Below are 144,179 nucleotides of genomic sequence, written 5' to 3' on the forward strand. Positions count from 1 at the left end.
GAATAATTTTAATGATTATGTATTTCGTGTTTTTTTTTTATCTAGTACTATGTTTTTTTAATTTTGTGTTGTCTTTTATTTTTAAGTAATGTAATTTGTGTGTTATTAATAAAATGTGTTTTTTTTATAATATTTGAATGGTGTTTTGTTAATTAAATAAATGATAAAAGAATTGATGATGTGACGAAAAAGTCCTGAAGAAACTTGTCTTATAGACAGGGAGAGTCTTAGAGGAGTGCTGATGGGAGTGCTGCTGACGTGGCAGCCAGGACTCCCAAAGACTCTAGTCCTTATAAGTAGAGGTCTTATCAAAGAACCAAAATCGACAGTTTTACAATGGGATTATGGCATACGAATGTAACCACTTATGACAAAATGGTTATGTAATGTAGTAACCTACTCAGGTGGCTATGTAATATATGCACCTATGTTTTTTTGGCTATACAATGTAAGGACCTTTTTATTTGGGTCAATCAATGTAAGGACCTATGTATTTTTTTTGTTATACTATATAAGGTCCGTACATATTTTACGTAGTATAGCCCAAAAAACATAGATGCATGCATTACATAGTCACCCGAATAGATCACTACATTACATAACTATTTTGTCAGGTTACATTCGTAATTTCGTATGTCATTATCCCTTTTACAATTCCATCAACCCATGTTAACTGATGTTTAAAATTTTTTTGGTAAAACACACGATATAGAGAGATATGGAAGACTAAATAGTCATTGCTTTTCTTCATCCTTTGTTTCTCTCTCTAGACTTTCATCGTCGGCGTCAAACCACCCACCCAACCCAAACCAACCCATTCATCATTTTCATCTTCACAAAATCATACCATTTCCATCATCATATCCCATTTTATATATATCTAATCTATACATATACATACGTGTATATATACTCATCATCATCATCTCAATCTCCATCCCCAATTGTAAATTTAATCACAACCCTAATTCTATTCACAATCTGTAAGTCTTTTTGCTTCTTCTTTAACTGTGTTACTTTACTTTTATGTTTATCGATGACTGTTGATATGTGTATGTGGCTTGATTGTGAAAAAGTTTGGATCTTTTTGATGGGTTTTAGCTAAAGATTACATTTTTCCGGGTTTTCATTTCGGGTTCGTTTTGTTAGCTGGTTTAATTGATCGTGTTCTTAAGGTTACTAAGTAATTTTGTTGGGTTTTCTTGATATGACCTGATTAGAAGATTTTATTTATGTAATTGAGTATATATATATATATTGGTGTTTATATTTTCTGTCAACAACAGCAACAAGGATTCACAATCCTGCCGGGGGGTATTTGCGGTATAGACTTTATCCATGGGTAGAGTCGTAGAGAGGCTGCGTCGTTGTTAAGAAATTTTGTGTTTTATTAAATGTTTGTGTGTGTGTGCTAAATATATGTTATGCATGTCAAGTATTAAAAGAATAGCTTAGCTAGTAGCTAATTAAATCTATTAATAAAAGTGCATTTGTGGAGTTATTTTAAGTAATCTAGTTTTTTTTACATAAACTTAACTTATTTGGATATGCACCATCTTTTATAAAATGTAAAGTATATATTGATCAGAGGGTGTCAGGGAGTGCTTATAGCTAGTTGTGTTTTTTGTATGCCAAAGAGCAGGTTGGAGTGCTTGACTATTAGGTGCGTTTTAATTTATTTTAGTGGAACAACACAGTAATTTATAAGTTAGGTAGGTGCTGCCGATTTTGAATGCATGTTTTAAGCGATAAGTACTTACATATCTTACCAAACATCCTCTTAAGATTGAGAAAAAATGTATAGAAATGTACAATAGTTATCACTTCAGTGACGTGAGAAAATATGTGAATACCAAAGCATCAAGAAAAACAGTAGCATATGTTTGAGAGCACCGCTTTGGTGACGTGAGAATTTATGTAGATACAAAGAAACAAGTAACTAGTAGCGTGGATACCAAAGCAACAAGGAAAACAGTAGCATACGGTTGAGACTTGAGAGCACCGCTTCAGTGATGTAAGAAATTATGTGGATATCAAAGCAACAAGGAACATAGTAGCATATGGTTGAATGCACCGTTTTAGTGACTCATTGATGCGAGAAAATATATAATTTGGGGATTTGGTTTTGATTTGTTTAATTGATTGTGTTGTTAAGGAAGTTAACTAGTTTTTGCGTTTCTTTATTGATATTGTCTGATTAGAAGATTTGCTGTAATTGAAATTTTATTTATTTATTGATGTTTATATATTTTTTAATGTGTGTGTGTGTCTATACAAATACACATATACAATTATGTTATATAAGCTTATAAACCACCATCGAGGTTGCCTAATGGTTAGGCGTCTTGTTTTCTTAGAAGAAGTCTTAAGTTTGAAACCTTCCTAGGTAAACATCTTGGGGGTGACCAAGTAATTGTCAATGGGGATACCCCAGCTAGGACACGTACATCTGAGTCTAATAGACTCGCCATCTATGGGTCCCAAGAACAGGAAAACCTCCCTTGTTTACCAGATTTATGTAAGCATAGATTATAAAAAAAAATAGCTCAGCTAGTATCCACTCTAATTTTAAAGAATGTGTATTTGTGGAGTTGTATTGTATAGTTTAGATTTAGATTTTGGATATAAAGTTCAATTTATTTGGATATGGACCATCTCTTATGAAATGAAGCTTATGTATATAAGTGGGCGTTTGGGACCGATTATAGTTTGTATTTTATTTTATTTTTATGCCAAAGAGCAGTCTGGAGAGTTTGCTATTAGGTCATTTTAGCTTATTTGAAGGGAGAAATGCATTAATTTATAAATCAGGTAAGGGATGCTGATTTTAAATATAGGCTTTAAAGTCTTAAGCGCTTTAAAAGTATGCCATATAAGATTTGGTTTTATGTAGGAATTTACAGTTATCACCGCTTCAGTGACGTGAGTAAATATGTTGATACAAAAGCTACAAGAGACCTAGTAGCATACGGTTGAGATCACCGCTTGAGTTACGTGAGACAAAATAGTATCCTTCTATTTTTGTTATACACCCGATAGAATTTATAGAAACAGAGATAAGAAACTGCTTTTAATAGCATGTGTGTGTATATATATATATTTTTTGAACGGCAGGATCGATAGCATATATTAATTATTTAAAAAGTTGGAGCTTCGGTTGTTAGCTGTGTAGCTAGTAACTTTCAGATTTAAATGGATGTTCATGATTTGTATAGCTTCAAAAAATGCAAAGGAGAATTAATTTTGTCAAAAATAGTGTTTTAATTAGCTACCTAACTTGAGAAGTATGTCTTTATGTGACGTGGGACAAAATTGGAAAATATTTTTAATACACTTCTTAGTTCTTACGGTGAACAAAGATATGCATTGCATATATGTCTGTCATGACCTGTTGTTTAAGAATTACAAATAATACATGAAATATAAATAGCACGCATTAAATATAGGCATCTACTTTTACAAATGAGAAAAATCATAGGTTTGGCATTCTAGTTGCTTGAAAAACGCATAATGAACTAATGTTTATTGATAATTTACGAAGTTTGAATTTCTCCTTGCTTGAGAAGTAAAGAATTCATTGGAGGGTATTGTTAAATTGTTCAAAATGATTACTGAATTTTTCTTATGTGGTTAATAATGTGTTCTTTAAATACAATCACCTCTTGTCACGACTGAGTGAACCCGAATGCCGAAGTTTTTTCGAAAGGCAATTTGCAAAGACGACGTGTGAAATCACGGTAATCAATGCTGTTTTTATATAATAAAAAATCTGCAGTCATCTTTTTGATCACCAAATTAAAACAAGAAACGCAACTCCTTTGACAATCAATATGTTTTTCCATCTTTTTTGTTTTACACTATGCTACGTGTATAGATGTGTTTGCTCCATTTAATTGTAAGAATACTGACTCGAATTTATTAGAGCTGTTCAAAGTCTTCTTTAGGCTGTACTTAGACTTCTTAGGTCCTGCAAGACACGGATTGTTATTTTGGATTCTATGATTCTCTGCGTTTTAAGAAGCTATCTCCCATTAGTGTAGATAGAAGATGCATCTGTGTTTTATTTGTTGGTTTGTGAATTTACACTTGATGATGATCTTTCACTGAGAAGTAAAATTCCCGTTTGTTAATAAAATAAATTGATGGGTTGTATTAGTATTTTTTGTATATGTCATATAAGCTTTTATGGAAGAAAAATGCTAAAACCCATTTGTTTACTTGATACTAAGACTGGTTTCTGTTGTGATTCGGTGTAGGGTTTTGGTCAGAAGGTCTAAGTTTGAGTGTTAACGAATGCTGAAAGTGTAAGGAGGGTTTGGTAAAATGTTGGAGGCACCGAAGTTTACAGGCATGATGGGCCTAAACAATGGCCATGATAATTTTGTTGACCTGTCACAAGGGTTTTATCATAAGCTCGGTGAGGGTTCAAACATGTCAATCGACAGTTTCAACAGCTTACAGATGAGCAACGGTGGAGGTTCGGTTGCAATGTCTCTAGATAACAGTAGTGTCGGGTCCAACGAATCTCACACTCGTATATTAAATCACCAAGGTCTCAAACGTAACAAGAATTATACTGATGCTCAGAGTGTTAATAGAGGACGTGTGTCTCAGGGTTTAAGTGACGATGCCTTGGCCCGAGCCCTACTGGATCCTCGTTTTCCCACCGAGGGGCTTGAGAATTTCGATGAATGGACAATTGATTTAAGGAAACTCAGCATGGGACCCGCTTTTGCACAAGGTGCTTTTGGGAAGCTGTATAAAGGTACTTACAATGGTGAGGATGTTGCTATCAAGCTTCTTGAAAAACCTGAAAATGACTTAGATCGGGCTCAGCTTATGGAGCAACAGTTCCAGCAGGAAGTAATGATGCTTGCAAGATTAAAGCACCCGAACATAGTAAGGTTTATTGGTGGGTGCCGGAAACCAATGGTGTGGTGTATTGTAACAGAATATGCGAAGGGTGGCTCAGTTAGGCAGTTTTTGACTAAGAGACAGAACCGATCGGTACCTTTGAAGTTAGCGGTGAAGCAGGCTTTGGATGTTGCTAGGGGAATGGAATATGTACATGCACTTGGATTGATTCATAGAGATTTAAAATCGGACAATCTTCTAATTTCAGCTGATAAGTCAATCAAGATTGCTGACTTTGGAGTTGCTCGAATTGAGGTGCAGACCGAAGGAATGACACCAGAAACCGGAACTTACCGCTGGATGGCTCCGTAAGTGCATATAATTTTTCTAATGTCAATTGTCCTTAATCAAATTCAATGTCTTTCGATGTGTGAAATGTTTTGAAGATTGGTAGGGTAGTCATGCTTGTAAGCTGTTCTATGTTGCATATATCACTAACTTCTTCTCACTATATGGCTAGCATTCAATGTAGAGGTGGCTTAAGGGAGATGACTGGCAGGATGGGATGGGATGGGTTGTGCCTATTCAAAACTCCTTTGACCAGTTTCATCCTTTATAGGAAGTTTTTGTATTTATAATATCTAAAGGGGGCAACCAGTTAGATTTGGAATATGTTTTGATACACATACGCGCACATATTATATATATAAATATATGCATACCAGAGGTGGCATAATGAGCAAGGCACTGGCGGTTGGGTAACAGGTCAGTAGTCTCAGAACAGGTAGTATGTCATGGACTCATGGCCGTTGGATTGGGTTATCTGAAGTGTTTAAGTTTTTATTAATAATTAATGTGTTAATTGTTGAATATAGTTACAAAGATTAATTTGTGTCAGTGATGATCTCTGTGTCATTTGTTAGCTTCAATTGCTCTCGTTTTTGAACTGTTATTCACCTGTTAAAGATTTCTCAAAATTGTCACATCTAGTACATGCACATATATACGTTTTTGTATATCATTTGTACACACTTGTGATCACACCCCTTTTGCTCTTATTATTGCAGGGAAATGATCCAGCATAGGCCTTACACACAGAAAGTAGACGTGTACAGCTTCGGTATAGTGCTCTGGGAGCTCATCACTGGAATGCTTCCATTCCAAAACATGACAGCTGTGCAGGCGGCGTTTGCTGTTGTTAATAAAGGAGTCCGCCCGACCATCCCACAAGACTGCCTTCCAGTACTTGGTGAAATCATGGTTCGCTGCTGGGACGGAAATTCAGATGTGAGACCACCATTTACCGAAGTTGTGAGAATGTTGGAACATGCGGAGAACGAGATTATGACCACAGTCCGGAAGGCTCGGTTCAGATGCTGCATAAGTCAACCCATGACTACTGATTGATGATGTGTGAAGGATGAATATAAGAAAAAGAAAAAGGTAAAGAAAATCGACAGGTGAAAAAAGGAGGTGATTTGATGTCACCTAAATGTGTATCTATTATCAGGGTAAAATTTCTTTCTTTCAGATAGGGTGAACAAAGGAAGAAAATTATAATATGAACTACTTGTTTTATGGCTTTTTATTTTTGTTCTTTTGCTTTTTGCTTTTATCTTATGTTGTTGAATATTTATGGATTGTGTTGCTGAATTAGTAGTAATGGAGAAGATTTGTGTTGTATTTATCCACATATATATAAGATATGATCATAATTGCTATGATATGATGTTTCTTCCAAGTATTTAGATACTAGTTAAATATCTAACATGTTTACATAATCTCAAATCGGCCAGTAACTGAATGATTTAGTAGAGACATTGTGAAAGTGATGAAGAATGATGGTTGTTCACGATTCAAGTTATATTGGTATAAGTCACGTTTTAGCTAATCTGGCCGTTTTGGAATTAATTGTGATCATTTTGCTCTTGTATAGTAGCAGTAACATTGCCGCCTGCACTGGAAGTGATCAAAGTATCAAGATTACTTTATTCTAATATATGTTTGACTCCTAACATACTTGCTCTCAGTTGAATAGTTTATGTATTATATGGAGATCGGATAACACAGATACAAGAACACATTATCTTTTTCTACCCTTTTGTAGAAAGCAACACTTTTTCCAGCCCAAAAAGTGCAACATCACACATTTTGTATACCACCACCAATTGTTACATTTTGCCAATGTATACAGAAGCTTTGATATTTAATGCAATATCTATAGTATCTACTGTAATTACTTTGCCAACATTTAAACAGGGGAAATAGGTACCCCTTTTCTGACTTTCCAGGCAACACTAGGCTAAAAAACCAATGGAATTTTGAAGTAAGTTTTTACCTAATGCTATATTGATTAACCACCCATTGGAGACCTCCATACCGCCTACCAAACTACCCTGCTTAGAGTAATGTTGCCGGGCTCGTCATCAATAGCATAGTTGTTAAGACTCTTGCCAATCACTAGTCAACTTGTATGAGTCTAGTCGCATAAAAAAAGTGGCGACTTTTAGTTGCTCCGGAATCTTACCCTGACTTGCGAGTTGGGTGAGTCACAACTACCATGGGTATTTCTCAAACCATTCACCATTGAGATGTGGCTTTTCGAGTTCGTTCTTTTTTGTTGGATCCGTCGTTTGGGTATCGAGCATCAGTTCAATCATGAATGTCATGGATTTGCAAGTCACTTTTTCCCTCTTAAGGTCAATCACTGGTTCAAAAAGTAGGTGCCAGATGCACGAGTCAAGCATGTTGGATGACCTTGTTGAAGCGATAAATTTTAGGTTAAGCAAGGGTCACATGGACCTAAAATAAGTTTTTAACAATGAACTTATTTCGATGCAAAAACTGTAAATTTGTGAAGTTTGACTTCAAAAGTTAGACCACATTGTATGCAGGAATGTAGTTTGACTTCTGAGGTCAAAATTGCTGTGTTTCAAATGTAAATTTTAATCAGGATTTTCTGATTTTACTCGCTTTGTAGTTTGTTTTTTAAAATATATTCCAAACTTCAAATTTAAACATAACTGTTTAAACATATTAACATAATAATTCAAACTTGAAAATTAAACGTTAGATTAGTTGATAGATTCACGCTTCATCATCATTTTGTCCGTATCAAGGTAACCTATCAACAGCCATCCTCCAACTCAACATTTCAAACACGTCAAGTTTCTGCTTCCTGTGACGCTTAGGCACAGTCGCGCATCTTTTCATCAGCAATGCCTATCATAACAAACACAATAATGGGATCAGGAATTTATAACTGTTTTAATATAGTTGACTTACAAACAAAACAATAACTTTTCATTTGATTTTAGTCTTGCTTTCTTAAGCGTATCTTCAGCATGCAGATGTACTGTTTAGGTCCAGCCAAATGATTATAGTTGATGCTCTAACAAGAACATCATAGTTGATGCTCTAAAAAGAATATCATTGATGCAGCCGTGCCTAAATGAACATGTCATTGATTTGTAATCCCAAACAGCTTTTGGCTGGGATCACACGTACGTAGGACAAACATAATTTTTTATACTAAATCACAATGACATTGTTATCTTATTTTGCTATACATTTGTTGATTTTGCTAAGTTATAAACATGACTTCCGGTAAAACAAAAAAGATATGTAATTGTTACCAGGAGCTGTGACCACGGTTCCACTTGATTCACCAGCTGGTTCATAATGGTCAAGCTTGAGCACAGATATTCCCTCCCGCACTTCATCTGCAATACCTAATTAGTAACTCATTGAACTATTGGAATTTTAAACCGAAAAAAATGGAATGATACCTAAAATTATCTGTTTAATTGGTAAATTTACTTTGGGTTTAAAATTAGAAATGATAGTCACAAATTCAAATCGCATGCGTTCTCAGCTCACTGAATCATTCCCATCTGTAGGGACCACGGAACATAACTACGGTTTCTTTTTTTTTCCCATGCACACACAACCATCCAATTAGAATCGCCCTAGTAGTTTTTGATTTATTACTGATGAATCATATTTTTTTAGATATTTTTTTATAAAATAAAACTACAATACAAACCAAACAATAAGCAGCAATATCTTACATTCATTCCCATTCTCATTCCACAGCATAATCAAACCTATACCTATAGTGATTCCCGCTAACAAACCAAACACGCCATGACTTCTTCAGAAACAATTTTTCAAAACTTGTGTTTACAAAGTAACTCGAGAGACTAAATGTTAATTGACATTTATAAAACTAACCGTCCAATGAAAATGTCCCACGACTAGTCACAATATAAGAGTGGACTGAATTGTTACCAGAAGCTGCAGCGGCAGTTACATTTGACTCGCCCGGATCCTCGCGGTAGCGCTTCATCATACGTGCAGTGAACTCTTCATCTACAAGACCTGTTAAAACAACCAAAGCAGTTATACCATAAAGAGCCAAATGTAATTTTTTAACTTATTTGCGATTTGGTTCGGGGAATCCTTTGCTTGTTTAGTTGGCAGATTTATGTTTTGAAGACTTTGAATGTAAACTCAAGCAAATGACTTGATTAATTAACCTTTTTATCATAAAGATAACTCTTGAATCATCAGTCAAACAATTAAACAAAGTATTTGTAATTAACACAGTAATACAGCACTTGTGTAAACAATTAAACAAAGTATCGACATATCTTAAAACCCACAAAGTATGAGTGAAAGAAACAAACAGCCCAAAAGTGTAACTGTTGCTAGAACAAGAAGCAGCACTCACGGGTTTTACAGTTCAAGATCTTGGGGGCTGGCATAGGTGGGTCCTGATTAAACAGCCTTTTATATTCCTCGGCTTGAGCTTTGGTAGCTAAAAGTTAAGCATAAGACAAGTTAGTTATTCAGCCTACTAATTATTTCATTACTGAAATTAATGAGAGTGGTTCAAATTGAACAACTATTATGTATAAAACTACAAGAGCACTTACCACAAGTTGCTTCATATAGGTCTGTTAAAAAAAAGGGACTGCAGCCCGAGGGGACAGTGCCGAATCTTTCCACAATAGCTCTGTGATCTAAAGCAGCAGAATAATAATAAAAGTTAACAGTAATCGTAATAAGCCAAAGATCAGTGCGTAAATATATATATCGAGCAAATTAAGCAATCATTCTTTTCATGGCTAGCTTGTTGTATACAGAAAGAAGCCGGTGTTGGGGTAAAGTAATGGCGTGTAGAGTTAACTATCATATCATTTCAGTTAATAAAACTGAGCAAATAAGAACAGAAACTGAAAGACGATGAGGGTCATAGATTATATATAACAAATTAGTGTTTACCTTTGGCTTTGATGCCCTAGGTCCTCTGTTACGAACACTGGTAGTACCATGTGATTCACCAAGCATACTAATCCCATCCCTATGTTTCCCGCCTTTATCTGGAAAAAAACGATTCAGACGACTAGCTTCCCCCCTTGGAAAACGGAACTACTATTATACCCACGGAAAGGTCCACTTTGTGGGTAGCCGTTTTGTGGAGGAACCAGGTACTGACCCATACCCATATGCTGTTTGCTGCTGTGGAATCTGGAAATCAAGAACACGTTAAAGGTAATATCAGCAAAAAAACAGAAAACTAGATATCTCATACCCGTATATTATCACATATACAAGGTGGCTTATGTTTCATCTCAGATATATTGGAAATCGCCTAAAGTTATTTTAGGCATAATTAAAGATATATGTTACTATCTCTAATGATACTTTTATAATGAGGTTCATACAGCATGAAGAGGTTAAAAAAAAAATTAAACCAAAGTGAAGAACCTTATGATGCTTATCTGGCTTGAAAAGATTCAAAATCTTGAACCTTTTTATACAATTAAGCACAACTTAATTCTTTTTTTTCAACTACAACCAAAATTTTCAGATACTTAACGTGAAATTGATTTACAAAGATTTAAAATGTTTAACCATAGTAAAGATTAGCTTACGTAAATTGTTGATGTGACAACTGACAACATTATGAACCTTTTACAGGTTAAACCAGATAATGTTTTTTTTGTGATCATAACTAATGGGTAATAAGTGTTTGCAACCTGACCCGGTATTCAACCCCTGCCCTCTGGAATGGAGTACTGAAAAAAAGAAAGCATATTTAGCTCAAAAAATGGGACTTGATGTGGTGAAAACAGCTGGCCATCAATCATTATTGGAGGTAAAGGACTAGCAACCGGAGAATACTGGCCATATGCCACCTGGGTGTCGAACCCATACGCAGGGTGAAATAATAGCGATGCATTATAATTCTACATTGCCTACATCAGATCAAAAAACGTGTTATTTTGATGGTTAGTAAATGAGAGAATGTTGATTCCTAGAAAATAAATAATGTATAGTATATACACTAACATAATGGTATCCAGTCTCACCGGAGGCACAATTTGCAAGTTAATGGCATGGACATAGTTTGAATAATCACCCCAGAAAACAGAGCCATCATCATAACCTGATGTTGAAACACACAAAATCACAGTAGATCATGAAATATCCCTATAATTCAAAGCAACTAGGAAATTGGGAAAGAAACATGGGCATTTAATATTAATATGAGCAAATAGCTAAGCACATGAAACAAAAATAATCTTAACCAATAGCATCAGTTATCGTCTACTCATCACATGATGCTGGTAGGGGTGCCAAATGGGTGGGTTGCTGGTAATGGGTCAAAATGGGTACTTTTTGGGCTATGTCAGATAGGTAAGATTGACCCCAAACATTCTTTATCCAATAACTTGTCTAAAATATGATATACTACGATTTAACAAACTCGATAGTATATTTTGTCACAGGCAACCTATCAACAGCCATCCTCCAACTCTCAGAAAACGGCGACCTGCAAGGAATTCACTTGATGCACTTCTCAAACTGCCAAAGTCCAAGAGAACAGGCTCACGCACACACAGAAACTTGTGGGGTCTAATAATGAAAGGTTGCTGACACAAAGGCCAACAATTGGCAGAATAGGTAAGTTCCAGTCAGGAACTGAAGTTGATGAACCGTTAACAAAGCATATTAAAGGTATCAGATTCAGCCCATCTATGGGTCAATTTACGTTTAATTTAAACTTAAGCAGTCAAATAGAAGTAAAAAAGAGGAACAGCGAAGTAACTTGTAACAATAATAAGGTAATGTTATCCTATATGCGAAACCTAGCACAGAAAGTTTGTTCACAGGAAGATTAACATCCCAAACATATAAATAAACAAACACTAAGTACATTTATTCATTTGTAGATAAATAAAAACTAACCGACAACACCAAATGTTCACAAACAAACTAGCGTGATGGAGGCTATAAATACTAGCTAGACGACATTCTTTTCCAAAGGCCAATGGGCAGCACGCATGAGGATGGTGACCGCTTGATTATGAGAAGCATTTTTGCAGCGTATCTTGTATATCTTTTCGACATCCTCAGGAGTCTTGCGATTAAATATTATGTCAAACACTTCTTCAAACAACAGGTTAAAGAGGCTATCGATCTTCAAGTTGCCAGCAGCCAGCCGAGCAATCAACTTATCAACAGCATATATATGATTATATAATACTAATTTATTGTCGATTGATACATACACGACGACCTTAATTAAAAAAACAATGCGAATGTAGTAATTTATTCATTCAATCATTCAATAATAATAATAATACTCGTAATAAAGAATGAAAAAAAAAATAAGAAGAAAGGTAGGTAGGTACATGAATAAGATCAAGAAAAAGATCGTCATCATGATGGTTATCCTTGATGCGTTGGAGAAAATCGGAATCGAATTCCTTGCGCTTGCTTCGGAGGAGGTTTTGGTCATGGGCATAAACGGTCCTGATCTCCCCGCGTTTCTTGCAGAATCGAAGAGCCATTTTAAGGATGCTGGTTTTACTGATATTCAACGTATGCTTTTCGAAATATGTACTCCCGTAAAATGTACGGAGCATATCAGACTCCTTCAAACATTTCTTATCGATCTTGAACCATTGCCCGTTCTGCTTGATACGCCACTTCTTCTTCATCTTCTTCTCCTCCTTCTTATCTGTTTGCTCCGCCGGTGCAAAGTCTACTCCTGACATTCTCGTCGGTTGTTCCAAGAAACTGATTCCCTTGATTTTATAAAAATTATCACAGTCTTAGATTTTTAAAAATAATTACACAATAATTACATTTAAAATTAGTAAATTACCGTCAAAAAAAAATAATTATAAAAATATACAAAATTTGTTATTAATAAATTAATTTATATCTTAAATCCTTATTTTAATAATTGACATTTTAAACTCATCTTTTTAAATATTACATTATATTTTTACATCAACCATCACCACTTAACGGAGTCACCACCATCAACACCAACACAACTATATTGTTGTCCCTGCCACCACCACTACATTGCGCAGGTACCATGCTTGTAAATTCATAATAGGAATAGATCAATTTAACATTGTAGGTGCCATATTGTCTCTTACTCTGTTGTTTTCAATATTTATGTGTGTTATGAACATATGATATTTATGTGTCTCTTACTCTCATTGATTTTTTATGTTTAGCCTTTAATCAATTAATTAACACTCTAAACTTTTATTTTAATAATTAACACTTTAAGCTCTTATCTTCTAAAAATTTTCACTATCATAATTACATCAACCTACACCACTTGACACCGCCACCGCCACCAATAATAGCATCACCGACATCACTAGACCGCCTTCCCCATCACCGTCGCCGCATTGCGCGATTATCATGCTCGTACTCCTTTATAGAAATTATCACACCCCCCATTTTTAGAAATAGTTACAAAATAGTTACATGCGAAATTACTAAATTACCCTTAATAAACACCAACTATGGAAAGAGTTTGTATAAAATACCAAAGATGTCCTTAATGAATTAATTTACACTCTAAACCTATATTTTAATAAATAACACTTTAAGCTTTTATATTTTAAAAATTTTCCACTATCATTATTACATCAATCTACACCACTTGACACCGTCACCACCACCAATAGTACCATCACCGACACCACTAAAGCGCATTCCCCACCACCGTCGCCGCATTGCGCGGGTACCATGCTCGTTTAATATAGCAAGAATCGTCCTTGTGGTTTTTAAGATTAGTCCTTTTAACAATTAACATAAGAGTTCTCTTGTTATCGCTAGACTTATGTCCACGCATTATGACAACGACGGTGGGGGTAGTGATGGCAAAGGTGGTGGTGGTGACGTTGGTGGGGACGACAGAGAGGACGTTGATTGGAGCGACGATGGTGGTGAATGTAAAAATAATTGATGTTATATGTGGTATTGTAGTTATTTTGAGTGTTGTGAAATTTATAGTGTAAATTATTTTATTAAGGTATTATAGGTATATTAGATAGAAAAATGTAAATTAGTGAATAGGTGTTTCCTTTTGACTGCATTCTTAATTATTAAATTTTATTTTTTTTTAAAAAAAAGAAAGGAAAAGATAAAGAATTTTACCTTTTTGCATTTTTGAGTTTTTCTCTCAAAAGAAAATAAAGTGTAGGAAAGGAAAAGCTAGGGGCGCGTTTAGTTCGAGAAAATGTTTTCAAGTTTTCCATTTTTAGTTTTTTATAAAATGAAAAGGTTTTTCATTTCTAAAAAACCCTTGAAAATTTTGAAAACGCGTTCAAAATAAAAGATGGAGTTTTCATTTTTCCATTTTAGAAAACTATAAAACATGTTCAAATTCACTTGTTTTCTAATTTTAGGTTTGGAAAATAGAAAAATGAAAACAAAAACTGAAAAAAACAGTTTTCTAATTTTAGTGCAAAAGTTGGAAAGGGGAATTTTCATTTTCTAGGAAAACTTTTCTAAAAACTTACAATTTGAACGCGTTTTCTGTTTTCCATGTTTTCTTGGAAAATGAAAATGGAAAACAAGGGAGTTTTCTTGAACTAAACGCACCATAGGATTTTATCATCCAAAAACTTTATGGCCATTTTTGGCCTGATTTGGATGGCAAGAGTTCTACGATTGTCTCCTCAACCAACATCTCACGCACACAATCACACTTTTCTCCATAATATGCTCTCCTTACTCTCTACTCCTTCTTCAATATTAATCATCAGGTATTAGGTATTAATTACCTTATCTTAATCTTGTTTCTATACATAATACAAACTATTTGTGGTAATAGGTTTGTTGATATATGATGAGCTAACTGTGAAATGGGTCTGAAACTGTTGTCGTTGCCGTCGGCAGCAGTGATGGTGGTGGGTTTGTGAAAATGGACATAAATTGAAAGGGGTTTTGTGGATACTAGTTATTAGACAAGTTACAGATACTTTTGTTATTGATTTATATTAGAGGGTATTAGAGTGTATTTATATAATCTATTTATATGGTGTAATCTCTCATTCACAAACGTAATATACAACACAATCTTTTCATTGTTTATCTTGGTATTAAAGCCAAAGGTTTACAAACCCTAATTTTTTTTTTTAACTTGATAATCCGGTTCGTTACCGTCAGGTTGTAGGTGCTCTTCAATATCTCACTTTAACTCGGCCTGACATTGTCTTTGCCGTGAACAAAGTTTGTCAGTATATGCATTCCCCGACAGAAAACCAATGGTCTGCTGTTAAGCGCATTCTTCGATATTTACAGGGCACTTTGAATCATGGTCTTCTCATCAAACGATCATCTGGCTCTACTTTGCATGCTTATGCTGATGCACATTATCGGTCCTTTACAGCATATTCGGATGCCGACTGGGCTGGCTGCCCCGATGATCGGCGATCCACGGGGGGATATGCTATTTATCTTGGTTCTAATCTTGTATCCTGGTCGGCTCGAAAACAGAGGACTGTCTCTCGATCATCAACTGAATCTGAATATAAAGCGTTGGCTGACACGGTTGCTGAACTTACCTGGCTTGATTCTCTTATGTGTGAACTTCGAGTGTCTGTGCAATCTGCTCCTGTCTTATGGTGCGATAATTTGGGAGCTACATACCTATCTGCAAATCCTATTTTTCATGCCCGTACAAAACATGTTGAAGTTGATTTTCACTTTGTACGAGAGAAGGTTGCTCAAGGTCGACTTTCTGTTCGGTTCATCTTTACACATTACCAGATTGCAGATATCTTTACAAAGCCATTGCCAACAGACAGATTTGTAGCTCTACGGGACAAACTACAGCTTGTTTCCCACGCTTAGCTTGAGGAGAGATATTAGACAAGTTACAGATACTTTTGTTATTGATTTATATTGGAGGATATTAAAGTGTATTTATATAATCTATTTATATGGTGTAATCTCTCATTCACAAACGTAATATACAATACAATCTTTTCATTGTTTATCTCTAGTGATTGTGTGTGTATAGATATATTGCTTCGTGAGCACTGTTATATATATATATACTTTTCTTATTTCGATAACCATTTTTTTTGTAAGAATTATGAGAACTCTCAAATTATGTATTAGATCACATATTCTTTTTGTTCATTCACATGTGAAATGATATAAAAAAATATGTTGTAGGATAAATTTTTTTAAAAACCTTCAAACTAGCCTTTTATGAACTTGTGAATGAATATGTATACGTTTTCATTCACATGTTAACAAATGGGTATATATAAGGTTTTGAAAAACATCTTCTTCTGCAACATATATTTTTATAACGTTTCACATGTGAACGAAAAACACATGTTATCTAATACATAATTTAAGAGTTCTCAAGATTCTTATAAAAAAGTAGGTTCTCAAATTAAGAGTCATATATATATATATATATATATAGGGGACCCTTATTTTGAGAACCCATTTTTTTTTAAGAACCGTGAGAACTCCTAAAATTCATATTGGATCACATGTTTTTTTTGTTCATTCACATGTGAAAGGTTAAAAAAATATATGTTGTAGAAGAAATTTTTTTTCAAAACCTTATATATAGTTGTTTGTCACTTGTGAACAAAAAACGTGAACAAATTCATTAACATGTTAATAAAAGGCTATTTTGAAGGTTTCACAAAAAGTTTTTTTTACAAAATAGATTTTTATATCATTTCACATGTGAATGAACAAAAATAACATGTGAACAATTATAAAATTTAAGAGTTTTCATGATTCTTAAAAAAAATGGTTCTCAAAATAAGGAATATATATATATATATATATATTATGATCAAGTGTGGACAAGGTGAAAGGGTGGTTCATCGACGGCAGGTGGTGGAAGGGGTGTTGGATGTGGCGTATTTATCTTAGCTATTTTTTTCTCTTAGTTTCCTTTCAACTCGATAATGCCTTTGTTTAAGTAATTTTCTATCATTTCCTCACCTATCCAATTTCCCCCTATTTTTTTTAAAAACAATTTCGAGAATTGATGAACGAGAAGAGTGTTAAATTTGTGAAAGTAATTCAGGTATTTTAAAATTTCAATTGAATAAGGAGGGGATTCATCGTTTAGCTATTTTTTGGGTTATGTTTGGAGGTTGAAGAATGGGGGTGAAAAAGACCGAAATACCCTGCATGTGGGAGGCATGTGAGGGTGTTAGCGGAGGATAGATGACGGCGAACTCGTCAAAGGACGAACTGTGAACTAGACGACTTTTTTTCTTCTGTACAAGAACGAACGAAGGTGCATATAGGTTTTTTTTACAAAAATTAACGGTGGACATCAACTTTCATTGTTATCACGATTATGATCATGAATTATTTGTTAATAATAATCCCAATTTAGTTTTTTTAATAGATTCTTGGTTTAGTTATTTTTTTTTGTTGTAATAACAACATTAAATTTATTTGATTGTAGCAGAAATGGAAGAAATGCCGATACCAGATGTAATAGCGGATGAATGTAGGTGCATAACGACAATCTTTTATTTTCTCTCATTTTTGGTTTATGAATTTTGATATATTTTACATAATAATAATCTAGGGTGTGGTGAGGTCAATACATCGGTGGAAGAAAAGGAGAAGTTTGAGTTATTAAAAGCGTCACCTGCTAAAGCTAAAACTTTCTCCCCTGAACATCAGTCAGTAACATTCTTTTTAATTTTTATAAAATTAGTTTATTCTTATTTGTTCATTATCGTTATTATATTAATTAAATAATCTTGCCGCTTAATTGTTTGTTTGTAGACGATATTGGCTATTTGGACAGCTTGTTTTCAAAAGGAAGTCAGTATTATTCTTTCCGTCTTTCTTTCCTTTGGCATTTTTAATTGTTTTTACTTCAAATCAATAATCTCTCTCATTAATTATTATTGTTGTAGTTATCTCCTGTTTGATGAAAAAGACGATGAAGTGATAGAAGAAGAAGAAGAACCAGATTCAGAATTATCAGAAGAATCTGACTCAGAAGAATCAGAGTCAGAAGAATCCGAGTCAGAAGAATGAGTCAGACGAACCAAATAAAAAAGAATCAAAAGTAATTTTTGTCTAGATCTATATTTTACTTTTTTTGAGGTTTAACGAGTTAATTAGTTAATATATTAACGTATTGATATTGCAGAGGAACGATAACAGGGGATACGGACCAAACAGAAGTTTGATGATGGTGGCATATATATAAATAAATCTTTTGAATTGATCATCATGATGATTAAGCTCTATAGATGATATGTCTTTCTTTTTCTTATGTTATCTAGTAGTATTTGATGAATGTTTAATATAAAATGGTTTGGTGCTATATCACTCGTATTATTAATAGATATATGCCCTTTTACTTATATCACTCGTATTATTATGTTATCACTCGTGTAATCTTAATTAATATATGTCGTACAGTTTCTCATCATCGCAGAGGCGTCTCTTAAGGAAAAAAAAGGTTACATCTGGTCAACTGTGGCTACAAGACTGTTTCTAGACGGACCAAATGCTACAGAGGAAGAATACAGTTTGGGGCCCATTAATTGGTTCAACAGAATCAACTTCATCTGAGTAAGTTTGAACTTCCTTCGTGTATGCATACTAAATGCCTCAGCACATATATTTCTTTCTCTCAAGGTCATTGTTTTTTTCATTTCTTTCGTCACTTTTGAGAAATTTAAATTTTTTTCCGTATCGTGTTGTAAACATTCTATACGAACCTCACTACAGTCATGGTATTCCACTAATAACATGGTTTGCACAAGTCCAAATCTATATAATATGAATCAATTACTTGAAAGACTATGGGTTTCAACATCTATTGAAGACTATGGGTCGGTTCGAGCGCGAATAAACCTCGCTTGAAAGACTATGGGTTTCAACATCTATTGAAGAAAGTCAAGTTCGTGACTCTCTACTCACTCTTGCTTTATTTATCTCCGAATCAGTTCGGTTCTTGTGGATGAAAGCAGAATATCGGCTTGAATTTTGTGTTAAGGAGATTGATAACGAATGGCGGTTTAAACAATGGATGTCTGAAATGGTACACGATTGGAAATATCTATCCAAGTTGGCGAGGCGGTATGAGATTACGGAGGGCACTCTCATTGATCCAGCCAATCTCCCACTCACACCCACTCAGGATGATTGGGCATTAAGGGTAAAGTATGGAATGGAATTGTTTAGAATGCCAGAGTATCAACATCGTGCAGCTGCGGTTTGCGTAAGGAAATTGATTCAGAAACAATCGAAAAAGAACCAAGCTGTAAAAGGAGAAACAAGCATCAAAAGGAAATACAAGCATCGAAAGTAGAAACAAGCAGCAACAGGATGATGAGATGATACCTTTGTATCTAGTTACTTAGTCAGTTAGTACGTTTTTGAAGTTCAGTTGGTTCTGTAGTATCGTATGTTAAAACTTTGACAATTGGATTTGAAATGTAATCTTCTTTAGATTCAATTGATTCTCAGTCGGCTAGTGTTAAATCAATTTTGATGCAGTTGCAGTGGCATTAACTGATTCATTGATAATCGTATTTGAAAGCAATTAGCATGAAGGTGATCATATAAAATCTGTTTCGGAGAGTCTGACTGCTCTAACCTGGATTGCTTATGTGGGCAAAGATTTGGGTAAGAAGTATTCTTCATGCTTTTATTTTGACAAGATGTTGCTAGTTCTTGCACAGGGTTACGATGTTTCTTATTTTGAGTTCTTTATATATATATTTTGTTTTGATAGATCTTGCTATTCTAAATTTGAATTGAACAATAGGATATGATAGCTGTAGTACCAAAACATGTGTTAGAGTTTAAACTGGAACACTTTTTGTCCAAAACGTTTCGAGTGCTCTTTTAATTATTAGCATATGATCACAAAAGTTATATGATGAGGATAATAATCGAGATTTTGGTTGAAAGAGTTAGAAGTGTTTTATGCGTTGAAAATATACTGTGGTCTGTGGAGTGTTTTCGACCCATTTACCTTTTAGCTATTTTCTTGTTTGAGTTGTTAATCCCCAGTAAGGTATAACATAACCTGATATTGACCCCTTTCATAGGTAAATGGTCAAATCAGTCACTTCAATTGCATTGCTTAAAAACTGAACAAAGGTTCTATAGTCTGCCTCCTCTTGAAGTAGATAAATTTGTCATGCATATATTTTTTGCAATTTATGCTTAGATATTGTACTTCTTTTGTCATTTGATTATTAGTGTTCCGTGGCAAGTAGATATTAATAGATGATAAGCAATATAAGAAAACATGTCCTATAGCTACTAAGTTTACACCATGTTATCATATGTCACAGACTCACAGATTCAACATACTTATGAGGAACCCTTCATTCATCTATAATATTGGTTTTGTTTATGATAACTAGGATTTAGCTAGCAATGTGGCATTTTAAGTTAGTAATGAGGGGCAAATCTGGTATGGTGCAAACCATGCGTGTGTCACGTGTCATTGAAATGTGACGCTGCCTTAGATGCTAGGTTATACATTACAGATCGACATATGATTCTTTCCAGAAATGCTTCATTTTGATTTCTTGTTCTTTTTTATCTAACTATTGACCCCTGGGCAGATGTGGTAATTCTAACTCATATACTTATGGATTGGTTGAATAGGGTTATTTTGATATTTAAACCAGTTAGATCAAGTAGCTAGCTCAGGTAGAAATGTGTATAGTTGACCAAATGTTCAAATGGGGTGAAAGTTGCCTTTTAAGTGTATACAATTGTCAAAACAATGTTTCTGAAAAACAAAGTATTATGACTTGAACAAATATGGTTTTTGTAATCATACTTTATGCAGTATATATATTATAATCATAATTAGACAATAAGTGGACAAAATTATGTTCGGGTCAACCAACCTGTCCCTTCCTAAAATAGAAGTTCAGTTGGTTCTGTAGTATCGTTTTGGATTGTTTAAAATATTTTTTGAACAATGTTAAAACTTTGACAATTGGATTTGAAATGTAATCTTCTTTAGTTTCAATTGATTCTCAGTCGGCTAGTGTTAAATCAATTTTGATGCAGTTGCAGTGGCATTAACTGATCCATTGATAATCGTATTTGAAAGCAATTAGCATGAAGGTGATCATATAAAATCTGTTTCGGAGAGTCTGACTGCTCTAACCTGGATTGCTTATGTGGGCAAAGATTTAGGTAAGAAGTATTCTTCATGCTTTATATTGACAAGATGTTGCTAGTTCTTGCACAGGATTATGATGTTTCTTAGTTTGAGTTCATGTTGCTAGTTCTTGCACAGGGTTACGATGTTTCTTATTTTGAGTTCATGTTGCTTGTTCTTGCACAGGGTTATGCTGTTTTTTAATTTTGAGTTCTTTATATATATATATGTTCGGGTCAACCAACCTGTCCCTTCCTAAAAGTGATCCATTTTGACCAATTACCCAACCCGCTCATTTTGCCATCTCTAACTCTAGGTAGTTTGCAGAGATGCATTGAGTTGTGAAATGTGAAGCACTAACTTGTGAATAGGAGATTAGATCTTTAATACGCTCCTATAGATATGATTTTGAAATATAGTTGGACAACTTGTTATGCGATAATGATGTGATACGGCTATTAGTGATCAAATATAGGCCACAATCCTGAGAGGCTTAGTCTATTAACAGGAAGGATTGGGTACAACAGTTCAGTAATGTAAGTAAGTGTAGATTCCTGTATGGCTTTATATCTTGTTAAATTAACGTCCATTACGGGGAGGAATGATTCATCCACTCTGCTTATTTTAACCAAGTGATAAGATTAGTGTACCTTTGTATTTAAATAATGCACGGATAATGTGTCATGGTAGGTCACCTGGGTAATAATAGAGGATGTATGAGTATATGATACATGTTTAACAATGAATATTGTTATCTTATCATCGTCAAAAATGACTCTTCTTTCTTTTCCCAGTACCGGCTCTCCTACTTACCTCTCAGAAAAACTTTGAATGCAAATCGTGATTAGTAAGCTCTCCCAGGTGTTGGAGGCTACGCTTATCAATATTCGATTGAGTTACCTTGCTTAGTATATACTTATGTACGTACTATCAGATGAAAACTACTATCTAATTCATGCTAAATTTTGGATTGAATGATATCTACTGCTTCATCTTCTTTTTTTCTTTTCCTAATAATGAGCTTTTGAAATGGTCGAGGTAAAAGGTTTCTACTATCTAGCATGATGGGAAGGTTCAGTGTTTTATAGAAGCTTCCATATTTGATGCAATAATCTTTTGCTACTTTCTTTTGAATTCGATATAGATGTTTGATCGTCAACTGATTTCTTTTTCCGTATATGGTTCCATAGCTGCATATTTTATTTGTTATCTACCTCATCACCCAACAGTTCCATTATCATCTAGGTACCATGGTATTCTAATTGGGATTGTTACTGTTATGTGGAACCCTTAGTTTCTTGCCAGCGAACTATGATGGTATATCCTATGCAATTTTGGTTCGTCGTTCTATCATAAATAAAAATAGCATGAGCCGTACCTGCAGCATTTTATCTATTTTATTTAAAAGATTGTTATTGTAATCGTTGACCACTGCTGGAAAGTAAGCGTTTGTGCAATTCTTCTGCTTGGACTTGGTTTGGCTTTAGAAGCCAGTGCTTCTAGTAACCACTTGTCTGACAGGGCGCCCATTAGAGACTAGAGAGATGCAATTAACCTGAATTGACCCATTTTTAGTAAATGGGTCGAATACACCACCTTTACTTCATTGCCTAAAAGCTGACCATGCTTATTTCTCTTTTGCAGCATAACAAGGCTCTAGAGTCCGCATCCTCTTTATTTATAGGTAAATATGTCATTTGTGCATGTGTTATGCTTAGAATTTGTATTTATATTGTCATTTGATTCTGTGCATGCGTTGACAAGTAGATGTTCATATTGCTACAATGATCACAGTATCACACCACTTTATTATGTGTCACAGATTCACCATATTTATTGGGGAACCCTCCATTCGCATATCATTCTGGTTCTTGTTTTGTTTATGATCAGAATAAAGTTGGTAATTGATTGTGTATTATTAATCAGGGTACAATATGTAGATAATACAGTTACATTATACAAGTAGTCCTCAACTCCTCATATTATTACAATACATAAAATATGTGTCTAATTGTCTAATAGTTAAAATCTAGTGAGGTGAATGCGTGTATGATTGAACTGTGAAAAAACTAAAGATGCTATCTGACATTTTTAAAAAAATATTAGATAAAACGTTGGAGCATATGAAATGAACTACCCTCGGGTGTCACCCCTAACCAGTACTCTACAAATTTTGATTTTTGTGACAATTTTATAACTTGAAATATATGCCGACTACAGTGAAGAGTTGTCACTCATGTTCTATGTCACTGCTATCATGGTATTGGCTTCTTTTGTGTATGAGCCATGTCTACTAGGTCAGATGATCAGAATGTGTTAAGGATCGGTATAGATTATGTCAGAGGAAGCAGCATTTCTTTTTTCTTGTTCTTTTCTAATCAAATTGTTGACTGTAGCAGATATGTCAATTTTGACTTGTTCTGTTTTACCAAATTGTTGACCCTCGACAGATGTGGCCATCACACATCTTGACTATCCAATATTCTTCATCGAATAATATTCAGAAACAACAAACCCACTATTGTTGTGTCCTCAAGAGTCACATTTGGTGAACAAAACTGAAGTTTGTGGTCCATATAGAAAAGAACATTTTACATAATCAGGACAAATAAGTAAAGATAAACACAGCAAAGAGAACCTAAAGAATAGTAGAAAGAGATGAAATCGCAAAAAGAGATTATCTTGCTACTCATATGGACATTGTACTTGATACTTTTATGGACATTGTCTTCACTAAAAGACTTTATTGCAAAGAACTTTGCATTGTCATATACTCATATGTTGTATCAAAATCAGCTCGATTGTAAAGCTCAGTATCGACCCTTGAAGCAGGCTCACTTCTACCATCTCCGTCAACACTATTAGTGTTGAGCTTTGGCTTTGATGCCCTAGGTCCTCTGTTACGATCACTGGTAGTACCATGTGATTCACCAAGCATACTAATCCCATCCCTATGTCCCGCCCTTATCTGGAAAAAAACGATCCAGACAACTAGCTTCCCCTTGGAAAATGGAACTACTATTATACCCACGGAAAGGTCTACTCTGTGGGTAGTGTCTTGTGGAGGAACCAGATACTGACCCATACCCATATGCTGTTTGCTGCTGTGGAATCTGGAAATCAAGAACACAGTAAAGGTAATACCGCCCGTTCTGCTTCTTCTTCTTCTCCTCCTTTTTATTTGTTTGCTCCGTCGGTGCAGAGTCTACTTTTGACATTATCGGTCGATTGTTCGAAAACTGATTCCCTTGATTTAATTCGATTGATTTGGGGAACAAAACCATAATTAAGATATATTCTTTATTAATCTAGAGTTAATTGCAAGAATAGTTTTTAAGATTAACCTTTTTAGAAATTAACATAAAAATTCTCTTGTGGCTTTTTTTTCATCTTTTTTCATTTTTCCATGTGACATGGTTGCCAAAATTATTATCGGACATCAGGCGACCTGTAGTGCTTTTCCAGAAGAAATTGTGAAAATGATAATGAGGTATACACGTCCACTGCACTCAGTAGTCCGCGTAGACATTATTATGACATTTTATAACTTGAATTATATGCCGACTCTAGCTAGGGAAGAGTTGTCACTCGTGTTCTATGTCACATGGTATTGGCTTCTTCTATGTATGAGCCATGTCTACTAGCTCAGATTATCAGAATGTGTTAAGGATCCGTATTCGATTATGTCGGAGGAAACAGCATCTCTTTTTTCTTGTTCTTTTCTAATCAAATTGTTGACTGTTCTTTTTTCTTCATCGAATAAGAGCATGGGTGTAAGGATGAGGTTTGTGTATGAATAGATTTGGTTTAGTTTAGGTTTAGAAGAAACAAAGTACGGAAAAATGTCACAATAATTTCAAGATCATTAGAAATAAAAACCAAAGGGAGAAATACGTATGTGTAGAAACTTGTGTCAAAGACTTCCACAACGATTTCTTACCTCCAAACCAAACGCAGTCGGCCTACTATTATTAAAGTTTAAACTTTTAAAATTTCGAGAAACAAATAATGTATAAAAACACGATAAATGTAATCTACACAATTTTTTTTTTTGTCTAAATCTCAATGATTTTTAAGAGGATTTATCATTTTCCATTTCAAAAATCAAGTGGTCACCTACAAACATAGTCGACAATCTATGTTCAGAAATAACAAACCCATTACCTACTATTGCTGTGTCCTCTCGAGTCACATTTGGTGAACAAAACTGAAGTTTGTGGTCCATATAGAAAGGAACATTTTACATAATCAGGACAAATAAGTAAAGATAAAGAAAATGATTGATATTCCACTAATTCTCTTTCCAAATGTCATCATCATACTATTAGGCATATCTTTAGACATACCAATTAGGTTGATTTATCATTATCGGAAAGATAAACACAGCAAAGAGAACCTAAAGAAGAGTAAAAATAGACAAAGCAAAAAGAGATGAAATCGCAAAAAGAGATTGTCTTGCTACTTTGATAGCATATTTTCATTCATTCTTTTAATTAAGAATTGTACACTTCGTTTTGGGGAGCAACTCAATAACCATCTTGAAATAAACCAAAAAAAGAAAAAGAAAACTATGAACGCATCTTCAGACATAGCCTCAACTCCACCTGTCACCACCACCTCCCTTTTAGAAACGAGAAGGTGTGAGTAACCAGAAGGTTGCCTAAAGTCAAACAGTCAACTCCCATACTACAGCCTCCCTGAAATGCTGAAAATTATCATATTACTAAAAACAAGTGCTTTTTGCAATCTGACTGTCAGCAAACCACCTCATGATTTGATGTCGGTTGCCACCCCCATACGCCAAAAGATTACATGTGACTTCAACGCAACAATATCCAGGAGTTAATAATGTCTATGCAAACAATATCCGAGATCACAGATTCACCTATGCACCCAACTGTTACCAAATCTTTACTGTACTTTTTTTTCTTCCACATGGAGGGACTCTGCAACTTTATCTGCAAGTTGACTTATTGAAATATCATTCACAGCAATGGGATCAGTTTTTGTAAAATCCTTCTCCTTTGATCTCTTTTCCTGCAAATCCTTCTCTCGCTCATCATAGTAACTAAAGTCATCTATGATTGATGTATCTGCGTCATGATCTTTAAATATTTTCAACATTGCAATACCGACATCTAGTTTCACCTACACAAGAAAGAGTGGAAGTGTAGAACTGATCAGAGACCAAAGCCAGCCCACAATTCATATCATAACAAAAGATAACATCACAATGACAGGTTCTAGTTAAAAAGGGTATTTTTTGCACCAATCAGGTCGGGTTGACTCACCAAACACATTTTTGTCTATTTTTCGCGTAACTGTGAAATACAAAAGGGCTAGTTTAAATACAAAATACCATTTGTCACGTAATAGCTAGATATCTGATATAGAAGGTTTAATGCATTAAACATAACTTCACACACTTTCAACCCGTTCAAGTCATTCCCACCTAAGTTTTAATATGACTAATGCAAATATATAACACAACCCAACTTAAACCATGTAAACTGGCCGAAATTAGGATGTAAGGAATCCGCTTTTAGACATAATAATTACCTCTTGGGAATCTCTGCTATGAGTGACAGGCTTGTTGTCATTATTTTCAAGAAGAATGTGTCGAAATCGACTGTTAGGGACATCCTTAATAATGTGCCACTTAACTTTAAACTGGCCACTCCACCTATCCTGCTGCCAATATTCTGCATCATTCACAAAATCTACAGGCCCAACCATTTCAGCCACTCCACAGAACTGGCCACTGGCATTCACCTGTAAAGTAATCACAATAAACTCAATATGTAATGCATTTACACCCAAAAGACCACCAACATATACCAACATTTAGAAAACGTTCATGATTTGTGAGTATGTGCAAGCACAGACATATCACCACTGAAATTCAGTATGATAGATTCGGAGATTCCTTGATCAACCCTGTACACAACATGATAATGTGTAGGGTAAAAGGCTTTGACGCCCCGTTGATATTCCATGCCATATGTTTCACACGTATAAAATAAAAGAAACCATATTCTAAGTGTGAGGCTTTTGAAAACGTACAGAAAAGAAGAGGAAGATTGGACAAGTGGTGCCAGCTTCTTTTGCTTCTTGATAAGCAGCATCCAGTTTTCTGTTTCCCAGTGGGGTACTGGCCCAAACACCGTACTTGATACTTTTATGGACATTGTCTTCACTAAAAGACTTTATTACAAAGAACTTTGCATTGTCATATGTTGTAACAAAATCAGGTCGATTGTAAAGCTCAATATCAACCCTTGAAGCAGGCTCACTTTTACCATCTCCATCAACACTATTAGTGTTTACCTTTGGCTTTGATGCCCTAGGTCCTCTGTTACGATCACTGGTAGTACCATGTGATTCACCAAGCATACTAATCCCATCCCTATGTCTCCCGCCTTTATCTGGAAAAAAACGATTCAGACGACTAGCTTCCCCTTGGAAAACGGAACTACTATTATACCCACGGAAAGGTCCACTTTGTGGGTAGCGTCTTGTGGAGGAACCAGATACTGACCCATAACCATATGCTGTTTGCTGCTGCGGAATCTGGAAATCAAGAACACAGTAAATGTAAAATCAGCAAGAAAACAGAAAACTAGATATCTCATACCCGTATATTATCACAATTAAATACAACTTATGTGGCTTGAAAAGGTTCAAAATCTTGAACCTTTTTACAATTAAATACAACTTAAGCTTTTTTTCCAACTACAACCAAAAATTTAAGATATTTAATGCGAAATTGATTCACCAAGATTTGAAATGTTTAACCATAGTAAAGATTAGCTTATTAAAAGATTTCTGACGTAAATTGTTGATGTGACAACCAACAACATTATGAACCTTTTACAGGTTAGATAACCTGATAATGTTGTTTTTGTGATCATAGCTAATGGGTAACAAGTGTTTGCAACCTGACCCGGTATTCAACCCCTACCCTCTGGAATGGAGTACTGAAAAAAATCAAAAATGAAAGCATATTTAGCTCAAAAGAGGACAAACCTGACCAAAAATGTGCTCATATGACCCAAGAATGCCTACTGGTGCTGGGTACAAGGATCCTGATGTGAGTGAAGATGCATAGCTACTTGTATCTGATGACATTGTTCGATTTGGTACTGATTCTCCTGAGCCAATATCCCCAGGATACTTATAATATCCTAAATTATTATTTCCAGATGGGTTGGCTCCACCAACAGAGCCATACTGCAGATAATAACCTGATCCAGGCCCCCAAAACATATTGTCAGCAAGAGCCTCTTGCCCACTGTTTGCAGGTGTTGAAAGATCGGTTGGAAGAGCAGAAGTAACATGAGGAGAAACAGGTTGCGAGTAGAAATTTGGAGACATTGGGACTTGATGTGGTGAAAACAGCTGGCCATCAATCATTATTGGAGATAAAGGACTAGCAACCGGAGAATACTGGCCATATGCCACCTGGGTGTCGAACCCATACGCAGGATGAAATAATAGCGATGCATTATCATTGTACATTGCCTACATCAGATAAAAAGACATGTTACTTTGATGGTTAGTAAAAATGAGAGAATGTTGATTCCTAGAAAATATATAATGTAGAGTATATACACTAACAAAATAGTATCCAGTCTCACCGGAGGCACAATTTGCAAGTTATTGGCATGGACATAGTTTGAATAATCTCCCCAGTTAACAGAGCCATCATCATAACCTGATGCTGAAACACACAAAATCACAGTAGATCATGAAATATCCCTATAATTCAAAGCAACTAGGAAATTGGGAAAGAAACATAGGCATTTAATATTAATATGAGCAAACAGCTAAGCACATGAAACAAAAATAATCTTAATCAATAGCATCAATTATCGTCTACTCATCGTATGATGCTGGTAGGGGTGACCAAAAGGGTAGGTTGCTGGTAATGGGTCAAAATGGGTACTTTGTTGGTTATGTCAAATAGGTAAGATTGACCCGAAACATTCTTTATCCAATAACTTGTTTAAAATATGATATACTACGATGCAACAAACCCGATAATTATCTAATAAGATGCTTTGGCAGGTTTTGGGTAAGTGGAAAAGCCCAGCCAGGCCATCATTTTAGTGACCTTAATGCACACGACACATCGATCCAAATTCCAAAAGAATCACCACCCTAAACCCTTGAAGGATTCTGGATTACTATGTTATGATCCCACATCGGCCAAGTAAAAGATTGGTTAGTAATTAATAAGAATACGCTTTTGGGACTTCGGAGTGATATCTACACTTACTTTATGGCTTGATATGAACCTATTATGGGATGGGTTCATATCATATTTGGCTGGCCAGGTGGCCCCATAAGTTGCAGATTACAGACTTCAAACTTAGGAATCTCCTCTGGAGACTCCCAAGACCTTGCTGACAGGGCATCCCCTGTGGTATTTAATTCAATTCCCTTCAGGAGATTTTTGACCCATTAAACCTGTTTGTTTAGCTATTCTTTGTTTTGCCTGATTGTTTATTGAAGGTAAAACATAACATGAATCAAAATCACTTCCTCAAGATAACAGATAGCCACAAATGAAATCACAGTAAGACCAGACTCTTATGCATGGCCTTTGTAACATTAATAAAAGCCAGATGTTACTAAAAAAGAAGCTAACCTCCATAGAAGTAGGTCTGCTCTGGAGGAGTATAAAAACTCGATGGATTTACAGATGTCTGAGCTCCACTAGCATTCATGGACCCCACAATAGCTGCATCCGGAGAAGGATTCGGAGAAACAATCCTTTCATGTTTGGGAGAAAGTGGCTGATAATACAAATAAAACAATAAATGTAGGCTATTTGTAACAATCGAATGGGAATTAATAACTAAATTGAGCAACCAACAAGTACCTTATCCATGAAGTTATCCGACCCAATCCCGTCACCTGCTGAAATTGTCATAATTGTCGAGTTACTAAGTTAGTGATACCAGAGATTAAGAAAAGCACACAACTAGTCTATTTAAGAGTTAAGATCAAAATACATTTCACAACCGCCAACATGTCATCATGCTGGCATGGTGCAGAGAACCAATCAATATAGTAAAAACTGATGATATTACTCATCATGGCTCTCTCTTTCACTCACTCACTGCTGGATTGTGGACGTTTGAGAAGGATTCATAGAAACAATCCTTTCATGTTTCCGTCATATCATTGTTTTCAGTCAACCTAATTTGTTTTCCATGAGACGTAAACAACAGCATTCCTATAAACGTCAATAACCAAAGACGTAACAAAGAAATTCATGGTCATAGGCCTCACGTACTCTTATAGGGTGTTCAGAATTCCATATTCTTTGCTTATGGCTTAAAAGCTATGTTCGAAATAATCAGAAATCACCGAGCTTAAAGCTAAGAGTATTTTTCCTTTAAAATTAACTAAAAGGCACTTAAAACGCAAAAACTTCAAGCTGCATTTTGGCTTACAAAAACACAATAAACTATACACACTCCTAAACACCCTCTACACTTAATCTGATTTGTTATACTTATCATACCAAACAATAACTCATAACCAACACGTATCCTACAAATTTGGATGCAGAGACAACCCAAGACAGTATTCTACAAAGTATCAACTACCAATGATATATCAGCACTTACATGGCCACATGCATCACAAACTGATACATTTCGTTTATCTTACTAGCATATCTTCACATTGAAGAAATCACTACTTCTTCAAAGTCAACATCTATCAAAAAACAAGATCCAAAACCAAAACAAAGATATCTACTGATCCAATACCATCTCTACTGATCCAAATTTCAACAACATTAAACATTACCAAAAAAGCCCTAATTCAATAAACACAAACCCTAATTCCCAAAATGTATAACTTAAAAAACTAATAAAAACCAAAAAAAATTACATACACAATTAAAAAATACAAGATCCCATCAAGCCCATATCAAAAAAACAATCAAAATTGCAATAAATCAAAAAAGTTTCAATCTTTTGAACAATAATCAATAAAAAAAAACAAGATTTTACATAATCATCTTTAACAAAATTCAAAAATAATAAATAAAAATATATTAAGTGTTAAATAGATACATACCAGGATGTAAAGGCAAAGATGAAATTGAAGCAGGAGAGACTCGATCTTTTCCTTGTTGACCTTTTTCTTCCATTATTTTTATTTTATTATTTATTTAAAACGCATAAAATCAAATTAAAATAAATCTTTATCAATTAATAATCATAGAAAGAAACAAAAGATTGAAATAAAAAAAGAATTCGAATTCGAATTCTTCATGTATTAATAACAATAATGATACTATAATAATATCAAAAAACAATCAGCAGAGAAAGAAGAATTGATTTATTCATTATTATTGAGAATAAAAAAAAAAATGTATATGGAAAGGGTTTTAGGTCATTTATTTTTAATATTTATATTTATTTATTTATATAGATACAGATTTGTACATGTACACGTAGTTGTGCGTGTGTCTAATGAAACTTCTCCTTCTTTTCCCATTTTTGGCTTTTCCTTTTACCTACTTTATTTTTTCAATGAACATATGAGGGTTTTTAGGAAAATAAAAATGTGCTTAGAATTTTGGATTTTTAGGAAAATAAAAGTGAAAATTTCACATATTAATTTTTTTAATATTTCGATAAATGATTTAAACCTATATTTTTATGTATTAAAATTAACATATTGAGGGTTTTATTTAAATTGAGTGTGTAAAAACTCATACTCGTTTCTTTTTTTTTAAAATTACATTTTTGAAAAGTTTGGTTTTAGAAATAATCAAAATGTCATATGTATTTAAGATGGAGCGAGATGTTTTGGTTTTTCTTTTCAAAAAAATATGTAAATAATTCAAATAGTTTTTTTAGAACGACATTAGTGTCATTCAATAATTCAAAGATAAAACAATGTATTATTTTAATTGGATTTACACTACCGCAAAATAACTCTTCCAGGAAGAATCTCACATACATGTCAACCACAAGGTTCAAGATTTTTAATCCGTAAATAAAACTTCAAATACATCCGACTATTAAACTGTTTTCATTTGAACTTTTAACAAAGCTAGAATATGATTTTGAGAAACTACAAATAACATTAGTTTTATCACTTTATGCACAATTATGAAAAGGGCCATACTTACTGACAGATTTGAATGAAAAAAGATAACGTACATATTGACATATTGTAGTTTAGAAAATGAAAGACCGTCAAGTTAATACATGTTCACCTTGACTTAAAAAAAAGTATTTAGGCCTTTAGGGTCAAATATATACCTCATTTGCAAACTTTTAACTTTATCAACAAATATCCTCACAAAATAAAGTATGATATATCCTTTTTGGCCTAACAACCCTTTTAGTTTCTTTTTAAATTTTAACATATGTGATGCATTTATTTATTTATTTTTCATCTTTTCAGCCATTGATGTTTATACATATGTATAGTTAGTAGGATTATTATGAGTTTAAATTAGTATCATCTATCTTTTTAAACTTTTTTTGTTTTATATCTTCTTTTCCTAGCCCAAACACACAAGTCATCCCTTTATGCTCAGTAAATTCATTAGCCATGACAGGAATTTTTTAAGGTTGCGTTTATGGGTAATGAAGTCAAATAAATTCATTAGTCATGAGTCATAACAGACAATTTATTTAGGTTGTGTTTATGGGTAGTGAAGTCAAATAACAAAATTTTGATGTTTACCACCTAACTGACAAATTGCTAAAAAAAATTTCTTTGTTATACTGAACAACAGCTAACTAAAACATACCACGTACTTATTTGATCTATATTTAATTAGTTCTAGTTATTTGTTTATGTATGTCTAATTGTTGGATGTAATTGAAAAATGGAACGCTAGCTTTAGCAAATCTTCACCCTTAAACTATCCATGGATCGCGTTATTTGGTTTGTCTTAATTGGATTTGAGCGATAAGTATAGCCCACGGATTGGGAGGAAAGAAGTTGGGCTAAGCTATGGGCTGGGCTACTTGTTGGGATACATAGTTTTGCACTTTTGCTAGAATGTGCTAAAAAAACATGTTACAACGTCAGTACGTCACAAAACATCGAAACAAAATCAAGTCCAATTAGTAACGTATAACTCTAATTACTTACTCTAATAAAAAAATAGATTGTGAATAGTGTTTTTTATCTTTTTGTGCCAACAAACATTGCATAGCTTATATATTTAATGATCAGATAAATAAAAAAAAGTTGAAGATAGATGGAGTGGTAAAACAGTCATTTTTACATAGGTCAATGGGTCAAATCTTTGCATCATCTTTTCCAATTTTTTTTCTTCTTACTTTCTTAAATTACATAAAGCCCCCTGATTTTTTGGAAAATGTTACCAGCAGTCCTTTTTACTTTTTTTTTCTTTTTAAACCCTTAAAGTTTATATCTCATGAAATAACATTATTTTGTAACTTTTTGTAATTTTTGTACCATAAGTTTTATACTTTATAAAAATGACATATGAGTTGTAAGTTATGTTATCTTTCACATTTATTTTATATATTTAGTCTTTTCTTTAACTTTTGTTTAATTTTTTGCTTTTTTGGCTTGTATTTTATTTTTTTTATATACTTTGTAACATTATAATTTTTGTAACATTATGTTTATAACAAATATTTAGTTATTTTTTTTTAAGTTTTGTTTTACATATATGTTTTCCAATTTTCTTTTCGCTGTAATTTCTTTATTCTTTTTTGACTCTTGAGGTTTTTTTTAAAGTTATCTTCCAAATGAATAGTATTTGATATGTGACAACTTTATTTTTTTACCAATTGTTTTTATATTGAATTAAATGAATACCATATGTTCGTTTGAAATAGTTTGTGGTTCTATTTTTTATCCATACACATAAACGCGCTATCAAAAGCCGATGTTGCCTAGCGGGCAGCTCGGGCTTCCTAGTTATTAATAAAGTCCCTTCCACGTAACAATAATTCAACTATTCTGGCTAATAATCGTATGTTAACTGTAAACTACTAACTACTAACTCGTTGTTAGAAAAATAAATAAAATCGTACTAATGTTGCGTGTTGACTATTGAAAGATACTCTCTTCGTCCCACCAAATGTGTCATATTTTAAATTTTCAAAGTCTTTATTTATAAACTTTGACCTTATATATTTTGATTTGTGTTATATAATATTCGATAAAAATTATACCAATAAAACATACATTTAAAAGTCTATCAATTCATATAATTTTCATCAAATATTATAAAATACAAATCAAAATATTTAAGGTCAAAGTATATATAGGAAGACTTTGCAAATTCAAAAGAGAACACATTTAGTGGGACGGAGAAAATAGTATTATTATGTATCAAGTCATCAACGTATAGGACATGTATATTCGCGGTTTTTAAAATAAAAGAATACATTATTTTTTGTAAAAGGGAAATACAGAAATACATTATTTCAAATAGACTCTCTTCATGTTATTTCATATCAAAAGCACAAATATGTGTTCCAACCGGCCATCTTCAAGCTTTACGTGGATAAAGACGAATTGGAAGACCCTTGGCTGGGCTAGGCATCGGGTTGACGACAATTTGCTCATCGGGGATAATTTTCTCCCATTTAAACTTTGTCACGAGATGATGCATAAAAATGAGAGTTTCTAATCGAGCATACTCTTTTCCAGGACACATTCTTGGTCCTCCCCCAAATGGCACAAACGTATATGGTGCTGGTCCGCTGCCTTCAAATCTTGACGGGTCAAATTTTTGAGGTTCTGGAAAGAACTCCGGATTCTTATGAGTTGAGTTTGCACTCCAATATAACTATAGAAAACAAAAAGGAAAGTTGATTAGCTAGCAGCCATATACACAAATGCAAACTAACCCATAAAACCATACACATATATGGACTGATTTTATACAAATTTTGGTTATTTTTTGTTGTTTTTGATCAAGGATATACACAAAAGTTAATTACCTTCCAGCCCTTGGGGATCGAATAGCCGTTGTACATGAAATCAGTGATGGCTTCTCTAAAGGCGCCTTGGAGAGGCGGGGCTAATCTAAGAACTTCACACGCAACGTTCCATGAGTACTTCATCTTTGATAAATCCTCCCAGTTCAGAAGCTCTCCAGGGGCTTTAGATTTCACAATTTCCATTTGTTCTGCATAATGTACATGTTTATCAATAATAAAAATTGATATTGATGTAGCCAACCTTATATATATGTTTGATTTTATTAATTTAATCTACTGAAGTCTTCTATACCTTTGTAGACTCCGTCGTAGATATCAGGTAACTCAGCAAGATACTTAACGATAAAAGCACAAGCTGAACTTGCAGTGTCATGACCACCGATCAGCAACCCTAGTATCTTATCAGCAACATCATATTCTGCCATGAACTTGCCTTCTTCATCGCTAAAAAGAAGCATATGTGACAATATGTCTTGGGTTGGTGTTGCGTTCCCTTCAGCCAAATCAATTTTCCTTTGCTTCACAATGGCTAAGAGTTCTTTTCGTATAAAGTTTGCAGCGTTAATACCTTTCCGGAATGGTGTCCCAGGAAGATCAATGGGGATTGCAAGAAGGCCCGAAGCAATGCTTTCAAATGGGACTGATAAGTATTTGACTCGATCAGGGTCATCAATACTAATAAAGATCTTGCAAGCAAGCCAGAAAGTGAAGTTCTTAGTCAGTTCGTAAGTCACAATTTGTTCTTTCCCTTCCCATCCTCTGGCAAAGTGTTGTTGTGTCACGACGTCCATAATTGGAACATAACGGTGCAAGGCTTCGGGCTTGAAGAAGTTTGGAAGCATTTTTCTCATCTTAATGGCTTCTATCTTGGAAGTTTTGTCAGATGAAGGAAAGATTTTATCAACTGATGCAGGCCACCATCCTTGTACAAGTTTGTTCTCATTTGAAAACAAGAACTTGTTACCTTGGGCACCACAGAACACTGCAGCATCTTCTAGCATGAGAGATGTTCTAAACACAACAGGCGAAAACTTAGACATGCGATCAAATATGAACTTTTCTGGATGACCTTTCCATCCGGTGGCAAGAAACTCAAAACTTTCACCGATTATGGGCCATCCTGTTCCACCAGGTGGAAGTACTTTTCCTTCTTGGGTTGGTTTGGACTTGAAAAAGAAAAAATGAATAGAGACAGAAACAACAATAACAAAAAGAGATAAGAGAGATGCATAAAAGATATCCATTTTGAGAGTTTGTTTTGCCAAGTTCTTTACACTTTCTTGGTGTGTGTTTTAAAATGAAAACTAAAGACTGGTATATAAAGAGTGTATGTGAAAGTGACAATTAAGGTGAACAGACCATAAGGTTATAAAAGATGCTTGGTTTGAAACCTACATGGGAGATGGATGTCAAAATGGTGAATCTTTAGATGTTGACTTGAAGTTTGATGCATTAATTACAATACAATATTACATAGCATGGCTTGAAGCATTAGTCCTTTTTAGAAGATCCTTGATTTGTTTTATTTTAGTTCTGTTGACTACTAAAAAAGAGTCAAAGTATCCCAATTCTTGTCATTGTCTTCGTCTATAGACTCTCCTGAAATTCGTTTTTAGTTTTCAATCAGATTTTGTCCGAGTCATTTGATTAACTAGGTGCCTGTTTTTTAAAGGCAAACAAGAGTTATATTACAAAACAACCAGTAAGATAGGCGCTAGTAAAGTAATTATACGAGCAAAGAAATGAGGAGCATGGGTTTCCAATCCATAGGAACATAGAAGCTTGATATCACCTATGAGACTATGAGAGTGTTGGTGCGGACAACTTTAAAGTAGTGCCATGTCCCGTATCTATGTAAAAGAAGATCCACAAGAATTATTAAACTTACCAAAACAAACGTATATTTCATTTCTAAGCAGAAAGAATGTGTGTTGTAAACTGACATTCTCCATAAACGAAAACTATTGCAATCATATGGTCTTATGTATAGCTGCATGGATAATTATGATCATGCTTGTATCAAATGACTAAAATTACAATGTGCATTACAAAAGTTACATGTTTAACTGATTAACCAACTACTGAGAATAGTTTGCATGGTACATAAAGAACGAAACTAAGCTGCAGATTCCAGATCACAAAGATATCAAAGCTCAAATGTTGTATGATACTCGGTCAAGCACAACAAACAGCGTAATATATTAAGATCACATACAAATCTGGATTGGTTTACACAACAGCCATGGACATTATCTGACGAGCAAGACCTGGATCTTGTTGCAGAAGCTCCCGCAAGTTAGTCTCCACCTCTGCCAATTGTTTCTCAAGGTACTCCTTTGAAGTCTGCCAACATTTCAATGTAGCTTACGTGAAAAATTTAACAAGGGAAATACCGGACTAGATCATTATCAGTTATAGTGTGATAGCAAGATGGGAAGTCACACGGATCATGTAGCGGGTTCAAGTTAAAAACGGTTGCTTTTTAGTACTTGACCCACAACCATTTGTCAAAGTTTTTTTCACATCTTTATAAATAACTAAAGTGCACAATTATGATTACAAAACATTATTATTACAATACTAATGTAAAACTTTTATTTTAACTATTCAAGCTGTATGCCTGTATGCCCTAAGGCTAAAATAGACTTTGGCCAGCCGCCAGCTTCCACTTTGATTTCTTTAATAATGATCACTCCTTTATTCAATTCAAACCAGTTAAATAAATCAAGTAATAGGTCCAAATTGCCACCCATGGTTGATACTGGAATCAGGATGCCCATATAGTTCTCTTTGTCTACTTTCGACATTCACTGATACCAGTTAGTCAGTAACCGCACTTTTCTTCGCTCACAAAAGGACGCTGTGGGGAACTCAAGTTTTCATACACTTTTCAAATGAAATTTTGAAGCACAATGGATGGATTAGGTCTAGATTTCAAGATGCAGGAAAAAAGAACTATATGGACAACTCAGTGAAACCTTTTACACATAACAAACAAGCTTGAGAAACCTTGTGGACCACAATCAATCATAAATCCCACCAATGTTATGCGCTGATTACTTTATGACTAAATGAGCAAGATAGGTACATTTTCCACTTAATATATTTGAGATCAGCTAACATCATTGATGCTAGGCACTGAATAATTTAGCCATGAGTTGTTAATTGGGGGTTAGTGAACATTATTCTTATCTAGACAAAATAGGGATGTATTGTCAAGAGCCAATGACCAGTTGACCACTCAAAATTTGAGATGGGTTTCTAGGCTCCCTTGTGGTGTTGTGACTAAAGATCTCATCAAAAGAGGACTATACAAGATTAAGAAGTTTGGAAATCACTTTTCGTATTCCTTAAGAGATAATCACAAGGAGTCAAAGAGATAGACTATTTTCGGTCCTATTTCTAAGGCGGTAAAGAATCACCTTGTTGCTATGTCTATGCATGTATAAAGGTCTCGGCTTTCAGAGTTTCAGTCAATAACAGGAAACAAAAAAGTGGGTCAATACTATGCAGTAAAAGAAATATAAAAGAAAACCAAACCTGCAAGGAGGAGATTGCAGTTTCACTATCCTTGAGCTTCTTTTCTTGTTCATCCATTAGAAATGATTTTGGCTCTAAGACAAACCTGGTCATCATATACAATAATACATAAATAACAAACGCTTGGAAGATACTAATCGAGTCATCAAAAAAATTTTCACTTTTTCTTCAAAATTTGAGATTGAAAACATCTTTTACCACCTCAGTCCAAGTTACAAAGAGAGCTACTAATAACATGTTTTATAAATGGTTTCTTTGTAACTCATAAATTAAGATTCTTTGATGTAATAGTCATTTGTTATCATAGTAGGTAATCAATTAGAGGTAATTAAGAGCTTAAGCAACAAAAAACCGAAATAAAAAATTAAAATGATAATAGGCACTTCGGAATCATTAATATGTTCCTCAATGTAGAACAGTATTGCAATAGGTGTGCAAGGGTTATCGGGTACTCACGTTCTTCCTGCAACACGTAACAGAATAACGAATCAATAAAAAACAGAAAGTCTGGGAATGTTAGCAATTTAGATGCATTATGTTCAATGAGCGCATTATTGAGTGAGTCGAGTGACATGACCTCTAACACAAGTATTATAATTCTGACTTGGAAATAAATTACATGAAATCACGACAACTAAGTTCGGAGTCGGTAATTCGGCCGTACCTATAGATTTGTATGTGTTTGTGTCATCAGACAGCTGTCTCAATTCCTCCAAGGTTAAATAAGCTCGTTTTTTTTCGCTTTCCTTGTTTCGCAGCTGGTTTTGAACCTAAAACCGCAGAATAAATATAGAAGAAACTCTTCAGGTATTTTCAAATGAACTAAATGGTAAACATCATGCAGAAATCAAACACACAATTTTTACAACTAGTTAATAAAAAAATATAGGCTTAATGGTTAGCGAAATGAGCTAAGTTTAATAAATAATTAGAAGCAAAATAATAAAAACCTGTTTCAATTTAGCAGTAGTTTCAATCATGCGACCTTGAATATCAACAAACGCCTGTTACATATAAACACAAAATCAGTGTCAACAATGTATACATACGTATTTATATGTAATTCAAGTTTTAATAAATCAGAAAGGAAAATAATTACGGTTTTATTTGCTTCATCTGCCATTCTCGTTAAGAAAGTAGTGCTGTATATGATGAACCCTAATAATACTTTTTTATTTTATTTTTTCCTTTTGATTTCGGTGAATTTGATCGATTATGGAGGAGAAGTTTACAAAAGGCCTTCGTAGTTTACACTAACTTACAAAATAAACCCACTACTTAACCCCGTATATCATACTGGTAACACGCTTCCGGCATATGTGCCAATTAAACTCTCACCAAAACAGGTCCCTCCATAATGTATAAGATTGATAGCGGTCCGAAACGAGGATCGAACCGGGGTGCGCTAATTGGAAGCCACTTCAACCACGGACTTGTAAGCATATCGAAATCGAGTCAACTGATATGTAATTCCAAGCTTATTGTATTAAAAGAGTACGCTCGAGCCAAGTGGATATACTTCCGAGCCTTAAGCCTCACTTTGATTAACTGTTTGATGCTTTTGAGCTTGGTTTTATTCATATGTTACTAGTATTTTGAAAAGAATAGTAATAGTTTAAATTAATAGTCATGATGATATTTTGGATATGGTTATTAGTGTAAGTAAGCACATACAAATAGCATGAGATCATAATGCTTTCAAGTTGTAAGAGTCAAGCCTTTTTATAAGAAAAATTATTTAGGGTGATTCATATTGTCCAAATTTAAGTAGATTTTAAAGACCTATCAAAAATGAATTGAATAAGACCATCATCCATCCTCCAATACCTCAATCAACTTATGAACCTCTCGAACTACCCGTTGACAAGTTAGCATTACCATAAAATCCACCAGCCTTGCTTTCAAGCCTATAAAACAAACTTGTTTTGCTCTCATTACACTACCTTTCTACCAGAAAGATTCAAACTTATTTCATCCAAAGCCTTTGATTTTCATTGATCGACAAATCATCCTATTCTAACATTTATGCCACTCAAGTTTGTTTTATCTAACTCACTCACAAGCCACCCTGCAAATCAAGATACAAAAATGTAAGCATTCAGGTAAGGCCTGGATGTAAGCCATCCTACAACTATTAACTGATCGACATGTTACCAAGTTTCACACGTTTAATTACTTAATTTAATAGTGGAGTAGTTTTATTTTATGTCTTGTATTAGCGGAGTAGTGGTAAATGGTAACTTTCCTATTTAGTTAAGTGGAGGTTGGGGGTGTGGGGGGGGGGGGGGGGAACGTGGGGGAAAGTGAGAGACAAGGGGTGACGAGGGCAAGGACAGTGGTGTTGGGAAAAAGTTAAAATTATTTGAGGTTTTTTAAATTTAGAAATTAAAAAATAAAAATAATAAAAAAGTGTTTTCTAAATTCTCATAAAAAATGGAAAATAGTGTTTTTTTTCTTGTAACCATTTTTGGAAAGTTATGAATTAAGCGTATTTTTTTGTTTTTCATGTTTTCTTAGAAAACAAAATTGAAATACAAATGATGTTTTCCACAATTAAATGGATGTAGTAGATTTGATTCTAACATGCGAAATGAATCAAAATATGTTAAGAAAATATCAAAAATTGAAATAACTAAGACTTAGAAAGGAAATAAAACAAAGGGTTGCAAAGAAAAGAACATATAAAATAGCTTTAAAGTTAGCCTTGACTCCTAACCACAATCATAACTTAATTTTGTCAAACATAACTAGCTAAATAAAACATTAGTGTAAATAGCTCCAAATGAATCTTAATAGTTTTTTTTCTTTTTTTCTTATTTTGGACAAACAACACTTTGTTTGAAATATGAGTAAATTGTTTTATATTGCTAGTAGATTAAAATATAACAAAGACCAAAAAGCGCAATCAGCATGTTCCCATTGGTCCTAGTAAACAATGTATTTCTAAAACTATATTTTAATATCAAAATTTGTAAAGAAAAACAAGTATCAAAAGTTTTATATAGTCTAGTAACAAACTAACAAATATGCGATTTAATATGCGTGGTGTTAACCACTGGCTTAAACCTTAGTGGGCAGGAGTATTTACACTTCCCACTATGTGGGCCCCTATGGGTTTTTTCCCAAGGTTGTGTGTTCAAGCCTCGGCTAACACAATCCTTGGGTTTCCCATCTATGAATTTTTCACAAGGAGAGGGGTTGAGAGACTGCAACGTATGCTCAGCATCTCGTGAGGTCCAACGGTTGTTGGTTAAAATTGCCTCCAACCACGTCTGAGTCAAAATACACCTTTCAAAAAAATAAATAAATATGTGTTGTGTTGATATTTATCTCTAAGAAAACGTTATTAGTTAAATAAATAACTCTGGCTTGCCGTTTTTATACAAAATAAAATATATATGGTAAAAAAATCCTACTTGGCTGCTATATCTTAAATTCTTAACTGGTGTAACGCAAAATGTATATACGGTGTGATACGTATCGATAGATGTTTGTATGGATAACCGGTATAATTCAGTCCAAAAAGAAAATAGACGTACACAAATCACGTACCACATGAACCGAGTTTATAATTTTTGGACTGAATTTTTGGACTGAACGTGTCAAAAATTTTGATGATATTTTTCTCTCTTATGCTTTCCCAAATGACACGTTCTTGAAATTCTATAAAGAGATAGGAAACGCCGTCCAAACCCAATGCCGATAGTTTTGGCATATACATTTATTCGTGCACATCTTTTTTTTTTTTCCTTTTTCTCTCAACACTAAAACCCCTCAATTTATAAAAGGAAATTTATCCCACGACTACAAATCTTTCATTTTCTTCACATTAAATAAGTTCCTATTACTAGTATATTATTCTTTAGAGAAAGAAAAAACGATTTTTATCTCAGTTTCACTAATAAAATCAATAAATTAAATACTGAGTGTGACCCAGATCGGTTAACTGTAATCCATCACTTGCCCATTTTATCATTTACAAAACCCAGATTAAAAAACTGTAGATTTGTGTAAAATACTTGATAAAAATGTGTTCTTGAAATTCTTGATATTTTAAAAATGAAGTAAATAAATAAGACAATATTGTTATAAATAACTACTGGTGTATATTAATCTGGGTTTTTGTTTATAGATTTATTATTTATTGATTGATTAATGGGGACTTGTTTTAGTTCTGAGTACGATGAACAACAATCTTTTCAGACAAAGCCAGGTACTTTAATTATAGTTTATACATTTGTTAGATTTAATGATTAATTTTTGTGAAGTATTGCTATTCTGAATGAATTAAAAAGTGACTTTTATTGATATTTCTGTGTTTGCAAATGTTGCCATAGCGATTTTGTAATCCAAATTTTACAAAGGTTTTACCTTTTCTAAAGCGAAGTGTTGGTTTTTTTGTTACAGGTTAACATAGTTAAAAAAAAAAAGTAGTTTGTGCTGTTTATATACATTGGTTGTAATATTAGGAATGCATGAATATGTCTTATTATGCTGATACTTAAGGATGGTTTGTTGGTGAAATGATGGAACTTAGTTTCATCATGATGTTTGCAATTATAGGCGATATTATGAGTAACGTATTGGTTAGGTTTTTTGGAATTGTGTTTTTTAAAGTAAATTTTGTCTTTGCAAGACAACGTTTGTAAAAAGCATGTTGCTTTTTCAAAATTGTGTCTCTCTAGGAAAATGTAGATAGTCACTTATATCTAGTTATCTACGATAAGAAGATATTTTAATTCAATCGCAATTAGCATTTGGTTTATTTAATGACATACCTTGTATGTGAAAATAAATAAGAAAAAGAGAATCACCATCTCATCTATTGATTGAAAAGTGAAATGTTCAGGTGAAAACCAACGATCTCCAAATAAAGATGCATTGAAGATTCCACCAAAGCAGGGTGTTTTAGATTCACCTAGTATAAAAAGTCCTAGTAGTATAGTGGTAATCACGAAAGATGTTAAAGATCTTAGACAGAATCCTCAATATACCAATCTTGATGTTTTTACATATGATGAGATGCGAATGGCAACCAAATTATTTAGGCCAGACCAAGTTTTAGGTGAGGGTGGATTTGGAGTTGTTTATAAAGGGCTTATTGATGAAACTGTGAGAGCCGGATATGCTAAAACTCAAGTTGCAGTAAAAGAGCTCGATCCAGAAGGAATCCAAGGTGACAGGGAATGGCTGGTATATATCCTTTCAGCCGTGTTTATTTGCTTGTTCTTACATGTTTGGGCCCTGTCAGATATTGTATGTATCATATAGCATGAATGAAGTTGTTAGTTAGGGCTCCAGGTTTATTGGTATATATAAACGTGATTATCTCTCAATGCAAACACACAGGAAATTCATAGTTACTACACAGCCCCTCTATAGCACTCTTGTTGTAGGTTTTACCATGTTAAATTTCTGATGGTGGATTTAGGATCTTCTATCGGGTCATGATGTATCATGACAAGTATGTTTCAATGGATACACTATCATAACAAATATTCCTCAGGGCCGTATTACAATAATACTTTTATAATATATTGTACACTTGATAACACTGCAAAGACTTTTTTTAGTCAGGGCATATGCATGTAGGTATTCCCCTCTTTCTATGCTATCTTGTATGCCCTTATCTGGCAATAGCTTAGAGTAAGTGTAATGTATGTATGTATTAAAGGGGGCACATATACATAAAAATGGGTCAATTTTGTTTTATCATTTATTTCCAATAGGTCAAGTTTAGAGGTTTTAAAACTAGTTTAAGTAGAAAAAAGTGACCTAGACAAAACCTTCCAAATTGTTCTATATTTCAAAACCACAGTTTTTATAATCTTATATATAGATAGATTAACTAACAGAAGGATGGACAAAATGTGTTTCGGAGTCAGCCCAAACGGACCCAGCTCGTTTGGACCAGTACAATAACAAATTAACAATGCATTTGACCGGAGCCCTTATTGAGCCGTTAGCCAACCTACCCAATTCGGCGCCATCAGTATGTATGTATAGTTGTCTATGTGCGTTCCTACATATGACACAAATTACCATCATGTGCCAATCGTTGATGGTATTATCACCATAATGTCATATTATATGCTTGTCAGTAGTGAAAGTTCCATATGGATTGTACAATGTCTTGTAGTATGGCTTCACCGTTGTGGTCAAGAATATACGTTGCTTTAACCAACCTTGTAAGCAGTGTTAATATACACATAGAGAAGGGAACAACTTAATTATCTGAAACATTTTTTAATCTAATTTTCAGGCGGAAGTCAATTATTTAGGACAACTGCAGCACCCGAATCTTGTGAAGCTTATTGGATACTGCTGTGAGGAAGATCACCGGCTTTTGGTGTATGAGTTAATGGCATCTGGGAGCTTGGAGAAACACCTGTTTCGCAGTGAGTAGCTAAACTATAATAAAGCTTTCAAATATGTAAGGACAACAGGAATAAACATTTTTTTTATCCATCTTTTAACCTTTTGTTTTTCTGAACAACTAATGTGTTAATTATGTTACCAACCAGATATGATTACGATCTTAATCTGAATTTTGGAATAAAAGCATTTTAGGTGGCTGTAAGCAATTTAGAATTTGGGCCACTTTCAACCAGTTTGACTCATTTGACCCACATGTTCCCCTGTTAGCTAAAATAGTATGTCCGACCCTTTTGAGATAGATCACATCTCAAATGACTCGTTTATAAGTTAATGGATCACGATTGCCACATCCAGTATCTGGCTACCCTTAAATTATGTGTTCAAGATTTGAGGAAAATTTAATAATATCCTTATCATGCTATCCCTATTATTTGTAAAAGGAGTATGTGCTACATTGACTTGGTCAAGAAGAATGAAAATTGCCTTGGATGCTGCAAAAGGGCTTGCTTTTCTCCATGACGCTGAAAGACCTATTATCTACCGGGATTTCAAAACATCAAATATCTTGTTGGATGCGGTTAGTCATGTTTATTTTTATAACTCCAAAGATTATTGTTTCTGTCTTTAGTTAAAAATTAATAGAAGAATCATTTTCAAATATGAAAATAAATTTACAGGACTTCAATGCCAAGCTGTCTGATTTTGGTCTTGCAAAGGATGGGCCTATGGGAGATCAAACTCATGTATCAACCCGAGTTATGGGTACATACGGTTATGCAGCTCCTGAGTATGTCATGACTGGTGAGTCTGGTTTTAGTGTACTCTATATATAGGTATGCATATTTATAAAAGAGGTGGCAATTTTGATCCATTTACTTGTAAAGGTGTTCATTGGATTTTTGTTTTGTCAACTTTTGGGTTTCTTCCTCATAACAGCATGAGTTGCATGGTTGAGTATATGTATAGTTTTTTAATCATTTGACATTAAGTAGTAACTAGTTTAAAATTTCTGATGTAGGGCATTTGACAGCTAGAAGTGATATATATGGGTTCGGGGTGGTGCTTCTTGAGATGTTGATTGGGCGAAGAGCCATGGATAAGAGCCGGCCTAGCCGTGAGCACAACTTGGTTGAGTGGGCTAGACCGCTTCTGGTTCACAAAAAAAATCTTGCGAGAATACTAGACCCTAGGATGGAAGGTCAGTATTCATCAAAAACTGCCATTAAAGTGGCTAATCTGGCTTACCAATGTCTAAGTCAAAATCCCAAAGGTAGGCCTGTTATGACCCAGGTTGTTGAGACACTTGAATCGATTCAGACTCGTGAGCTTGGTGAAGAAGAGGCACTTTTTCAAAGTGGGTATGGGAGCGTGACATTGTTTGAGGCTCCGGATCTTAAAAAGAACGAGAACCAAGTGAAAGATAATGGCAAGATTGAGGCTACAGAGGAGACTAAGATGTAGTCTCTAGGCGTGTACCACGGATCAAATACGTTACGATTGAAAATTTGTTGGGCAAGATCCAAGAGATGGCGTTTTTTGGGTTATCTGGAAATGACTTTATTTTCGGGATCTTGTTTTATTAGCAAAAATGTAATATTAATAGACTTTAACTGTTAATTATTCTTGCATCTGATATCAGTATTGTGTTATTGTTCCTGATATGATCTTTACTGATGTCATGATTGTTTCTTGGTTACAGAATTACGGCCTTGAGTGAAACTACATTCTCCCAAAAATAAAGCTCTTATTAGAATATACTTGCAAATTGTGATGTTTACAATTGCATAGAAAATGAGAAAATAAATGGCCAACACGAACAATGCCTGAACATCCAACTATATACGGATGGAAAATGATAAATCCTCCTAAAGCTTTAAAAAGGCGACATGTATTATCTATTAATTTTATTTTTTAATCTTGTCATTTTTCCACATGTCATCATCCAATAGTTATGAGAACTTTTAGGCTATTTACATGTCATCTATTAATTTTATTTCCTAATTTTGCCATTTTTCTATATGTCATCATCCAATAGTTATGAGAACTTTTAGGCTTTTTTGTTAGAAGGATTAATCATTTCGCTGCATGCAGATAGATGCAAATTATGTTCACATAAGTCCTTGAAACTGCAAGCGACTATACAGATAGCTACAAAAGATTATTTGGGAAAGATGCCCCATGCATCCAGGTTTGTTTTATTCTGTTAATGTCGATGACCATTGTAAAAATACAAACAATCTATTACTTTATACAACTTCATATCATATTAAATCTTCACAATTCATATAGTTTTACAAGTTATGTTATATTTTAACTACTCTAAGTGCTCATCATTCTTTTTACTTGTATATCATTTTATGGTGGGATGTATGGGTACGTTAATTGATTAGTACATGTAGTTAATTACCTAATTTCAGAACCCCAATTCAAATATAACTAGTAAAACACCCGTGCGTTGCCGCGGATGCAACTCATGTTTTTTGACTCGACTCGAAAACTTGATTTTTTAACTTGTGACTTAAATCGTAGTTTGAATCATGAAACTCAGAATGTTTATGTATATTATCATATAGTATATAAAAATATATGTGGGTAACGTAAAGTATAATAAGTAAATATAACAAAACTTTATTCAAAAAGTAAAAGGACGACAACTTCAGTAAATTTATGCGATAAAAAGTAAAGAAATTGAAAGTTTCAATAAAACAAACCTTTGCTGCGAAAGTAAAAGAATTAAAGTTATGTGACAAAAAAGTAAAAAGGTTAAAACTTGTGTGGGAGAAATGAAAGAGGTAAAATGTTACTAGTTGACAAAAGCTAAAAGGACAAAGTTCTGTGGTGAAAAGTAAAATAATGAAACTTTCGTGGCAAAAGTTAAAAAAATAAAAAATAAATAAAAGAAAACTTTCGTGTGAAAGTAAAAAAAACGAAAGTTATGTGGAAAAAGGTACAAGGGCGAAAACTTAAAAAGTAAAAGAAACACATAATATATATTTTTATGTCTGTTAAAGAAATGGAACTGATTTGCAACAGATTTTGTAACTGTCGTCACACATTAAGGTAGCATCTAACGATAATTACAGAAAAGGACTTGATTTGTATCCGTTATTTAAATTTCCGCTCAAACAGAACTTAACATCCATTAGCACTCGTTAGATTTTTTGTGATATATTTTAACGATAAGGACGATTGTTGATCAAGTATTTAACCGACGGATAATAAAAAAAAACTAAAAGCAATTATGGGCCCACCAAAAGTAATAAAAAAAGATTGAGAAAAAAGAAAACCTAAAAAAGCATGTGGGTCCCACAGGAAATAATAAAAAAAAAAAAAGTTTGAGAGTGGGCACAAACAATTGCGCAGGATTTAATTGTATATATAGGAATTTAACTAGATTTTAGACGCGTGTCTAACATTAGACACGGGGTTTACGATATAATCAATATTAGATCGTTATACATTTAGTTCATAATAGCTTATAACTTTGAGATATAAGGTTCTAAGTGTTATACTTTGTAAATTGTAGTACAATAATCACAGTTAAAATGTAAATATACTTGTAATCCTGTACTTAACATTCAAGTATATGTATTTGATCATGATGCAGGGCATAACATGAATAGGTCTATTTTCAATCACCTATCCTATGATAATTAGATAACAATTAAGATTGTTTTTATATTTTTTAATAACAATTAGAACTCTTGATTTGAGTGACAATTATAACTTTAAAAACTAAATATATAAATATTGTCGTTCTAAAAAAAAATATATCATGTTGATGATTAAAAATCAATATATATAAAAAAACTTCTCAAGTTGATGGTTAAAAATATATACAAGTTGAATTTTTAGGGTTCAAAAGTATAAATTATTGATTGAAAACAAAAAAATATAAATTAGTGAGACTTTTTTTCTACAAATTAATTTAAATATTAATATAATAATATATTTGGATAATGATTATTAGGATTTTTAATTTATAATTAATCTAAATGATGACATAAGCGAGAGTCAATTTGATAAAATTAAATAATTTGATTGGTTAATAAGTCATTAATTCAACTGTCTTATAGTATATATTATTATTATTATTATTATTATTAAGATTAAGATACCTTAAATATATCTTCACATTATATGTAAATAAATAGTAGTACTTAAAAATGGCTTTGTGTTGCATAAAGTAATATAGATTTATTGGAACTGAAGTGTTGCCATGTTTAAATCAGGTGGCCAGTGGCCTAAAAAATCAAATTCAAATTTTCTACATCCTACTTGTTTTAACAGTCCTGTTTCAAAACAAGACCTTAAAATCCAAGTAAATTGGAGTTGGGTCCTTTAAATTAGATGAATTCTTGTCAACATATGGTCGTAAACACAGGTGACAGGTCTAGCCTGTTATACAAAGAGAACTAGTGTTCTGCAAATAAAATAAACTTCTCTGCTACACTTTTGAAAAAAACACCATATGTCATGTTGCAGATTTGCCTTAAAGTTGTAATCAACCTACTAATAAAAGAACTCAAACTTTAACTTCAAAAGACAATCAACTGTTCTGTAATCAACACCATATGTCATGTTGCAGGACTTCAGGAGCATTTTCCTGCATAAGAAATATCTTCAATTCATTAATATCATAGTGCCTGAGTGGACATATGATATACAAGAGATGTCTAGCTATTTTAATCAAAGGAAATAACATATCAGCTGGCCCAAGTAACTATATGGCTTCGATACAGATTTCCACATACATATTTATATGTATCTGAATAAATATTGGATGCATACATAAATTCACTATTTGGTGCAGCAGTATATAAACGGGTATATAATCCCATAATAAATGACTAAAAAAATCCTATAATGATGAACAAAAAAGGGGAATACATGGCCAAACTCATCATCATCGATTCTTTGCAAGAATGACAGATGCAACAAAGTACTTTAGATTTTAAATTGATCACAAAGAAATGGGTACAAGTTTTATAGACACCTCAAAAAGGTTTTTCAAGAAATGAAGGGGAAGTAAGTTATAGTGAAGTTTGATCAGATGTTACACAACACACAAACAAGTTACCTCAATTGGACACGGAAACTTGTTTCAGTCATTTGATTCTTCTTCATCGAAGTAAATACTACTTTTTGGCATAGAATGCATGTGTTCACACAAAAGCTACAATGAGAAAGTCGAGCCTTTTGGCTCTGATGTACGCACTACGCAGTCTAACTGGTATTTATGTGGCCATTTCCTAGAGTTTTTTCACGGGTCATTCTAAGATGTTTACCCAGTACGGTTTGGACCTGCGTCTCTTATGAGACCTTCAGGATCCCTTACAAGAGGCTCGACTTCGAATCTTGTAGGTTGCATGTGTTTGCACAACATAACTAAAAAGCATAAGCTTGCATACCCCAAACTTGATGTAGTCTTGATACCAACTGCGTGATAGATCTCCTTTCTGTGGCATTTGGGAACTCCATGTTTACAACTTCTTGAATCGCCCCCAGGAATTGCCTCCTGGCTTTTGCAGTGAGTACAAGATGTTTAGGTCCATGGCCACTAGTTAAGTCCACCGCCTGGACAACATAAAAAGATATAAGACATTACTATTTTGGATTGTCACATTAAATAGCAACATTTCCTCTATAGGAAAAAAGAAGTTGAGCTGAACTAACCTTTCAGCTCATTCATCAATGACAACTTTTATTAGAATTAATGCCACAAAAGTATCCCCCCCAAACCCACAAAAACAAAACAAAAAACTTCTCTTCAAACACATAATATTAGAGGTGGAAGTGTGATAAGGGTTAGTGTTTAACCCTGAGGTTCAATTAGGTTAAACCAAAAAAAGACAAACGTGTCAAAAAGATTGCTCAAGGAGTCAAGGGAAATAGGACCACATTTATTAACCTGTTTGAAAATATTTGCCATTTTGACAAGAATCTGTTTTGATCTGTTACCCAACTCTTTGCTATCTTCACATAACATCAATATAAACACATGCATGACACTAAAAAAAGGTTATAGATTGTTTTGGACGAGACCAACTTACCTGCTGCAACCAAGGGATTATAGAACCCATGAACTGTTGTTCAGACAAGAAAGAAGCCAAAGTGCTAAGAATATCATTTGCAGTTCTATTTGACAAACTTTCCAAAACCGGCCCCGTTTTATCAAGAAGGTCAACCAGAACATCTTCGTCACCAGAATTCAAAGCTTCAACATATGCAGAGTCAAGGTCTCCTTGTGATAAGTAGCCTTTTATAAGTTTGAAGAAGCTATGCTCAGCTTCTAAACTATTATGCCTGAGATTAGCAAAAGAAGTTGGACCAAATCCACCACCACCATTTCTGTTCAGACCCCTATGGTTTCCCACCCCGGTGCTACCCTTCTGTGTGCCCTTTCCTGCAGGGTGTCTACTTGACTTCCCCATAGGATCCATCCAAGATTCTACACCACCAGTACCGCCACCAGTTTTGCTCCTAGTAAATGTGGAGTCTTCCCAAGAATCAGATTTTCTCACTGGCTGCAACGGAGATTGTCTACCACGTGTATCCACTGACGATCTTGGAGTGCAAGTTGAGAGTCTAGGAGAAAGAGTAGTGGAATTCTTTTTTAGAAATCTGGAAGTTGGTTCAGAATGTCTTCCTCCATGATTAATGTTTTCTGCCATTTGATCCACTACATCTTCTAAAGTTGAGACCTTTTGTTGTATCATGGACAAGCTATCCATTGTCTTTGTAGCGAACACCTGATAAAAATGTTCAGCAGTTCAGAACTCATATGCTTGCAAGAATAAAATATGATTAAATTCCTCAACTTATTATAAAAAAAAATGCGAAGATTGATAACCGGTAACACATGTTATATAATGGCATTACTTGCTAAGTCAAAAGACGAGCTATCAAATTGTGCAGATCAGGCACGTTTGGTAAAAGGCCATAACGAGTGCCAACAAAAACAGGTAACCCTTTCTGGCATATCTAGGGTCAGGTTGAACAGCCAACTGTTGGTTTAATTATAAGTGGAGCATCAAAATTTGATGACAATTACTTCACAATAATCCAACTTTCCAAATAAAGTTAGGGGGTTGGCATTAAAAATATAATTTGGGCAGCTTTCCACCCGTTTCCTCTTAAGATACTTATCTATAAAATATACCAGTTAAAGCCATAAATAACTTAAATCGACCCAGTCTATGTATATGGGTCGAAATTGCCACATCTACTTACAAGGTCAGGTTTATGTTCTTTTAACTTCACAAGAGATTCTAACCTATTTATGTGCATGAGGATGAGAGTTGAGTAAAAAAAAAAGTATTTAAATGCACGGGACCTTCTAAATCACTTTTTAAAGAAGTTTAGCTTATAATTGTAATAAAGTTCCATAATCACTTTACAAAATATTTTGAAAAGGTATATAAAGTGTTTGTGTCAAGATCCAACCAAAATTATACCAAAAGTTACCCGTTTGGCCCAAACCAGTTTCCACCGTTAGCCGAACCTATCAACTTGGCCATTATGTTACCCCTAAAAAGCATAGGGCATAGGGCATCTACCTGCAATAGATCTAAGAGATTTGACTGTTTGATTTCTATTTCTAAAAGCTTTTCTTGAATGCAAGCCATATCTTTTCCTGTTTGCTTACAACAGCTATGCTGCTCATGCATAACTTGACAGCTTGATTCTGTGACAGTTGACTCCAGGCTTCTACGATCCTGATCCTTTGCAAAGTACCTCTGTTCTTCGGTACTCATTTCTTCTTCCACCTGGAACTGATTGACTACCTTTGGTTTTGCCATTTCACCCTTCACATGAGAGCCCCCGGTCATCGCGACCATATTAATATTGGATGCGGAAGAGCACTCCTGTTTGTCATCCAATGGCACAAATTCATACCCGATATCTTGAGTCGATGTGATATCAGATCTAGTTCGTTCAAATGTTTTTGTGACACAACTTCCCTCAGATTCTTCATCATGAGTGTATGCTAAAGAGAGATTACACTTTTTTGGGACACTGACTTCTACGTGCCAATCATTTGCTTTAGAATGCTGAGGACTTTCCACATAACTATGACCAGTTTTTCTAACTGACAGAGGAACCCTTTTTCTAATTGATGTAGATTCAGAATTACTAGGAATGTCATTGTAGTCACCTGAAAGTTTAACAAATGATACAACAAAAGAACTTACAATAGGTTTCGAGATGCTAAAAATAAGACATATGTATAATAAGTTGCATACCGTTTGTATTGTGTAAAAGAACATGACCATAACAGTTCAAACTCTCTCCATCTCAATAACAATTGCAATCTTTGACTTGGCACATACTTACATGAAACATTAACTAATAGCATGCAGAGGTACCAATGCATTAATGATACAAGTTTAAGTGATCGCCGGAAACACTTTGTGTTCAATTTTCAGAAAAGGAAAAAAAATTGATTGGCTGTTAATTACAAAAGGATCATTACTTTAGTACTTTAATAGATAATAATATATCTTTGAATAAAACTATTTAATAGGTGTTTGCATTAGAAATAGGCATGTTCCTGTTTAAGTTAGATTTACTGAGTTAACTTGTTAGAGATAAGGAAAAGTGGAAAACCAAAATCACCCATTTAGTAATTAGTAGAAGACTAGAAATTGCCCCCTCTACTTGAGACATATGTTGATGATTAGGGCTGCAAACTCCACATTATGTTATAAGCATATAATTAGGGCACAAATTACTACTATACCTTTAATAGAAGATCCAGCTTCTGATAGTTCAGATGCATCAGTTCCTAGAAGACTTTTCCAGAGCTGTAGGGCCTGAAGTACTGTGTCCCTAACAGGTTTTACCTATAAAAAACATAAAAGCATTGGATCCGACATACATTATGTATCCAATATTATATACTATTTGCAGAATAACACTGACCTTATCAAATCGACATATTTCAAGTGAACGAATGCAAGATGATTTAAGAGAAGCAGAATATGAGCCATTGCTGGAAGCAATTTCCGCCAAAGCTTCAGAAGCAGCTTTCCGAGTTCTCCAATCACTATTCTTAAGAGCTTCTTGAATACTAGCCATTGCTGCTGTTAACATACTTTGTGTTGAAGCCCCCCCAGCCTGAAAGTTTAATAGGCACCAGAAATATAAAAAGCTTCCTTTATTACTAAAGGTAAATATAGAAAGAAGTAAATTAGGATAATCTTGTGAATGTGTGCCATGCAAATCGCAAGAATCATTGCTAAGATAAAATCTTCTATCTATGACATATATGTGTCTAAAGAATTGGTAAAGTAGTCTCAGATTTACAGGAGTGTACGGATGGGTATCTTGTGAGTGATTCGAGTTTCAAATTATTCAAATCAGATAACCAGCTGTAATAAACAGGTCATAGAAAAAATTGATTTGGATCTAGCTTTTGCTGTTTGAAGTTATTAGTTTATTACAATCTGATAAGGCTGTTACAGAGTTTGAAAATTTCAGATTATTTAAGAAATGGAGACATAACTATAACCAAATCAACGCTCTTGTGAGAAAAAGGAGATACACCTTGATAAACAGAAACTAAAAGTCTCGAATAAGGTTATCAAATGAGTGATTGAAATACTATACTTTACCCTGATAAATAGTTTTGTAGGAGGCTAGGAGCTAGTGTGAAACTATAATCTATTAATCTGAAGTTCTGAACATCAAAACTACTTATTGCGACTACAAGTAGAAATAATCCAATAATCAGTTTCAAAATGCAACCCCCAAAATATGTGAACACTGAACAGCGAACACATCTTTCTTAGAAACCAACAATTACAATGTAATTTAAAGTAATAAAAGTGCAAAACTTACCTGGATGATACTTCTATTTAACTCAATCATGGCTGGCTTTGCCATAAAGTGTGGATTCTTCAGCATCTTTGTAGTCCTTGTCAACATGCGTTGCAGAATAGGCAATGGAGGGTCATTTGTATTATCAATTACCCGAGATAGACACAATGCTGAGCCAAACTGCACATGTTTATTTTGTTCGCCTAATGCTTCAAAAAGAGGTCTCACTAATACTACAAAACCTCCCTCGTTTTCATTGTCAGTAGTGGTAAACTTGGAAGCCAGAATACCCATAGTTTCGATACACGCATTTCTTACAACAGAATCTGGATCCTTGAGTCGTTTAACTATACTAGCAACCATTTTGCCTAAATGGGGTGCAATGAGATCATAGTGGAAAGTTGTGATCATACCCATTAACTTAATACATTCCTTACGAACGGCGATCTTTTGCTCAGAATCAGTATCTAAAATGCAAGACAGAAATGGTGCAATCCCATCTGGAGTTAAACTCTCTATTATTCTCCCTAGCTCCTCAACCCCAATCTCATAGGTATCCCTATCAGAAATCTTATTTAATGCGAGAATAACTCGCTGTTTTAGCTCAAAAACCACATGTTGACTGTTTGTCCTAGCAGACATTCCTTTAGATTTCAAAGGAGCGTGCATCTTCATCTTATGCTTCCTTCAAATATTCCAAATATATATAGACCTAGGTGTTACTAGATTCCATCAACAAAAACAAAGCAAAGTAACAAACCCTTCAACATGTTTCATCATGTCGACAACATCAACTATAAATCAAGCTGCAACAACATGAAGTAAATCATTACACAATGTTGAACTACTCATAATGCCAAATTACCGAATAATATCACAAAGCATCCACTTAGAAAACGGTTTTAGAAACTATCTATCACAACCATATTCATTGTGTGGTATGAGGGTATCTCCCCACAAAAATAGAAATAGAAGACAAGTGTTTGCCTATGAGCTGCATCTGCCTTATTCTATCCAAAATATACACTTATATCCAACCCAAGTGAGTATTGTTTATTTTGAACACAGATTTTAAACCATAAGCACTTAAAGATATGCATTCTCAAACACCCTAACAACTCATAAATAATGCTCGATAAGAACTTGATATTTTTTTTATAAGTATTCATATTAGGGGGAAGTATATTTCACATCGGCCCAAATATTCAAAAGGCTTTATAAGAACGTGAGCCGAACATTTTATAAGCTCAAACTCGACTTGATAAATATTTCGAGCTCGATATTTGAACTTCAAGGTCGAGTTTGATAGAGTTCGGCTCGAATAATTTGATTAAGCTCGACTCCTTGATAACAGCCCTACCCAAAAGAATGAATTAATAAAAGACTATTTCTATTTTCCCTAAAACCCAGTAAACTTGAGTACCAGCAAAACAGAACATAATCCAAAAAAGTAACAAACTTTATAACAGTTGTAGATATAAAAATCTTGCAAAAACAAAAATGCCAAAGACTGTTTCTTTCAATATTTTCCCCCAAACCCAGTAAACTTAACTACCAGCAAAACAGATCATAATGCCAAAAAGTAACAAACTTTATATTAGAAGATAAGCAGTCAAACCCCAGATTTAGGAACAGTTATAGATATAAAAATCTTGCAGATTACGAAAATGCCAAGAAGAAATTAGTACTACAAAAGATAAAAACTTTTTTTTACCTTGAAACATAATTACAAGACTGCAAATGAAACCTGTATGAAGGGTTTGAAAGAACCCCATATAGAAGAGACTGAAGAAGATATATATAATAATGTGTAAATTTATATTTTTGTTGAAATTTGAAAAGAAAAGAAAAAAAAGAAAGGGGGTGAGTGGGGGGTTTTTGCACCTCTGTTTTCGCGCTTGTGAGAGTGTGGGATTCGAATTCAAAGTGCGTTGAGATTTGATTTAAGGCGTGGGTACCTATGGAAATAGGGGAATATTACTATTGTATGTCCTTTTTTTCGTCATTTTATACCCTTCACCCCCTTAACTTTTTCTTCTTTTTCACAGCAAAACGCAATCTATAGCAAAATGCTCATAAATTTTCGAGAGTTCTCGAGACACGACTATTGGGGAGTTTTTGAAAGTCCTGAGTTTCATCTCAAGCACACATAATTCGAGCACCGCATACTGCCCAATTGAATGTCATTTGGCGTTTTTAATACTAACTACTAACTAAAATTAAAAAATCCTCACATTGTCAAAAATAAATTTGCTTAAAAAAACTTAAACATGAAACACCGCATAAAATATACTCTCCTTGCTAATTGAAGGAGTTAATTGGTTCTTTGCCCCTAACTATCGTTGGACCTCGCGAGATGCGGAGCATAAGCTGCAGTCTCTCAGCTCCCCTCCTTGTGTAAAATTCCTAGATGGAAAACCCAAAGATTGTGTCAGCCGAGGCTCGAACCCATAACCTTAGAAGAAAACCCACTAGGGCCCTACATAGTGGGAAGTGTAAACACATCTGGCCACTGAGGTTTAAGCCAGTGGTTATTAGTTTGATCTAATACAATGATTATTAATAAACGAGCATAATATCCGCGCATTGCGGCAGAACTTTGTTTTAAGAATGAGATAAATTCGGCGGTAGTTTAGTCCAACTGTAGAGGTGGGTATAGAAAGATGCATTAAAGTAAAAGGCATTTTAGACTTATCAGGTTCTTAATGACTTAAAGCTAATTTACTTTATAAGAGAGTATAGATGTGACTAGATATCATATCTTCTAACCAAAAACATCATGCGAATATCAATCAGGACATATTTTTTTTTGCAATCAACATTCTTTTTGTATGACCACTAATTGTTTGATAAAATGTTTAACAAGTTAATAATTTAAAAAATTCAATTCCCAACTAATAGGTTAAATACATTAAAATGGATTCAATGTGGGACCTTAGGTTTTATATATTAAGTTGTCGAACTTGACCATCTTTATTTTAGTAGTTATGTTAGTTCTATCTGTTTAACTATTAAATATAAGATTTAACTGGACATATACACCAACATAAGAGACCTATGTACTAGCATAAATTTAGAAAGTCTCATTAGGATAAACGAAAATTTTTAATAACATGTAAATTGCGGGGATAGAATCCTAAACCTAACGACTAAAACAGAGATAAATATATCTATTTGTTTTAATGGCAATAAAACTTTATTAATAATACTAGAAGAAACTAGCCAGTGCAAGAAGCATACAATGTGATCCAGAACTATATTAAGAACATAACTCTAGATTGGTTTCTCCGGATGACTTCAAGCGCTTTGACTTGATTCCAATGGTTCCCATTTGAACACTCCCCTCATTTTTGAAATCTCATCTTGAATTACTTTAAGTCTAAAGAAGAATGCTATTGGTTCTTACAATTCATGCCTACAAATTTTGCTATTTATATAAGATGATTACAAATTTGTGTCATCGTGCAACTGAAATGCGAAGGCATATACAAATTACAAAATGCTTAATGCAAATGTGAAAGATATACATTATTAATTTAGCACGTAAACTTGTATGTTGAACCTAAAAAAGTTAAGTTCATTGACACTTATATACAAAATTCTTAATTTCATAGTCTACCAAAAATATTTGTGTAATTTTTGAACTACTATACCTTCAGTGTCGTCCTGTAAATCACATAGGCTCAACCCAAGGTCTTTTAACTAACTTTGTACCGTTTTAAAATTTATTGCTAAGTATATTCACTAAAAAAAAATTTCATTTATTCACACTTCCTCTAAAAAAGTGTGAAAAAATTTCTTAATTTATTCACGCTTAAAAATGTTTAAAAAATACACAAACATAAAAGTGTGAAAATTTTTGAAAAATTATAATTTTTTCACACTTATATATTTGAAAAGAAAAAATTCACACCTAAAAGTGTGAACAAATGTCAAATATATTCACACTTAAAAGTGTGAAAGTCAAATTGTAACACCTAATTTCTCCACACCTTCATTGTGTGAAAAAAATTGGTGTTACAAATTATTCCTTACACTTCTAAATGTGAACAATTGATATAGTTTTACACACTTGGAAGTGTATACTTTTTTTCTCACATATATAAATGTGATAAATTTATGATTTTTCAAAATTTTTTCACACTTTTAAATATGAATACTTTTTAAACATTTTTAAGTGTGAACAAATTAAGAAATTTCTTTACACTTCTTTAAAGTAAGTGTGAATAAATGACATTTTTGTTGTTGTATGTATGTATGTGAATAAATTGTTAAGTGACTAATTTGGTTACCAATTGAATAAATCTATTGGTTTACATGTATCAGTGTTTTGGTGTTCATAGACATAGCAGTTGTCGAATATAACTTGGTTCAACTAGTAGTCAGATTTCTACTCCCTTCACATTTGAAACAAGACATCAAGAATGGTTCATACTACAAATATCTTGCGTGGCTCTCCTTCTTATTCGACCAGGTACGTTTTTAAAACTTTATCATCGTGTTGTTCGAATTTGTTTTCGGTTGTTACTATGTACGTATCAATGGGTAGATACGCAAATTTTATGTTTTGCTCCGTGTTATATAGGAGATTAAACTAGAAAGTTTCATTATACGTTATCGAACACTAAAACTATTTTTGCTAATTAATAAAAAAAATTGTGAATTTAATTAGACATGGTTAATCAGTATTTAAATGTTTCAACTAATAACATTATTATTAAAATAAAAGAAGTATACTATTTGGTGAAACTTTTTTTAATTAACCATGCCTAATTAAATAGAGAATTTAATTAAGTATACTATTTGAGTTATACTAGGAATGTCCCATCCTCTATATAAATAAAGGTGGGGGAGCCCATATAACCAAATTAAATAATAAACGAATATACTTGGAAATAGAAGGGTTCTGTTCGGTTATTCTCGGTGTTTTTTGTTTCTTGGTTCGAATTACAACAGGAAGCAAAGTCTTGTAAAACCTAGACTTACAAATTACTGTAAGTTCAAGATTTGTAAGGATTATCTTTTTAATACGAGTAATATCACACGGGTCTAAAACTCCAACAACAATAATAGTATGGTATCGGAGAAAGAAAGTTATCAATGCTAATTGATTTGCTTATAAGGTGGAACTAGTATGGAATTAAAGAGTGTTTGACTCAACATACATATTTTATGAAACTTTAAAATCTCCATCCCTATCTCTATATATATATATATATATATATATATATATATATATATATATAATAATTCTCTATCTCAATTTGATAATGTGGCATATCTCAGAGCTCGCCACATCATCTTTTTTCTATGTGGCGATCTCACGTCGTTAATATCTTAAACATTGACACGTAAGCTGACACCTATACATACTTGACAAATCATCATCTAGTCAACAACCACATAGCTTTTATTAATTATAAATAAATAACATATTAAAAAGTCATAAGCATGATTAGAACCCACAACCTCAAGTTTTATATGTAAAATATAAACCACTTGATCTAATGAGATTTTTGTTTATATTTTGAAAAACATGATATATATTCGGTCTAAAATCCCACGAAAATTATTAAAAAAATTATTTATATAATTAGATGACACTTAACATATATATAAAAGAGATATATGGTAATAGTTTCTTACCTAAAATATATATTACTGACATATTCCAAATTTATAAAAGTTTTCATATTTTAAAGATCTTTTTAATTCTTATTAAAAATTAATAATGATTCGTGATTTTCTTTAATATAATATCTTTTGAGAATAAATTTTTTTATTTATATTTAATTTTTATTTTCCAACATAAATATATTGCAAAAATATAAACTTTAGATTACTTGGAACATAAAAAAATGTTGTTTTACTTTAAGTTGAATTTATGTTTTTTATATACTCTATGTTTAATTCTTTGAGGGTGGATGTAATACGTAAGGAGGCAAGGTAGACTTTTAACTTTTTTGGAGAGAAATGTAGTGGAATTGTCACTTTATATTAAGGATCAAATTGTATGTCTTTGAGTTCTGTTGTAACAAGACGACTACATGATACATGTTCTAGATGTAGATCATTTATTGGCAACAAAAGGCAATTATCTAGAATTACTAAAAGAAAAACATATTACTAAATTCTTAATGATAATTTAAAGTATAGCTTAATAGCTTAAATCCTTCTATCTCTTTAATTTCATATTTTGTCAAGCTTTTGGTTGAATCTATTTCTGTTCAACCATATGTTTATATGTTACTAAACTATTTATATAGTTCACATCACGTAATTTTAATGAAATATGTTCGCTATCGTTTCTTCATATATAAAGTGTATTATATAGTTTTTTATACAGCTCGCGCATCGCGCGGGTCAAAAACCTAGTATATATTAAAACAGTAGTTAATTGAGCCTTATGAAGTACCCTTCAAAGTCAAAGTTATACTAAAAATTTGCTATGTAGGATTTATCAAATGTGGCAACTCTATGTTTTATTTGTATATATCTATTTAATTTAAATACATTTGAATTAATTAATTAGGTAAAGATTATATCAAATAAATATTACAATATATTTATTTAAAAAACTAATTAATAACTCCATCCGATATATTTTTAGAATTATATTAAACTTTGATAAGATAGTCTATAAAATATTATGCATTCAAAATCAAGACGTGCTGTTTTATTATTTTTCAATTTATGGTCAAGTCTAAGTACAGTAACTTACTCGATTTTAGACTGTGTCTTATCAATATTGAATCATCATACATTTAAGTCATAAAAGCTTATAATTTTGAAGCTATACGGTTCTAAGTTTTATACTTTGCAAGTTTTAATACAATAATCATAGGTTCGTCACTGTTATTATTAGCCGAGACATATTGATGAAATTGTTTGTCGTAGTCATTCCACAAGACACATGCTATAATAATTCCTCTATAATAAATTTTTTTTTGAAACCAGTTGTACTCATAATGTGATATTATTATGAAAGATAATTAAGAACTAAAATATAACACGCATAGGTTTATTTTCAATCACATGTCCAATGATAATTAGATATCAATTAGGATTGTATTTTCATATTCTTTGATAACAATTAGGATTCTAGATTTGAGTGACAATTGTAACTTCAAACATTAATACGCAAAAATAATATATAAAAAAGGAGAAAATTATGTACCTTTTTGATTGAGAGATAAAATGAATCTTGAATGAAGTTCATATTGATTTGGATTTAATATTCATGTAACCTTCTATTGTAAATCGTGGTTTGTTTTGTGATCGTTCCATGTTTGTGATTCCTATCGTATTTTGGATAAAGATATTGTATATCGTCATCAATTATTATGTTTGAAATATGTATCTAGAGTTCAAATTGTATTTATTTATATTGAATATTAAACTAAATATTAGTATTTATATTTTATACAGATCTAATCTAATATTTGTCAATAAGTCATTAGGTTTTGAAATAATCTTTTGTAGACAATACTTCATATGTCGAAATCTTTAAAGTTAATTATATGATTGTAAATTTAAAAAAATTCTCTCAAGTTATGGTTAAAAATAAATATAAATCAAGTATTCGAGGCTAAAAAGTGTAAATTATTGATAAAAACAAAAAAAAAATGTAAATTAATGAGACTTTTTGTACAAATTAATATAATATAAATACTAATATAATAATATATTTGGATAATGACTATTAGGATTTTTAATTTATAATTAATTTAAATGATGACATAAGCGATAGTCAATTTGATAAAATTGAACGATTTGATTGATTAATAAGTCATTAATTCTATATATTAAGATTAAGATTAAGATAAGTTGTTTTCTTATTAATATTTATACCGTAATAGTTAGGTTACAAACAACTAATATGTTTTTTTAATTGTATTCGCCTAACCATAAATATAAAAAACACATTAATATTATGCTAACTAAACCAAATTTGATTAATTATCAATATCAATATTAATAGTTTTAATAAATTAATTAAATCAATATCAATAAAAAATCCTAGTATATATATATATAACATCAAGTAGGGGATTTATCTCCAATTACACGATTGAGGTATTCTCCAAGAGCCCAAATTGGAAATATGTTTCTGTAAGACGAGTAACTTATCATACAGTTCTTGTTAAACACCCCTATAATATCCTGTAAAACAAACATTACCCGATTAAACCAAATTAAGCAAGAACATATATAAACGTACACATGCATATGTATTGAAGTAATTGCCTGTTGCGGAAAATCTCCATTCTCTGTTTGGTGATCAATTAGTACTTTTGCAGCACGATGGAGTGGCCTGTGATCTCTCTCACCCTACCCACAACGAATAACTTACGTCTAAGTATGAAATGACAAAAATATATCAAAAATTCTAACCTAGCTAGCTAATTAGATACCTGTCCGGCTTCAATCAGAGCTAGCAAAGCCCACGAAGTGTTTATGAGGTGGGGTTTGTTCCCTGCGATATTTGTGTATACCTTTCGCTCACAAGATTTGTAGCTCTCTCCCCAACCCCCGGAGGGAAGCTGCTTAGAGAGAAAGAAAGAACACGCCTTTCTGATGCTATCGTTAGTTTCGTATGTCTCACCCGCTGCAATCAATCCTTTTATTCCAAACCATGTTCCATACGTGTAGCAAATTCCCCATGATCCATACCTGTACCTCACAATCATATACGGAGTATATGTAACCCCACAATTAGGAGTAGTAACAATGAAGAAATTAAAGACATTTTTCACACATTTTTTTTCTTAAGAAGTTAACTTAAGGAAGCTGTAGTTTTCTGCACCTAACTATGTGTGAAAGTGAAACTTATTCGCATCTATAAGTTAGAAAGGCTTTATAAGTGAAGAAATAAATGTTTCTTATATACATGAAAACTTATTAAACGGTCTATAATGGAAAATGTTGGAATGAAATTGATATGACCAAATTTTCACCCAATAACTGTCAATTTCACAATCTCAAACTTTTTAAGAGTATGAAAATGGTAACAGTAGTGTAGGAGATATGAATAACCATGAGCCGTCGGGCAGTTGCATATTCTCAATAAATGTTATGGCTTTGTCGACACAGGCTTCTATTTCCTCTCTTCGGTGGCTTGGATATAGTTTGATGAACAATCTTAGGCCTTGCACCACTGCAGATGTACACTCCACATACCTAAATTACAAAGATCTTTTAGATAAAACAATACATAAAACGTCTATGTCTCATCAAGGTATCAAAGGACAGTAGGCAGGGGGCATACTGGTAATCGACCATGATGTCTCCAAATGTTTCAGCCGGGTTGAGCACCTAACATATAGTTTCATGATCATTTTCTCATTCTTTATAATCTGAACACATATAGACACACAGAGGTTTATGGTATATGCTTACAGACCTCTAACCATCCGTAGGATCTCATGAGCTCGTAAGAGGAGAATCCGCCATTTGCATTCTGCATCCAAGACAATCAATCAATCAAAAGATACAAGCATTTCTCTTTTAGCATACTTTCTCCTTGCCAGATATAAAGTTTTAACTTTTAAGGCAACTTATGTCTACCTTAATATGCTAGTGTCTGTACACATATATACCTGAAGAGTTAGAAGTAAATGAACAGCATCATATAAACATTCTGGTGCAATTGATTCTCCAACAATGTCATTTGGCATTTGTGATAGCATCAAAACCGTCTACAATCCCCATCGTCATATACATTATCGTTCCATCATTAAGATGAGATAGTGAAATGTAAGTTAGTCCGGCTATATATGCATGATTTAATGATATTACGATCATATTAGTTGCTACACACCTTCAAAGCTTCAGCAGTACAATCTGAAACAGGCCAACCATTAGCTCGGGTGGAAAATGGCCATCCACCACATATTATGTGACGATACCATGACTGAAAGTTACCCGAGCTGTTTTCTCTGATCTTCACATTAACAAAGATATAATTAATGAATATTGATCACTATCATCCATGCTGGGGTGCAACATAGAAGTTCAATGAAGTAAAAATTTATTTACTTGTGAGTTTTTAATGAAGTTGTGTGCTTTCTGAAGCATGGAGCCATATTCATCAACCATATTTGTTGCTAATATAGCTTGAACTGCAAAAACTGCATCCCACAATTGTGATCCGTTGTATCCCTAATTAAGATTTAAAAAATTAGGATATAGTCAGGTGGTGGAAAAACCATGGTTACACATTCTTGAATACAAATGATAATGAGCTGATGATGTTAAGGATAAACAGTAAGTGAAGCCGCTCCAAATTTACCTGCATTTTCATGCCATCTTCGGCTATCCAAAGATAGTCTTTGATTCTGGAGAGGTGCAACTTAATTGCAGGTGACTTTGGATCCTCTACCCAACAACATAACATGTTGAGCACCTGTTTTGGCATATATGTAGGTGTTAACTTAAATCATCAAGGAAACTAGAATAATAATAATAATATATTTAACTTAATTGAAATGCCAAAAGGGGTGGAAAAAGAACTTTTAACTTGATCAACTGCAAGAAATGTTTCGGTTTACAGTTGATTTTTGATGAGTGTGTTGGTACCTTATTAACAGGTCCAATGCAAATATAGTGAGTGTTCTTGTCCTCATAATGAATATGTTGCATAGCAGTGTTCAATGCTTTCTTTCTAAGCTTGGATAATGGCCATTGCATCAGTAAAGGTTCCGCAATCTTGTTCAAACCACCCCATATGATGTCTTGTATTATAGGATGAGGATAATACAAATCTTCCTGCAACCAACCAAAAAAAATTCAAGAAATATTTATAGTGACTAGTGTGTTAGCAACATAGACAAAGGTTCATGAGAGAACTCTTTGTTTTGCAATAACCGCGAGAAATTGTTTGGCGGGATGCTATCTAGGGGGGATGCTCTGAAATTTTTGAGCAAATTGTATGTACATTTAGAATTCCAGAGTATCTGATTACACAAGAATAATGAATTAAACTAACTACCTTGGCACATTGATTTCTTGCTGAATCCCAATCAACTTGGTGATAAAGTGTCTTATATAACTCTCGTCTTAGTGACAGAACAACGGAACTGATTGGTCCGACAAACCGCTTACTATACAAGTATGACATCGGTAGGTAAACCATCCTTGTGTGGCACCACAGGCGTCCTTCATTATCAAAACAATATCTTTATATAAAGTAATAATAATCACACGATACAATTATATAATTTATATATGCCACGTACCATTCGAACTATATATCATAAAACAAAACCTTACAAAAACTTCAATAAACAAACCTGGGTGTAGAGGAACAAAATATGGGAGAAGCCACAGCTCTGGTGGCAAAGGATTGTTGCCAGCCCATTCATACACCCCGAGTACCTACGGATGTATATATATATATGATCCGATGAGCCTCAAACTAACCAACCAACCAACAAACAAACACTTTAGTCAATTAAGAATATTGGGCTTAATTGACATATATGCTGCTAGCTAGTAACTACAGAGTGTTTTATTGTCATACAATTGTCATGAGTACGATTTAATTAGAATCCATAACCTCTTGGAAAGCATGTTAAAGTGATAAAATGTAAAGTAAAGTAGTAGTAGCAATATAAATAGATTAATTAGAAATGAATACTAACTTACAGAAAGCCAGAATTTACCCCATGAGGGTATGTGAGTGACACTGCCATGATCAAGAATCCATTTTCTAGCTTTTGTCAGGGCACCCTCATCATCCATTGTAATAGTTTCTCCGAGCAATCTCAAGCTCACGTAGTTCAAAGCCGTACAAAACATGGTGCTGTGACCTTCTATGTGCAAACCCCATCCTCCATCTACATTCTGTTTCGTGCAATAATATATACGTATTTATTTAAGGGTATGTACGGTACGTACCATTAATCATGCATCATTAATTAGTTTATACCTTTCAAACCCATATATTGGTATTATTTACGTACAGTAAGTATTATCTTTATGAAAAAGAAAAAACTTTGATTGTTAGAATTCACGGGCGGCTAAGTATACATCCCCCTATCCTAGCTAGTTAGCTCTTGTGTCCGACTGGATTTCTCATTTACGGAGATATGCAAGCTATGTGCAAAATCAAAGCCACTAATCGGTCACATTTATGGGCTCTAGTCAAATGCGGTAAAATCGGTCCTTGGCGGTCAAACTCGGTAAACAGATTTGTTTGGCTTGAAAAAGGAGTGCCTTTACGACTTTACGTACACCTCGGCCCATTCAAGTATTAATTCTTAATATTAATTTGTAATATATATTAATTGATATTAATATATATTAATTAATACAAATTAATTAATTAATATTAATGTATATTACAACTTTCCACTGAAGTGGGTCCTTGGCGGTCAAACTAGGTTTGACTTATTTTGTTAAGATTTATTTTTTCATTTTTAAGTTTTGTTTTTAATTTTTAAAGGAAACTTTTTTAATAGGTAAAAGAAAATTAACATGTTAACTCATAAGTTGCAACTACGCACGTACGTGTGGCTTAAACAACTCTTCAGTTTTGTTTTAATTATATACTAGTTAATCAGCCCGATTTCAGCCCGGACATTTTTAATAAAATTTTAAAAGCAATAAAAACCTAAAAAAATGTATATAATTTTTGTTATTGATATATAATAACTCGGCTGGAAGATATTAAATTGATTAACACAATAATTATATATATTACTACCTATTGCATTAATTAAACATAAAAAGACATTTATGATATTATATAAAAAAGTATTTATTTTGTTTTCTAATAAAAGAATAAATTTGTAAACATCATAAATAAAATAAAACATTTTGAAAATATTTAATTGGCTATTTATCTTTAAAATTTTATTAATTAGATATGGCATCATAAATAAAATAAAAACATTTTAAAAAAATTTGTAGACATGCCACATCATAATTGTTTCTAAAAATAGTTTAAAAAACAATCCTTCTTTATTATATATAAAGATATGTCGATACGAGTAATAGTACCCGCGCAATGCGGCGGTGAGATGGTGGGGTGATAGGTCATAGGAGGTGATAAGTCATAAAGTGTGATAGCCAAATGCCTTAGCCGTACGGGTTCCGTACTCGGATTTAAAAATTCGTTGAAAGTATATCGAATGACATCTCTAATGAAAGAACATGAAATTTTAAGAACACCCATACAATTTTTATAATTGAGCGATATACGGTTTTTAAGATAAAAGACTTTGAATAAATTAGAGGAATAAAATGATTTATGAAGGAGGAAAAAAAATGAGTGGTTGAGATTTGAGGAGAGAGAAAAGAAATGAGTGATTGAAATTTAAGAGTATTATATGTTAATTAGGCAGAGATGTTTAAATTAGTGAATAAAGAAGGAGAATAATTTGGGTAATTTAAATCATCTTTTGACATTTTAAAAAATGATAAAATGCTTTATAAGATAGTATAGATATAGATATTTCATGTACCTGATGATTGTAGATATAACGACAAATTTCCCTTTGGTGTTCTGCAGATAAAACTACACTTGTCGCCCCCATGACATGCAACCCGATGATCTGTAACACAATACAATTTGAAGTTTCAATTTGCTAGTTAGTACGTACGTACTTGACAACGGGGTTACTACGTACTCTCAAATTATGGTACAGTACTTTTATATTGACTAGTTGATTCAAATGTCACGGTCTGAAGGATTTAGGTGACTGGAACGAACAAATTAGCTCCTGACAAATTCAAATATTTGAAGAACTTTTTTATACAAATAGCAACTAACATTATTTATACTATATTTTTTAACTTTTTGAGTTAATTTATGAATTATTGGTTAATCGTATGAGATAATCAATTCCCCCTGAACGTGTTATCTTTTCTACCATCTATATCTTCATACCATTAGAAAGTAGAAAAAAACATTTGAATTTAGATATTAGATATTTGTCATGTTTCGCAATAGTTGAGTAGAATTTAATATACTAAATAAAGAAAAGAACAAACAAGAAAAAAAACACTTTAAAAAATATACTCTAATTAAGTCCATTAATTGATCAAAGGGTTTTTCTAGTATGTGCCCATTACGTAATTAATATGTTTAAATTTTCCTTTTTTCACTTAATTTCCGTTGATAAATGTCAAAGATTTTCAAGTTCATCATTTGTTTCAATATTTTCCAAACAGAACATGTTGACTACATATAACTTCAACATCATATATACATATTGGCTTTTTCATGTGAGCCTTGCATTCATATCTCGTAAAAATCTGATTTCTTTGTTCTTTTGTATGATCTACTACCGAATGTCCTTCACGATGAGATAAGAAATCTCGTCGTTTCTTTTCACTATTTTTATTGACAAACCTTATTTTTGTAATTGAAAATCCATTGTGTTTTGCAAAGTTTTGATAAAAGGCAAAAACTTGTTTTATGCCTTCAGAGTTGAAATCATCACTTGGAAAGTTTTATTCTGTTGAAAGGTTCATTTAAATCAAATAAAGTGTTTTTGTTCATTTTTGCAAATAAAAACAAACTAAATTTTCATATACTTTATTGGAGAAACATGATACGTAAACAAACGTTGTATAGTTTCAGTGTTAAAAAGAAAAGATCAGGTGATTAGCAAATGGTAAATTATTTTAGCAAAATTTTGATATAGTCAAGATCGGGGGATTAGCAAACGGAAAATTGGACAGAACTCAAATGTTATAATTGGCCAAAACTAAGAAGGTAAACTAGGGACTAAGTGAAAAAAAGAAAATTTAAGCATATTAATTACATGGTATATATGAAAATTGGGAGAGATTATTTAATTTTTAAAATGTGCCTAGTAGGCGCACACTAGAAAAACCCTTGATCAAAACCCTTCAAAAGAAATGAAAAAAAACTCCAACAAATAAATGTATATTGACTTAGCCATAATGGGACAAGGCTTGATGCCACAACTTTCAAATTAAGTAAACTGAAACATAAGGTAATATTTCGGTAAGAATAGTCTTAAAATAAGAAGCGTTGGAACATTTAAAAACATTATTTTAATGCATTAAAAGTCCATAAAACAAACATAGTGCGTAACTAATTATCATTATTTAAGTGTATAACAACACATTGATCCGTCAAAATCGAAAAAGTCACGTTTTCTGTTGGATGCATCATTTCGATGAATATGCATCCAAGATGGATGCAAAAAACAAAAACAATGATTTTCACGATTTTGACAGACCAATGTGTTGTTAAAGACTTAAATAATGATAAGTTATACATTATATTAGTTTTATGGACTTTTATTGCATTAAAATGTAGTTTTTAAGTGTTCTTGCCTTGTTTATATTTTAACATTGTTCTTATTTGATTGTCTCCAAAAATATTATATATATATATATATATATATATATATTCGTTGTTTAGTTAATTATTTAATTAATTACAGTAATTACGTACGTACGTACCAGGCCAGGAAGAAGGAACAAAGGACCACCATAGTCAGCAGGCCAGGTCCCATCCTCACCTTGAAGAGTTGAGTAAAACCTCAACGCTTTCTTCAACCCCGTCTTCACAAGTACATGATCATCAGCTACTTGTTCTTCATCTGATTGATGATCTTTATCTGATTCGTAATGGTTATTCTGATGATCATCATCACTTGCAAACTATATATATATATATATATATATATATATATATATATATATATATATATATATATATAAGTTAATTGACCAATTAATTAAGAGTGAGCTCATCAACACACCCCGTACCAATATTATTACGAAAACTTAGTTATCATAATTACTAATTACGTACCTGAAATCTCATGAGAAGATCAGAACTATGCTTCACATTCATCCTGTTTTTGGTAAATTCTTGTCGCATTTTCTCGATTTGAGATCGTTCCTCGGGAGTCCCTGCATATGGATCGAATTCCCAAAATTGTCTACCAATATGATCCTCATCATTTACACTACTTCTTCTTCTAACACCTCCGTCATCATCATCGTAGTCCCCTTTTGACAGCTTAAGCTTCCACATAATTATCGAGATCTACTACTTACCGGCCAAAATGTACTTCTACTATACATCATCAACCACGTACGTACACAAACTAATTAGTATCACACATTTAATTAATTTGATCCAGGTATAGTATGGTACAAACATACATAACTTCTTTATTTATTTTAACCCCAATTCGATCATTATTAAATTACTTATTGCATTATGCTAATTACTACGAGTAAAACCCAAGTTTTGGAGGGATCATATCCAAACTTCTATAATACATGACATTATACTATATAGGAAATTTTCCAAGTAAAACTAAAAATTATTTATTTATTGTTATCATGAGAAGAAGAATGTACGTAGTGAATTGATCGAGTACGTTAATTATATGACAAGCAAAAAGATATTTGATCTAACTTACATTTAAAATATATTATTAGTTAACCGATCAGTAGTGTACTAGCTAGCTAGCTTGTAACGTACATGCACCATATATATATGCATGTTAATTAGGAATAATTGAATTGAAATCACCGATCGATCGAGAGATAGAGCTGAACGATATCGAGGAGGAGTAAGCTAGCTAGCTGTTGTCAAACTAATTAATCTCTCTATATATATAGATAGATGAACGATCAAGGGGTTAATTGATATATATACTTTAATTATATAAGGGGATATCGTACGTATTGTTAATATAAGACCATAATATATATATATTTTACGAAATAAAAAAATGTGATTAATACTAGTTGTTTTTGTTTTATTACATTAAAATATTTACATGTGTACGTGAATGATCCAATTCCTAATAATATCATATTAATTCACTTTCTCTAACAAAAATTAAGGGCGGTATCTAATTAAAAAGATAAATGTGATATACGTTTTGCTTGGCTAGCTTAATTATTATATATTAGATTAGATATATAATTAGTAAAATTACTATCTGATAACGTGTCTTGATAATATAATTAATATCATCATATCGATCAATAAGAATCTCATGCAATCACAATTATTGTTAATTAGGTACGGTGCTGTTTTTTATTTAGTTTCGATCGGCTTTATTGTTTGTCTTTGGAATTTTAATTATATATATATATACTAGGTTTTTGACCAGCGCGATACGCGATATTTTAAAAATTGATATATTAGTTTAGTTGTCTTACAAATTTAGTGAATGAAAAGTTATATATAAATAACATAAAATTTGATAATCCATACGTATAAAAATGGTTAAAAATGAAGTATTTATCCGTGCGTTGCGTCAACTGATTATCATAAAATATAGTTGAAACAAACAGTAATAAAAAAATTTAGATATACCTATTGATGATTAGTAAAATGTGTTTTATTATTTTTAAATCACTTCATTTATAATATTATCTTTACATTTCATATTGATGTTCTACATATTGTCAAGTATAAACTTTATGTATTATAAATTTTGAATGTTTTTTTCTGTAATTTGTTTTATGTCATGACATAATACCATTTTCTATTTGTATGCAGAATTCAAACTACACATGTCTGCACAGTACCCTCAAACCATCCTCTAACAATCCACACATACAAATGAAAGTGAAAAAGTTTAAGACCATATTAATGAACCACCTATTTATTAACTAAAAAATTATATTATTTTAGTTGTTGTAAATCAAAGAAAGAAGATATAAAATACTTTTTACATAGACTAAAAAAAATAATATTAAGTAATTAGATTGATTTACTATAAGAAATTACTTTTGATATGAACCATAAGAAAAATGGAAATAAAAAGGATATATATTCTTAAAATTTGAATATTCTTAAAGCCTCTAGCTTAGTTTGATGTAAAAAAAATCTAGGAAATTTGAAATACATGATACGGGCTTAGTGTTTTTTTTTCAATGGAAGATTTGATTTTTTAAAAATTTGAAATACATGATACGGGTTTAGTATTTTTTTTTTTCAATGGAAGATTTGATTTGATTTTTTTACATAAAAAATATTAATTTTTTCATACATATATTTAAGATTTGATTTGATAAATATGAGAATAAATTTATTTTTATTTTTTTGGTATATTATATTGTAAAAAAATTATGGAGATGCCACATGGAATAAAACCTATGTGACAATTTTTAAGGATAGTTAAATTGATGTGGATGCCTTTAAAATATCAAGATAACTACCGTTTTATAAGATATATATATATATATCCATGGCATGGGTTGTTGGCTACATATATATATTTGGCTCCTATATTCGGTCAAAAATACTAAACTTTGTTTGATGTATGTTCAACAAAGTTATGATAAACTAACTCTTATTCCTTTAAGACGTACAAAATAACTAAAATTACACTATATATATAATCATACATATCTTTATCTTTATATTTATTTATATATACTAAAAGACAATTCATCAAAACTCAATTAACCAATCAAAACTTTTAATTTCATTAAATTATCAAATCAAACATGTGACTTAATTCAATTAATTAAAATAAACTTAAGCTGTCGACCAAAAAAAATTCTTTGGATAAATACAATAAATATAAATATAATTATTAAATAAGTTATAACTCTAGATAACTATGACTATTATATAAAATTGATCAATATATATCTAAAGCATTTAATATATATAACTTACTCCGGATGCTTTAGATACTCTTCAGTTTTATGTCAAATTACGGTTATAATATTATATATATTATATATATATATATGGGACAATCAAAACAGTTTTAAAATAAGAACGGTGAGAACACTTAAAAAACATCATTTTGATGCATTAAAAGTCCATAAAACTAACATAGTATTTAACTAATTGTCATTATTTAAGTGTTTAACAACACATTGATCCGTCAAAATCGAAAAAATCACGTTTTTTGGTGGATGCATTATTTTGAAGAATATGCATCCAAGATGGATGCACAAAACAAAAAACATGATTTTCTTGATTTTTACAGGTCAATGTGTTATTATACACTTAAATAATGATAATTAGTGAAGCACTATGTTAGTTTTATGGACTTTTAATGCATCAAAATGATGTTTTTTAAGTGTTCTCACCGTTCTTATTTTAAGACTGTTCTCACTGGAGTGTTACCATATATATATATATCTAAAACATGCAATATATATTATTTACGGTCTTACGGATGCTTGTGGTTATATAATTTAGGGACACATCTTATGTATTTATTGTAGTATATAGAGTATGCAGGTTAATTAGCCTTTTGAACGAGGAGATCGATTATGATGGAGAGCATACAATCAACAATAGAATTGAAGCTAGCTAAGAAGCTTTTATAACTGCAGCACTTATCAAGTAGAACATGTAATTGTTCTTATTAATTAGTCTATTTGGAATAGTGAAGCGCATACATGGTATTAATGGGTTGTTTTGGCAAAACATGACAGTTAAACATCGCCCATGTAACCCGTTTAACAAACCTGTTTGACTCGGAAAGATGGACCAATTTGAAGAAACGTGTTGCAACTATTTGTTCCTTTATTATAAAGGTTGAAAAGTGAGCAGGTCATGAGTCCTTTCGTGATCGGTTTATCAATCGTAGATTTTATTAAGTTTAACTGCAGAAAATAGAAAGCACCTTTCAACCAATTCACGAAAATAGCAGTGACTTTTAAAAGTTTTGTTTTTTAGAAATGAACTTTCATTTATTACCGGAAATAGCAACATTTGACACGTGAACAAGGTGACGTGGATATTTTTTGATTATGTGGCATTTTTAATGACGTATCATTCTTTATAACACAAAAAATAAAAAGGACCTTTCAAACAATACGAAAATAACAATGACCTTTAAAAGTTTGCTTTTTAGCAATGAACTTTAATTTATAGTCGGATTACTAGAACACCTCGTCGGTGTTGAATGTGGAGATGGTTTTTTCTTCGATTTCTTCAACTATGAAACTCTCGTCTCACCTGAACATCCGCAGGATCTCTCTCCGACGAAAACAAAGACGTTTTGACATCTAGTTTTAGAGATTTTAAAACTCGAGATAGACGAAGAAGATATAGATCTATGTCTCCTTTATGATCTTCATACACAACTTCTCAATGCTTGAAAATGAAAGAGACACAACAAAAATAAATGAAAAGAAGGTGAAATTAGCTTCAGAATATAATGACGAGAAAAAAATACTTTGTCGGAACCGAAACTGAAACGAAGCCATTTTTGGGGGAAATGACATGACTGATAAAATTAAATAGTAAATAAATAAAATATAATGTCACGTCATTAAAAAATGTCACGTAATCAAAAATGTCCACGTCACCATGTCCACGTGTCAAATGTTGCTATTTCCGGTAATAAATGAAAGTTCATTTCTAAATAACAAAACTTTTAAAGGTCACTGCTATTTTCATGAATTGGTCGAAAGGTGCTTTCTATTTTCTGCAGTTATCCCATTCTATTAACAGTATCATGGTTAGTTTTCTTTGATAATGGCAGAAGTATCATAGTTAGTTTGATACATTAAAAGTTATAGCCATGAGTTTATTCATTTTTATAATTTTTAATCAGTTCTTTGTGTTTAGATATCTAAAGATGAGTTCCTTTCTTTGTAATAGGCATATTCAATCCAGGTTACAAAGGTACCCGTTTTTACTATATTTGGGTTTTGGATAGTAGCATAATATAATCCTAATTATAATTACAAGACTAACTCAAGAAGCAAACATGGTATCCATTGATTAGATTTTAAGAGTATGACTAACGAAAAACATGCAGGTTATTACATATCGGGCTGCATTCAAACACTTTATAATCATGTTTAAAGTTTAAAGTTTTATCTAATCCAACCATCTACATACATATAGTTGGTACAAAACTTGCCATAAAGTGATCGAGGATACTGGCGAAGGCCAACAATGAGTACAAACGAAATGATGCAAGGGACCCCGACAACTCCAACACCAACACCAACACCAACAGGTGGCGAATGGGTATATTTACATTCTTATTATCTCCAGGATTGTTTTTTGGATACTTTCTTTTGAATTAATAAGACTATTTAGCTTGCATATACTTAAACTTTGAGAATAATCTAATCTTTATAATAACGTAAACCCGTGTATTTGATACGGGTCTAAAATCTAGTATATAATAAAAGGCAACTGACCAAACTTCAATTAACCAATCAAAACTTTCAATTTCTTCAATTTATGAAATTAAACATGTGATTTAATTCAATTAATTAAATTTAGCTTATGTTTGTCGACCAAAACAATTTTCTGTAGATAATTACAATAGAGATAAATACAATTATTATATAAGTTATTATAACTTTAGATAAATACAACTATCGAATATGTTCTATTTTTTAGGAATACGATCTACATTAATTTAATTTTATATATCTATACAACTAATAAAATAATAAGAATCTTAGCTTTATAAAGTCATCCAACTCAACTTAAAAATATTTTTAGACTTTGCCACGTAAGAATTTTCTTACATGTCGCTTCCATATTTTTTTCGAATATTTATATACAATATAGTTAAATAATAATATAAATATATTTTAGAAATATTTTTAGACTTTGCCACTAGGAATTTGCTACATTATCGATTTACATTTGATTTATTTTTACACAAATGGTGTTGTTGATGATATCAAAATATCTTAGGGTAAATGTTCTCAAAAGAAGTGTTTAATAACTACGGTAGGTTGAGTGATTGTAATATTGACATGTCAGAAAAGTCAAGAGGTGACCAGAATTTAACCATGAACTATAACATAATTAATTTCCACATAATAAACTTATAGAATACCTATTTACTAATGTATAAAATAACCTTTATAACTAGCCGCGCATCGCGCGGGGTAAAATACCTAGTATATATATATATATATATTCTAGATTCAGGGACCAACGGATTTTTTTAAAAAAACCTTGATAATTCTTAAGTTATGAGAACAAAAAAGCAATTTTTACTCTTATCTTACAAAATTATAAATCCCACAAAAAAACCTCACAGTTATTGTTACTATATTCTTCTTTCATAATCGTGGCTAATGAAAAGAAAGTAACAGATTAGTTATAACATATAACTTCCAATTAAGGAATTTGATATAACCAATTAATAAGCAGGTTGTGTTTTCAAATGTGTGATAGATGTTTTCTTGTGCTATTTTAATTATTATCTTTTTTAATGTATAATAAACAATTATTGTTCTGCTCTAATTATTCAATTTATGTATAAGTTAATATATTCATAGGAAAATCGCAAGTCTCCAATTGCATGTATGAAGCAAAGCTTTATATCAATGAAAACATCATCCCAATATTTGAATTCCAAGTAATGCAAAAGATGAAAGAAAACATGTGAATCATTTACCATTTAATTTAGCATCGTATTTACATTTGAGTTTTTAAAGTTTTTTAAAATATACTTTTTGCATTTTAACATATAAATATATTTTTCTTGCATATATTATTTCTTATATTGACCATTTAATAACCCGTGTATTTAACACGGGACTAAAATCTAATATATATATATATATATATATATAACAGATAAAATTAAAATTAATTAAATAGCAAACTTACATTTAATCAATAAATAAATTAATTTAATATAGGTACGTAGTTGTTCTTCTTCATTGCCTGATAAGCTAACAGTACATTATTGGTTTCTTTAAATTGAGATACAATTTGTTTGATGTATTTGGAATCATCATATATATATATATATACAAGTTATTTTAGCACCAATTTTAGGATATGTGTTTTTTGTAACTTACATACCACCATGATCATCTCCGACCACCACCATGATTTTTCGGCCACCGTGTCGCCGGAAAATCATGTGTAGCCGGAAAATCATGTGTAAGTTAAATTACACATGTGAGAACAGTTTTATATATATATATATACAATTTGTTGATGTATTTGGAATCATTATATATATATATAGGGAGACAATCAAAAGAACAGTTTTAAAATGAGAACGGTGAGAACACCTTAAAATCATCATTTTGATGCATTAAAAGTCCATAAAACTAACATAGTGCATAACTAATTATCATTATTTAAGTGTTTAACAACACATTGATTCATCAAAATCGAAAAAATCATGTTTTTTGTTGGATGCATCATTTTGATTAATATGCATCCAAGATGGATGCACAAAACAAAAAACATGATTATTTCGATTTTGATGGATCAATGTGTTGTTAAACACTTAAATAATGATAATTAGTTATGCAATATGTTAGTTTTATGGACTTTTAATGCATCAAAATGATGTTTTTAAGGTGTTCTCACCGTTCTTATTTTATATTATATATATATATATATAGTTGTTTTATTTTACCTAAAACCTATATCTATACTCCTTATTAAAAATTATGTAGGGGTGTTAAAAAGTTTACAAATATGGGACATGCGATTTTACCCTTTTACCCTTTTCCTTAAAACAAAACACAAATATGTCTATTCTCTTTATCTCTCTAACAAAAGAATGTACCAAAACAACACACACTCTCTTAATTTCCGTCAATAACCACCGCTGTTGTCCAACATCACCAACACCCCGGCCACCTCCGTCTACGATATCCGCCGCTACGCGCGGGTACCATGCTCGTATATATATATATATATTTTGTACGATTGAGTGAAATGTAATATATTCCGTACGTACTACATAATGACAGGTTAACTTATTGTTATTAATTATCAATTACTATAAATGTATTGTCAATCAAGTTGATATATCCAAATGAAAGTTTAATGCTATATATATCATCGATCAGTTAATTAAACCCATTCTCTTAATTATGGACAATATATTTTTGTGTAACATATCATCATCCGTGACCACTTGAAGATTTAATCATATATATTCATATATATAGAGATAAATCAGTACGCACCGCCCATCACATCGTTCTTGACATAATCTGGTCTTCCATTTTAATATATAAACCAATCACCGATCCCCTTTTTAACAATTTATTATAGATGTAGCTAGCAACTTAATCTCACAAAACACAAACAAATGAGCGTTTTAATCATGAATCCTATAAGTTATAAACTGGAGCGAACCCCTTAATCACCAGTATCGCATTGTTAGTAATATATACATACCAGTTAAACATCTCCACCCAATACTTAACACTTGAGCAAAATACCTAAATATTTATCAATCATGCTTCCAAGCAAGGTAAAACCTGTGTCGACACTTAAACGCCATTATATGGTGACGACCAGAATTTGTAGGTGGTGGCTCGCCACTTGAGCTAACTCAAGTGGTTAGTTATGCATCCCTTTTATATATATATATATATATATATATATATATATATAAACAATCAAATAAGAACAGTTTTAAAATAATAACTTTGTTGTTTCATTGAATTAAAACTTGAAACTACTACCAATCTACTCAAAAAATTGATCCCGTACAAACCCTAGCAAAAAGATGTTGAAAATAAAGTTTGCCGGAAAAAATGGTGATTCACCGGAAAAATTTAAATATCGATAACTATGTTGTTTCTTCGATTTAAGACTTGAAACTACCACCAATCGACTCAAAAATTGATCATGCACAAACCCTAGCCAAAAGATGTTGAAAATAAAGTTCGCCGAAAAAAATGGTGATTCGCCGGAAAAATTAAAATCGCGATAACTTTGTTGTTTTTTCGAATTAAGACTTAAAACTACCACCAATCGAATTGTTTTTTGTTTGATGTTCATGTTGATGATAACGCCTGGAATCTGGAAACAAAGGTGGCAATTTTTTTTAATAAAAAGGGAACAAAATTGAAAGTGGTAACCTATAACTTGTTTCTTAGCCGGTTATTTACATTGCACAACCCAAAAAATAAAATTAGTTACACTAGATAGCTAGTTGAGTAAATTGGTACATTACGTAGCCTTTTGGTCATAGTTGGTTACACTCCCATGCCTTTATCCCATATTATATATATATATAAGGGAAAGGAATATGAGGTTGTTAGGCACATAAGTTGGGTGAAAAACTCTCACATACCTTTTTTTAAACCATAAAAATCATGAGGGACAAGTATTTATTCAAAATATTAAGATATTGATATGTGAGGAGTTTTTCACCCAAGTTGGGTGCATAACAGTCCATACTCACTTTTCTATATATATATATACTCCGGTGAGAAAAGTTAAAAATAAGAATGGTGAGAACAAGACTGTTCTTATTTGATTGTTCCCATATATATATATATATATATATAAGGAAAAGTTAATATGGGGTTGTTCCCCATCTGAGTTTAGATGGGGAATCCCTCACATACAAATATTTTAATATTTATTTGAATTTTAAATAAACACATGTCACCCATGATTTTTATGATTATAAAACCAAATGTGAGTGGTATCCACTCTAAGCTTAGATGGAGGACAACCCCATACTCACTTTCCCTATATGTATATTATGGTTGTTATTGCCACCACTACTAAACATGATGCATGCAGCAACATCTGGTCTGATGGTCTTGTCATGAGACCCAACCCGTAACGCGGTTTTAATAATGGGGTTGATGACCCATTAGTAAGTCTTTAACTTTGGGAGAATCCACGTAGGTTCTAGTCTCACTTTAGGGGTATGATAGAATGTCGTTAAAAAAAATAAGTTATCACTTAATTTTTTTTATTTATTAAGATTTAAGACCATTATGGATTGATTTGTTTCTACTTTAATGATACTAAAATTAGCATCGCAACACATGTTCAAAAACTTTCAAAAACCGAAAGTCTAAAAAAATACAGCTTAAACATTTCATAGACATTAATGAGATTTAAATTATACCTTTCTAAGATGAAAAAGATTTTATATTTTATAAAGAATTTCACTTTAATTGTTGGTCATGCCCAAATATCTAAAAAAATCACTTGAACCCGTACTTTTGACCAACAACAGCCCAACTACTAAGACCATTTGTAAAGGTAGGTGATAAAGGTAGGTATAGAGTAAAGATGAAAAGAGTGAATGGTTAAAGGGTGTAGATGATGAGTATAGATGAAAAGAAGAAGGTGATTGTGATCACCTTGTTAAAAAGAAAAATTGTGGGATATTTTTTTATTTATATATATTTTTTCTTATTTTCTTTTATTTTAATTAGATATAGAGTAAAAGATTGTAGGGTATTGTGTTTTTAATTAAATAATAGTGAGGACCAAATGATAAGTGAATAGTTAAGGGGAAAAATAAAAGGTGAAAAAAATAAAAATGTGATGTTAATGTGGCAGAAAAAAATATAAGTGAAAGGGTAAACGGTTAAGAATTGTCTAACATCCATCCCCACAACCAACCAGCCAAGGGTTCAAATTCAACCATGTATTAAACGAATCATCAAAATCAAAAAGCTACATTAAAAAGTGAAATGACCGAAACTTTTACTAATTTATGTGTCCAGTATCCACAAATCTTTTAATGTGAGTTCCCACTGTGAAAAGAAACAAACTGTTGAATTAAATTTTGTTGTGCAAATGGGTCTACTACTATTTATCTTCATCCATTCGATCAGTTTGATTACACGTCTGAGATCTTGAATCGCCACCATCTTGCATCGTCTCGTCGGATATAGATGTTTTAGCAACAGAGTCTTCAAGAGCCTCAAGAAAAGATAGGACCGTGAACTTGTCTGTAGAGAAAATTTGTTATGACCTCAATGCTCAAATACAGATCCAACAAATCAAACTGCACCATGGCTAGATTTTTTATCTAGAAGAGATGCTTTGACACATTAACTTCTATAATATTTTATATATATACTATATTATAAAGCATATCTTTCATGTTTACATTTTAAGTTTCAACATTTACTTTCCTAAAAAGCCCATATTTCAATTCTATATTTACCTAACACCCTTTCTCTCTCCTCAAATCTCAACCAATCATTTGTTTTCTCTCAATCATTTATTCCTACAATTCATTCAAAATCTTTTATCTCAAAAACCGTACATCGATAAATTATAAAAACTATATGGGTGTTCTTAAAATTTCATGCTCTTTGATTAGAGATGTCATTCGATATACTTTCGACGAATTTTTAAATCCGAGAGCGGAGCCCGTACGGCTAAGGCATTTGGCTATCACACTCTATGACCTATCACCCCCATCATATCACCGCCGCAACGCGCGGGTACTTGCTCTCGTACTTTATAAAGAGAATAAGGATTAAGAAATTAAGCATTTTTTTCTTCCCAAAATACCCCTACTTAACGTAAAACCATTATATACCCTCATTTCCTCCATTACCTTTAATCATTACACACTCTCATCGATCTTCAATCACCCTTTGCCGCCGCCCTCCTTCTCCACCGCCTCCCTCGATCTCCACCACCGCCTCTTTTTTATATTGTCTTTACCTTCTAGCCGCCACAACGCGTGGGCACTATGTTCGTATATAAATAACTATGTTGGTCTTGTTTTTATCTATAAGGGTAAAACAATAATAAAACTAGGAAAAGGTCAAAAATATCCTTTTACTGCACCAAACCTAACAAAGCTAGATTATTATTGTAATAACATAATTCTTGAAACCATATTTGAAACAATAACTTCTCATAATCAAAAATGTGGTCAGATAGCATTTTGGTTCGATCTGACCCGAACAAAAACTTCACTAAAATACCAGAACCCCCACACCCATTTTACCAGTTCTAGAAAAGATTTTCAAAATGCTACCATTAATCTGTTCTAGAAAAGGGGACCTTGAAGTGCTTACATTTAGTTGGGTCAACTCCGAATTGAGTCAGATCTATTTGACCGGTCTTCAGTACCTGCACCGAGGTTAACAAATAATTTAAGATATCAGTGGTAAAAACATCCGGGTAAGACAGAAATAATAAGATGGCATGCGAATCCTTACGTAGGTGAAAGAATCAACTTGTTGGCGGAAAGGAGGGCTCTGCAGTAACTCCATTAGTTCCTCTCGAGTCCATTCACCCTGCAGTCCCGTAAGGTAATTTTAAGGCTATCTGAACGATGTATTTAGTGATTCCTATAAACTAAAGGTAGAAGCTCGCCAATTCAAACACCTTTACGTAGGAATTAGTCGATTTGAGTGATGTTCTTCAAGAGTCAAATCAAGACCCAGTTTGTGAGTATGGAAATGAAAGAATGATTTTCATTCATGATTAAAAAGTTCAGATTAATGGGTTTCAGGTTGAAACATAAGTATTATATATTTAAATCCACAACATTAGGCCACGTTTAAACTCAATAAGAGTGGTGAGTTTTAAACTCATAAACCATCTTCAAGGTGACCTAGTGGTAGTGAACCCCAAAAACTCGGAAGAGACGGGAATTCGACCCTCCTAGGGTAAACATCTTGGGACGGACAAGAATAGCCCAGGAACGGCAACGGAAATACGATTAGGGCGTGTATATCAGAGCCAAAATCTAAATTCTCCCTGGATAGCCTGAACGGATACCTCCCCATTTACCCCACATACCCATAGTGATTCATAATTTAAAACCAAACATCCCACTTAGCTAAAGATGGAACAGGTCAAATGAGCTTAAAGTTTCAATAACTCCCTAACTTTAGTACATGCAGCCTCTTAAATTATTTTATTCACTATTGTAATAAAAAAAATTTGGTGCTAAATGGTAACCATGAGTCATGATTGTTTATTACGAGTATTTTATATTTAATAAAAAAAGTACTAGGGTCAACCCAACGCAGGCTCAACCTGTTTTTACTTGTTACCAACCCTCCCATCCTACATTTCCTCTAAATCTGGTAGCCTTCAAAATACCTCAGGTAGATGGGATGCTACTTGCTCCAGTGACAATGTCTCCATCAATGGCAATAGAAGTTCAGGCCTTAGGATATCACCCAATCCTAAACCTACAGCAATAACTAATAAATCAGAATCAACTAAAAATAACTTAAGCTCTCATTATCACAAAAAAATGCAAAACTTTCTTCATACATTGTCCAAAGCAATGCAACATTTCCTCCCTTTTTGGTAAGTTTTCAATCCAAATTACTTTTTTGAATATTTATATTTTTCTTTGGCGAAAAGCCTTACTATCTGTACTTAGGAATCATTGCTTCATATTTGTAGATGTCTGATTAGTAGTATAATATTTTTATTCCTCAAAATCTCTTCATTAATAGTTCATTGTTAAATTTGTTGTAGTAATATAAGCTCTTGTAAGGAATTACATTTAATGTATGTATTACCTACTAACAAGATATACTGGGAAAGAGCATGTGCATGTCAGCCCAACCCAGCCAATTTCAACTGGTAAGAAAATCACCCATTATGCACGCTATACACAGATACTACTACATCATAACAAAAACTGAAGTATTACCTCCATCAGGATCTGCAGCCTCACCTGGGTATTATCATGGTCAAAGATCAGTTCATAATGATAACTATTAACAAATGAAAACTAAGGTTCATGTAAAGCAATTCTATGACATGCCTGAGGGTCCAATATTACTTAAAATTCTTTGAAGATCTGCCAATTTAACAGGTCCTGAGGAAGAGACATCACTAATTACTTCTGCACCCATACTTGTTCCAACTAAATCTCCAGCACTGTTAACAGATAATGTCAATGTATTAGCTAAAGCCAATTGCCAATAACTTATTGCAATGAAGCCAAGACATCTGGAATATATTTGTTACATCTGTAAATGATATGTTAGGACCTCAGCTTCTAGTTCCAAGAGCACTTTCATCTATTTCACTTGGTAAATGATGTCACAAACCATTCTGACAATTTTCAAAGCTACACTTACCTATCTGCATATCGTTGACATAACAAATAACATAACTAATGCTATGAATTCTACTATACTAGACTGCCCTATGTTGTCAAACTATTCAGAAATACTAAACACTTAACATGAGAAATGTGCATGGTCTACTGTTCATACGATGGAAAGATCAACGAGTACTGCTCATATCAACAGAACGCTAGTCCTTCATTTAAATGTATTAATTATTTGATATGGCTATGCACCTCTAATCAGTTTCACGCGCATCTTTTACAGCCGTCTGACAAGGTAAAGTGCAACAGCATGAATGTCAAAATTGCCTCCATTTTTAACTCCAGATGTTCGGGTTGAGATAACACCACCAAAAATATACGCATATATAAAGAGTTCATTTCCTTTGCAACATATTAAAACTGAGTTGTCTCCATCCATAAGGTGTATCTCAAACTTAATAAAGTAACTAATTTATTAATGAGCATGTGCTATATTTTTTTAAGTAAATTGTGAAAAGCGACTCTGATTGTACAAATAAATATAGAGAGATGTAATGTAAAGCGAGTTTATTAATGCAAGGCTAGTTAAGACCTTGTACATATATTCCATACTGTGTGTCTATTCTCCAATTCATTTTTGTCTGTCTTGTACGCCTTTAGTTCTTTATCTTTAATTAACATATAAATATCAAGTAATGATTAAACATGAGCTTCAATATACGCACATACCGTGATGAGATATCTTCACCAAGTGTTATATCTTCTTCTTCTTCTTCAGCAGGAAAATCTGCAACACAAAAGTTCACGTTAAATATGAGAAACACATTTCTATGCTCATACAAAGACAATAAACTAAATGTGGACATTAGACCAAAGAATCTTCTTCATGGAATCCTGGCCATGAAAGTAAAAGTACAACCCAAATATTAAAAGGCATCACAAAAAGGTAAATGAGTATTATGACATAGTAGTTCACTTTTTTTTGGAGCATCAGATATCTAGAACTTTTTAAATGCTAAACAGCATGTAAAAGTAACAGAAAATATACTTTCAAATTTTAGAGTAATCTCAGTATCAAATGAAAAAGATATAACAAATGATGTAGGTCTTCAATTAGTAAAACTTTGTTAACAAGACAGTAAAAGGCTAAAAGCTCCAGCTCTCTCCAACATAATGTAGGTCAAACCTTTACAATAGAAGTTATTTCCAATAATGTATTTATCTAAATGAACTAAATATAGCAGATACCTATAGGTTGATTCAGGTAAAGGTTGACTGACTTGCACAATTCTTCATCATTGTCAGCATTGGGCTCCTGAATAAGATTTGAACATCTAGTTCAGTTTAAGATCAATCTAAAGTTGCTTAGCGAGAGCAAGATTTATATAACCTGCATCCAAAAAAAACATTTCCTGTCGTCTGTCTGAAACTTTAACAAGTAAACTCTTCCAGAAGCTTGACCAACCTAAATCAACCAAAAAAACAAGGTGAGCCATATAAACCAAAAAAAATCAATAATCCAAGTAGGAAAAAGCTCATGTAACACCACCTTCTCAAAAACTGCCTCTTCGGGAAAAACAATCTGGTCCTATGTTTACCTACGTTAAAGAAAAACCCAGTATACTCTAGCAACCTGGCCCGATAATGTGATATAACTTTTTCACAAACAACCATATTGGGTATCACTTAAATTAAAGATTGCGGAACTTGCGACTCGGAGAGGAGTGAGTCACGAGTTTTTGGAACTGGGACTCATCCTGGCCAGTACCCAGATTGGGATATAAAATTAGAAAAACTTCAAACTTAAACATAATTGTTTAAAAACATTAACATAATACTTAAAATTTCTAAAAAATAAATATTAAATATTACTTGATAGATTAAGAAAGATATTAGTGGTAAACACAAACAATAACTCACTAATAAAACAAGAGTTAAAAGATGGGAGTGATAATCTGTCTGAAAGTTTATTTAAAAAAAAAAATTTAAGCCAAAAAAAAATTATAAAAATGGCCGTCTTTGACCCGACTTGGAGGAGATTTGCCAGCATTGACCCCAGTTTTAGACGTCGACAAGGTTTAAAGCTCGAGTCACCTTAAATCGACCAGTTTCATGATCGAGTCATGATGTGAGTCTGGGAACTCATCTGGGTTATACAACCTTGCTTAATTAAACCTTAAAGCTAAGAATCAACAAAATTCAGGCAGATAGAAACGACATACAAAGCAATAATTAGGATACATCTTCAACGGTGTTATTACTCCGATCAAGCCACTGAATATGAACAAGTCCCTCTTCCCCCTGTAAACAGTCAGTACTTCAATAAATAAACTTAAGCAAACCTATAACACAAAGGTTAACGTTCCCACAAGAATACGATATAAGGTATGCAATAACAAATAGATACAACTTAGATTCAATTAGTCATACTCTTCCAATGCGAACAAGTCCTTTCCGTGTATCAGGAATAACGCGAGTTCCTTCCATAAACATTTTACCAGCACGAAACTCCAGCAAAACCTCCTATCACAACACAGTTAACAAATCAACATTGTACAATCTATATCCTTACCACTTAATAAATCATTTACCCAACCCATTCAACACTACCAATCACATTGTGCCACCTCGACCATCTTTTCCACCTCATACTTCTTTATATCCATATTACCACCACCCTCAAATCCTATCATAACCACAGCCAAAAAACACCGAAACCTACCATAAGCCGCCATTTTGCTCGATCACAAGGATAGTGTATATACATACTATTACATAAATCACTTAACCATCCTTATTTCAAGTATTTCCTCTCTTAACCCTATATGTATGTATGTATATATATATATATATATATGTATATATGTGAAAAATGTAATTGAACCCTAATTACCGGAATAAATGATTGAACCCTAACTTGCTTTTAGTTTCTACTACTAAAAACTTAAAAACTAAATAAATAAAATTAACCCTAAAAAAATACAAACAAAACATATAAAATAAAGGAAAAATAAATGACAGAAATTACCTGAATAGCAGGAAAAAGCTCTGTATCTAAAGAATCCATAACTCTTCTTAACTGTTTTATAATTATAATATTGATATTATGATCTGCATACAAAAGATATCAATATAACTAATTATCATTGGTAAGTTTATAAAACTTTAAATTTTAAATTAAAAAAAAAAAGAAAAAAGCAAAGTGTGTTGGAGATTACTACCTGTGTGTGAGATGGCGATTGTGGAAAATAAGGTTGGAGAAGGCAAGAGACGCCAAAGGTTGGGAGATTTTAAACGAATTTGTCCCTTTTTTTTTTACCACTAGCGGCGTGTTTTCAAATTAACCGATAAAGTATGTAGTAGGTTTTATCTTTAGCAAAGTCGTTTATATTTTAGTAAATCTGTCGGGTTTTTTTTTTACTGGATTAAGTCGGTGATAGAATGAGGAGGTTAGCTTTTTGTGTTTTACAATTTGTTTATTTTTTTATTGTTTTGGACGTGTTTTTTTTTATTTAGTTGAATTGAATTGACTCGATGATCAATTAAGATGATGTTAGTTTGTGCAATGCTTTTATACGTTTAGTGAATTGTCCGTTTTTCTTTTGTTAAATTGAATTGACTCGCTGATCAATCAAGAGGTTAGTTTGTATGAGTAAAATTTTAGTCATTTACTGTATTTGTTATGTTATATTTTTTTTATTGAGTTTGTTTCTCTTACGTTAAAATAAAAGAAAAACTTTTAACTAACATCTGTGATCACACAATTGTATTCGTAAAATGTCTGTGTTTGTTTATTTGTTCGGCTAAACATACAAAGTTTTATATCCATAGTTTGTTAGCCACGAAAATTAAAAAATCTTAATCTTAATTTTAATTTTTTTTAATCTATACTATAAGACAGTTGAACTAATGACTTATTAACCAATCAAATCGCTCAATTTTATCCAACTGGCTTTTGCTTATGTTATTATTTAGATTAACTATAAATTAAAAATCCTAATAATCATTATCCAAATATATTATTATATTAGTATTTATATTGTTTTGTAGTATAAGTCTCATTAATTTACACTTTTTTGTTTTCCATTAATAACTTTACACTTTTTAACCCTAAATACTTAATTTATATTTATTTTTAACCATCAACTTGAGAAATTTATTTAATCATTTAATTAGTTAAAAAAAAATTTCAATATATTAAATATTGTCTACAAAAAATTATTCTAAAACCTGATGACTTATTAACAAAAAATAGATTAGATTTGTATAAAATATAAATATTAATATTTAGTTTAATATTTAATATAAACACAATTTGAACTCTAGATACATATCCAAAACATAATAACAAATGACGATATACAACATTCTTATCCTAAACACAATAGGAATCACAAAATATGAGACGGTCATAAAACAAAACACTATTTACTACACGGGGTTACTTGAATATTAAATCAAAATCAATATGAACTCTATTCAAGATTCATCATATCTCTTAAATAAAAAAAGGTACATACTTTATTTTTATTTTTTTTTATATTAAGTTTGCGTATTAATGTTTAAAGTTACAATTGTCACTCAAATCAAGAAACCTAATTGTTATCAAAGAGTATGAAAACAATCTTAATTGTTATTTAATTATCACAGGACATGTGATTGAAAATAAACATATGCGTGTTATGGGTCCGCTTCATGATCACATACATATACTTGAATGTCGAATACATGATCAAAAGTATGTTTATATTTTAATTCTTAATTATTTTTCATAATAACACATTATGAGTACAATTGGTTTCAAAAAGTTATATAATAAAGAAATTATTATAACCTGTGCCTTGTGGAATGAATACGACAAACAATTTCATTAATATCTCTCAGCTAATAATGACAGTGATGAACATATGATTATTGTACTACAACTTGTAAAGTGTAACACTTAAAATCCTATACCTTCAAAATTATAAGCTTTTATGACTTAAATGTATAAAGATATAATATTGACAATGTCGTAAACCACATGTCCAGTGTTGGACACTGATCTAAAATCTAGTAAATAAATTATTTAGATGGTCAAATTCTAATGTATATGTCTTATTTTAGACAATTACAAAAAAAATTACCAATCTGGCTAAAGAATATGTAATGAACCAAATTTATAATTTGTATACAACAATTTTTTCATTTCTTAACATTAACGGGTTGGGATCTTCATGGACCAAGAATTGGTAATGGGCCAACTTCATAACAGTAACGGGGTTGGATCATGCCCATCTTGCTACCTCCAACTCTCCAAGAACTATATGATCCAATAAGGTACCCAGCTTTTGTTGATCAATTTTACATTAATTCAAGCCCCAGCATCAATAAGGCTCAAGTCGTAAACTTGAAGGTTGATATGAATTATTCGTAGAGTCACGTCTCTAATGTTTGATTATTTACTAGTATGTATGAAAGCTGCCACAGAACCTCAACATTGACCATCTCGTCTCATTCGTCACCTCAACAGTTCATGATACAAGCTTTAGGTTATTGTAATATTTATGAATGGGGAGTTTGTTCAGCTGATCATCGGATTAATTATGTAAAATTTATATAGTTAAAAAATATTTTGTCATCTAGTTTTCTAATGACCTTCTTTGGATGTTCCAAAATTTGATTATCAAACTAATCAACCATCTTTGTTGATAGTACATTGTAACGTTTTTTGGCACTTTTTTTTGCTTAATTTTCATCATGAAACATAAAGCTTAACATATTTCTTCTACTCCAGCATTTGACCTACCATGTTTGTAATAACTGTTGTAGCTTCTTACTTGTTCTCTCTTAATACAGACTGAAACATAATTGATTATAATTTGCATTTTAAAAACACAGTTATTATACCCATAATTTGTAGCACCGAAACGGGTACGGAAAACGGGTATGGGAACGATACGGGAACGGGGAACGGCAAAACTAAAATATTCAGGATACGGGTACGGCAATAAAAAATATACAAATATAAATTATATCAATTTTTTTAAGAGAAGACTTGACTTGAGAGATTATGTATAATGGTATATGTATAATTGTATAATACATGCTTCAGTGATCACTCATTGTATGTTTAGTGTATAATCATTGATGATGTTTGTTTTGAAAAAAAAACACTTAATGAATACCAGAATTGGGTAATGAGCCATTATAGAGTAAATTGAGGGGATTGGTTATCATTACCCTTATCTTTCTCATTAACTATCACGTTCTACTCTTTTATTTTTTTATTTTTTTTCTCTCATCCTCCCATCTTCTCTTTCTTCATCAAAACAAAAAATTTATCACATATATCAAAAATATATATCTTCCGATTAACTAAAGTAAAATTCAAGCATCAACTCAAGGTATCTATATTGTTATTAAAATAAATTATCACTGCTAATCTTTTTCTTTGAAAAACACTACTAATGATAATAGATGGATGAACAGGACAACAACAATAAAAGATAATTCTTATTGTTATTGCAGTATATGTTTTACGAGTGTGTGTGGGTTTGCTTATTGTTTGTATGTGTTTTTATTTAAAAAAGAAGAAGATAAAAGGACATACATACATTATGTATACACAAAGACACAAAGCATGAACTATAAAAAGGGGGTAAATAACAAACGAAAATTTGTATTTTTGTTCATGTGTGTTGTTACTTTTTTATTTTTTATTCTTGGTATATACATATACAAGTATAAATATAACCAGATGTTTGATAATCTTGGAAGGTATTGTATGTCGTTTTTTATAGTTATATCTACGTGTATGTCGTTTTTATAATTATGTTTACGTTTTAGTACTTGTTACATCATATGTCTGGATAGTGCTGACTTTTTAATAATTCATATATACCAACCAAGCAATACTAATACAATAATAGTATTCCTAAGTATTTCATTGTATTTCTTTCTCTTTCCCTTTTTCATTCCTTAGTTTAAACCAAGTGCACCCTAAGTTTTATTTCTTTTAGCTTATTTGGAATACCATGAGTGATTAGTGATGTTCCTTCTTATTTTGTCACATTAGTTATTCCTCAATTTTCCTCTCAGCCTTTTAGGGTATTTCCCTGCCTTCCTCTAATTAACGCATGACTTCACCACCAAGGTTGCTTGCCTCTTGCTCTTGAGCATGGTTGTCCGCCGCTCTGTACCGTTCATTTTAAGCTAATATACCCATAGTCACAAACTTCAAAAATAACCATACCAAAACGACCCTTATCGTTGCCCACATTTATTTTTCAACATAGAGAATTAAATACAGTAGAACCTCTATAAACTAATACTCGATAAATTAATACCTCGATAAATTTATAAATTTTTCAAGTCCTAACATAAGAGAAGTATTGTAAATTTACACTCGATAAACTAATAACTCATTAAATTAATAAAATATCTCAGTTCCAAATACTGTATGTGGTTTGAATGTATAAAATGATGGATTTTGAAAAAGGTCGAGTACTATTTATGAAAACTACAGTAAATATAAATTAAAATGAATAAAGAATATTTTATTTACATATTTCACTAATTATAACTCTATAAGTTTTAGTTAAGTTACATAAAATAATTATACCCTTACTATGAAATTCAGGTGGTTAACTTATGAAATTCAGGTGGTTAATTTTTAATATTAGAGACACAAATTTTTTTTTTTATACACATTAACTACAATTCTGACATTAACAACCTTTAGGTAAGGACTATATGTAATATTTTTCTTTATTTATTCATGTATATATATTGAGGAATGTTTTATTTTAATAATTATAATGTTGAAAGAAAATAACATGGACCATCAATTCTAAAGTAGACCATTTTGCACAAAAATGCCATCTCTCATAAAATTTTGTCCAAATGTTACATCAAAGGCAAAGAAATGCAATGGTCCCCAATATCGTTCCACGCAACATATCAAATGGAAAATATCTTAATTTAGCATTTTTAATTAAATTATGAGCTATTACATATGTGAAATGTGAATAGTAAAATGTATGTTTCAAAGCATAATGTACAAATAAAGGTATGATTTCATAAAAATTCAACAACTATTTAATTAATTGAGTATATGAATAATTTATCAAAATGACAGTAAGAGGATTGGTTTTGTTCCACATCTAGCTATTCGGTGAATAGACTATTTAGTGTGGACTCGATTAAGACAAGGTAAACTAGATTTCTCAATATTCATGAGTAATTCACACTTTTCAAAAAAATGAACTTCAAGATCCATTTCTTTTATTTTTTTATTTTTCTTTTTGATTCTTATTAGGTTTATTCTCACAAATGTTTAATAAAATATGGCCCAAAATAACAACCCATTAAAATACTAATTCGATTTAAATAACTAAGTACTATTCCATACAATCAACTGTGGTAATTTAAGAAGATTATATTTTTATTTGCTTTGTATTTTTATTTATTTTTTAACTTTTGTTTTTACTTTTTATTTATTTAATTTTATTAAAAAATAAATGTTACAACTACAAAGACAAAAAAAAATTATGAGTTGTTATAGCTTATTTTATAGTTACTTTTGAAAACCTTTAAAACAAATATATATATTGAATAATATGGATACAATAGCTATTAAAATACATATTTGTGGCATCACAAGGCCAAACTCATTACCACTTAAGCCTCTCTTTATAGACACTACTTATTCCCCACTTCTTCCACTATTCATCAGTTTTATCTCTCCAGGAATACCCCAAGAACACCACTCTCCTTATAATACCCACTTCTTCCACTATTCATTTATTATTTTATTACTCCTTTTTCATTTTTCACAAAATTAATAAAACACATTTTATTAATAAAACAAACACAATACATTTAATATAAAATAAACATTAAAACTAAAAAACAACATACGAAAGTAAAAGATCGTATAAAAGCTTGGCGGCAGCTACGTGATCTCGCCTGATCACCCTTCTAGTCAACTTGGGTCTTGAAGAACTTTCTGCTTCTTGGCTTTGGTTTTCTTCTTCGTCAAAGATAATGTTAAGACACGCACCTATGGCTTGGGGATTGAAAACAACATTCATTTGCGTAACAACATTATTGATTACTTCGTAATCGTTTGATCCGCAATCGTCACTAGAGGATGATGATGATGATGAACCAGACATTTTTAGTAGTATTGTGTGATTGAAATGCTTTGAAAGTGTGTAAGAATGTGTATGTTTAGATTGTTGTGTTTTGAAATGGTAGTGTAAATAGGATATAAATAGGAGGTTGAAAAAAAAAATTAAATAAACATCACACTAGCCGTTACATTCAAACTTTTGAATAAAATTTTTTTTTTTATTTGGCAACGGCTCCAAGGAATCGGGACCCACAAGAACACCAAGCCGCATGTCTACAAATGGGAGAAACGTCTGGGACGCAGGGACGGATGCGCCGGTGCTTATAGCGTCCGTCGGCCGCCGTACGTCCGACGCCAGGGGACGGCCCTATAAGCACCGGCCTTACGCTTTCACACACAGACGCCACACGTGCGGCTCGAAACCACATGGTTATTATTATATGTTTGATTATGAGCTTATAAATATCTATAAGTTATGTTTTATAACCACTTTCTTTTAGATTAAGGGGTCAGTTCACACCATTTTTGGGAGAATCATGATAACAGATGTTGGCTTTAAGACTCAGGATGGAATCTTGATTCTTTGTGATTTTTGGCATTTACCTCTTGAACGTGTGGGCATACGTATTATCATTCTTGTTCTGCATGAATGCACTGGTTCCAACTTTTAACATTATTCATCAATAATTTAATATGACATTCATCTTCATTCTTGAATATGGAGCGTAGCCCTTAACTCTAAAGGTAAAGATAATTCTTTTAGTTGTTCTCACAATTATTTTAGTTTTCACCTATCACTTCACTATTTTTCTTTTTTCGTTTTTGAACTATCATCATTTTCCTGTTTTAGGGAATTTTTTTTTTCTAGCATTCATTTTATGATGTCATACTCCCTTTTTCTATAAAAGTAGCACATAATATACATTCACCATCACTAATTAATGTCTAATGGGGCCAATATGAAAGACTTTTGTGGAATACTTAGGGAGGTACCTAAATATATATAATGAACATACAATATTCTCCATCAATAAATTATAAATGTCTTATGGAGTCAATAATGAACTCATAACGGAGTTTGACTATGGTTGTTATGGTCGATAAGAAAACATTGTAGTTGAACAAGTACATATATATATATATATATATGTATGCATTACTACATGTGCTATATATATACTTATATAGCATGCATGAATCAATGTGATTTAACTTTCTTCCACATGCATGTGCATTACAAAATACAATATCTACAAGTATATTTCCTTCCACATGTGTCTTAACTTTTAAGAATATAAGATCGTAATAGTAGTATAATATCTCGAATTTGTGGTTATATACAGAGACGGAGTCAGAATTTTTTTGCGATGGGGCAATTTTAAAACTTGTTTGTTATAGTTATAAGAGTCGTATCCGAGAATGAAAAAAAACGGGCCCTAGCTCGAAAATAGAAAATGGACCCTCAAAAGAATTTGTTATCGACACCGGGTCTAACACTCATATTTAAAAATACTAGTTTTTTTTAATAAATAATAACCACATGTATCGAACAAGGTCTTATTAAATGAAAACGTATTCAATTATATAATGCAAGAAACCCAAAAAAATATACATCTTTGGATATAATTAGCTTTTATACATATATATATATATACACACACACACACTCTACATTATGATAATTATAATTAATTGTTTGTGATAAATATAGCTAATAACTTGAAAGAAAATAAATATTTATAAACAGTTCCACTATAATGTACTACATATTTACATACCCAAACAACAAAAGTTTTTTCTTAAACTATACTTCATTTTTTCTATTAAAAATCAAAACAACTCGAGTTTTTTTAATCTTTCAATGAAAAAATCTATCTTAAAATTAATGCTTGATAACCAATGACATCCAAATAATAAGTTTATGATAAGTTGACAACAAAGGTATCATTTGTATTTATTTCCTACTTACTTTTTCTTATTTTTAAAAAAAAAAATTACAAACATATCATTTAAATTTTGAAAAATTACATTGTACTAAAATTGAAGTGGGGGCAGCTGTGCCCCCAAGCTGCAGCCGCCCCTAGTTATATATACCATTTAAAAGAAAAAACTTTTTGAAAAAAATAAATGCTAAATAGGCCCAAGTGGTGACTAATGAACTATAACGGGGAGGGAGTGGTTACAACTTACAAACTTACAACTTTCCCAATCTTTGCTAAATTTTCACCTCATCACTATTCAATAAAAACCTTCCACCTCAACTTTTCTCAAACTTCACCAAACTTCTCAAATCACTAGCGCCACTTTTACCAAACTTTCCAAATCTCCACTTCATTTTTTATTTCATTTAGTTTATAATACATAAATCAAAAACTATATAAAATCAAAACATATCTAAAATCAATAATAAAATAAAATAAAAATATAAGGGATAAAATGTAATAATAAATAAAAAATATATAGTTTTAAATTTTATATAGTATCAAACTAGAGGCTAAAATGTAAATAGTAATAAATAAAAATATTATTAAAAAAAACAACGTGTTGTGTACGTTGTAAATTCTTCTTCAACAAAAAAAATATAGATACATATATGGGAAAGGGAATATAAGGTTGTTCGGCACCTAAGCTTAGGTGTGGAACCCCTCACATACCATTATTTTATTATTATTTCTTGTTTAATGAATAAATGTTTAGGCTCCATGATATTTATGGTTTAAAAAATTAGTATGTGAGTGTTCCACACCTAAACTTAGATACCCGACAGCCTTATATTACCATTCATATATATATTCCTCCATCACAAAAAAATAAAAATAAAAAGGGTTAGATGGGGTCACCTTTTCAACCAATCTAAGTCTTTTCTCTCTCATCTTCCACCGTTTCTCCATTCTCTCTCATCCGGTGAAAGGGTGGCGGTGGTGTACCCGCGCAACGTCGTGTGCAGTGTTCGTGTTCCCCGCACCAGGATCAAACACTCAACTAATTACCCATATATCCAGACTTATAAATAAGACCACTAATGAGGTTAATATCTTTGTCTATAAAGACAATTATTGAGGGTCTCATTCTCATGCCTCGTAAGGGTGGAAGTATTTAAATTTTTTTATCTTAGATAAAACTTGAAAGCGTGCACAGTTTATCTATATATCGTCGTGGTAAAGGTAAAGCTGACTACATCTTAAACTCCTCATACACCGTCAATGTATTAAAATTCAAAACCCCTAAACAACGACATAAGATACTTACTTCTGTACTAAAAATGAAACATAAGCCTAATATGTTTGAGAGAGAAATGGACCATTTCATTATGAATCCTTTGACTTGAATTTAAACACTATATAGACACGATTGATACTTCAGCAGTTTTAAAAGTCGAATATGTAACTATATATAAACATAGATATATAAATATAACTTTCTAATGAGTTTTTAGACTATATATATGGATCTTTATAATTTGTAGAGTATGTTTATTATATCATGTGATATGATATTCCCAAATATTTATAATGTCTCAAATAAACTTTTACAATGTGAATACTATGCTTTTTAAAACCCATAAGACAAAAATAAGATGCTAGACACATTTTCATGTTTACGTACTTTTGACATGACGTGGAATAAAACTTGACTAGGGATATACATAATTAGAAGCATATTTTTCCATGTTCAATTATTAAAGTGAAATTTTGCAAAAATTTCATTTGGATGGTTCATAATATATATTAGAACATTTAAAATAAATATCTTTAAGCTTTTAAAATGAACATATCTTCTTTTTATTGAATAAAAAACCATTCTTGTTGTTTGTCTTGGAGGGATCACACTTTAAACTCTTTCAAATGGTCCCAAATTCCAAATGGGCATATTTTTCAAGAATAATATGTTTTATTTCTTTTTCACATCCAATAAGTGTTTCTATTTGTGTGGACATGGCCACATTGGTAGTGGAGGTTTAGCATATATCACTCTCTATATACCACATGCTTTTTTAGAGGGTATTTTTGTCATTAGGTCACAAGATTTGTGACATGAAAAGAAACATATTTAGTTATTTACTCAAGAAATAACTCAACATCAAGTGAGACACAGTCACATAGTAGTGATAAAGTTAATTAAAAAAAAATGGGATATAAAGGATATCCTGAAGTAAAGTTGACAAGTAATATGTATGATACATTTAGTAGTGCAACAAATGATAAGGTGCATAACATTGATAACGTGGTATTATGCTTAATTAGTTGCTAACTTAAAGTCGCCTTCTGAAGTTCTGATGGAAGATCTATGGTCGATGGATTATAATAACTTTTGATAACCATCCCTGGAAATTATACTATCTTGTTTGATAGCTACGCCGTCATTCGTCAAGTAGATATGTTAATTGTACAATTGAATAGCTCGACTATCACGGTGAGTTCAATTACATGGTCAATTTTAGACCACCATACGTGAGGTTAGAAATAGGACTACTAGGGGTGATTAGAATACAAGTCGGCCTGATAAACCCAAAAAACCGGCCTGAATATAGTCAAAACACAATACAACCCGAGATATAGGTCATCATCAGGTTGGAATTTGATTAATGAAATCAAAGGTAGTGAAACAAATCCTAAGCACTCTATATAGTTTGAACATGTATGGCTAGAAATTTAGCAGTTACAAAATACTTGATTTAAGGAGAAAGTCGACTAGATTTTACTTAAGTGTATGGTTCATTATATACAATTGCTTTTTTCCTTTTATCAAAAGAAAAAGAAAAAGAAAGAGTTATACTAATGTATTTGTAAAATATGATTATATACAACAAAATATATACTATTTGGTTGTCTGAACGTTGAGGCAGGCAAGTTGACTATTGGCAAAGCCAAGGCTGTGGTCTTTTGAGGCCTTGTGGTGCACCCTCAGAGCTACACACTCAACACTCCACAGCAAGGCTGATCTCTTTGGGAGTCTTTGATGTCTCTTAATTTGTCTTGATTCTTGAAATTAAAGCCATTGATTTTATTATTAATCTTTCTAGATACGTTAAATATATATAAGATATGTACTTTTATATAAATTAGAAAATAACGTCTTCAAATCACAAAAAGAAAAATGCTATTGCAAATTTCAATCACTTGAGATCTTGTAGCACTACAACCATCATATTCAAAAATATCCACACAAACCAAATATTCATAAAACGGTAACACATGTTCGTATTAGTATTAGTTTAATGAAAACTAAACTGATAAATAATTTTCTTAATGCAATCCACAAAACAATATTATTAATTAAACAAAGTAGGTCGATCCGCGTAACTACTACTAAAGATAACTTTGTGATGGATTTTAGGTTTGTATGTACCCTCAAGACCGTACAAGGATGGTCCCTTGGGGAGTGTATATATATAGGGTGTCTAATTCCCAAGATACTCGTAATGAATAGTTGAAAACATTGTAGCTTGCAGCGTATGTTTTTCAATCAGTATGGTATTTCACGTATTTTGGTTAAAAAAAAATTATAAAACAAGTATACACTTATGTATATGACAATCAAATAAGAACCATTTTAAAATAAGAACACAGTAAGAATACTTAAAAACTACATTTTGATGCATTAAAAATTAATAAAACTAACATAGTGTATAACTAATTATCATCATTTAAGTGTTTAACAACACATTGGTCTGTCAAAATCAAGAAAATTATGTTTTTTGTTTTGTGCATTCATCTTAGATGCATATTTAGCAAAATGATGCATCCAACAAAAAATGTGAATTTTTCGATTTTGACGAATTAATGTGTTGTTAAACACTTAAATAATGATGATTAGTTCTGCACTATGTTAGTTTTATGGACTTTTAATGCATCAAAATGATGTTTTTAAGTGTTCTCACTGTTCTTTTTTTAAGAGTAATCTTACCGGAGTGTTACCCTATATATATTATACTCCATCCGTCTCATTTTAATTGTCCAATTTTGACTGGCCAAATCTTTTTCTTTCGACTTTGACCTTAAATATCTTTCTTGGTGTTATATATTAGTTGATGAAAGTTATATCAATGAAAAGTACATTTAAAACTCAATCATTTCATTTATGTAATATCAAATGTTATGTAACATAAATGAATATATTTATGGTTAAAGTTGAATGGAAATACCCAAAAAGTCAAAATAGGACACTTAATATGAGACGAAAGGAGTATATATATATATATATAGAACGACAATAGAAAATTTTATTAATGAAAAAAAACTATTTAGCAAGATCGTGAATGTAAAATTCAAGAAAAGAAAATAAGAACTACACTCATTTCAACGTGAAACTTCAACGTATAGGATTATATATTCCTAATTATTAAAGAACCAAATTAGACGCTGTGTTGTGTCCACGACATTCAACCGTACGTTTGCAACTCTCATTGGTTATTAACTTACTAGACCTAATACCCGTATTAGGGGCGAGCAAAAATTGAACTGAAAACCGAAAAAAACATGAAAACTGAAAAATTCGAACCGAAAAAATCAAAAACCATTGGTTTTGGTTTTCTAAAAACCGAAAGTCATAGTTTGGTTTTGGTTTTCAATAAAAAACCGAACCATAAAAACCGAACCGAACCAAAAATATATATTGTTTACTTTATTTTATTTTTATACCATATTATTATTAATTTTTGGTAAATATGTTAATATATTTGCAATTTTAGGTGTATATAATAATATCATCTATATGTTTTAAGTGAAAATATACATCAAGATTGATTTGTTTTAATAATTGTATAATTAAACAACGCATAAAACATATAAACAGTTATATATAAAATTTGTTTAAAGTTTGTACAACTTACTTTAATAGATTTGTTGTCATTGTTGTAGTGTTATTTTTACTAATATTGTTTTGAAAACCTGTTTAAATTAATTATGGTGTAATTAGATGGTATAAACTTATAAACTTTTCAAGCTCAATTAGACCCAAACCACAAGTGGTTAAAAACCGCCAAAAATCAAAAAACCGAACCGAAAAAACCCAAACCCAATGGTTTTAGTTTTCAAAAACCGAATTATAACAATTCAGTTTCGGTTTTAGTCAAAAACCGACCCAAACCGAACCGTACTCAACACCCCTAACCCGTACGATGTACGGATATATATATATATATATATATATATATAAATAAATTTTTTAATTTGTTCAAGATAATTAAAAATATAGATAATTGTAATATTTTTTATAGTGTCTCGTATATATGCATAATGAATATACCATGATTTGAAGAGATATCTTAACTCAAAAATAGATCTCGTTGAGAGTCTTGTATATTTTACCTATTGAGAATCTTCACATATATAAAACATATGGCATCGTGCAAGATGTTTTTTATGAGATATTAGATAACCAACAAAAGATGAATAATGTTCGTACATCATTTTAATGTGTTATGGGAATTTAAGATTTTAAGAACTTTAAACTTATAAATGTTCTTACGTAATTAATAAAAAACCTAATAAAAACCACCTACGAAATTGCATAGCCCGATTGCGCTTTTTATTTTTTGGTTGCAAAAAAATTGTTGTGTCATAATATATTTAGCTTTAAAATATAAAAGTAAAGAACTTCATGGAGTGTGTGAGGCTTTTTAAAGTATACACAACCTTCGTGTCAAAGAAGCGTACTTTATATAAATGGTAGACATTCTAATCTTTAGATATAAAGGTTAAAGGTTCAATCATTATCTCATGTGAAGACAACATGTCCTTTTATACTACTTAAATAAAACCTAAAATCAGTCTCTTTATTTAGGTAGAGATGAAGTCTGTCTACATTTTAACCTACCTCATACACCATCGTGGTAGACCCATCGTGGTAGACTTAAAACTCACAAAAGACGACAGTGAGCAATTACACAACCTTCATGTCAAAGCACTTCAATGAGAGCTAATTCATAACAAACTATGCATCTACACACAAAGGTATATATAATTTGATTAATCATATCAAACAATCTTTATTGTAAAATAATTAAAGAAGTAGATATTAAGGCTATTATACATCTATACATACCTTTAACTCCATGTTGAAAATTTCAATTAGTTTTGCAGCCTTGAGTTCGAAGAAGTAATTCTTAAAATTAAAAATTTATATGTTATGTTTATATTTATGAGCATATAATAGAACTGAACCGAATTAATATATAAAACCCACGAATGTAGTTAGAGTTCTATTTCTACACCAATCAGAACATATAAGGATTCATTATTTATAGATATCTTTATTTAATGTCGTGCCACATGTCAATCAATAAAAGCTATAATCTTGTTTTAATTTATTGGTAGATATTACCCTTCGTCCTATTTTAGTTGTCATGTTGATTAACTTTAACCGTAAATAACTTTATTTGTACTATATGTTAGTTGATGAAACTTACATGAACGAAAAATACATTAAAAACTCAATCCATTCATATATTTTATATCAAGTGTTACATGACACAAACAAAGTTATTTACGATCAAAGTTAGTCAACATGACAACTAAAATAGGACGGAAGATATTATGGCATCACATACAGATGTAAAGCATTCATTGGGATAATTAAATGATCACTTGTCTAGCTAAGTAAGTTCATGACCCGACTAATTGGTACGTACGTTGTCGTTAATTCATAATAAGAAACGATAAGATATTACCTTTGATCGGGACGCAATCATGAGTAATAAATAAATGAAAAGGTTAGAAGAAAAATGAATGGGAGAAATTGAATAAACTTTCATAGCGAGAAACTTTTTGCACCTCGGAATAATTGTTTTGGTATATATAAATAACTTTTATATTAAAACTATTATAAACTTCCTTAGAAAATTGAAGTTTTATGTCCATCGTAATAAAATATAATAACGGTAGTAGTGTGTTTCACAAAGCCAACACAAATTTTGGGTCTTGATTTTGGGGCGAACAACTTCTAATTTTTGAGGCATGTATACATATTGTTTATTCAATCATAAAGTGTTCCCCAAGGTGTCACTCACTACTAAATTAATTAATAGGATTGATTAAATCAAGATTCTAATTCTATTGTTTAACAATCAGTTAATTACGTCTATAATTGATAGTTACTTTATTTTAATTAATGGCTATGTTTACTTAAATCGTAAAACACATAAAAAGAACACTATTCAGTTTGTCATAATTAAACAAGCTTGAAAATATATATACTCGTGTACTTTTTTAGTTAAAATATATTGTTGCTCTTCTTACATACCATTTAATACAATTTTGTTTTACAGTAGTTGTTCAACCAACAAACAAACAAAGGTGGGGTAAACACTAAGATTCTCATACGTCTAGTTTTTTCATAGACCACCAAACATAGTAGAAAATGAAGAATAAAATGGGCTAAACTGACAAAAGAGTAACTTATTTTAGTTAAAAGTATATAATTCATACTTTATACAAAAATTAAGTTGGATGAGAAAGTACTGGCAACAAGACGTACGTACTTGTGATTTCACATCACTAGCTAGCTAATTTTTCATTGAATTCCAATTCCAAATGGTTACCATAAGTAGTATAATCTTAACGCACGAACCTTTTCATATTTTGTAAAACACTCTACACACACACATTTTATTTTAAACCTGCATGTAAAAAAAATAAAAAATATATACTTTAGACAAATTTTACACCACACATAAGAAAGTCATGTAGTTCACAAATTTTTTGCTTGGAATCGTGAATTTCATGAAAGAAATTACAAAAACTAGCTAGCTAGGGAGTCAAATGATTAATTTGTAAGTATAATAAATCTGTTCTTCTTAAAGTCGGGTAATGACTTAACTTTAAGAAGCAAAGGAAACTCAAGATGATTGATAAATTTTTGTCACACGTGTAACTTAAACCCATAATCTCATCATTATTACAGTTACTGGATACCTTAACTCAATCGTTTGGACGGTAGATCATTTTATTAATGAGAGTGTTAATTAAGAAGTTAATGAAAACAATAGCTATGGGTAGTTAAAGTCATAATCAATCATTAATATGTACTCTTGATTGAATATCAAAGGAAATCTAATGGGTCAATTTTACTTTTTTTCTTTCTTCTTCTTTTTTTTTTTTTTCTTTTGGAACGACGAATCAATTGTATTTTATATACATTAAAAATAATTTAATCCTTACCTTCGCGGCTTCATCCGATCATTGGTGGGTGGAGAGTGCTAACAGAGGTTGGTCACCAAGTCACCAAGTCACCATCCCATCCTCAACCAAATTTTTCTTTATAAGTTTTTATGTTTTTCAAACGAGGTTCTAAAAGAAAGTATTACGCTTTAACCCAATTTAAAGTAAAATATTTCAGCCTTCTATCTTCAAAAATCTTGGATTTGTCATTTCTTTAATACATAATTATATACATACATTTAGTAATATGCGTTTCGATTTAGTTCACACTCTTTATACATATATATATATGGTATGTTACATGTGAGTGCGTACTACGTATTCTATTTATATATTTCAGGTAAAACCACAAACAAAAAAAAAATAGTTGTATATATGAGAGACTATATGAAACTACAAACAAACAGTCATTAATTCACGACCTCGATCAGCTCTTGGTTATCCCAAATAGAAACAAACATTGTTTTGTATAACATATACGTGTTCCATATTTATCTCTTGATTAAATGGAGTGTTTTCATATGACCATGATACTACATACGATCATCATCACGTGATTTGGTACAGACTAGTACTATACTACTATTACAAACACCGTATGAGTTTATATCGTTTTTTTCTTTTTCATTTGATTCATTCTCATGGTAGGAAGTTTCCTTGGAATTAGTTTCCTGAAAGGTAAACTATCTTTGACCGAATGTCTATAGTAAGAAAAAACTAAAGTTATGTGTATTGTATGTAAGCAACTTGAAAAAATGTTTATTGTATGTTAAAAAACATACGTGACAACCATATACAGGTGCCACTTGTCAAATTTTAATTGGTTGAAACGAAATTCTTACATACAATAAACATTATTCCAAAGTTGTTTACATACAATACACACAACTTTAGTTATTTCCTACTATAGACATTCGTTCAAAGTTTCTTACATTCGAGAAAACTAATTAGTAATATAACTCTTGTTATTTAGAAAAAAAACTACGCTAAACTTGCGATTAAAAAAAACTTCAACAAAAACTATATATTTAATTTCACAATTGAAAATGTTCAATGTGACAAAAAAAAATAATCGAATATATAGGTCAAAATTTAATACAACTATTGTCATTCAAAAGGTAACACATACCCGAATTCTTTTGTATGCATCATAAGAAAATATAATGTAAAAGAAAAAAAACAGTAGAATAATACTATATATATATTTTAAGTTATAGTTGGTTAGAAATAAAAAATATCTCAATAAACTGATAAAGTATCGAAAATAAAGAGAAGTATTGCAAATCACATAAATATATTCAGTTAAATAAAATGTCTACATTTGGCATTAAATTATAAATCGAAAAGAATCTTTCTAGGTATTGATTGGCAGAAATTATTATATTATATTCTTAAAACAAAGTTGGAAATAAAATAATAAAAAAAAAAACACGAAATATGGAGAAGAAAACAAGGAGAAAATACACCCTGATGTTATTGATAGTGTGTGAAACAGTCACACTACTTTTTAAATTAACGGATAAATCCACAAGATTTTACACTATTTGGTAACCTTCACAAATAAAAATGTCGCTTTATTTTAATATGACTACCAAATACGTTGTATGAGAAGATATAAACATGGCATGTCGTATCCATGCAATGCGGCAGTGGTAGTGGGCACGACAATCTAGTATTGTGGGTGACGGTATTATTTTTGGTGGTGGCGGTGTCAAATCTAAAGTGGTGTAGGTTGAGTGAAATATTTAAAAAGATAAGGGCTTAAAGTGTTAATTTTTAAAATAAATGTCAAGGATAATTCTGGTAATTCAAAGACATAAATTACTAAAAATAAAAAGAGCCCTTTTATTTTATAAGGGAGTAGAGATAAAGATAGAGATAAAAATCAATATTAATTTTTGTAAAATAACTTATTAAGTAATCATAACAATATCGAAATTTTTCAATTTCATTCATATATAGAGAAAAAACGATATTTTAATTGGATGTCTATATATTTACAAGCGATGTCACATTGATATTGTTCGGCAACCCATTAGGTTTGTTTGGCAAATAGTGAATAATTTTGTTCAATCATTATGAGAGTTTGTTATGATGACAAAAACTTAGGCAAGTACAATTTATATTTCCTTATTTTGTATAGGAATATTTGAAAGGTTGTTGGTCATTACCAAATAAAAACCTTTGCTACGTACACAAAAAGGAGTTTACATGATGAAATCATTGTGGAACCAATACATGGATAAATATACACACATATGTATATTACTTTATCGTACAAGTATGGTTGAAGCCAACTTAACTATTAGCATGAACAATTGACCATAAAGAATCCCAAAGATAAAACTTGTAATGTACGTGCATATGGATGGCAAGTAACATTGTATAATCACTTTTAACAAAACTCATCAAATAAAAAGAACTAATACTTTAACATGACACAATAATCATGATCCTAGTAGGTAACTGGGTTTCGGGTTATTTGGTTCGGGTTATTCGGGTTTCAAAGAATTATAAGTTAACCCGTAACCCAAACCAAATAATATTTGGGTTATTTGGGTTTGAGTTCGGGTTTTTTGGATCGGGTTTTGGTTAACCCAAATAAAATGTCATTGAATTTACGTGCATTAGTTACGCAATATTGCAACAATATAATTTCAATTTCAAAAACTTGATTAATAGTGATACTTATATAAACTAAGTTCTTTATTTTCAAATGTGTTGAAACACTTTTGACTATGCGTTTTTTGAATTCTTGAATGAAAAAATGATAATATTATTAGAATAAAAGTCATAGACAAAACAAATAAATTACAAAATATATAAAAATATAGAAACTACTTATATTAAATAAACAAATTTTGACAATATATAACTCTTTTTATATTCATATTTTTATCATCTTTTATTAGTGTATTTTTTAACATCCATTATTATTTAACTTTGCACATTTCTGATTTTGTTTATAAATGAAAATTTAATATTCAAATAATATATACTTAAACAAATTTAATGTGTTATATTAGTGTATATATATATATATAAACGTATCTTATTTGGGTTATTTGGGTTGACCCAAACTATAACATTTTCACCCACAACCCAAACCGATTAAGCTTTGGGTTATTTGGGTTAACCCAAATGACGACCCACAAACCAAATAACCCAACCCGTATCACCCAAACCCATTCGGGTTGGGTGGGGTTATTTGGGTTTGGTTATTTTCAACACCCCTACTCTGGCATTGGAATACTTTGCTCAATATTATGTGTTTCGTTAGAGCTCTTTTGGGCATATATATATATAGTGGCAGACCCAGGATTCATAGGGACGGGTAGCACAATTTTTTTTATTGATGGTCTTATATCGACGTAAAATAACGATACTGATTAAATTGTTACGATTTTTTAGGATTTTTGGCTATTTATAATGATTGTTAAGAGTTTTTGGCACTTTGATAGTTTCCATTTATTATTTAATTTCTCAAGTACGTCTTTATAAATTATATAATTAAGATAATCTTTTAAAAGTTTTGAAATAATTACATAGACGGGTATCCCGTATTTGTTTGACCCGTAGCTCTAATAAATAATACATCATTTTCCCAAAAAAACTACACTACATGGATATAGCGAATCCGTAGCCCGGACTACCCCTATGTTCTTTGTAGGTCTGCCCATATGTATATATATATATATATATATATATATATATATATATATTATTCAAACGGTCATACAAACAAACACCATAAAAAACTTAATGAATTAAAAGCCCCGGCCTCTTTTTTTTTAGCGTCTAGATCACCATTATCAGTATGATAGTATTACTAAGTCATGAACATAGCAAATCATTAATTCTACATTTATGATAACAATTACAGAAATATCAGAATATATCGAACTATAATACTAAACATTAAACAAATATGACTCCATTGAAATGTTAGAAGTCTTTTTCTATCATTTAAATATAACTTAAAAGCAGTCTATCTATCTTGATAGAGATAAGACTGTCTATATCTCAACCTGTCACATATACCGTCAAGATATTTGAACTCAAAACCTGTAAAAATAACATTGGGTGTTTAATTATATACTTACTATATTCCGTTTAATTAAAAACAAATTTCTCTACTATCAATAAAAAAACTTAAGGGACAAAAAATACATGGACACACAACACAAAGGGAGTAGAAGAAAAAAGCAATACATAAGAAATAGAAGCCCTTCAATTATCATATATTTACTTGATTGCCATTGTGGCTTCTTTAATCTTTTTCTTTCTCTTTAAATTACTTGAGGAGCCTATTTCATTGATGAAGAAGAAGCAGAGGAAGAGAGCAGGTGGCCATCTCTCTCTTAAAGCCATCTCTCTCCAACTCCCTTTCTTCCTTCTACACCACCTCAAACATACATATAATATATGTATGTATATCTATTATCCGATACCATCATCAATATATTGGATACAAATTTCCAGTTTTCTCCAAAACCCAATTTTGTTTTTGATGATTTATAATTTTGTAAACAAAAAGATTGAATTTTGACAAACACCCAAATAGAATCTTGTCTTAAAAATGACAAATTTCAAGGGAAAGAATACTAACAAGCCAAGATTAACACTAAAAACTCTACCTTTTTTCTTATCTTCATCAAATTCAAATGACCTTCAAAACAAGTCACAAAAAAGACTATTTGGAGATCAAAATGGTGTTGTTGGACTGGGAATTGTGGTGGCTTTGAATCAAGAATCACAACATGCTCATAACAGTACTAATAATATTAGTGCTCAAAATCCTGTTTTTTCAGTTTCACCAAGATCCAATCCAATCCCAATATTCAGTACTAAAAGGCCAATTGTTAAAAATGATGTTGAAATTGAGTTGTTGGAAGAGTATACATGTGTTATATCACATGTTGGGAATAATTTGATTAAAAAAAGAGAATATTTTGATGATGGGCTCAAGAAGAAAAGTGGTGCTAGTTATTGGGTTAGTAGTACTTATAATAATAACAAAAACAATAATAATCATATTAGTGGTGGTGGTGGTGGTTTGTTTTGTGGACCATCTCCACCAATGGTTAGTAGTGTTGGGATGGTGTTTGATGATGTGGATTTCTTGAGTTGTTGTTACCTCTGCAAGAAAAAGCTTCTTGGATTGGATATTTTCATGTACAGGTATGGAAAAGACAACTCTCTTCTATTTTACTTTTAGTTTTTTTTGTGTGAAGTATTTGGTAAAGTTGTGAACTTTGAGTTATTTAATGCTTATGAGTTTGTTCTTGTTTTGGAAGTAGACATCTTGCCTCTTGGGCAGGGTAAAGCTGTTTACACCCGGATATATGGTTATTTGTTGTTGTGTTTGATTTGTTTAAAAACTAGATGATTTTTGGAAGTTTTTTTTGTATTTGGTATTTGTATTAGATGATGATTCCAAATAATAAGGTTGTTCTTGATTAAAAAGCATCCATCTTGAACTAACTGTAATTTGTTATCAGATTGTTAAAAGACTAGGAGAACCATATGTTGATGTCTTGATGATGATTTGTTTGTATGCTTGATATGTAATATGTAACCCCTTAATGATTCATTGGGCACATACTCAAAAAGTAGGATCCAAAAGACTATGATCTTTTGATCACTTGGACAATTAGTTATTTTCTGAACGAACAACATATGTGCAAAATCCAAAGAAAAGAGTTATGAAGTATCTACCAAATTATTGTTTATTTTAATAAACGGAATGCTATGCACAAAAATTAGCTCGAAATTGCAGGGTTGGGCTTGTAAATGGCTCTTTTTGAGTTATTATTAAGCTATAATTTGTTCATGTTTCTGAATTGAGTAAGATCTTGGCTTCCCTTTTGTCAATAACTTATGATGCAATCAAGATCTTGTACTTCCAAGCTGTTTGATATACCGTTGTCATAGTCATTATCCTTTTTTAGAATACCCTCATGATCAAGGAAGATAAGGGAACAATAGTTTGCATATGTAGGTTACAACCTGTTTATGTCATTTTCCCTCGAGCTAAATTCAATGGGCAGATGATATATGGAGATCAAAGGCAAAACATGTATATCTTGGAAACACTTTTATAGAGTAAAGAAGTATAAAAGAAAAGAAGAAGCTGTTATGGTAGTGAATATCCTGCTTGAAAATCTTAGATATATGAAAATACATAAATCTTGGATTTCATACATATGAACTGTCACAGATCATCTGTGTAGGCTCGAGATTCTATTTCTTGTTGAACACTTAACATCATCAAATGGCACTAGACATCATGTATGTATTAGGTTGTGAGTTTGAGTCTCTTTACACATTAGTTTGTTACATTTCTTTTAAGCTGTATCAAGAAAACGTATGTATACCCGATTATATCTATTTGGCTGATTATTTGTTTGTTTTTTATATGTTGTTACTTTTAGAGGTGAGAAAGCTTTTTGTAGTGAAGAATGCCGGTACAAGCAGATCTCCGCTGATGAACACAAAGAAAATTATGCATCAGGGGTGAGGAAACAGCCCGAATACGTCGAGCCTCTATGCTCCAGTCCTATGCAGTTTCCTGCCGGGATGGCTGTAGCATGAAGTTTTTCACTACATAATACTCACGTATCTTATATATTTATATAGTATATATATACATATATTATATATAGTATACATAGATATAAATAATGGAAATTTTGGTTCAAAAAATGAACCCTGAATAAGTTTATATATGTTTCGGCGGCAAAGAAAACAATGAAGACTGGTTGTGGGTGAAAGAGGGGCTTTAGGGGTAGTACTTGTTTTTAGCTTTGCAGTTTTGTCATCTGGTTGTTCATAGATTGTAATGAATGTTTCAAGATTTTGATGTATCGGATACAACCAGTCATGCATGATGTACAATCTTTTGATGCATGAGTTATTGTCACTTGTTGCAAACTAAAGTTGTGTAGCAACTTGTTTTTGTTGATGATCATGCATCACAATGGAAAGTTGTATTGATGGACACATTTGTGGTCATTCACTGGAGATTATGAATGTACTTTGATGAACAATTTCGGAATTTTAGGCCTACGCCGTTAATTATATATTTATATATGTAACTAACTAACTAATACAACTTTATTGATGTGTATGCACTAGGATATTAATATACCTTTAAAAAGTAGCTAGTTATAATTAAAGTAAAAGTTAATTAATGTTTAGTAGTTCACTTCATTTTCCATAATTAGAATTGTTACTTGCTGACATACTAATGTGAGTCCTAGCTACAAGACTCGAATTTAAGTATTAGGAGAAAAACCCCTAGCCTCTCACCTGCTTCATTGACGGCATCTGGTAAACTTAATATCCAAGAGTATTTTTTCTAGAATGAGTGTTTACATATTCAAATTATTTCAATACAGAAGCTAAGGCTAATTTATACAAGTAACTTGAACATGGAAATCTCGGTTAGCTTAAAGGGTTCGAACGATGATGAATGTGTTTTAATTAAGCCGTGGCCGTGTAGATCTGAGTCAAAAATTTAATATCTTTTAATAATCTGAATATAAACAATCTCACTTATTTTTATTTTTTCAAATTTATATTTAACTTGTTACTTTTAGATATTAAAAGGAGTCCCAATTTTAGAAGTTAGATATGCTCATTTTTCATGAAATAGGAGCTAGTCAATTATGAGAAATTAGTCAATGGCTGTATAGTTGGACTTTGCACTTGTTGAATTTTAAAATGAGTCGCATATATTAAAAGGGATATGGTTAAATCCTATTTATTTAAGAAGTGATTATATGGTTAAAAGCTAGTCTAAAACATAGCTGTTGCAAATATTAAGTTTTCTTGAGTATCTCAAAAGTTAACAAATGTTTCAATGTGAAATTCTCGCAAAAGAGGAGCTATTCGGTAATGAAATAGTAGTCAACCGTTAGTAAAATTATACTCTTTACCACGTGCTACATATTTTAATGACTTCCAAATGCATCTATTTCCTCCTGAGTCCTAATTTGAGTGACAATGTGACATCTTGCTACTTGCTAGGGTTGTAACCTTCAAAGCAGACGCTTTTACAAGTAAATACCAAAAAAATTCATGCTCATTTTAGTCAATAAAAAAAACCGGCCTAATATATGCTAGATTACATTGTGGTTGCACTAATTATGTATTTATAGGAAGGGTTTTTTAACTTATGCTACAAATGCAACATTTTAAAGTTTGTATAACTGCTACCCTTAAGTATCAAGGTACATTTAGCAGAGAAAAAATCTTGTTGAAAGCAAAAGAAACACTCGGTATTACTAAGCTTAACTAATAACTCAAAAGTCTTTTAATAGACATATGATATATATCGTAGATTATGTATTCATTTTGTTTGGCAAAAACTATTCCTAACATTTTAAGGTATAAATAGTAAGAAAACCAAACCCTGCAAGATTCAAGTGTTCAAAGTCCGTATTAAATCGATACAAGAGTATCAAAAGTTGAGACTAAGGGTGACATCAGTGATGGATACGCGAAATTGGATTGAGAGATGATCAGAGTACTAATCTATATAAAGGTGACATCAGTAAATACAGAGCAAAATCATGGTTAAGAGATGAACAGCATAAGTCAAATCTGATCAGCTTATTTCAAAGTACAAGTTTTAATATCTTTTGGAATTTACATTAGAAAACATGTAACATCTAGTTACAAATCAACATTCAAATGGGGTTTCTATTTCTGGTTACATATTCAGCTCGTGGGCTTACATGCCTGTGTGGCTGTGTCTTTATTGGCTCCCTTAGCTATAGTATCCTCCTCACAATGTCAAAGGCATAAAATACGAACAAAAAGCTAACAATCAGACCTTTTTAGGTTCAATTGGGCAGATTCTTTTCATTGTTTAGTGTCAGTTAAACCTGTTGTGAATGTCCCTCTGGCGCTTATGCACATTCAGGCCATGTGCACAGAGGTGTACATGTTTGGTATTATGGCCAAACCCGGTTTCGGTTTTTGGCGGATTGAAAACCCAAACCTATACAAACCGGTTTGGGACGGTCTGATTTCAGATTTTTTGTTCACTGACTGTGCGCATAGGATCCAATATTAAAAGATTCTTCCCGTATTAAAACAAATAGTCATCAATGATTCAAACCTGAGTCAATTCTTTCCACGTACTTTTGAGAAAAAAAACTGCCAATTTACACAAGTACAACATCACCAGAACTGGGTCGACCCAAACAGAGATACAGAGAGCCAATGTAGTAAAAGGGAACCCTTTCCTATGAATGAAGAATTCCTACACCACACCACTTAGTGCGGTGTCTCTATCATGTAAACTAGCATCTGCAAATCTAAGAATATCATGCAACACGTAACTCACAAATATAGAGAATTGGCAAACATAATCCCCCTACGAAGGCTGTCACTGGCGGCAGCAAACTTGTCCTCTAAACCTGCTTCTCCGACAGCATGAGCAGCAGCACGCAGCTGTTATATTCAGATAAAAGTTCTTGACGTTAGTTTCATAGTTCTTAAAAAGTTTGTTCTAAGGATACAGGTCAATGGAAAACAGCCATGGTTTATTTCTAACAGTTTGTTCTAAGATAGGCAATACAATTATCTCTAAGGCATGACATGTAAAACAATTTGGCCTTAGGTAACTCCATCCATATGAAACAATAAAATGTTGGATTTGTAAAGATGGGAAGTTTGTGCAAAACGAAAACCAATAAAAGAAAGATTTATTTGGAAACCTTTCTTCTCCAGTTTAGATGAGGAACTAAAGTTTCCATAACAGTTTTAGCTAGAAGAATATTAAACTTATTTGAACATAGATAAACTTGCCTGATTCAAAAACTCATCGAGTCTTCTAGCAAGTCTAATAATACTCCCCTCGAAGATATCAGTCATTTGTATAACTTCAGAAAAAGATGATCCCTGAAAAAACCCCCGAAATTTACAATATGACATTTGTATATCAAACTCTTAATAGGATGGGCTGGAACTATCTTACTTTTGACCAACAATATATTACATCCATCAAGTATGGTCTAACAACTGCCTCCACATATTCATCGACGTTGACTTCCAATTTGCATTCATGTTGTATCTGCACATTTAATATGTTAGATTTTGAAGTCTTTAATCAACTCTGAAGGTAAGAGTGCAATAACAAAATTCACCTCTGCTATTCTACGTGCACTATCTTGAAGCTGTTGTAATGGTTTGGCAAGTTCTGTTCTTAATTGTATTTGTTCACTAGATTTGTCTCCTTGAATAAAGCAACTTGCCAGTGCAGCAACTTGATGATGATCCAGATCATTGAACGTACCTAATCCATTTAAAATATAGACATATAATCAAAATCTTTTAAGCAATATATAGTGTATATCAAACTGAATAATTTTACTACCATTAAACATCAATTCAGTGACTAAGAGTTCATCCCCTGTGTCAATCAAACATGCTGCACGTCCCTTCACTTGAACTATTCCTTCAGCATCGATATGCCCCAGTTTCTTTAAAACCCGTGATCGGTTTTTAAGTTCGTCTCGGAACTTTTGAAGCTGCATGAACCCATATTCATGTTTATGAGATGGTTTATTAAGATATAAACCAAGAATATGTAACATGTAATACTCAAGTTTAGTCCAATGTAAGATGAACATTAAAGGGTAAGGAAATACCACATGCAAAATATAAAAGCACCATATTGACTGAGATATTCTCGAGGAAATAACTAACACGAAATACAAAAGCAAAATATCGAACAACATATTCTGACAGATATATAGTTGATTACCTGTGAATCACGCATTTTTGTTTTCAACTGTTGAATTTCATGATTCACTTCTGCTTTTCTCTTGAAACACTGGATTTGATTTTCATCTTGAGACTGAAATTACAAAACATATTTAGCAATGATAAGTGAAACTTGACTTTGCGAGCTACAATTTTAGATAATAAAATGCGGTTAAGAGTTTACTGCTCCTTCAAATGGTGAGCAGAAAATATTAAATATAAACAAATGAAAAAGAAGCTGACATATAGCCTAGACCTTGTGCAATGGATGAGAAAGCAATTCTTGGCCAAGTTTTTCAATCTGATTTACCAAGTTGACAAACTCAGGTTCTTCTATGCCCATGTCCTGCCAGCACAATTCACGTTAATCAAGATTGATGATACCAAGAAAAAAAAAAGAGTATAGGATTATTATTATACTTTCCAATCCACATTGAGAACCCAATGAAAAGCTCATATATACCTTGACGGGGTTAAGTCTTGGAAGGCCTTGTGGAAAGCGTTTTTCAAGCTCCTCTACTGCCAATAGCACATTTTGTCGTGCCTCAATAGGACGGAGATCAGAAGGAATTGATATTCTAAGCTTGCTCAATGCTGAAATCAAGGGCAATTGCACAGGAACCTGAATTTACATGACATATTTAACTCTTGCAATCTATAACAATCCCAGTTTTGAACTTATATAAAAATAAGAGTTTTAATAGGACTATGACGGTACAACTGCCCAGTAGAACAATCAAATGACAATCATGGTGTATTTCCAAAACATAAAACCTCCTACATTCTATTAAATATCAAATTATTAATGATACTATAACCATATCTGACAGACTGACACTAATTACTTAATAACAACTACAAAACACTAGACAGAAGTGTTTTAAGTCAACCTAAACTGACCTAGTCCAGCCTCACCAATACCAAAAAAACTCCTTTGGGTCATAACTCACCACATGCATTTCACCTTTCTGCCCAGAACGTGGAGGACATGGCTTTGGACGAGAACCACTTTCGCTCGAACCAATAGAACAATGAAGCAAAGTGTCAACTATATAACTACTACCACGCGAAGAAGGGGGTAAGGATCCTAGTGGTGGGGCAGGTTTTTTCACAACATTCACAACCACTCCCCAGCCCCAGTCTGTCCCAGCTTCTTGAACCTTAACCTGCAATGCGAAAGGTTAAACAGAGTAAGGAACAAAAGAGCCAATAATAACTACAGACAAATCCAATGTGTGTTTTTCCAGATATAAGAGCTTAAGACGAGGAGCTGTGGCCGGTCAAAATATACATTCAGTTAGATAGAAAACTTAGAACCAAAATGGCCTTTGAAGTAGTAGTATTGGGTGTGACCCATCAATCAAAAGATTGTTTGGTTCAAGTCTAACTTGAGACAACTGATGTAAATTATGAAGGTGGTTGTAGGACTGTAAGTCTTTGCCTTTAGAAAAAATAGCAAACTTAGATGTAAAAGTTTACATCCATTCAGTTATAATTGTGTCAACTGGGTTATGTGGGTTATGTTTGATACCTAATGGGTGAAAATAGAATATAACTAAAGGAAAGAATCTAACATTTCCAATCTTCCCTTATATTGCATGCAACCTCCTTTTTGTTCTATTTAAAAATAGTTCATATTAAGTAGGTATAATATGGATGTTGCACGTGTGGACTTTAGCTTGGTTAACAACAAAGAATCTATCCAAAAACGGATTGTTGATTACTTGTTAGCATCAAAAAAATAAAAAACTAATCATTGATCTCATCACATACCAGCCTACCAGGTAGAAGAAAATATAGAGCTCTCTCGGGCCTAGTTATTTCTGCCATCATCTTCTTCTCCAGTTCAGAGATTTCAAGCTTAAGTTTATGATATTCAGCAACATCCGCCTGAAAAGAAAGACAATAAGTATAAAATCTCATTATGCATTAAAAGATCAAAAGACTACTTTCAATAAAAATTACCCTTATTGCCTTACCTCTCCAGATGCGTCAAGCTTAGTTACTTCCTCTTCTAACTTGGCAACCTTTTTCCCAATATCAGGTAACGTCTAAAAGAGGAAGAAAACCCATATGTTAGAAGCTAATGTTTTTATGTAAAAGAAATGTAAATGGGTGGTAATAGATTAGTCAGAAAAACCTTTTCATACTGAAATTGGTGAAAGGAATTTTTGATAACATGTTCTGCAGTAAATTGGCCCTCGGCTCGTCTCATTAAGTTCAATATTGAGTAGTAGCTCAACCTGAAAGTACTGACTAAAGGAGCAGGTTTCCCAAGGACCATGTCCTTAAGAGTATTCATCTCCATCTGAAAATGAATAGGTGTTATGAACTTATCAATCTCAATACATTACTTCCTGATTTTCAGACCCTCAATAATTAGTTTTCGAAATTATGGTATTGCTTTCACTATGCTTGTGTGACAAACACAAGCTGAATTTCTAGCCTTCTAAATAAATTTATTATCGCTATATTAATATGTTCTTATTCTAATACGTTCACACTTCCTAATCAACACTTGGAATATCAATCTCTAAAGTCGAAATTACTAAATCAAGACACAGTTAAAAGGCCTAGTTCAAGGGATCTGATGAGGTACTTTAAACAACGAAAAATATAATGAACTTTAGCGTCAATATAATCATTTTACTGAGTGAATACAATTGATTCCCCTAGTAATAAAGAAATCAACCCAGCAACACAAAGCACAATGCGAAGACTAATACCTGTTCATCAATCATTATGATACATATACCACGTTCATCTTTGCCCCGACGTCCAGCTCTTCCACTCATCTACAAGTAAAAAACCCAAAATACAATAAAAAAAAAATTTACAAGTCAAAGTAAGCATATTATTCTATTAAAATGTTGTGATACTCACCTGAATATACTCACCAGATCCTACATACCGATGGCTGTCACCATCCCATTTTCTAACACTGGTAAAAACAACTGTTTTAGCAGGCATGTTCAGCCCCATTGCAAACTGTTGCACATTTAAGCCAAGTGAAAACATAATAACATATTAATGTGATCTACGAGGACAGTGGCAATTTCAACCGACTTACTTACAAATATGGATCTGGGTAAAACAAAAATTATCTCAAACGGGTCAAAGTCAGAAAAGGTGTATTTTTCTTTCGTCCAACATACTAGATTAGTAGATTACTGATGCAAAAATGTGGAGAAAAAAGATTAAACTTGTTATAATTTACTTACAGTAATCACATTCGGAACATTAGTTTTAATAAAAGTCTAAAAAAGGACAAGAGGTGTCTCACTTCGGTCAAACCGGACCCATACCAGAGATACTCACTTTGACCCATTACCCAACCTGCAATTTTAACCTCTAACCTAAATTTTGAAATAAATTTGTTGAAAAATAAAAGCTTCAAAACATAACAAAATCTTACTGTCTCTGTGGCAAAAAGTGCTTTCACAAGGCCTTCTTGGAACAAGAGTTCTACCAGTTCCTTGATAATAGGAAGAAGGCCAGAATGATGAACAGCAATGCCTCGTTGTAGCAAAGGCAACATCAACTCAATTGCTGGGAGGTTTCTATCTTCCTCACTAAGGCATTGTATTGCATTTTTGAAGACTTGCTCCACCACATCTTTCTCTTCCTGGCTATTGAAATCAAGTTTGGTCATTGCCATTGCATGTTGCTCACACTCTCTTCTGCTAAAGCTGAAGATTATAACGGGTTGAAATTTTTTTTCCATGATCATCTGGAAAGTAACAAATCACTTCTTGATAAGTAACAAACTGTCTACAAATAATACAAGGAACAAAGAAAGAAAAGAACAAAAAAGATAGCAGTAAACTACACATTGTTTACAAAGTCTATGTTTTTATAATAAGTATATAACGACCGCTTACCTTATTGATTTGTCAAATTGGGTTCTGTTTTATCTCAAATAGGTCAAAGGGGTCAAACCTTAAAGAGGGTAATGGGTGAAATGAGTAGTAAAGACGCAAAAGTCTACAGCCTCCTAAAGAACCATCTCATTCAAACATTACGATTATTTCTGTAACAGAGCTGTATTTTATTAATCAGGAAACAGTAATACCGTTAATTCCTAACTTCCTTTCATAGTGAAAGAATACTTTAGCGGTGCAATCCAACCCAGCCAATTTTGACCTACACGGCTACGCTAGAAATGAGTAGTTACAACCTGAAGCACTATGTAGCCCACCCATCTTGCCCGAAATGCCACATTAGATCAATGATATCGCAAGTTCCTTATCAAAGTAATTTACAGAGAAAAGAAGAAACACCTTGACGATTTTGTATATATCAGATCCGCCAGAAGCATTTCCTCCTTTAGCAATTCTCCCACTTGATTTACTAGTTGCAGCAACATTCTGCTTGACAAAAGTGTCTTGCAGCTTCAAGAAATTGTCCTCTCTGAACTGCTCATTCTCGTCCACTACAAGATACAACCCTGAACCACCTATAGGGAACACATAATGCTGCAGAGGAGTGGGTCTAAAATCAGTGTAGACTACATGGCATGGCTGTTTATGTATGTTGCAAATCCATTCTGCAAACTCAGTAGCATTTGACATAGTTGCCGAAAGAAAAACCATTTTGATAGCTGGGGGCAAAAATATGATACTTTCTTCCCAAACTACCCCACGTTCACGATCCTTCATATAGTGAATCTCATCAAATATAACCCATGCAACTTCTTTTAAAACCTCAGATCCTCTGTAAAGCATTCCCCTAAGAATCTCGGTCGTCATGACTAGGCAACTGGCATTTGGAGATAATGTGACATCACCTGTCATCAGTCCAACATCAGAAAACTCCTGACTCAATTCTCTGTATTTCTGATTGCTCAAAGCTTTCAATGGAGAAGTATAGATAACCCTTTGTTTGTCTCTAAAAGCCATAGCTATTGCATACTCAGCAACAGCAGTTTTTCCAGCAGATGTATGAGCTGATACAAGAACTGATTCTTTCCGCTCCAAACATGACACAGATATTTGCTGAAACGGGTCAAGAACAAATGGGTAGGTTTTAGCCATCTTCCCATTATAAGCTGGATCTGATAAAGTCCCATGAATTGTTTCGTCTTTAGTGGAAGCATACCCACTTGGAACTGCTACCTCGTGTACACATGTCCGTGCCACAACTCGTTGCTTCTTTGATGCCAATTCTTGGTTCTTGACTTCAGTATCAACTGTCTCTGAACTTTCCTCTGGTTGCTTCCTTTTTTCAGCACTTGCAGTAAGATTCTCCATCTATCACTTAACTATTCCAGGTAAAACAAATTCAACTTCCTTGATGTTTACTAATAGAGATATATACGTATACATAAACAAACTTTAACAAACAGAGAAAATGTAGCAGAAATTACAGATAAAAAACTTTTGCATAGAATAACAACTTACTTTTCTTAATTTCTAGAAAACATGGTCAAAACAGATTAGCACGTCACAAAAAATACTAAATTTCCCCAATTGATACAGCTGAAAATGTATGCTGTTCCTTTATGCATCCCCCCCCCCCCCCCCCAACAAAAACAAAAAAAAAATAAAAATACACACCAAAAATAAAGTGTGTAACTTTATTCAAATTTTCGTTGGCATTATTACTCAGCATACCCTATTTTCTACCAATCTATATATCTATATATATATATATATATATATATTTGTACGCATATAGCAACATGTTACCTAGTAAACCCTAATTATTATATCTAGTGCATAATTTTTTATCAAGTATAAATATAAAAGGAAAAAGAAAAACAGAGCAACAAAATAGAAAGAAAAAAGTTACCTTGTAACCGGAGCTAAAATGGCTATGAGGAATAAATAAATTTGAAAAGAAATGACCTAATTTTCTATATCTAATAAAACTTGAAATACGAATTTTAATTAGAAAGCGCGGCGCGTATCAAAGAGGGCCGCCGGTGGATTTCAGTGGCACCACAAAAAATGAGCAAGGGCTGAATTTCGTATGTACAATAAAAATGAAGGGTTATAAATATCAATTCCCGTTCCATTTTACTTGTCATATTGATTTACTTTAACAATAAATAACTTTGTTTATATTATGTAACACTTATATAAAATAAAATATATGAATATGAATGGATTGTGTTTTTAATTTGCTTTTCGTTCATATAAGTTTCATCGACTACTATATAATATAAACAAAGTTATTTACAGTCAAAGTTATTCAACTTAACAACTAAAATGGGACGGAGGAGTAATAACATAGGTATGGTTTTTTTTATTTCTTTTAGGCTGTCTTGTTAAGTTTTTTTAATGAGGGGAAGGAAAGGTTTAGGAAGGAAAAAAAATTAAATGCATTGTTAAGTTTTAGATGGCATAGAAAGGAAAAGAGAAGAGAGAAAAAGGAGGGGAAGTTGTATGTTGTATTTGTGCGACAAGTTTTCAGCCCACTTTTGATGTGATTAGAACGGATTACAAAGGATAACCACCCTCTTATATGGATAATTACATTTTTATCCTCAATAGACTATTATATTATTCACATTCCTTTAACTCCTATTAAACATAATAACATAATATTACAACAAACCGCAACCAACAACGGACTTTCAGATATACCTTCACATAATCAATTATTTTTTCCACTGGTTATGATTATTTAGTATTATAAAAGGTTGTTCATAGTATAAAACGTGTTTGCAAAACATAAATATATACGTGGACTGGAACTTGAGGGGTATTCATCTACTGATATTAGTTTATATGTATATATATATACAATATATTAATATTAATTATCATTGTTATTGTTATAGGCTTCTGCTTTATCCAAATTCATTTTTTTTAAATATATTTTACTTGCAGTAACAATATTAATTTGTTAGCCTCTGAAAAAAGTTGGACATCATACAAGTTATAAACGTAATGAAGTTTCGATCCATTTCTTTTCTTTATGAAACCATACCTTGTATAATAATTGATTATAACAAATAAATAACAATATCTTTTTATATGAGGATATAATTGTAACAATGTATATATTTTTTTCTTTCTTTTCCATTATTTTCATCTTAAGAACATGGATAATTTATCTCTTTCTTTTTCTTTCTTTAACTTTCTATATAACTAAAGAATGTAAATAAATTAACAATTATTCTTTTCTATCCCATTCTATTCTACTTCTTTCAATTCTTTTCCACATATATTAAACTTAATAATACAGTGTTAGTTATTTGGGGAAAACAAATACAGAGTACTTAAACTTAGAAATATATATCTATCTATATTATAATTAAAAGAGGAAGTTGGGATATAATTGACATCCATTAAAGCTCTTTTAAGCCTAAAACTCTCTCCTAATTACTTTAACTCTCCCATTTTTCCTAGATTTTTTTTTTATTTGCTCACTGAATAGATAACTATATTTAAAATTCTATTATAAATTGTTTACTATCAAAACAAATTTTTTAAATAGATAATTATATTTAAAACTATATCCTAAATCTTTTTCTATCAAAACAATTTTTTTAAAACATAAAGATATATATCCGATAAATTATTATATATATAACCTAAGTTTTTATTAATCATTTTCATTCCCATTATTCATCTCCTTCATATTTTAATAAATTAATCAAGTTAAGTAAATTTAAAAAAAAAAAAAACATACGACATTTTTCTATCACTTTAATTTTATTTATCGTATTTTGTTCGTGTCTGTTTATTATTTAATATTGAATTGTTATGTTATTGTTATTTTTCATCTCTTTTAATTTAATTGATTGTCGATTGTAGTTTGTTATGCCCTCTTCTTCTACTACAAAAATGTTTATTCTTTTAAATTTGTTTTGTTTATGTTTTATTATTTATTATTATGATATTTATCTTTGATATATATTTTGAGACTATATTTTATGACTATCTATCAATTAGACGGGCTAAAGACTAGTATACAGTTTAAAAAGGGCATTCCATATATGTCGTCGACCCATTTTCTTAGCTATCTCGAGATATTACTTGGTGGAATTTCAATTTAAGTCGGTCCAATAGTAGTATTGAGTTAAGTACAGACATAAAGCCCACCAACTATTAAGGCCCATAATTATAAGACATTGAATGGATCTTACTTTCACACTTGTTAATATTGAGTTGATTCAGTTAATTATAAGACGTTCCAAGTTAAGAGCCTAAGAGTATAATGATTTTCTTTTTTGGTTAATATTTTTATAATTAGATTTCTTCCTAAAAGACTAAAAGTAACTAACAAAACACCGTTTAATCTCTGTGCTTTTCAACCAACATCACTTTACTTGAAAACTAAGTTTCATTAATCTTTAATTTTAAAGAATCTCTACGACTTATAAGAGTTACCTTTTTATTATTTATTATTCAAACTAAATTATTACCCGGTAAACATATATAATTAATGATATGTTAAATTTTTATAATATCATAAATTAACAAATATTTAACCAGGTAAAAATTAAATCATTAAAAAACATGAAGTTACATTAATGGTCGTTTAGATTTCGGTTAACAGTGACCAGATAGTTACGAAATAAATACATCATCTATTAGAGGTCTCGTTAAGTAAGGTTTTCGTTTCTTTGGATGTCTTTCATTCATTCGGATATGTCTGCATTATCATTGTACTTATGGTTTAACGTTTTGCTCGAATAATTTAGTTGTACAATAAAATTATTAAGCAATTTAATTATCAATTTATATATCGCATGTTGTGTTAATCTAAGTTAAAATTATACATAATATCATTGTCATTTTTACACAATTATTTTTTTAATATATAACTGTGGTAGCTTACTATAGATTTCATATTTATTTTTAATTCTTTATTAAGAAGGCCGGTTTAACATTCGTTCCAGTTTTCAAAACATTGATTTAATAAAAGTGTTATATGATAAATATCAAAAAAATTTATAACCAAATTTTATTCGTTATATGATAGAAATCCTTATAAAAATATAATTTAATAAAAACGTATTACTTAAAAAAAGAAAGTTTTATTTTAAAAAAATTAAAAATTAATTTTAAAGATAAAAAATGATGTAAAATATAAAAATATTAGTTTATATAATTATATCATTAAAAACATTAATTATTAATGTTTACAAAGTTAAATAAGAAAATAATAATAATTTAAATTTATTAGAATAAAATTAAATCTAAAAAAGTTAAATAAGATATATGACATCATCATCTGATCTAATAACTTTAATTAAAAGTTTAACTTCATCTAAGGGTCTATACTTCTCCAATTATGAATTAAAGTTTTTCTTTTATACAAATATATATTTAGAGATAGCACATAAGTGGATATGTACATGTAACATATCCTTCACAATTGTTAGCAGTTAACATTCCAAGAGATATAAACTCTATAACTATCACATAACAAAGCAACATAATGCACAACATCAGCAGATTGTTGCAAACCAATAAAAGGCAGCAACACATGCATATGACTTTCACAGTAGTTAGGTACCTTTTTTTTTTTCTTTATTTCCTGCTAATTAACTAGACCCCTAAATTTGATCTCGCTTAAGGCCGTAAAAACTTGAGCCGACACTGCACATATGACCTGAAAACCTGCGACCCGTCCTCGACCCGAACCGACCCTCCCGAAGGAGTAATGGGCCGGGTCACGAGTTTGATTTTGTTGCTGCGCCGGATTTTGGACCAGGCTGGGTCGCCCGGGTTTTGACAAGTGAAGAACAACAAACCCCTTAAACCCGAGAACTGAACCCACTTAAGCCTGACTCAAACCGACTCGCCCGAAGGAGTGATGAGCCGGGTCACGAGTTTGATTTATCTTGCTTTGTCGGGTCACGGGTTTGCACGTATCGGATGCAAATGCCTACTCTTGTCCATCAAAGCATGTTAGTAGTGGCTTGGAAGGCTTATTAAATAAGATTGACTTAATTAACTTGTTTATTTACAAGAATAGGTCATTGAAGTGTTTTTAACTAACTAGTAAGATAGATTAACTAATAAGTGGTTAGATATAATATATATTAAAATAAGATCAACTAAAAATAAGTTTAAGCAAAGGCCTCTAATTTAACAGAGCACAAACTACTACCTGACATCTTAACTTATGAAGATGCGACTTGTGAGCTAGAGCTCAACTAGGCAACTCGTTAATAATAATAATCTAATGGTGTAAAGGTTGAGCTTGGTCTACTAATGATAGATGGTGTAAACTCGAGCTTGACTTGAGCTCCACTTCTTTATTGCAGATATAACAACATATGTTGGGTAATCATGTATACTATATTGTATGTGCATGATTATTCGTCTACTAATAACATGCTTGTTTAGGACTAATCGAGCACCATGTATGACGTTCAAGCTAGTTTAGGCTTAGATTGAGTCAAACTAGGAGAAGTTCTATGGATTTAATCCCCTACTTAAAATGTAAACAAGATTGTCAGGCTTGAGTTAGATAAGGCTCTAGCTCAACTAAACTACTTTAAGATAAGCTAAAGTTCGGTCGAAGGGAGGGCTCGATCTTAACCTGATAGATTTTCGGTAATGTTATTAACGAAAACCATGTACTGGCTGATATTACATACTCGAACATATCTTAATAACAAGCAAAAACAATCAAATGCTACACACAATTGTAATGTTGATAGGACTTAATTGGTAACCACATATATAATAGTGGTCCGGTTTATTTGCCGTAGAACATACATAAAGTATAGTACACACACACACAACAAAGCAACATAAATCATCACACCAGAGAGCTGAGCTTCAATCCAACGGGCCGCATTTAACTTTTCTTGATTTTGCAAGTTCACTTTATGGTCCAAAGACGATTTCGATATTCTGCGAGCGCCCTTAATGTGAAAGTACTTCTGTACCGTGCAAAATGCAGCATACAGTTCCTCAATGACGCTCCAGTAAAGTTCTGTAAAGTGCAGTATGGGTTCCTTGTCATTTTTACCTTTTATGTATATTTGTTTCGCATGCGAATTTATGAAACCAAAAAAAGTAAGTTACCTGCTGAGGGAAATCTCCGTTATCCATTTGGGCATTAATCAATAGCTTTGCTCCTTTATGTAAGGGAGTTGGGTCTCTCTCGGCCTGCCCCCCTGACATAAGCCCGAGCATTGCCCATGAAGTTTGAACTAAGTTTGTTCGATTTCCATCCAATGGTGTGTACACTTCACTAGTGCAAGACTTGTAGCTCTCTCCCCACCCGCCCTCCTCATTTTGTATCGAAAGTAGAAACTTGACACCTTTACGAACTGCTTCAGAGTTGTTATATGTTTTTCCAGCAGCATTTAAGCCTCCTAGCGCAAAGAACGTGCCATATATAAAACATATTCCCCAATAGCCGTACCTATTGAGTTTCATAAACTTTTTAGATCAACTAGTCAGTTTTATTATACATCTTTAGCTAATTATAGAAGTAGTAGTGGTACCATGAACCATCAGGCAGTTGTCTTTCCTCAAGATAGCGCACTCCTTTTGCCACAGAAACTTCTATTTCTGTCTTCCTATGTGTCGGGTATAGACCTTTGAAGACAACGAGAGCTTGGATTATCGATGATGTGTTCTCGGTGTGCCTAATTAATTCATCCAAAAATCATAAATGTATTTTAATTAGAATCTATTTGTCTATGAGAGATCACAACAAATATAACAGATTCACAAGAGACTTTACTCTCTCTCAACAACAATATCCGCAAAAACTTCTGAAGGGTTCAGTTTCTGCAAAACAAATTTAAATGTTAAGCATTTTTTTTTAATAGATATCTTAATTAGCAGTACATTGATGCATATATGTACCTGTAAATATGGTTGTGGGATCGGTGTTTCCCAAGTAGCGAAACCTCCACTGGTAGGAGACTGTACATGAAAAAAGAAACCGATAACTTCATATAACCACTTTTCATTTGCTTTTTCTCCTGTAATCTTGTCTGGCATTTGAGATAGCAAGAGCAGGCACTGCAAGTAATGTTAAGATGGATTTGTTAAAAGAACAATTCGTTTCACAAAACGTTAAAAAAAAGAGTAAAAAATGCTTATGATATCACTTTGAACGCTTCAGCGGTACAATCTGAGACAGGCCAGCCATGATCTTGGTCAGTGAACGCCCATGTCCCTTTACTAATCTGTCGACACATTTTACTGAAATCTCCACTCGGATTGTTCTTGATTTGAGACTCTTGGATATAGAAATTCGCCTTTTTAAGGGAATCCCCGTATTCTTCTGGCATATTACTTGAGATTATAGCTTGAGTTGCAAATGCACAGTCCCATAATTGACTGCCAAATGTTTGCACCTTCATTCCATCTTCTGCTAACCACAAAAAATCAGGAACTCTAGCGAGGTGATGCTTAAACTCATCCCCGTCTGGGTTTTCTGCCCACCAACACATCATTTGCAAACACTACATTTGAAACCAAAGGCTAGTCAACAGTCATACTCATTATGTCTGTTATAGTGAAGTCTAGTACTTTTACTATATAGTAAAAGTACTAGACTTCACTATAACGGACATAATGAGATTAGGGATTATACTTACCGGGCTTTTGGTTAATAGATCACTAACGAAACTTAATTATATATGATGAGATTATATATATATAAAAAAAAAGTATTATAAATTTACCTTTTCAACACATGCCATGGTAATATATCTACTCTCTTGAGCGTTATAACGAATCAACACAATTGCTTTTCTGAGGGCTCTTTCTCTGAATTTGGTGAAAGGCCAATACTTGAAGAACGGCTCACTGAAATACTGAAGACCATCCCACAACATATCTTGGGCTCTTGTATGAGGGTAAAAGAGATCTTCCTGCATGTATATATGTTCCATTATATCTATATATGAGCCTCTAACTTAAGTATGTGATACATACATATATGTTTATAAGAGAAATTAAGCTTTAACAAAGACCTTGCAACAATTATGGCGCTGTTTATTCCAATTTATCTTGTCATACGGAATACAATAAATCTCTTGTCTGAGATGAAGAACTAGATCATCGATCGGACCATGGAATCTTCTGCCATACAGATATGACATTGGCATATAGGCAGTCCGGCAATAGCACCACATTTTTGCTACACCCAAGTTAGATAACCGGTGATGAGACATGATCATCATATATATAGAGTATAAACTTCTACTTAAATTCTTCTTCAATTCAGTACATGCATCAAAAAAATATATTTCAGATTCATTATTATTAATTATTAGTGGTGGTATATGTACGTACCTGGATGAAAAGGAAAAATTTCAGGAAAAATCCAAAATTCTGGGGGCATTGGGTTGCACCCCTCCCATTCATACACTCCTAACACCTTCAAAAAAGAAAAACTTAATTATATCATACAAAATTAAGTAGTATCATGCATCAAATTGTAATTAATTACTAAAATAGGCCGGAATCAATGAGAAAATTTGCTGAAACATATAATTAATTTTTACCGATAGATAGATTTTGCCCCAAGATGGAATGGAGGTTGCACCACCATGATCAAGGATCCACTTCCTTCCTCGACTTAGTGCACCATCCGGTCCTTCTCCTAACAACCGTAGCGATATGTAGTTCAATGTAGATCCCATCATGGTACTATGTCCCTCAATATGAAATCCCCACCCTCCGTCTTCATTCTAACACAACAAGTACATACATTAATAATGTTTACGTACGTATTGATCAGTGGAACTCATCAGAGAGATCGAGTATATATAATAGAGATCAGTATTAGATGATATATTCAGCTTACTTGGTGGTTGTAAATGTAACGCAGCAACTCTTTTTTGTGTTCTTTTGTTAAGCATGTATCCATAGTCCCACTGATGTGTAACACAATAATCTGCACGTACATATATATATGCTTAATACAGTAATATAATTATCGCACGTACGTACGTGTTGAGAAAATTACTTACAAGAGGTGCAGTCAAGAACAAAGGGCCAGAATGTTCAGCAGGCCAATGACCGTCTTTTGCTTGTATCCCACGATTCAGTCGGACCGCTTTTTTCACTGCTGTTGTCACTGCTTCGTAATTCACTTCTTCTTCCGCTTTCAACCTTGCTGGTGGCATGCTCAGTAGATCGATTCCATTTTCTTTGATCAACTGCGTGCGTGCACAACGTATAGTAATACGCTAGTTTATCATTAACATCAAACATATATACGCGCGTACATGTTTTATTAAAAAAACATTATTCTTAGAAAGTGATGTATATATTTAGTACGTACGTGTTTCAGTTTGACTTAATATGACATATGGTAGTAGAAAGAATTAATATTTGTAATAAATATTTCCTAATTAATCAGATGCAAGCTATATATATTACTTGTATCCTCATCAGCAAATCACTACATGCTTGATAACCTTCCGCCTTCTGCCTCTCCAAGAAGTATTGCCGAGCATTTTCAACTTGTTGTATCTCTTCAGGAGTACCAGCATTGGGATCAAACTCCCAAGTTTGGCGCCCCACAAAGTTGTTGGTGCTAAACAAGTATGGATCATCCTTTCCTTCTGCAATTTTTAACTTCCACATCGATCCCGCTCCTAATTCATTAATGTGTTTGCTAATTAATGCATGGGATAGTTAATTATTAAGCTCAAATAAATTATGAAGGGATCAATGTGCAAGCTAGCCCTTTTATAGTGTTGTTTAACGTCCATGTATACCTTTTTTTAATTAATCTTTCTTTTTTTAGTATCCAACCCACTTTGCGAGCCCACTGATCCTCAACTAACCCAAGGTGACTGACTACCCGCTTTACTGGCCGGTAGCCTGGATATATACGACGTCGTCCAAGTGAACCTTGTATATTTTTTTCTTAGGATTCGAACTTTGAATCTTCAGTTATTTAACCCATAGACACCAAAGATTAATTTACCGCTACTACTGTTGGGAACAGTTATTTCTATTGAGTACTATTTTTATGAAATTATTCATCAGTTTAAAGGAAATTGGCTATCCAATAAAATTTACACTTAAAAAGGTTAAAATCTCAAGCATGCACTTAATTGTACCCTTGTTATGTTAGTACATGAAAACTTAATAGGTAATCTGTGAATCGACACCTTGCTTCACTCACCGATTCATTGTTAATTAATCAAACCAATACAATGTATCCTATCAGCAAACTTTTAACTAATTACAAATGAGCCTTTAACATTGGCCAATAAGACTTAAGGGGCGTTTAGCCTAGCTAGCTTATTTTTGAAGCTTTTATAGTTTATTCGTATGTAGCTTATTTGTGATAAGATATATTAATTTGTATGACTTTTTCAAGCTTATAAGTTTATCATAACTTAATCATGAAAAATAAGCTTATTACTTAATTAGCTTATATCAACAATAAGCCACACACAACTAAACTATAAGCTTTAAAATAAGCTGGCCAAACACCCTTTCAGTTTAACATCTTATACGCCGAGTTAACCAGGTTTTGGTTATTGATGAGTTGGGTCGGGTTTTAGGTATATATCCAAACTTTAACCCAAATAAAGTTGATGTTAATTGTTGGCCGGGTTACATAGGAAGTGATATATCTACAACTAATTTTCGTCATCCACAACAATATATGCATTTTACAGTTGTACACTTTGCTGTAAAATATACACAATTATTGTAGATGTTTAAGAGTGATGTAGATATATATATATCACTCCCGCGGTTACATTGTGACTCCTACTCTCCTAGATAGCCCGGCCAAGAAGTCATGATGGCGACAGTTCAAGTGAAGAGTGCAAACATGCAACTATGCAAGGTGCATGTTTGATTTTAGAAAAATGAAATGCAAGCTATATTGACGCAACACATGTTTACTGCAAAAATGCATTATATATGATGCAAATATGTGCTATGATAGTTTGAATATGATCCTAACTTCATTGCTTGACAACTTTTTTTTACTATCAGAAAATGATATATGTCCTAACAAATTTATTGATTCTGAAATATGACATGTTATCGTTTTATAATATCGTAAATTAAAAAACATATATAAAAGATGTTAAAAATGAATTAATTAGTATCATGATGCAAAAGATGTAACTTAGTAACTGTTAGTTTACAAATAACCAAATAAGTTTGATTCATTGAAGATTATTACATTTACAATTAAAGTTAAGATATATCTCTATATAGAGAAAAAAAATAAAATTTCATGATTTCATGTTTCTATAAACAATTACTAAAACTTAAAATTATTGTATCAAGTGATAGTTTGAATTTCAAGATAACTAGATTTTTTAGCAGAATATAATTAAGAATTAAATATATTGTCTTCTTCTTAGATTTTGAAGAAATTCACCAGGGTTCGAATCTCACTTCCTACATTTGTAGGAGTGAACTATTTCGGGGGGTTTTTCAAGTAGCATGTGTTTCATTTCATAAACTTGTGGTTCAAACTCTGCATATTGCCTAATTGGATGTCATTGTAGTGTCTCGAATGTCTACTGACTCGTTGTTTTAGCACAAAAAGATGTGTAAATATGTTAGTCATTTTTATAATCTTTCACACAGTTTAATGCTTATATAAATACACACAAAGAAAAATGAATAAAACAAAAACAACCTTGTATAAAATATCAAAGCATTATAGCAATATCTAAGGACTACACTTACATCTAATATTCATTTGATTACTTTCAAGCGAACTTATAACTACCATCTTTTTTTATCAACAGATTAAAACCATTATTTTAAAAGGTATCAAACGTATGCCAATTCCCAACTAAATCTGTAGATTCTTTTCACCTTTATTTAAAATTTTAACTTCATAATTATTTCTTAAGGTTTTTAGCCTCAAAAAATCTATGTTTTGTGTTCAAACATGATTAACTTAAGTTATATACAACTTACACATGCGTAAGTTAACTTAAACATGATTTTTCGGCGATAACGGTGGTCGCCATCGCCGGAGGACCATGGTGGTGGTCGGAGATAATCATGGTGGTAGCGGTGATGATGATGATGTGGTCCTAATTGGTCCTAAAAAAACTCACTCATATATATATACTATCTATTAAAGCAAATGACTTTTTTTTTTCTTTAAATATTAATCCTTTGAAACACCAAAAATACACCCATTTTTTATTTACTAATTTATAAATCTCCACCTATAAATATATAAATATAATCTCCACCAAATATACCTATAATACTCTTATGAATCAATTTACAATATAGATATTTCAACCCTTAAAATAATTACGCTACTACCTTTAACATCAATTACTTATATATACATTTACCATCATCATTCCCCCACCACCGTCAACCGCCGGCAAAACTACCACCGCCGTCGTATTGCGCTGGCATAAGTCTAGTACTTTCTTAATTAAGTCAACTTTTTGAGATGGATCTTTGTAAAAATTTGGCTCACTCATCCACACAAATGGACTATATGGGTTATTCGGGTCACCTATATCTTTATACTTTTAATCCATAAGTAAAACGAAACAAAATAGTTGGGTTTGGGTTAACCCATATATCTCATTAAAACCTGAATAGAGTGACTCATATGACCCAAATCCATTTTGGTGGCGGCGGTGGAAGCGATGTGTGGTGGGGGCTGCAATGATATATATGATAGTTAATGTGTAAAGATAAATTATTTAAAAGCGAGTAGTGTAGTTATTTTAAAGGTTGAGGAGTTTAGTAAATTATTTCATTAAGATGATTGTAGCCTTATAGGTATGTTATATTGAAAGGTTTAAGTTAGTGAATAAATAAGATGGGTAATTTAATCAAATCGGGTGGTATTTTTCGAGAAAAAGGGTGACAGACTGTTCTTTTAGTAAGGAGTATAGATACATATTAGTAAACAAAATTATTTATTTAATACTATTAAAAAAAATCAAAATTTCCATAAACATGCTACAATCTTCATAGACTGTCATGGCCAATTATTTGGACAAAAAGATTGGTAAACGAATCTATTAACTATAATTGGAACTAAATCTTGTAAAATACTTTAGATAGATAATCTTACTAAACTAAGATCATGAAAAACTAGAAGGCATCATCTCTATTGGTCATTTGATCATCGATCATGATCATGCATGAAACATAAAAGTTGGAGTATGGAATTATATAAGTTTTAACTATAGATACTTGCAAATCTTGAAATGTCACACTCAATCAGTACGAGTATTTTAAACTAGGTTATACGACTATTTCTCAATGACAACTCGAAAATATTAAACAACATAAAGAACTATAGAACTTAGCATGAAAATTATCTATAGATCTTCATATGGATCCACAAAACAAAAATTAAATATTATTACATACAAAAAGTTGCAAAGATGAATATAATTAATTATAGATCAAATGGAAACATAAAGTCAATTATAAGCGAACCAAAACTTTTTTGAAAACGATTTTTGATGGTTGTCCGAAACCTTCAAACGTTGTTTACTTTGAATTCAACGTTTATACTTTGAATTCTTGAAAAGGCAATGACCATGGGCATGGGCTCATGGCTTACAATGGGTGCTTTGGATATAAAGTATAAACCATCTTGGTCCAATGTCTATCCATACATTACATTTGTTCATTGTTATGGCAAACTAAACACAAGGGATGTGATAAATTTACCACAATTATTAATTATCTACAACAAATGTAAATATTTTGTTGCACAGTTTACAACTATATAAAGCATACATTATTGTAGATGGTTAATAATTGTTATAAATATATCATTTTCCTAAACAGAATTGCGTTTTCTAAAGTTAAAAAAGGTTTTTTTTTTTTTTTTTTTGTGTCAAAATGATTAAATTTCAATTTGGATTGAAAGTAGTATTGCCCAACGTTACTATTCGAAATTAGTGAACATAAAATAGTTTTTTTTTTCTCTCAAAAGGTGAAAACTGAAAAGTATATTAATAACCAAACTTCATTCAACCAAACAAAATTCAAATCAAGCTACATTCTCCTCTAGAGTTTCACAGCCATATACATTCAGCTCAATGTTCCCCAGAAACATGAACAAATGCTTCGAATCTCCAGCCATGAGCCATCCAGTACATTGAATTCATTCATTCATTCACAATCTTTGGCTTTTTATTCCCCATTTCTCATACATCTTATACTTGTATGCAGTGCCGTCTCATGGATTTTAAAGGCCCTGCACTGCATTATTTATAAGGACTTTTATCCATATTATTTACGTATTTTCTCATTTTATAGAATAAAAAAATACATTTTATAATTAACAATTCCAAACAGAAACACAATATCACATTGTAATCGTTGGGTATTATGATATGAATATTTAATACTAGCAGAAGAAAATTGAACTTTTGGGCCTTTAAACAAAACTAGGCCCTGTTCGTTTGAACATATTGAACACCCTCAAATCCGGCCCTACTTGTATGTCATGAGTTTGCAGCTTCTCTTGTATAATAGAGAGTACTTAACTATGATTTCTTGTATAATAGATTTTGCGCGAGTCTGCGAATTAATGCGCCTTTATCATACATCTTTGAGTTTGTAGTGAAGATAAAGCGATATATGTGACTTTTAAAAGATTACCCTGAATTAAAAAAGGGAAATGATTAATCTTCTAAAATTTTTTCCTAAAACATTCAAATTATGACATGTGTGTCTCACTGATTTTTTTTCTTAATCTCAACTTTTGATTTTGACAAATATCATAATTTTATAGTTAGGAGAATTTTTAAGTAATTTAGTTAGAAGAATTAATCATTTCTCATTAAATTCTCATTAAAAATATATATTAATAAATGAATTCGCTAAAATCCTTCAAGTTATTGAATAACTTGTTATTTTTTAATGTTGTTTTATCATAAAAAGTTCATTTATTTCTAATATATATTTATGATTTTCAACTATAAAATATAAGTTATAATCAATTAAATTGGTAATTAAAAAAATTAATATATATATATATATATATAAGTAGGGAAATTTGAGTAAATAGATAATGAAAACAAGTGTTATGAAACCCCAATGGTACCATCTCCTAACAAAGAGTTCTATGTAGCAAAAAGGCATGTGTTCAAATCCTTGCTAAGCGGATTCTCTCCCACCTATTTCTCTGGGAGAGTCATTTGGCTGTAGTCTATGCGGTAGTGACGGGTTCCCACCCATTTACTTTTTTTTTTTTTATAAGTTACGAATTCATAAAAGTATTTTAGGTACTTTAAACAAAGTATAGAAACTTTAAAAGCAATCAAAACATAAACACTTATAGAATGGTATCCACAAATATATATAGGGAAAAAGGAATATAAGACTGTTCGGCATTTAAGCTTAGTTCGGCATTTAAGCTTAGGTGTGGAACCCCTCACATACTAATATTTTATTATTTCTTGTTTAATAAATAAATGCATTGGCTTCATGATTTTTATAGATTAAAAAAATAATATGTGAGTGTTCACACTTAAGTTTAGATACCCGACAGCCTTATATTGTCATCCGCCATATATATATAAGGGATGAGAATATGTTGCTATCATGTACCTAGTTTAGGTATAAAACTCACATGCTATTTTTTTAATTATAAAAAACATGAGGTTAATCATTTATTCACTATTTAATTAATACTAAAATATTAGTATAAAAGAGGGTTATATACCTAGCTTAGATACATAATAATTACACCCTCACTTTTTCATATATATATATATATATAACAAAATCTCAAACTACAAGTTTCAAGATAAAATAAAAAACATAACCAAATTATATTGTACAAGATAATCACATAGAATAAGTCTTATAAACAAAAAAACCCTCCAAAAGCAATGTTAATATATATAAAGTATAGAAACTTTTAAAGCGAACCAATACATAAAATAATCACATAGAATAAGTCCTATTAACCAAAAAAAACTCCAAAAGCAATGTTACCATAAATAAAGTATAGAAACTTTTAAAGCTACCAATACATCTATCTATATCTATATAAATATTAAAAGAGTAGGAATTCTAGCTTTCTAAATCATTCTTCAAACTCAAAACTATTTTAAAAAATTACCACATAGGATTTATCTTACGTGACATCTCCATGTTTTTTTAACAATATAAAAAAAATTTATTTGATATGACGCAATGATATTTGGCTTGAATTACAAGCCTCTCAAACATCTACAAAAATTAAAACTATAGAAAACCTTTATTTATTTTTGATTTCTAAGATTTATCATTGTTTATTCATTATTTCAAGAATACTCTTTTTATTCCATAATGCGTATGGCTTTAAGAACTTAGATATTTACATCAACTTACACTAATTAAAATAATTTAGATAATAAATTTAAGATAATCAGTTGGTTGTTAGACCTTACAAGTATAATATATCATCGATTGAATTGATACACTTGTGCTTAATGAATTGTACAGTTAATACAATATTCAATCTTATTTTATTTATAATGTTTTATTCATCTATATTTTAATCAAATTGAAGTAAATAAATTAATTTTAAAATTATCGTACATCGCGCGGGTCAAAAACCTAATAAATGAATATATAAGTAGGTTTCAAGTAAAGTAATAAACATATAAGTAGGTTCCAAGTAAAACAAACAAATATTAAAGTAAAATAAATAAAACAATAGTTTTTTCTTCACTAAAAATCATCGTGTATCAATATATACTAGTGCTTCATGAATTTTCGTGCGTCAATTTATCATGATCTATGAGTCAAGATCTTGTCTTATTTGTTTAATTTAATAATTGTTTTACCATAATTAACCCATATATACTATACTGGAAGAAGATAGCTTAAAGAGAGAAGATTGATTTAATTTCTTTCATCTTGTTTTTTAGAATTTTTTACTTCTTTTATATTTATTTTTTTAACAAAAACCATTCAAAAGATAAAAAAAAATAAAAATATAACAATAAAATATATCTTACCAGACTTACAGTTACAATATAGGTATATACATAGGTAAAAGTGAATATAAGGTTGTCCGACACTCAAGCTTAGGTATAGAATTCCTCACATATTAATTTTGTAATATTTGTTGAATTTTAATTAAATTACATGGCCCTATGAATTTTAAGGATTAAAAAAATAATATGTGAATATTCCATATCTAAACTTAGGTACCTAACAGCCTTATATTCTCATCCCCATATACATATTTGTAAAGTATACAAACTTACACATGTTAGAATACTTTATTATTATTTACTTTGTTGAATGAGGTTTCACCTAAAAAAAATTTAAAATAAATACATAAATAAAGAGAAGAAAAAATAATAATCATCTTATCTCATTTTTTTTTTCCTTTAACTCTCCTTCTGTTTGTACATGCGGATTTAAACGAACACAACAATTGGAGAAAGCCATGTATGTTTTGCATATGAGGTTGGGATTTTAGTTTCAAAGTCAAACCATGAATATGTATGCAAAAAAGGTAATATATAATTCGGAACAGCAAACCTCCAATGGTTAGGATTCAGAACAAGTGTATTGAATATGTATCAAACTTGTCACGTAATTGTATGTATCTAACCCTCAAAATCTATATTGTATCTATTAACACTTTCCAGTAAGCATCACGTTTTTTAGGTGACCACAATGTTTCAATTGGATCAACCTAGGTATATTCTAGGATATCTAGCTTATATAATTACTAGCTAATTAATCAAACTATAGTATGGTCGGTAGGGAATTCAAAATGGAAAAGCAATTCTCTCGTTAAAAATGCTTCAAAAGCATTTGAGCAATAGACATCTATTTGTACAACGGATGATGATATTCTATACCAAGTAAGAAAAACAAAAATATACTGCAACAATCATGGTCTACACAAAATGTGTTTTAACAACTCCATCTACATCTTACCCCCTCATTATACTTCCAAGACCATTAATGGATAAATAACCAGCATTCCGCTAAACTTGGAACACGGATCCATGGCTGACTAACCTAGTGAGAATGCGACGATAATAGTAACAAGAATTTCCTAGATGTTAAAAAGTTGGAAATATAATCTTTACACTTTTCCACCACCCGAACTGCTGCAAGCTTGATTTTGTAGAGTATTGTTTCCGCCAAAATCTCCATCCAAACTCATCTGCTGAACTTCTTGAGGTGACAAGATTTTGATGCAGCGTACACAGTTTACAAACTCTCTGAAATGCATATGGGAAAACCCAACTCATAAATACAGCATACCAAGAGAAATATCAAAGAAGTAAGGTTGTACGATGGGCGCTCCAAGTTTCTTTTATATTAAAAATATAGATCTTGAAAACATGTTAATTTCAGTTCAACAGTCCCCAATCAGTGTAACTATATGAATCTTTGGTTCATAAAAACTGGAATTTTTTTTTAGATTTATCTGTTTGACTTTATATCAACACAACTCTCGTCTTACTCATGGTCATTTATCCAACTAACAGTTTCTAGATTCATATTAGTTGTAATCTAAAAGTTTTTTTGCCATCATAGAAAGCTAATCAAAACGCTAATAAGTTTAACTGATGGAGAGATATGCAATTATTAAAATATTAGGGACTTACTCCCAAGGATCATCGCCAACAAGGAGAACATCATTCTCATGATCCACATACACAAGCTTCCAGCCAATTCTCTGGCGGTCCTCCAGTTCGCCCTCGATACCAAACCTTCGAGCCAGATCTTGTTTAAGAGCATCATAGCCTGAATATGCAGTAATATCAATTGATCTTCCAACTGCTCCTCGTTTATATACCTACATGAACCAAAATGAAATGTGAACTCCACAAAGGTTACAATTTCGACCAATTAACGCATAAATGTATTATATGTCATCTTGGATTTTCTTGTATCTCGGTTAAGTGAAATTAGCTTAAAAGGTCAAAACGCTTCACAAACTGTATAAAACCTCCTAAAGCATTTACATAATTATTGAAATAATATAACTTTCGTAATATTTAAGACACTATTTATCTACATAGGATCTTAATGACTGGACAAAAACTTTGGGGTCAACCCAATCCAGTTGATTCCCTCCCATACCAAATACCTAATGGTTTTGGCTTGTCGATTAACCCGCTTACAGTCCATTTTGCGATCTCTACTAACAAGATAGGCAAATGACTACAAATAGCTAACATCAAACCTTGGTGAACGTCCGCATTCGTTGAAACGGTTGTGGTGGTGGGGCCCAGACACCATTATTTAATAAGCTGCCATCATTTATAGTTGAGTCAATGGAATTGAAAGTCATATCAGGAACTCCAAACGACTGAGATACTATGGATGAAGAGAGTTCTGGTTGAGTGTCCTTGGTTGGGTTTTCATAACTTGAAATTATTCCTCCTGAGCTGAGATTATTCTGGAAATCTTTATCAGATCCCATCATTCCCTTTGTGATCAAAGGGTCAGGAATCATTGATGGCATTTCCAAACGGTTGTCCATGTTTACCCCAAACGGAATGTTATTTCTGGGATCATCTTGAACCTCCCCGTCTTGAATTGTATCTCTAAATGGCAATGGTTGCGAGTTAAAAGATAAATGATTCGAGTTATGATGCTGCAAATGAACATCATTCTGGGAAAGGCAAACTGAAGTTGCTGATGACGAACTGTCCAGGTAATCCAGCTGGGTCCCACCAAGATTATGCAAGTATGTCTGTGGAGCTAAAAATCCTTGATTTTGCATCTTTGACACACTCATCGAAGGTTTTACATCAGCTTTTTGCTGTATTTCCTTATTATAGTTGACATTGGCTGATATTGTTTCCAAACCACTGCTATTCATCAGATGATCACTATTCACAGTTGTACTTTGGTAGGATCTACCATTGATCATAGATGGAACGACGTTTGGGCAGTTATTAGTTGAGGGTGATGTGGAACATGATGGACCATCATCACTGCCAGTTCCAGTCAATAAACTACTGCCATTTGTTGAGAGCTGATTGGCAGGTATCTGAGAGGGACCTGTCATCTGCCCTGACAAATCCTGTTGGTGATGTTGAAGCTTTGGTTGCTGAGAAAGATTGGAAAATCTAAAATTCTGTTCATTATTATCTTTCGGCATCTGTTGAGGTAGTGATGTGATGGGTGTTTGAGAGGGTATTTCCATCATTTGGGTGGTTGAAATTGACCTTGTAAAATTTTGATCTTGGGGATGTCCTTGCTGTGGAAAAAGTGATTGCTGCTGCTGAAGTTTTTGTAGAAGTTGAATTTGATTATCTGGCATCTGTAACTTTTGATTAAGTTGTTGATCAGGAAACTGGGATGGCAACTGGACTTTCTGTTGACTTTGACTGGCTGCCATCATCATCTGCTGTTGTTGTTGATGCTGCTGGTGCTGCTGTTGATGTTGTTGCAGCTGTTGTTGCTGCTGTTGTTGTAGTTGTAGAATATTTTGAGATTGAATCTGTGACTGAACTTGGTTCTGAGGCAGCATCTGATTAATCAGATTTTGCCTAGCCGATTGCTGGCTCAGGTCAGTCAATTGTTGTGGCTGCATCATCATGGCTAATGGATTTGTGGTGGTAGGTTGGGGTAGCTTCTGTAGTTGATCGATCTGTGACGTTGGTCGTTGACTATTATATTGTAGGTTATTTTGAGTAAGCATTTGCGGTCCACCATAACCTTGCAAAACCGATCCCGCCAACGGGTTCAAGTAGCTAGGTTGGATTTGATTAGCCATGGCCATAGATGGATTTTGCTGCATGTTCACCCATTGGACTAAGCTTAGGCCAGGATCCTTCATGGACATATCTTCACCGAGCCATGGCATTGTTCTCTTGAAGTTGTCAAGATCCACAGATTCATCACCCATCATTCCTTGCCTTGGACGTTTCGATTGGTAGAAGGCAGGAGTTGGACAGATAAAAAAGGGAGCGGTAACAGGTTCAATCTCCCATATTGACACACGGTTACGTCTATCCCCAGCAGTTGCTTCATCCCAGCCAACCTACTTGAGACCATGAAAAGATTATGGTGGTCAACACTTTAGTTGACCTGAAATAAGCCAACACAAAAAAAAAATGCATGGTAGCGTTCTATATATACCTGTAAGTTACGCCACTGTGAGTTCTTCCATCTTACAGCATCAAGATCGCTGATACCAGTAATCGTACCCATATACCTGCAGCGATTTTAGGAGAAAACTTGGACTATAAGCACTTTAAGTAAATCTCTCAACAGTTTACAAATTAATATCTATACTATATTATAAAGCAAAAAGTCTTTATCTAAATTTAAGTTTCAACATTTATTTTCCCAAAATGTCCCCTTAAATATTATATATTTACCTAAAATAACTATATTACCCTTTCTCTCTCCTCAAATCTCAACCAATCATTTTTTTTCTCTATTCTCCATAAATCATTTATTCCCCCAATTCATTCAAAATCTTTTATCTCAAAAACCGTACAACGATAAATCATAAAAATTATATGGGTGTTATTAAAATTTCATGCTCTTTCATTAGAGATGTCATTCGATATACTTTCGACGAATTTTTAAATCTAAAGGCGGAGCCCGTACGGCTAAGGCATTTGACTATCACACTCTATGACCTATCACCTTCTATGACCTATCACACTCTATGACCTATCACCCCACCATCTCACCGCTGCAACGCGCGAGTACTTGCTCTCGTATACAACAGAAAATTGAAAAGGAAACTATAATCACCAGTAGATGTATTTACAATGTCAAGGTAGACAGTAGACTCTATTACCTTCTCGTTCCGGACTCTTCAGTTTCAAACATCATCCGGAAGCGCATGCCGAGAGATATTTGATTACTGCAGACTGCTTTATAGTACTTGGCTAATGGAATCACAAATTCGGAAGGACTTGCTCTGCATAAAGAAACCAATTATTTAGAAGATATGTAAATGGGTTTGCTGGAGTGATTTGTAACGATAATAATGGTCAAATGCATTGTAAGTTGAAATAAATCCAAGACAAGAAAACCCAACACAATTTGATACTTTAGTCAATTACCTTGGATTATAGAACACAGTGAAAGGACTGTTGTTTGCAGCTGCATGGGCGGCCGCAGCTAATATTCCAATATGCATACTATCACTCGACAAAACTGATGACGATAAGTTTGCTGGTTGTCTGTTAGCTCGCCTAATACCCAATAAAAGCTGTTGCTTTTCATCCCTATTTACGATTACAGATTATAAACCCGGGTGCGTTAGATGCATATATCAGACATTATACATCAAAATTGTGCATAAACTTCAAAAATGGTCATGGCATTACCTTATAAATAATACCGAGTCCCCTGCAAAAAGCCTTTTCCCACTAACAAAGAGACTCCAACCAGTTGTGAGCAAGTGACGTTTTGGTTGCCCTGAATGTCAAGAGGGGTTTGTCTCATTAAAGAACAGAAAATTTATTGATTAAGGACCCGAGAAATAACACCCAACTGGATGTGCACACACAGATATGGGACTATGGGAGTTGACCTTATGACCTCAAAAAATTAACCCGCACAAATCACTTGATCAATCGACCAAGACCAGTAGGGCGATATTTTGTTTGCTCGTGGTTTTATTATTTGATTGTTATTTTGATGGAGCATTTTCTTCGGTAAAAGAAAGATGGACTTACCACGATAGATATGACGAAATGTCCATATGTTGTCGTGTAAATCTCTGGCCTTAAGTTCCTGTGCAGGCGGTTGCATTGAGAAATCCTGTGGACGAAAAAATGGTTGTTATTATATAGAACTTACCCAACCCGCCCATTTTGCAACCTCTATGCCACCCATGCAAAAAGAGTGAGAGAGAGAGAGAGAGTAACTTCAGCTTACAAGAGGTGGGAAGATTTTTTCGGCTGCTCGACGAGGAACAGAAAATCCTCCATGAGTGCTTGTATCACTGGCTGTTAACGTCTTACAAAAGAACTCGGTTTGTGGCTTGTGTGCTTTCATCAACAGATCTGACCTTAATAATGCTTCTCTATCAAACTGTAAAAGTGTAAACCATGATGAATTTTGTTCAGCAATCTAAATTCTTTCCCACCTAATTAAAAAAGTCGAGTAGTTCGCGTCCATACCGAAGGAACAGGTTGCAGTGTCATCTGAGCATATACTTCATCTGTTTCTGTATCAGCCTGGGAATGAATTTGGAATAAACTTGTAAATTAAAAAAAAAAAACATGATACAAAGATGACTTTGCCTGTCATTTTCTGTACGTGTGAATGGCTTTTCATATCACCATCCATGACCTCTCATTTCAAAACATCTAAAGCTGTTGCAAAAAAATTTCCTTATAAAAAGAAGATTTCAAACGGGTTTCCAGTCGCAACGCAAATATCATAGCTGTCATTGCTTGCCTTAATTGCTATTTGCTGCCTACCGAAATAATTGTGTTTCATTTTCTCTGTTTAGAAAGTATATTGGTTGTTTAAAAACATATGTCCAAAAATAACTCGAATCAAAAACCACATAACAAGTTAAAACTGACATACGTGCAATGTGATGCTATGAAGGATGCATAACAATTTCGACTGAAGACTGGGATAGTTTGGAATTTGAGCATCCACATCCTTCTTCATAGATGCGGCGACCTGAAAACGTATATTATAAGAAAACATTATCAATGCAACTAAGAACGTAAAACATGGTCGTCAGATATCACATAAACGTGTCTCTATAATGCCAACAATGAGTTGAGTGAAAAAAGGCCCCATCTGAATCGGTAGCCGAAACTTCAAAACCAAATAAATAGTTCACTTTTAAACATCAAACCATCAAATTTAGTACCAAACATTTGCTCGTCGTATACTATTGAGCTTATAGTAGTCTACATTTCCTTACTAAGTATGACAGATAATTTGTTTAGCTAATTTATCATAGGATGCGTATATGGCTGCTTAAGGAAAACCATAGCTACATATCATATGGTTTTCCAATATAATCTTATACGAATAAATACAATAGTCAATCTAATATTGCAATGTCCAACTCTCCGTGTATATTTATCCAAAATCTTTGACTACCGGCCAAATAGCAAGATATGGTATCATTCGAATACTACATACATAGTATGGACCAAGTAAGGTCTACAATAAATACCCTTCATCTAAAATATTTTGAGCCAAAAAGAAAAAAAGATCAATACTTTACAACAATAGCGAGGGCAAATACGTAATTTGAGCAAGAAGATGATGGTGACTCTGCAGAAATGGATATTTACAAAGAAATGGCAAAGTGGGTCCTAAAGAAATACAAGCATATTATATAGTAATATTTTTTTCATATATCATAAAGGCCAAAAGAAAATCAAGACTTCCATAAGCTGAATCTATGCTAGTAGTAAAGACTACAGAGAAGTTTGAAGAGAAGGAAGTTCCTTCTCACCAACCATCACCATATCTTCATGTGCATTTTCTGCACATCTACCATTAATATTCATTTTTATAACTTCTTCTATTA

General features: G+C 32.2%; 13 protein-coding genes and 1 long non-coding RNA gene across 16 annotated transcripts in view; 4 read left to right on the forward strand and 10 right to left on the reverse strand.

The window, feature by feature from the left end:
• The first annotated feature begins 728 nt into the window (after positions 1–728).
• LOC122596296 (serine/threonine-protein kinase STY13-like) lies at positions 729–6,580 on the forward strand. The gene is made up of 3 exons (XM_043768844.1): positions 729–983; positions 4,257–5,222; positions 5,922–6,580. The coding sequence occupies exons 2-3, from the start codon at positions 4,324–4,326 to the stop codon at positions 6,259–6,261; spliced, it is 1,239 nt and encodes a 412-aa protein (XP_043624779.1). The 5' UTR covers positions 729–983; positions 4,257–4,323; the 3' UTR covers positions 6,262–6,580.
• A 5,424-nt stretch (positions 6,581–12,004) lies between these two features.
• On the reverse strand, positions 12,005–12,958 carry LOC122598319. Its single transcript, XM_043770913.1, has 2 exons — positions 12,559–12,958; positions 12,005–12,362 (listed from the first exon to the last, which is right to left on the reverse strand). Exons 1-2 carry the CDS (start codon positions 12,921–12,923, stop codon positions 12,167–12,169), a joined length of 561 nt encoding a protein of 186 aa, XP_043626848.1. The 5' UTR covers positions 12,924–12,958; the 3' UTR covers positions 12,005–12,166.
• Positions 12,959–17,146: 4,188 nt separating this feature from the next.
• Positions 17,147–19,648, forward strand: LOC122597806. The gene is made up of 7 exons (XR_006323462.1): positions 17,147–17,455; positions 17,633–17,674; positions 17,756–17,852; positions 17,959–17,997; positions 18,093–18,247; positions 18,332–18,759; positions 19,137–19,648. It is a non-coding gene; the product is annotated as an uncharacterized LOC122597806 (long non-coding RNA).
• A 6,106-nt stretch (positions 19,649–25,754) lies between these two features.
• LOC122595747 (YTH domain-containing protein ECT1-like) lies at positions 25,755–31,682 on the reverse strand. 2 transcript variants are annotated; one of them, XM_043768177.1, is made up of 8 exons: positions 31,418–31,682; positions 30,207–30,241; positions 29,973–30,120; positions 28,960–29,042; positions 28,349–28,843; positions 27,386–27,892; positions 26,882–27,094; positions 25,755–26,470 (listed from the first exon to the last, which is right to left on the reverse strand). In XM_043768177.1, the coding sequence occupies exons 1-8, from the start codon at positions 31,488–31,490 to the stop codon at positions 26,234–26,236; spliced, it is 1,791 nt and encodes a 596-aa protein (XP_043624112.1). In that variant the 5' UTR covers positions 31,491–31,682; the 3' UTR covers positions 25,755–26,233. The 2 variants fall into 2 exon arrangements, with proteins under 2 accessions (XP_043624112.1, XP_043624111.1); XM_043768176.1 differs by having other exon boundaries at positions 30,207–30,244.
• Positions 31,683–34,835: 3,153 nt separating this feature from the next.
• LOC122597632 (beta-amyrin 28-monooxygenase-like) lies at positions 34,836–37,241 on the reverse strand. The gene is made up of 4 exons (XM_043770206.1): positions 37,178–37,241; positions 35,582–36,568; positions 35,290–35,477; positions 34,836–35,135 (listed from the first exon to the last, which is right to left on the reverse strand). The coding sequence occupies exons 1-4, from the start codon at positions 37,239–37,241 to the stop codon at positions 34,836–34,838; spliced, it is 1,539 nt and encodes a 512-aa protein (XP_043626141.1).
• A 35-nt stretch (positions 37,242–37,276) lies between these two features.
• Positions 37,277–40,039, reverse strand: LOC122596421 (prefoldin subunit 1). Its single transcript, XM_043768995.1, has 6 exons — positions 39,929–40,039; positions 39,780–39,833; positions 39,494–39,599; positions 39,286–39,292; positions 38,830–38,914; positions 37,277–37,632 (listed from the first exon to the last, which is right to left on the reverse strand). Exons 1-6 carry the CDS (start codon positions 39,950–39,952, stop codon positions 37,519–37,521), a joined length of 390 nt encoding a protein of 129 aa, XP_043624930.1. The 5' UTR covers positions 39,953–40,039; the 3' UTR covers positions 37,277–37,518.
• Positions 40,040–42,572: 2,533 nt separating this feature from the next.
• LOC122594971 (probable serine/threonine-protein kinase PBL17) lies at positions 42,573–46,868 on the forward strand. 2 transcript variants are annotated; one of them, XM_043767252.1, is made up of 6 exons: positions 42,573–43,042; positions 43,667–44,022; positions 45,092–45,227; positions 45,648–45,784; positions 45,885–46,008; positions 46,226–46,868. In XM_043767252.1, exons 1-6 carry the CDS (start codon positions 42,985–42,987, stop codon positions 46,666–46,668), a joined length of 1,254 nt encoding a protein of 417 aa, XP_043623187.1. In that variant the 5' UTR covers positions 42,573–42,984; the 3' UTR covers positions 46,669–46,868. The 2 variants fall into 2 exon arrangements, with proteins under 2 accessions (XP_043623187.1, XP_043623188.1); XM_043767253.1 differs by having other exon boundaries at positions 42,574–43,042; positions 43,679–44,022.
• Positions 46,869–49,547: 2,679 nt separating this feature from the next.
• Positions 49,548–55,805, reverse strand: LOC122594969 (TORTIFOLIA1-like protein 2). The gene is made up of 7 exons (XM_043767251.1): positions 55,051–55,805; positions 54,133–54,327; positions 53,951–54,053; positions 52,767–53,365; positions 51,261–51,959; positions 50,619–50,784; positions 49,548–49,813 (listed from the first exon to the last, which is right to left on the reverse strand). The coding sequence occupies exons 1-7, from the start codon at positions 55,702–55,704 to the stop codon at positions 49,800–49,802; spliced, it is 2,430 nt and encodes an 809-aa protein (XP_043623186.1). The 5' UTR covers positions 55,705–55,805; the 3' UTR covers positions 49,548–49,799.
• A 7,264-nt stretch (positions 55,806–63,069) lies between these two features.
• Positions 63,070–71,050, reverse strand: LOC122595810 (cycloartenol Synthase-like). The gene is made up of 17 exons (XM_043768258.1): positions 70,826–71,050; positions 70,471–70,671; positions 68,496–68,585; positions 66,676–66,873; positions 66,321–66,405; positions 66,020–66,186; positions 65,608–65,796; positions 65,321–65,434; positions 65,068–65,190; positions 64,850–64,972; positions 64,629–64,727; positions 64,433–64,489; positions 64,298–64,344; positions 64,066–64,209; positions 63,444–63,702; positions 63,277–63,360; positions 63,070–63,192 (listed from the first exon to the last, which is right to left on the reverse strand). The coding sequence occupies exons 1-17, from the start codon at positions 71,048–71,050 to the stop codon at positions 63,070–63,072; spliced, it is 2,328 nt and encodes a 775-aa protein (XP_043624193.1).
• A 10,346-nt stretch (positions 71,051–81,396) lies between these two features.
• Positions 81,397–88,092, reverse strand: LOC122597791 (26S proteasome regulatory subunit RPN13). Its single transcript, XM_043770360.1, has 14 exons — positions 87,983–88,092; positions 87,790–87,872; positions 87,192–87,284; positions 87,003–87,062; positions 86,311–86,349; positions 86,152–86,226; positions 86,010–86,076; positions 85,491–85,548; positions 84,471–84,586; positions 84,357–84,380; positions 83,792–83,883; positions 82,900–82,977; positions 82,756–82,810; positions 81,397–81,669 (listed from the first exon to the last, which is right to left on the reverse strand). The coding sequence occupies exons 2-14, from the start codon at positions 87,826–87,828 to the stop codon at positions 81,527–81,529; spliced, it is 939 nt and encodes a 312-aa protein (XP_043626295.1). The 5' UTR covers positions 87,829–87,872; positions 87,983–88,092; the 3' UTR covers positions 81,397–81,526.
• A 20,244-nt stretch (positions 88,093–108,336) lies between these two features.
• Positions 108,337–111,093, forward strand: LOC122595865 (FCS-Like Zinc finger 14-like). Its single transcript, XM_043768328.1, has 2 exons — positions 108,337–109,217; positions 110,471–111,093. The coding sequence occupies exons 1-2, from the start codon at positions 108,616–108,618 to the stop codon at positions 110,628–110,630; spliced, it is 762 nt and encodes a 253-aa protein (XP_043624263.1). The 5' UTR covers positions 108,337–108,615; the 3' UTR covers positions 110,631–111,093.
• A 2,060-nt stretch (positions 111,094–113,153) lies between these two features.
• LOC122595620 (DExH-box ATP-dependent RNA helicase DExH10) lies at positions 113,154–120,763 on the reverse strand. The gene is made up of 17 exons (XM_043768025.1): positions 120,603–120,763; positions 119,093–120,072; positions 118,228–118,542; positions 117,696–117,800; positions 117,539–117,607; positions 116,953–117,120; positions 116,792–116,863; positions 116,586–116,702; positions 115,763–115,978; positions 115,276–115,434; positions 115,069–115,158; positions 114,814–114,906; positions 114,424–114,577; positions 114,194–114,342; positions 114,025–114,120; positions 113,856–113,948; positions 113,154–113,498 (listed from the first exon to the last, which is right to left on the reverse strand). The coding sequence occupies exons 2-17, from the start codon at positions 120,059–120,061 to the stop codon at positions 113,388–113,390; spliced, it is 2,976 nt and encodes a 991-aa protein (XP_043623960.1). The 5' UTR covers positions 120,062–120,072; positions 120,603–120,763; the 3' UTR covers positions 113,154–113,387.
• Positions 120,764–125,600: 4,837 nt separating this feature from the next.
• Positions 125,601–129,337, reverse strand: LOC122594960 (dammarenediol II synthase-like). Its single transcript, XM_043767244.1, has 13 exons — positions 129,131–129,337; positions 128,719–128,907; positions 128,553–128,642; positions 128,251–128,436; positions 128,039–128,123; positions 127,717–127,883; positions 127,426–127,614; positions 126,847–127,203; positions 126,599–126,757; positions 126,474–126,520; positions 126,232–126,375; positions 125,807–126,149; positions 125,601–125,714 (listed from the first exon to the last, which is right to left on the reverse strand). Exons 1-13 carry the CDS (start codon positions 129,335–129,337, stop codon positions 125,601–125,603), a joined length of 2,277 nt encoding a protein of 758 aa, XP_043623179.1.
• Positions 129,338–137,457: 8,120 nt separating this feature from the next.
• Positions 137,458–144,179, reverse strand: part of LOC122594959 (auxin response factor 19-like) — a 7,936-nt gene continuing 1,214 nt past the window's right edge. The window contains exons 3-13 of the mRNA XM_043767243.1: positions 143,213–143,311; positions 142,798–142,854; positions 142,553–142,708; positions 142,351–142,435; positions 142,000–142,090; positions 141,733–141,897; positions 141,465–141,587; positions 140,792–140,867; positions 138,885–140,693; positions 138,304–138,494; positions 137,458–137,913 (exon numbers count right to left, since the gene is read on the reverse strand). Of these exons, the coding sequence (XP_043623178.1) occupies positions 137,775–137,913; positions 138,304–138,494; positions 138,885–140,693; positions 140,792–140,867; positions 141,465–141,587; positions 141,733–141,897; positions 142,000–142,090; positions 142,351–142,435; positions 142,553–142,708; positions 142,798–142,854; positions 143,213–143,311 (2,991 nt within the window). The 3' untranslated portion in view covers positions 137,458–137,774. The remainder of the gene's footprint in view (positions 137,914–138,303; positions 138,495–138,884; positions 140,694–140,791; positions 140,868–141,464; positions 141,588–141,732; positions 141,898–141,999; positions 142,091–142,350; positions 142,436–142,552; positions 142,709–142,797; positions 142,855–143,212; positions 143,312–144,179) is intronic.

The sequence above is a fragment of the Erigeron canadensis genome, chromosome 4, assembly GCF_010389155.1.
Source record: "Erigeron canadensis isolate Cc75 chromosome 4, C_canadensis_v1, whole genome shotgun sequence".
In the NCBI taxonomy this organism is placed as follows: domain Eukaryota; kingdom Viridiplantae; phylum Streptophyta; class Magnoliopsida; order Asterales; family Asteraceae; genus Erigeron; species Erigeron canadensis.

Excerpts from the sequence above, each read along its gene's own strand:
- LOC122597632 (XM_043770206.1), bottom strand. The coding sequence starts at position 37,241 with ATGGAGAATGTCAGTTTACAACACACATTCTTTCTGCTTAGAAATGAA. Across the intron at positions 36,569-37,177 it reads TGAAATATACGTTTGTTTTG|AAAGTGTAAAGAACTTGGCA; the intron begins GTAAGTTTAATA and ends ACACACACCAAG. Across the intron at positions 35,478-35,581 it reads CTACGACGGAGTCTACAAAG|AACAAATGGAAATTGTGAAA; the intron begins GTATAGAAGACT and ends TACATTATGCAG.
- LOC122595865 (XM_043768328.1), top strand. The coding sequence starts at position 108,616 with ATGACAAATTTCAAGGGAAAGAATACTAACAAGCCAAGATTAACACTA. Across the intron at positions 109,218-110,470 it reads TTGGATATTTTCATGTACAG|AGGTGAGAAAGCTTTTTGTA; the intron begins GTATGGAAAAGA and ends TGTTACTTTTAG.
- LOC122596296 (XM_043768844.1), top strand. The coding sequence starts at position 4,324 with ATGTTGGAGGCACCGAAGTTTACAGGCATGATGGGCCTAAACAATGGC. Across the intron at positions 5,223-5,921 it reads ACTTACCGCTGGATGGCTCC|GGAAATGATCCAGCATAGGC; the intron begins GTAAGTGCATAT and ends TTATTATTGCAG.
- LOC122594960 (XM_043767244.1), bottom strand. The coding sequence starts at position 129,337 with ATGTGGAAGTTAAAAATTGCAGAAGGAAAGGATGATCCATACTTGTTT. Across the intron at positions 126,758-126,846 it reads GTACCGCTGAAGCGTTCAAA|TGCCTGCTCTTGCTATCTCA; the intron begins GTGATATCATAA and ends CATTACTTGCAG. Across the intron at positions 125,715-125,806 it reads ACGGAGATTTCCCTCAGCAG|AACTTTACTGGAGCGTCATT; the intron begins GTAACTTACTTT and ends TGCACTTTACAG.
- LOC122595810 (XM_043768258.1), bottom strand. The coding sequence starts at position 71,050 with ATGTGGAAGCTTAAGCTGTCAAAAGGGGACTACGATGATGATGACGGA. Across the intron at positions 66,187-66,320 it reads TTTTGTTCCTCTACACCCAG|GACGCCTGTGGTGCCACACA; the intron begins GTTTGTTTATTG and ends TTGATAATGAAG. Across the intron at positions 63,361-63,443 it reads CTCTGATTGAAGCCGGACAG|GGTGAGAGAGATCACAGGCC; the intron begins GTATCTAATTAG and ends CGTTGTGGGTAG.
- LOC122594971 (XM_043767252.1), top strand. The coding sequence starts at position 42,985 with ATGGGGACTTGTTTTAGTTCTGAGTACGATGAACAACAATCTTTTCAG. Across the intron at positions 43,043-43,666 it reads ATCTTTTCAGACAAAGCCAG|TGAAATGTTCAGGTGAAAAC; the intron begins GTACTTTAATTA and ends TTGATTGAAAAG. Across the intron at positions 45,228-45,647 it reads GGAGAAACACCTGTTTCGCA|GAGTATGTGCTACATTGACT; the intron begins GTGAGTAGCTAA and ends TATTTGTAAAAG.
- LOC122594969 (XM_043767251.1), bottom strand. The coding sequence starts at position 55,704 with ATGAAGATGCACGCTCCTTTGAAATCTAAAGGAATGTCTGCTAGGACA. Across the intron at positions 54,054-54,132 it reads AAATATGTCGATTTGATAAG|GTAAAACCTGTTAGGGACAC; the intron begins GTCAGTGTTATT and ends TGTTTTTTATAG. Across the intron at positions 53,366-53,950 it reads AGCTGGATCTTCTATTAAAG|GTGACTACAATGACATTCCT; the intron begins GTATAGTAGTAA and ends TTAAACTTTCAG.
- LOC122595747 (XM_043768176.1), bottom strand. The coding sequence starts at position 31,490 with ATGGAAGAAAAAGGTCAACAAGGAAAAGATCGAGTCTCTCCTGCTTCA. Across the intron at positions 30,245-31,417 it reads ATCTTTGCCTTTACATCCTG|CAGGTGACGGGATTGGGTCG; the intron begins GTATGTATCTAT and ends TGACAATTTCAG. Across the intron at positions 30,121-30,206 it reads CGGATAACTTCATGGATAAG|CCACTTTCTCCCAAACATGA; the intron begins GTACTTGTTGGT and ends TTGTATTATCAG.
- LOC122598319 (XM_043770913.1), bottom strand. The coding sequence starts at position 12,923 with ATGTCAGGAGTAGACTTTGCACCGGCGGAGCAAACAGATAAGAAGGAG. Across the intron at positions 12,363-12,558 it reads CTTTTTCTTGATCTTATTCA|GGCTGCTGGCAACTTGAAGA; the intron begins TGTACCTACCTA and ends GATTGCTCGGCT.
- LOC122597791 (XM_043770360.1), bottom strand. The coding sequence starts at position 87,828 with ATGGATTCTTTAGATACAGAGCTTTTTCCTGCTATTCAG. Across the intron at positions 84,587-85,490 it reads GGTGAAGATATCTCATCACG|TGCTGGAGATTTAGTTGGAA; the intron begins GTATGTGCGTAT and ends ATCTGTTAACAG. Across the intron at positions 82,811-82,899 it reads AAGTTGATTCTTTCACCTAC|GTACTGAAGACCGGTCAAAT; the intron begins GTAAGGATTCGC and ends ACCTCGGTGCAG.
- LOC122595620 (XM_043768025.1), bottom strand. The coding sequence starts at position 120,061 with ATGGAGAATCTTACTGCAAGTGCTGAAAAAAGGAAGCAACCAGAGGAA. Across the intron at positions 114,907-115,068 it reads TTTCTCATCCATTGCACAAG|TCTCAAGATGAAAATCAAAT; the intron begins GTCTAGGCTATA and ends TTGTAATTTCAG. Across the intron at positions 113,949-114,024 it reads TAATATATTGTTGGTCAAAA|GGATCATCTTTTTCTGAAGT; the intron begins GTAAGATAGTTC and ends GGGTTTTTTCAG.
- LOC122596421 (XM_043768995.1), bottom strand. The coding sequence starts at position 39,952 with ATGGCAGATGAAGCAAATAAAACC. Across the intron at positions 39,834-39,928 it reads CAGATGAAGCAAATAAAACC|GCGTTTGTTGATATTCAAGG; the intron begins GTAATTATTTTC and ends TATATGTAACAG. Across the intron at positions 39,600-39,779 it reads CTACTGCTAAATTGAAACAG|GTTCAAAACCAGCTGCGAAA; the intron begins GTTTTTATTATT and ends CTGCGGTTTTAG.